The 124423-nt window shown below is 37.6% G+C and overlaps 4 protein-coding genes across 7 annotated transcripts; all 4 read left to right on the top strand.

The window, feature by feature from the left end:
* Positions 1–11714: 11714 nt before the first annotated feature.
* On the top strand, positions 11715–19732 carry ostm1 (osteoclastogenesis associated transmembrane protein 1). The gene is made up of 6 exons (XM_052096017.1): positions 11715–12179; positions 13149–13263; positions 15137–15231; positions 15344–15454; positions 16060–16225; positions 17826–19732. Exons 1-6 carry the CDS (start codon positions 11793–11795, stop codon positions 17879–17881), a joined length of 930 nt encoding a protein of 309 aa, XP_051951977.1. The 5' UTR covers positions 11715–11792; the 3' UTR covers positions 17882–19732.
* A 4840-nt stretch (positions 19733–24572) lies between these two features.
* On the top strand, positions 24573–26585 carry si:ch73-257c13.2 (uncharacterized). Its single transcript, XM_052096409.1, has 4 exons — positions 24573–24691; positions 24906–24944; positions 25022–25118; positions 25212–26585. Exons 1-4 carry the CDS (start codon positions 24588–24590, stop codon positions 26151–26153), a joined length of 1182 nt encoding a protein of 393 aa, XP_051952369.1. The 5' UTR covers positions 24573–24587; the 3' UTR covers positions 26154–26585.
* A 1056-nt stretch (positions 26586–27641) lies between these two features.
* sec63 (SEC63 homolog, protein translocation regulator) lies at positions 27642–42165 on the top strand. The gene is made up of 20 exons (XM_052096456.1): positions 27642–27867; positions 29927–30026; positions 30237–30351; positions 30455–30567; positions 30842–30903; positions 33034–33092; positions 33211–33261; positions 33441–33549; positions 33657–33751; positions 33891–34023; positions 34520–34612; positions 34718–34863; positions 36713–36860; positions 36950–37032; positions 37336–37392; positions 37550–37717; positions 37805–37966; positions 38311–38511; positions 39236–39340; positions 39864–42165. The coding sequence occupies exons 1-20, from the start codon at positions 27744–27746 to the stop codon at positions 39999–40001; spliced, it is 2262 nt and encodes a 753-aa protein (XP_051952416.1). The 5' UTR covers positions 27642–27743; the 3' UTR covers positions 40002–42165.
* A 1486-nt stretch (positions 42166–43651) lies between these two features.
* On the top strand, positions 43652–79447 carry LOC127622179 (sex comb on midleg-like protein 4). Of its 4 annotated transcripts, XM_052096161.1 has the most exons (9): positions 43652–44100; positions 51572–51812; positions 62050–62276; positions 64581–64707; positions 70315–70515; positions 71420–71614; positions 73874–74080; positions 74397–74542; positions 75453–79447. In XM_052096161.1, exons 2-9 carry the CDS (start codon positions 51608–51610, stop codon positions 75576–75578), a joined length of 1434 nt encoding a protein of 477 aa, XP_051952121.1. In that variant the 5' UTR covers positions 43652–44100; positions 51572–51607; the 3' UTR covers positions 75579–79447. The 4 variants fall into 4 exon arrangements, with proteins under 4 accessions (XP_051952121.1, XP_051952122.1, XP_051952125.1 ...); XM_052096162.1 differs by lacking the exon at positions 51572–51812 and having other exon boundaries at positions 43659–44100; positions 75453–79446; XM_052096165.1 differs by lacking the exon at positions 43652–44100 and having other exon boundaries at positions 51717–51847; positions 75453–79446.
* The last annotated feature ends 44976 nt before the right edge of the window (positions 79448–124423 follow it).

Here is a 124423-nt window from a genome sequence, read left to right as displayed (position 1 = left end):
ACAACTCTTACAATGAAGCTCTTCTCTCCCAGGTTGCTGAGACCCGGGGCTGACCTGGGAAAGTTAATTAGGAGGCCAACAATGAGCGAGCCCGAGCAAAATACCTCGCCTCTCCTCTAGCCAAAGATGTCATCCATTAATTAGGCAAATCTTTAAGGTGGGCTTATTGAATTTACAGAAAGGACGCAGTTTGGGCGGGCTGCGTTTTTTGATCAGGCCCTCACCCCAAACAATGCCTTCTCCTGGTTAAGGAAAAAGGGAGGGGAGTGGTGGAAGGAGAGGAGGAAGAGAAAGAGAAGGAGAGAAAAAAGGAGAGGGACAGAAAGAAACGTATGAGTTGCAGAGGCTCAATGGGAATAAGGATGGGGAGATTCACAGGGGCTTGGGGGGCATGCTTCAACGATGATGTCATGCAAAGGCAACCTGGGGGCTTGGGAAGAGTGGGGGGGGGTGGTCTTCAGCCATGGGGGCCACTCAAAGTTAACATGGCTGCATCTGGGCCAAAGCTTTCTCTCTAAAGGACCAAAATGCATACCCACCCCTGCTGATCAGAGCCTTCTTTTTCCTAGCATCTGTTTTCCATTATTTTCTAAAGTCAGTGGATTTGCTTCAGTCCATTACTTCTTGGTTAATTACCATTGACTAATGTCATTTGGCTAAAATTAATTCATTTGAAAAACATTTAGAATCTATAAGGTATCATACTCATCTGTATGTAAATTCTGTATAGTAAACCTCCCAGAATTACTTTTGGCTTGATTATTCATGCCTACAAAGGCATAAACTTGTGTGGTAGCTCTGTTCAAACTAAACTTGTGTGGTAGCTCTGAGAGTGTTTTTATTTCAGTGATTTATCTGTTTGTGATTAGTAATCCAAACTCATCATGATACTGAAGATCAGAGTTTAGTATCCACTAATATGAACAAAGAAATTGAGTTCCTATCCATTTATCGAAAAATGTGTTCAGACATTTTCGATTGGAGGAATGATACATTTTGTTTTATTAGTTTTGATCCAGCCCTCAAGTATCAGTTCTATTGACATGCAAAAATTTAAGTTGTGCAGAATTAGATGGCAACTGTCTGACAGTCAGTTTTTTTGAGGGAGGGCTCTAAGTGCTTTAGTGGTTTAATGAAACAGTTCACTTTACAATGAGTAGCCATCTCACTGGCTAACATTACAGGTCACACAGGGGAATTTCCTCCAAAAAAGTATTTGAGTTGGTTTGTCACACAAATCCAAGCTGCTCTCTTATTTGATGCTTACATACCTCCTACATATTACATATTGCTTTCAGAATCTGCATAACCCTTTTGCATTCAATTTTGACACAGTGGAATTCAAGCTTATTAATCGTTCATACCCTGATGGCTTTCATCTAAAACTATATTTCAGTCATAAGTTATTAATTGTTCATACATGTACAAAAGATTGATATTTTGGCATGTTAACTGATAAATATAAAAGTTGTTAATCAATATGCCATTTTTTTAAATAATAAAATATAGAAATTTCAAAAGATGTAAAACATGTTTTGAATTGTTATACCTTTTAAACAAACAAACAAACAAACAAACAAACAAAAGGTATTATGTGTAATTTGATAGCCTTGACAAAGGTTCCAGTACAAAAAACTATGTTTCAAAATGATTATCTACCTGTCCTGGGTCAAATGACCCGAACGCAATAGGTGGGTTAATAGTCTCATATTCATATTTTAAATGCCGTCTTTGGATAGGATTTGGTCTGCTTCTATGTCGAGATCCAGCTCTCTTGGAATTTGATTGTTTCTGGAATTCCAGGTCGTGATATACACTCACTGAGCACATTATAAGAAACTCTATGGTCCTAATAAATTGCCTGATGTGGTCTTCTGCTGTTGTAGCCTATCCGCCTCAAGGTTTGACATGTTGTGCATTCTTAGATGCTATTCTCTCTGTCCTCCTTTCTGACATGGCCAGACTTTGTGAGCAAAAAAAAAAACCCTTCTCTTGAAGGCCAGATCCCTCCTCTCAGTTCATGCACTGACCGGGCTGAGCACTACCTCCCCTAAAATGCACCCTCCCCCCGTCTTCCTAATCGGAGGGGAGGGTCTAGTATGTGTTTTGTTGCTTGTCAAAAACAATCACTCTTCGGGCCATTACAGTTGCTGCACGTCCTCCTTTAATTGGTGTAACGCACAGAGGAATGAAAGTGAGGGCGGCCCACAAAAGCCGGGCAGTGAATGAGAACCGACTCGCACTAAACTGCTCTTCAGGGCAAAAAAAGTTCATAGTTGGCAACTAACAAGGAATTGTATGGGGAACTTTCATTTGGCGATATCACAGGAGAAGCTGTTACCCCAAAATATTTGGGCCTATGTTGCTAACATGTAGTTTGAGTCATGTGCAAACATAAATTTGATACAAGGTTACAAAAAATATTGTAGGCCTATCCCCTGTCTGGTGTTCTTCCCAGTTAATAAAAGTCCCTGGCTCTCTTTAAGTGCACTTAGTAGGCTACACTCTAAACTGATGTGAAATTCAGGGATGAAACAACAGCTCTGTTTCCCAGAGAAAGTTCACCGTGCGCCCCTTTTTCCTCACTGATTGGCCTGTGCTGGTGGTTGTCAGCCAGGTTTTATATCCAGTTCGTTGGAGCTGAAAGAAGTCAGCATCATGTCTTGTTATGTAACAAGACGTCCTTGCCTCCCGTTCCGGGTGAACGATGCCTGGGTTGACTTGTGTGGAGCGATGGCCACGACTTGGTACTCCACAGAGGCAACCAACAGTGAGGAAGTCAATGCTGCATTGTGTATCGGGCTCGCCGGCTACATGTTTGGTAATTATCCCGTCTGTTTGTTGGATCTGTGAGCCAAGCGGGCCGACAGTGGAGCACAACATATTCAACAGAGATTAACTTCTTCACAAATCGTTGACATGTCTAGTTGAGGGAGACAAACTGAAAATGTCATTGTTTAGTGCTAACAATAAGTTTTGCAACAACAACTTACTGAGGTTTTAATAGTAAATCAATAAAAAACAAATAAAAAGTGTTTTGTGCTTTTTGAGAAGACATATTCCTTTTTAACAGGGCAGTTTTTTTTGGGGGGGGGGTTCTCCCCTTTTTCTCCCAATTTGGAATGTCCAATTCCCAATGTTTTTATAAGTCCTCGTGGTCACGTAGTGATTCACCTCAATCCGGGTGGCAGAGAACGAATCTGAGACCTTTGGGTTTTGTTGAGTACGGTGCCACGGTGGCATTTACGCTCAACTCACCATGTGCCCCACAGAGAACGAACCACAATATAGTGATCACTACAGTCATCATGTGACTCTACCCTCCCTAACAACTGGGCCAATTTGGTTGCTTAGGAGACCCGGTTGGAGTCACTCAGCATGCCATGGGATTCGAACTTGCGAACTCCAGGGGGGTAGCCAGCGTCTTTACCACTGAGCTACCCAGGCCAACAAGGCAGTTTTTTACCTCCATAGACCTTGTGGGTGGACTTATTTAATGCGGCCTAGCAAGCACTTTTGGAGCATTACATGGGTTTGGGGGTGAGATGTACCCTTGGGGGGAAAAAAGTCCCAAATATGCCCCATAGACATACTATGGCATACTAAGGGTCTCGCCCATGAAAACTATAGTTTTTTCCTAGCATCTCCACACCAGAATATCGTAGAGACTTCCAGGTTGACTTATTTCAAGGATATCTTCAGAACAGAATATCGTAGAGACTTGAGGATTTGATCTTTTGAGTCAGGTTAGTAAGCAGCCAATAAGAATCAATCTGTTCACTGGCTAGCCATGCCCTGGCATCCATTTAGAGCACCCTAGCAACCAGCTATATTGCTTTCAATTAGAGTGTGATATCCCAGAGACATGAGAGTTGGCTTGTTTTAATTGTGTGAGCAATCAGTCTTCAAGTATCATCATGGGAACTACTTAGCCATGCCCTAGCAACCATTTAGAGAACCCTAAAAACCAAACAACATTGAATTCCATTCAAAATAACTAAGATGGGTATCTCAGGATCAGAATGTCATACAGACTTCCGGTTTGACTTAATTCACTCAGGATAGCAAGGAGCCTTGATAAGTATCACCCTGGTAACTGCCTAGGAACCAGATGGGGTTACCCTAGCAACCAATTAACAAATCACACATCTCTGCACTAGAATATTGTAGAGACTTCCAGATTGACTTATTTCACTCACGATAGCAAGGAGCCATGTTAAGTATCACCTTGGTAACTGCTTAGCAACCATATGGGTTTTACCCTAGCAACAAAGTACCAAAACAAATATCTTTGCACCAGAACATCATAGAGACTTCTGGGTTGACTTATTTCACTCAGGATAGCAAGGAGCCTTGATAAGTATCACCTTGTTAACTGCCTAGCAAGCACATGGGCTTACCCTAGCAACAAAGTACCAAAACAAATATCTTTGCACCAGAACATCGTAGAGACTTATGGATTGACTTATTTCACTCAGGATAGCAAGGAGCCTTTTGAGTATCACCTTGGGAACTACATAACAACCAGGTGGGGTTACCCTAGCAACCAAGAAACAAAACATATCTACGTACCAGAACATCGTAGAGACTTCCGAGTGTACATATTTCACTCAGAATGGCAAGGAGCCTTTTGAGTATCACCTTGGGAACTGCCTAGCAACCAGGTGGGGTTACCCTAGCAACCAAGTAACAAAACACATATATCTACACCACAACATCATAGATACTTCTGGGTTGACTTATTTCACTCAGAATAGCAAGGAGCCTTGATAAGTATCACCTTGGGAACTGCCTAGCAACCAGATAGGGTTACACTAGTAACCAAGTAACAAATCACATATTTCTGCACCAGAACATCATAGAGATTTCCAGTTTCTTTCATTTGACTTAGGGTAGCAAGGAGCCTTTTGAGTATGACCCTGTTAACTGACTAGCAACCAGAGGGTGTTACCCTAGCAACCAAGTAAAAATATCACATATCTCTGTATCAGAACATCGTAGAGACTTCTGGGCTGACTTATTTCACTCAGGACAGCAAGTAGCCTTGATAAGTATCACCTTGGTAACTGCCTAGCAACCACATGGGCTTACCCTAGCAACCAAGTAACAAAACACATACCTCTGCACCACAACATCGTAGAGACTTCCGGGTTGACTTATTTCATTGAGGATAGCAAAGATCCTTGATAAGTATCACCCTGGTAACTGCCTGCAACCAGATGGTGTTACCCTAGCAAAAATGGAACAACACCAATATCTCTCTACCAGAACATCCTACTGTTATGGGGGTGGCCTCTTTCAACTTGGGGTAGTTGGTGGGACATAGTGGTGAGAATTTTTGCCACGGCAAGCACCACTCACATTTTCTTCAGGAAATGTACCTATCCAGTTATTATTATTATTGATATTATATAAAAGTTATATATATATTTTTTTACTTGCATGTGATATAGCTATGCAGGCCTTTAGCGGAAGCTTTTATTTTGGCAGTACACTGAAGGAAGATATGTCTGCAGCTCTCATTCACTCCTTTGTCCACAAAAACCCAGTGTTATGAAGATACTTTAAAATTGCATAGTAACTTTTAGCAGCCAAGTGTAATTGGAATTACACAAATGTGCAATTAGTGAATCTAAAGTTCTGTAAATTTAACTTGCTCAGGTCATTAAAGGCCAACGTATTCTTCCGTAGTCTGCATGCTGATCAGAATGTGCACAGTATGCATGTTTCGTCTCAGACTGTCCACCTGCGGCCCAGATTTTCTCGATACACGGCCAGTCCTCATCTGTGCACATTGTCGCCGCTTAAGCCTGCCCTTCACTGTACTAAAAGAGCATCACAAAGCCTTCATACTGTGCGTGGAACGTGTTTGTATCCACTTGCAGTCAAAATACTATATTTTGAAAGGCAACGCAGCTGTCCGGGTGCAATCTGAATCCGAAATGCAGAAAAACTAAGTACATTCCTGGACTTTTATATTCAAAGACGCTGCACACATACACCAAGCGCAGTGAGAAGCACATGCAGACTATTTATTTATTTATTTAAATAAATCTTAGTCTTAACGGTTTGATAATTGTACTACGTCATATCACGATTCAGCTATACTAATAACATTATTAGGACGTTCCTTATTTTATTAATACTATCATAATTATGTTCCATTCATGTTACTCTAACAACATTTGTCCCTAACCTTTATATAATGTTAGCCAATGTTGTAATTTTTGACGGGAATGAAAACGAGGCTGTGAGGAATATACATCAATAGCATAGGCTTCTATTTAAAGCTCATTCACATCTCATTTTAACAACTTGTGCTTTCAGTTTTTTGTCTACTGAATTTATTTTTTGGGAAAGATACTTAATTCAATGTTATGTCCGCAGAACAATCAAAAACAATTAAACAACAGTAAAGAGAGTTTAAAGTTGATCCATTACAGCCTCGTTTTCATTACCGTCAAAAATTTAATATGACGCTATACTGTAAATAAGGATTATTAGGGATGCACAAGAATGGAAATCCAAGTCTGTAAATATTTTTTATTATTATTATTTTTTTTATTATTAGTATTATTATTGCTTTTTCTGAAAATTTTGGATAGTCATGTCCACCATTTATATCATGCAAGTTAGTGAGGTTCTTACATTCAAGTTTTAAACGAGAAAGTTAGGAGTAATTAATTAGGCCGCAGGGCTCTTTATGCTATTTAGGGGCATTCTTTCATTGAACATTGAGAGCGCGTTTCTCCTGTCTAAGGGCTTTTCTCCTGTCCAGCTCTTTTCAGTTCACACTGGCTCTCAGAGGGCAGAATAGCCCAAGCCTTGATCCTCATCAGTTGTCATCCCCAGTTCTGGCCACTTTGGCCGCTGCTTGTGGGGAAGTCAGGCCTAATCCCTGGAAGGAATCATGGCAAAAGAAAAGCAACAATAACCAAGTCAACCGTAAAAAATGAAAGCGAAATCTCTATTATCAGCCTCAACATTTCCCAGAGATGCAGTGAAATCGGCCTGGTTCGTCATTCGACTCAGACACCGGGGGGAGAATCTGGGGTCGCTTTGGGTAGACTCACACAACGTTTAGAGAGCAATATTTCGGCAAAAGGGGGCCTCGCATTTGCAAAATCCCCCTCACATCCCGCCATAAGCATTAAATGCAGTCTGACTTTATGTTGTATAGGCAGCGCAAAACAAGAAAAGAAGCACAGTCCTCGCATAAAGGAACGCGGTTTTGTGGAATTAGGGACGGCCTAAAGAACGGAGAATAATTTCTGCATAACTTCAGCTCCTCTCTCTCTTATTTCGGGAGGGAGCCAAGTTTACTCTAAGGCTAAAAGCGCACAATTATTTAGAAAACCCTTAACCGGTCGCTTGTAGTCGATGTCACGAATTACAAAGCTATAGCAAAGTTATAGAAACTTGATGCATAATAGAGGCCAACATGAAAAAGAGACGAAACCAACCTTTTTCCTTATTTTATTTTATTTGTAAGACATATTAAAAAGTAATTGTGTTATAGCCTAATATATGCACCAAACTTTTAGCCGAGCGCCTTTTCCCAGATTGAATCATTCTCTCCTGTCTTAAAGGAATATTCCGGATTCAACTGAAGTTAAGCCCAATCGACAGCATGTGTGGCATAATTACCACAAAAATGTATTTAGACTCGTCCCTCTTTTCTTAAAAAAAAAAGCAAAAAAGAGAGCAAAAATCGAGGTCACAGTGAGGAATTTGCACAATGGAAGGGAATGGGGCCAATTTTGAAGGTTTAAAGGCAGAAATATGAAGTTCATTTAAAACAAGCACTTATATTGATTGTGTTAAAACGTGTGTATTATTTGAGTTGTAATTGTTTTTTAAATCGCCGTTTTTGCGACGAACTACTTTTGTAGTCACACTGTAAAAAATGTCTGTAATTTTAATGGTAAAAGACTGTAAAAATGCTACAGAATTTTTTTAAAATTGATTAACTGTAAAATATACAGTAAAAACTTTACAGTACAAATATTTTAAGACAATACAGTAGTGTTTACAATAAAATGTTGTAAAAATAAAAAAATTTGAAATAAAAAGTCGGATTTTCCTGTAGTCCTATTAATAGTAAAAAATGTAAATTATGTTTAACAAGGAAGTACATACTTTTTACAGTAAATTATTGTTAAGATTACAGTAAAAAACAATAATCGGGTGTTCACACAATTCCCTGCATGACCCATCATATTTCATGATATTTTATGGGAAAAGTTATGTTTCTTATTATTTTTAATATCCGTTATGTACATTGGGGTGTTCTGTGTTATATTTGATGTAGTTTAGTTCATGTTTTACTGCATTTTTTAAATTTCACATGTGTTACCCTGAAGGTGTTTATTGTTTGTGTGAGTGACTCTGAGTTTACATATTTTCTGTATTTTCTACATAACTATTCAGGCAACCACAACTGTCTGTTTGTTTTTTGTTTTTGTAAAAACAACAGGATTCTTTTTTACAGTGCAGATTAACTTCTTATTTGTAAACATGTTACATGGCAGCAAAGTTGTGAACTTGGTGGACATCAGATATAACTTTACAAAGAAAAGTTTAGTAAGTGATTTTACCACTAAATCATTTTAACATGCTGTTTATATGGCCATACATTTGAAATGTTATCGTTTACGTATTGGTCCCATTAACTTCCATGGTAAGTGCCTAACTGTAACCCAGATTTTCGCTTTTTTAAAGAAAAGGAGGGAGAAGTCGATTTTTTTAGTAATCAACATTATGCCACTGATGCTGTCAAATGAACTTTTATTAAACCGGAATATTCATTTAAGCATAATATCCCTGAAGTGATTTGAGGAGACAATCAAATTTGCAAATTTAGTTCTGCACTAACGTCATCTTAATTTTCATTTTATTTCGATGGAATATAAAATAGATGGTAGCAACTTGTTTTTGGCTACTTTATTTGAATCGCCTAATTGGAAGAACAAATAACTGATCCCGAGAAAATGTCATCACATCCTCTGTGCCTCAAAAATGATTGTGATGATCCATGAAATCAATCTCTCTTGTAGTTCCTTGAAAGCCTGCTTTTTCGATTTAAAATTTCATTAGGATAATCGTGAGCCACCCACTTTTATAATTTTCTTGGTTAAGAGCTCCCCAGTCGATGAAGATTCTTCACTTTCACCGACTAATTAGTGATTTTTGTCCTCGCTCAATTTCCTCTGTCTGCGTTGTGTATTCAAATGAAGCCCTTAATGCACTTGGTAATTGTAGGCCTTAAGAAAACCAGCATAAAGCGTGATTCGTTTCACACTGATCAATAAACTCATTTCTATTTCCCCCCCAGGGCCCCTTGATTAAAAATATAGGCTTATTTTCACCATTAACGTCATTCACTGCCTGGTATGGGTGATATCCAAATATTCTGAATAATGCTACTTTCATAAACTCTCTGCTTGCAAACCCCTGGAATCAGCTGCTGGGGGAGGGGTATGACTTGGATCATCCAATTTAAAGCTATCACAATAACAGAGCTGCTACACTAGAAGTGGAGAGCTAATGCCACAATCCACGACATAAAACCGGCGAATTTACCCTCAGACATCAGCTCGCGGAGTAGAATAGCCCTTAATGCAAGGCATTTGAGTCCTCCATTTCCATCAGGCTCTCATGACTGCAGAATTGCCGCGGACTGCAAGTTATCAAGAGGCACTAATTTCACATTAAAGACCATTGACTGCAGTTGCTTGATTCGAGGGTATGCGACAATTAACACAATCAGAATCGGAGCCCATATCGTTTACCTTGACTTCGTAATTATTATTATTTATTTTATTTTTTTGGCCGCGCGCTTCTCACACATTCGAAAATTGCACGCTGTGTCAAAAACCGAGGCTGCGTGATGAGAAAAGGGAACATGCTATGCTTCTCCACACACAAAGTAAACAAGAACGTAAAAAAGTATAATGCATGAAATATATAGTTAAATATGCTGTTTAATTGCGACTGTTAATGATTATTTAATTGACAGAAATCAAGTTTTTGCGTTTAGACGGATATAAAATGTAGCATATGTGTGTGCTTAGTCATCCAACTACAATTAAAACCTTCCTGTAACGTTCTGGGAAAGTTAGTTTATGGTTATAAAAATAACAACCACTAGAGAAGATTCTGTATACGTTCTTTTTAAGAAGTCACATAAAAACCTCCCTGCAACGTTATCGGAACGTTATATTAACGGTTAGAAGAAATAAAACGCGAACGTTCTTCAACGTTAGAAATTGGTTTCCAATAAAACTTGAACCATATGCTAACGTTGGGGGAATGTTCTATGTTTCATGGTCAGTCAGTAGCAGCATGTTTAAAGCAGTGACCTCAAATCTTAAAGGAATATTCCGGGATTAATACAAATTAAGCTCAGTCAAACGTATTTGTTGCATAATGTTGATTGGCCTATCACAAAAAATAATGTAGACTTGTTCTTTTTTTCTTAAAAAAATGGGGAAAAAAAGGAAAAAGAAAAAAAGTAAGCAAAAATCAAGGTTACAATGAGGCACTTACAATGGAAGTGAATGAGGCCAATTTTTGGAAGGGTTTTTATACAGAAAGGTGAAGCTTATTATTTTAGAAAAGCTGTTAAATTAGTTCTTCTGTTTAACTTGTGTATTATTTGAGCGATAAAGTTGTTTTAATCGTCTTTTTATGGTCGTTTTAGTATTTTTTTTTGGTGGTAGTCAACATTATGCCACAAATGCTGTAGATTGAGCTTAATTTGTTTTGAACCCGGAATATTCCTTTAATAGTGATAAATAAAATGACTATAGTAAATGGACTATGATCAAAATCTGACAAATTTAATACTATACTTATTTTACAGCCATTTACAGTCTGTTAAATTTTATTAACAGTACACATTTTATAAACAGTAAAAGGTATGTTTCTTGAGAGCGAGAGAGAGAGAGAGAGAGAGAGAGAGAGAGAGAGAGAGAGAGAGAGAGAGAGAGAGCAACTGTTTACAGAACAGATGCATTACTTTTTTCCAAGTTTTTATGTTATATAACTTTTTATATTATATAAACAACTTTTTAAGTTTTAAAACATTACTAACATTATCCACATAAATACAATCAAAACAGTAAAATAATTATGTTTAATTTTTTTAATACACAGTTTAATTTTAATTTTAATTTATATTATCCAACATATCCACTTCTGCCATTACTTACATTGCTCTGTACATAATATACTGTTTTTTGTTCTTTATATAACAGATTGTATTAGATTTGCACTACGTGTGTGTATGTGGGTGTGTATGAAGGTGAGTGTATGTACGTATATGTATAATTATTTATTTTCTGTTCTTTTTTGTTTTTAATTACCTATGTCTTGCTGCTGTTTTTGTTATTTTTGGTAGACTGGAAACTCCTGTCACCAAGACAAATTCCTTGTATGTGTAAGCATACTTGGCAATAAAGATGATTCTGATTCTGATAAATAAATAAATAAAAGTTTATCACTCATATAGCCTATATGATATACATCTTATAGCAACGCCATTTTTTAAAATACAAATAATTAAAATAGACCGTCTAGAAATGGCTTATATGGGGTTTTAAAGCACACAGCTTTGTTTGATAAGACGCATCACGTTGGACATTACAGGTGCGACAGTCAGTTGAAATCCCGTTCCCATCCATCGCGAGATTACTGTAGCCATGTGACCGAGATGTAGAAAAGAAAGAAAGAAACAGGAAGCTGAGCCTGGAAAGGCAACAGCGTGTTGTACTATTTGGGATCCAAAAGATATGGGGTTTTGTATGAAATTTGCATTTGTAGTATCGTGTGTATTTGCAGGATGGGTGAATATTCAACTTACTGTTGTTAAATGCTCTGTTTACCCACTGGAGATGAGTGACGGTGTACTAAAGCTTCATACACCAGTCATTCCCATGTCACCTGTTTTCCAAGCGAACAGTTTGGGATTTTTCTACTCTCTCAGTCTTTCATCTAACTTTCCAGAGGACTTGGAGGTTAACGAACATTGCATTGAACTGCTCCGTATCTTTGGTGAACGCTACGTGACGTATGCGAACTGTCTGGTGACTTATGCACGACCCGTCAAAATCTGTCAGAACTGTTATGCTGGCTTCAACAGTCTGGAGGAAATATATACAAATATATCATCTGACCAGGTAAGTGCTAGTTGAAAGTGGAATTTGTTCGCATTGTCGTCATATAACGCCAAACCAGTGTTCAGTTTCAGGCCTATTGATGCTCTTACATCGTCTGAATGTTGTTTGACATCATTTCCACCGGCTGGTCACATGCACTAATGTCTCGTGATTGTGTGTGGTCTGTGTATTTCAACCGGCCTGGCACAGACGACTCTGGAGTGTGTTATTGAACTTAAACCACGTTTAAAGTTATTTTTTAAAATAAGGGCAATTAAAATAATTATATATCCTTGTCCTATTCTCATTGCACCATTTTTGTTAATAAAACAACAGCTATGGAAAGCAGGTGTCATGACACATCACATAGTATGCCGTTTTTGTCATTGTAGACACATTTGTTTCTTTCCTAATTACTTTAAATAAGTCAGTCATGAATTACACTGGTGGGCAGATGTTTGGAATAATGTACAGATTTTGCTCTTATGGAAAGAAATTGGTACTTTTATTCACCAAAGTGGCATTTAACTGATCACAATGTAGTCAGAACATTAATAACGTGACAAATTACTTAAACTACTTCAAAGAGTTCTCATTAAAAAAATCCTCCATGTGCAGCAATGACAGCTTTGCAGATTCTTGGCATTTAAGCTGTCAGTTTGTCCAGATACTCCGGTGACAGTTTAAGCAGACTTATTGGCAAGTTATTTTCTAGTACCAAATTATCAATTTAGCATGATTACTCAAGGATAAGGTTTTGGAGTGATGGCTGCTGGAAATAGGGCCTGTCTAGATTAAAAAAAAATCTGCTGGTTTTTTTATGTCAGTAATGTCCTGACTATATTTTGTGATCAGTTGAATGCCACTTTGGTGAATTAACGTACCAATTTCATTCCGAAACAGCAAAATCTGTACATTATTCAAAAATGTTGGATGCCAGTGTAATTAATACAAAAATAATTTCAGCCTGATTATGTGTTTTCTCCATAGCCGGGTCCTGAAAATATCAGTTGCCATGACAGCCTGATGCGTTCTGATAGGCTGATGCTGCTCTATAACCTTTACAGCAAACTAGATGAGATTTGGACATCAGCAGGATGCAAACGTAAGTAATGTGTCACAGCCTAAAATATTGTAGGTTCAGTTAGAGCTTGCATTATGATGTGTCATTGAGATCTAGAAAGAGAGTATAACAGCACAACTAAAAATATAGGATTATTAATTAACCAATGTTTCAGCTATCAGACATTTTCAATGTATAATTTTATCAAAATAGAAAAACAAACATACTATATAGACTCAGCAATTACCAACAGGTGAAAATGATTACATCATAATATAATGTGTGAAGGGGTTACTTTCTTCATGATCTGGCAGTTTGTGTGTGTGTGTGTGTTTTAAATGCAGTTTAAAAAACTGACATGCTTGTTAGCCAATCAGAAACTTCTATTATGATGTATTCGTCTTCACCTGTTGGTAATTGCTGACTTCCAATGTGATAAAATTGAAAAAGGCTGATAGCTGAAACGTTGGTTAATAGCCTTTATTTTGAGTTGTGCAGTTATACTCTCTCTTTATATATATATATATTTAACTCTGACCTTTCTAAAGTATTTTTTCCTAGACCATATTCACAGTAGTACTATATTTGATTTTTGATGTGAATGAAAATGAGGCATTGAGGAATAGACATACAATGGCATACACTGTATGTCCTAGTTCACATCTACATTTTAACAGCTTATATTTTCTTGAGTTTATTTATACTGAAATTTATTTGAGTTTTTTTACTTGTTTCCTTAGTGGAACCATCCAAATCACTTAAAACATTACAGCCCATTGAAGAGACTGCAGGTCTATGCCTCACAGCCTCGTTGTCATTCTAGTCAAAAATACAAGCTACTGTGAATAGTTCACAAAAAAAAATATTCTGTTATTCTACTAACTTTGTCATTCTAAACCTGTATCAATTTAATTATTTTGCAGATCATATAAGGAGAATTAAAATTAACATCCTAATCTGTTTTTTCAATATAATGGCAGTAGATAGAGATTCACTTAAAAGCTTCAAAAAGGATGCAAAATTACTCTAAAAGTTGCCCATGCATCTTGAGCTATTTGTTATAGTCTAAGTCTTAAGACATTTGATATGGTTTTGTGAACAAGCTTCTCTCATGCACTCATGAACGCAAAATGAACATCAAGATTTTCCCTTTTTTATTTAATATGCTATAAGGAAACTTGGAATATGATACATGATTTACATGGACTTTGGTTATATCATTATTATTTATTTGAATATACCAGGATTCATTCATTAACATTTCTCCTTTGTGTTCTGCATTAGAAAGAAAGTCATTTAAGTTTAGAATTTCATGCGGAAAGGCACTTGTAACATCATTACTTTTTATTTTAAAGGAATATTCCAGGTTCAGTCAAATTTAAGCTCAATCGACAGCATTTGAGGCAAAATGTTGATTAACAGACTTACAATGGAAGTGAATGGGGGGCCAATTGTTGGAGGGTTTAAAAACCGAAATGTGAAGCTTATGATTTTATAAAAGAACTTACGTTAATTCTTCTGTTAAAACTTGCGTGTTGTTTAAATAGTAATTTTTGCAGTTGTTGTAGGTTTTGTTTACATAACACCATCATGGCAACAATGATGTAAAATTGGAAATAACTTTACACAAAAGGTTAGTATGCGATTTTATAACACTACTGTTTATGTCTTGTGGCTATACTTGTTGAGTATTTTAATATTTACGGAATGGCCTCCATTGTAAATGCCTCACTGGAACCCAGATTTTTTATTTTATGGATGGGCAAGTCAAAATAATTTTAAATATGTCACAAATGCTGTCGATTGAGCTTAACTTGAATGTTCCAGAATATTCCTTTCATTTGATTCATTTAACATGAATTTGAGAGTGGTTGTTGTTATATATATTTATTTATTTATTTATTATGCTTATTAGAATGTCTAAGTGGAGATCAACAGACTCTGTCCAATGATACAATTTACTTCATGGCTACTCTGAATATATCACTGACCTGCTTTGAGACATATCAGGTAACATTAAGTGACTCATCTAGACACATACAGTACAAGCTCAGTTAATTATATTGAAATCATATGACCGCTGGGTATGAGAGTATCTTTCATTTTCAATGTTTTTAAACAGGGGAACCACTCTAAATTGTGTACAGACTGCAAAGGCTCATACAAAAGGTTGAACGAGCTCTATGGCAGCATGGAGAAAAACAAAAAGCTCTGCATTGATATAGAGGATGCAGTAAGTCTTCTTGTGTGCACTAATATACACAATCCCTTCTATCTTTCTTTGACACAGTCAGATTACACATTTATGAAGCAAGAATATAGTATTGTTAATTTCATGTTTGTATTGGTATTTTGCATGAATACCAAAAATGCTTTGCCATAGGCAAAATATTTGCAAGATCATGAATAAACTAAAATGTTTATACTGAATGCTGTCTGTACTTTTCAATATTCAAATACTTTCAATGCAGAGACAATGTTTTGTAACCATTTTGTAGGTTTGTTTTATTGAAAACTGTAAACACTGTGTCTCTGTGGTGCTATACAAATTCCTCTGATCAATTTTGTTCAGTCGCTCAAAACAAACAATGGCGTGAGTTGCTGGCAGGACTCTGTTTGTTTGAAAACGACGTTTATTTTTGCTATTCAATTTGGTGGCACTAGTGGTACAGGAGGTTTGTGGGAACTGTAAAATGGCAACCTCTTACACCTGTACAAACAGCTTGAAGATATAAACTAGAAGGCGTTAAGCAATGAAATACAGGACAGAGGAAAGTAAGGGTTTATAACAACAAAACTATCAGAATCATCCTACTAATCACCTTGTGTGTTTCTCAGGTAAACATGACACGGCGGTTATGGAGTAAAAACTTTGGTTGCTCATTCCCTCGTGAGGAGACTGTACCTGTCATTGCAGTGTCCTGCTTCATGCTCTTCCTTCCCATCATCTTCTACTTAAGCAGCTTCCTGCACTCAGAACAAAAGAAACGCAAGCTCATACACCGTGAGTAACTCACCAAGCCATTCCAATTGTCCCTGCAGAGGGCTGAAGGAAAAGGGCAGAGGTGTTATACTCTGTTAATTGGTGGCAGAGTAATGAGAGACCTCTGAATGGTTGGGCAATGTCTGCATCCTTTGTTTGCTGTCTGTACATTTGAAAAAAAAATATTTATGAAAATTAAATTATGGGACCAAATTGCCCTATATTTAATTCCTCAATTTCTTATTTGTAAAATTTGATATATTTGTTTGATTGTTCACCTTGAAATGTATATTCTGTCATTATTTACTCACCCTCATGTTGTTCCAAACACATATGACCTACTTTCATTCGTGGAACACAAAAGGATATGTTAGGCAGAATGGGACTGACGGCCTCAGTCACTATTCATGTTCATTGCATCGTTTTTGTCCATACAATGAAAGTGAATGGTGAATGAGGCTTTAGTTCTGCCTAAAATCTCCTTTTGTGTTCCACCAAAGAGAGAAAGTCATAGGGTTTTGGAACAACAGGAGGGTGAGTAAATGATCGAATTTTCACTTATGGGTAAACCTTCCCCTTCATTTTCTATTCTAGGTCTAGTTGTACACTTTATTGCCTAAAATAAGTCAAAAGTTGATATAAATCGATTGGTAACAGCCTTCCTAATTATCTGAATGGGGAGTTTATTTGAATGAATTTATTACATTGACCCAGTATATTTTTATATGGTCAGAAAAACTATGCCTTCATAAAGGTACAAGATGTCCTTTGAAAAAGAACTCAGGGGGAAGATAATGCTCCTTAAAGAAATGTTCCTGATTCATTACAAGTTAAGTTCTATTGACCGCTTTTGCGGCATAATGTTGATTACTACACGCATCATTTTGACTCGTCTGTCCTTTTCTTTAAAAAAATAAAAATCTAAGTTACAGTGAGGCACTTGCAATGGAAGTGATTGGTGCAAATTTTTGGAGGATTTAAAAACAGTAATATGAAGCTTATTATTTTATAAAAGCACTTACATTAATTCTTCTGTTAAAATGTATGTATTATTTGAGCTGTAAAGCTGTTTAATATAACTTTACAAAGAAAAGGTTAGTAAGCGATTGTATCACACTAAAATCACATTAACGCAGATATTTGTATGTCTTGTGGCTATACTTTTGGCTGTACTTTATTGGCCCCATTCACTTCCATTGCAAGTGCCTCACTGTAACCCAGATTTTTGCTTTTTTTTTTTAAAGAAAAGGATGTCCAATTCGAAATAAATTATGTAAATATTATGCCAAAAATGCTGTCGATTGAGCTTAACTTTTTTTTTAACCCAGAATATTCCTTTATTGGAAAGGTACATTTCTGACACGGCTTCCCACTCGCAAATGTACATTTGATTAGTTTAGGCTTCAGGGTCAACCATTTTCAGACCGTACTTAACCAAGCAGCCTCAGCTCAACTACACTACCTTTTTTTTGTTTTGTTTTGTTTGCGCATCCTTCATAAACTGTGCTCTTAAAGACCTGAACAAGTCTCTGACTTCAAGGTTAAGCTATGCATTAAATATTCTGTTGCATCCCCTGCCAATCTGGTCTAATCTATTCCATTCCATTATCCTGATCCACAGCCAAGAGAGCCAAGTCCAGCAGCAACCTAATGAATATCCAGGACAAATTCAGCTGAGTGGAGATGGCAAGAGGGGCCACAGACTGAATCTTTGGCTCACGTCTTCCACTAAAGGAAAAGGCGCTTTCTGCATGGATAGGTGGGGCTTACTTTTCTTGGACTCCAAGATCATCCTGGATCAAAGACTTTATGATGATGATGTGCTAATCACATTCTAACATTCTATTTATGTAGATATGTATTAATTTGAATATGCCAAGTACAAGATTTGCGGCCATTTTTCGCTGATGTGTTAAAAAAAAGAGCTGTTTGTCAGTGCGAATCAATGATAATTTCAATATTATGAAAGCTGTTAGTATTATATATTTGTATTGAATGAACGAATGAATGAATGAGAGAGGGAGATATATATTTTACATGATACTGGTTTTGCTGCCTTTTTACTGCACTAAGAGAGCATGGTACATTTTTAATTCATTATTGGTAATGATGAATTGACACACAATGGTACGCAATGGTACCGCTTCTGGAAGCACTCCATGTACATTAGAGAAAGATCTGGTAACAAATACCGGATTCAAGGTCAAAGGTGTATGCCGTTAGTAGAAGAGAAAAGTAAATTATAAAATAAAGGGAAAGGGAAAACAACGAGGCATTTTTAAACACTTCATGTGCCTGTTTACTGTAGACCTTTCATTATATAAATGGAGTATTATAGTCTTTCTTCACTTATCATATGGATAGATGCTTTCAAGCAGTTATCATTTAAATAACAGAAGACCAATTATTCAAATAGAATAAAAGGAAAATGAAAGCATAACAAATATTGTGTTGAATCAGAATAATAATTTATTTGTTCAGCCCAGATGTTGCCTGCATCTAAAAGTATTAAAGTGTAAAATTTTGGTAACCTTACAGTAACTCGAATCCATTATGTTTATTCATAGGATCTGTTCTGTTTAATACAAGAAATAGAACTACACCTGTGAAATAGGTTTTACCCCAAAGCTTCCTCATACCTCTCTTTAAAATATTTAATTGTGGTTTCCTTTTAAGACCTTTCCTTGGTGCGATTGACATGCTTGTATTTTTCATGGTTTATGTGGACTTCCCTTGGATAGCTAAGCACCCATTTCCCCTGTCATTAGCAGCTAATCTAAATGTAGGATAAAGTTACTTGGCCAAATAATCTTAACAACACATCCGTTTAAGATGCCTTGGCTTTTTGGTCTTATGGAGGCTGTTAAGCGCATTTCGCTTGATTTGTTCAATCATATGATCTGGCAGGAAGATTTGGGAAAAATAGCCTTTCCATGCACGGCTCATGTGCAATGCATACTGAGAATGTCATCTTTCATCCCTGCAATGCCAGATCTGTTAAGCGGTGATGAAAGTCATTACTCCTGACCTGACTTGAAATTGTAGTGAGTAGGCAAATTTTATGGCCACGTGTTAGAGGAACTGACGCAAAACCAAAATACTTTTAAGGCGTATGACCTAAGCCTTACTTTCCTTGACAAGAACCTTAGAGATGATGAGGGGAAACTGCTGGGGGATGTGAGATTATCCCTCACCATGTTTTACTCCAGCAAGAATCGAAACAGTGACTTTGGACCTTAAGCAATGAGCCCATTATGAAATATCCCTCTAAGCCTTAAACTCAACATTAACTCAGAAATCCACCAAACCAAGGTCTTCAGCAGAGTTAAGGCACTCGTTTTAAAAGTTGCCATTAGGATTTTGGATGACCTGTCATTATAAATGAGATCATCGCCTTCAATTAAACCATTTTGTGTGCTGGTGATTGCTATCTGTTTGTGCTTCTTCTGAAGAACTTGCATAATCAAAAGTCTGATTGTACCTTTTGTAAGGCTGTGATTTTATTATGAATAAAATGACATACTAATTATAAAGCTACATGTGTTTTATTGGCTTTTATTAGCTTATTTAAAAAAATAAAACCATGTGAGACCGAGATGATGCAATTCCATACCATTCTTTTTCCTCACAATACCTCCTCTGGCCTGTTTCCATTCCCTTGAATCTAACTACAAGGAGCTTTAATAGGAATTGACTGTGAACAAGTCTTTTAAGTGGCTTGTTTTTTTTGTTTCTTCTTTAATTGTTTCATTCATTCATGTTATGTTGGACACAGTTTTATTAGTCAGAGTATTTAAGTGCAAGAAAAAGCTCAACTAGCGGATTCCTTTATTTGCGTGTATATTTTTTCATTATTTCTTTATTGTTCATTTACCTATTTGTTTATTTATTTGCATCCCCATTAGCTATGCCCAAGAGCACCGCTAGTCTTCCTGGGGTCCACACAACACTTCAAAACACACATGATTTATTAACACATACACAACAACTTTAAAAATGCTCTCATAAAACATCATACTCCAAAAAACTACACACTTAATATATATTCAACATTACAACCATCTGTAAATGCAAAATGCAAATCCAACTATTTTCTGTACATAACCTCCTATAAATCATAATCCAAGGCGTGCATTTACCTGCCTTTTAAAATGTAATTTCTGTTATTTTAATTAACCTATATAAATCTACTTATTCATTCATCATTTATCACACATTAAGGATCCTTATTTTGAGCTGATTCAGTAGCTATGGAGACTTTTTAAACCCTTTAAAACCGTCAATTAGTACAGTTTAAGCTACATAAAATATATTTGAAATTGAACATGGTGCTTTGTTGAAGAAATATAACACAAAGAACTGTAATTACAGAAATTTAAGAGCCAACATGTGTTACTCAATGTAAGGGGAGCATTATGACCTCATGAGGGTCAAAGTCTGAAGATCATGGGATTATGTTATTATGATAGATTATAGAATCACTTCATCACAGTGGTCACTTATGTTTGATGGCTACAGAACTCTCAACACCAATTTCCATTTGGTGCTGATCACCCTCAAATGCTCCACCCCGTTACAAAGGTTGTATGAGAGGTCAGCTGGAGGAGACATCGCAGATGCTGATTGGTGTGTCAGAAACCTAAGGTGGATGACTTCTGTCCCCTATAGCTGTGGTCTTTTAATAGGAAGACAGGATCATAGCCTGCAATCCTTACACATACCCAGGGGGTTTGACAGAGTAAGAGCATTTGAAAAAAAAAAAAGACTATGGCATAAGGGCAGAAACATCTGACCCTGTTGGGCACCCCTGCCCATTCAGCTCTAGGTACATCGCATCACCCATCAGCTGGATAAGACGGCTATAAAGCCTCTTGAAGAGAATAATGAACAAGGGTTCAGAGAGGCAATAGATGCTCACTGTGGTGCTTGGAGTATCACAGATTCAATTATCATCTAATGATGTAGCTGTGTGTATTTTGTTTTTGACACCTGAATAGGTCAATAAAACAAAAAGTATTGCATAAAATAAAACTGAAAACACTTTACATTCATGTTCCCTTTATTATGCGTTTATAAGGGTTTATAAAATAATTTACAAATTAAATTACCATTTTTGAAATGCAGTCATATCAACATAAATAGAAAGGTGATGTTCATGCAATACATGCCAAATAGTGAGCATTTTAACTTACTTGTTATAAATGCTTAATAAATACACTTATTCATACTTTACTTTATTATAGTGACATTTAAAGGTGGAATTGTGTCATTTTGCTACAGTCCGCTTTGTTTATATTATTATTTTATGCATGTTGTTATAACACCATATCAATTATTTATAATGCACTTGTAAATGATTTATTAGTCACTAACGAACCCCTTTATAAACACTCAACAACTCAACTACCCGAACTCAACTTGTTCGGGTAGTTGACATGCCCTGCAGTGCGACATTCTACTCCATCTAAACTATTTTTCTAGTTCCTTTACTATTATTATGAATGAGCTCAAGTTAATTGAAGGACTACATGCAATATTTGTACTTCAAAAAAATAGTCACATCACAGGACTATTTAAAAAAAGATAACTTAAAAACTGGTGATCAGTTACAGAGCCTAAGATATACACTTTCCCTAATAAATTTAAATATATACGTAAAATTTGTCTATATGTTAAATACATATTCATATATACATTTAAACCTAAAATCTTGATGTTGATGAGAAAAGGGTCCATAGGCATTATGTGTTAACTACCCATTCACTGATCTCTGATATGTGACTAAACAATTGAATTTGCTCTCCATTTCTTGTTTGGACTGAATGCAGATGATCGCATAACATACTTCTGAAGAAATGGCCTACCCTACAATATATTATGTTTAAAGGTATGTACAAGTTTCAGTCACAAATGATTATGATGCATTGGGATTTTTATGGTGCATTTCATTTTAATGGAAATAACCTTTATTACACAAGTGGATTGTAATTTAGTATCAACCGATGTGACTCAATTGTAAAAGTAATTATTTATTGAATGTCCATTGAGAAGATCCTATCTGTTCAAGTAAATTGCAAATATCAATGGACAATCATGATCCTCTCTGTAAAACAGAATATATTTTTTATAGTATCTTGGGCCATGAAGCAAACATAATGTCACATTCTTAATTTCCCTTAAACTTGTTATAGTTAATTTTTATACAGATTTATGGCCTTACCGAGCATAACCTTTTTTTTTTTTAATTCATGTTATGATGTGTAAATTAAGATGTGGGGTTGTGACCTACACAATTACTCCCTATATATTTAACTCCGTCTGATTAACGCACAATGGCAAAAGCATCTCTCAAGTTTGAAGTAAGCAGTCTCATCACTGTAGCTCTTATTTGCTATTTTGTACAGCCATCATTATTCAGGTCAATGGGACTGAAGAGGAAGTGGCAAAGGTTATTGAAGAGGGTTTTTCAAGGCTTAAGCATGATCACTTCCTCTCATTTCTTTCTTTTTCTCTCTCTCTATCATATCAGCATAATCACTTGATTTTTTTAATGGTGAGGAATTGATTAACAATTGTTTTGAAATGGCTGTTTTGAAGGCCATATTGTTACCACCTCCATGGACATACAGTAACTCCGGAAGGTTCAAAGTATTACTCTGGTGCCATCTATTGATGAAATATGAGACTTTATGATTCAACTGACTGACTGTAATAGACTGAGACAGATATACTTTTGTGAAGCAAATTAAGGTAAAATGTTTTTCTGGAATATTCCTGTTAGTTCAAACCAGGCCCACATCCTATTTCAAAAGTGTTAGCATCTTTACAAATGCACTTACTTTACTGATATTAATGTATCATTTCGAGAAGGACTGCAATCACCATAAAAAAAATGATTGGTAAATATAAACCAACCATTTTGGGAATGGTTGTTATAAGGACCTGACAGAGATCTATCTTCTTCTAAAAATCTTAATTTATGTTCTGCTGAAGAAAGACAGATATACACATCTGGGATGGCATCAGTGTAAGTGAATAATAAGAGAATTTTCATTTTTGGGTGAACTATACCTTTAAGTCTTTATTTTACTATAAATCTCCACTTTCACTTTCTTCTTTCTTTTTGGCGATTCACATTCTTTGTGTGTATCGCCACCTACTGGGCAGGGAGGAGAATTTATAGTATAAAAAGGACTTCAATATTGATCTGTTTCTCTCCCACACCATCATATCGCTTCTGAAGATCTGGAGTGCATTCAATTCTGAAGGGCTCATCCCTATGCCCTAATCCCTTCAGAGGGCTTACCCTCCAGAGTGAGAGCTTCGGAGGGATGAAGGGAGTAGGGCTAAAAAATATTGGTAATTCGGAACACACTTCAGCATCCTCTATCCAAGCCGCTGCCATTGCACAAAGACTGATGCTAATTAACATGATAGGAAGCTGTTGTGTGTGACAGAAGCTATTAGATGGAAACGATGTCCATTCATTGGCTGTAGTGAAAGTCGTAAAATATCATATCCTTACGATTTCACCATGAGGGTGTGTTGTGATGTTACATGCTTTTTTTTTTTAATACAAAGAGATTGCAGTTACAGCTGGTTTAATTTACACTAAATTACACCTGACAAAACTGCCATATTTGTGATGTACACTCCAGTTCCAGTCCACTTGGCAGTTAAGTGTACATCTGTTGAACCCTACAGAAAAGCCAGTTTCGAAGGGTCCTATGAAGCAGCTATTTATGAGCCCTTCGGTTTGGAACAACCCTTAAACATGGCAGCCAAAATTGTTCCCTTTCGAAGTGCCCTTCAGAGGCGAATTTATCCCATTTGGAACGCAGGAATAAATTTAATAAATGTGGATTACTTTAATGCTGCCTTTATGTGCTTTTGGAGCTTCAAAAAATTTGGTCACCATTCGCTTGCATTGTGAGGGAGTAGAGATCTGATATTTTCTTCTAAAAATATTAATTCATGTTCAGCAGAAGAAAGAAAGACATTCACACCTGGGATGGATGAGGGATAGTAAATGACGAGAGAATTTTTGGGTGAACTATCACTTTAAGAGTCTAAAAGGGTCTGTATTTAAAATGTGTATTTACTTATTGACTTTAATATAAGGCTATAAACGTTATCATACATGGCCTACCTATACAATGAAAACATTATAACATTTTAAAATGGACAGCACATTTATGCTAAATGGTATAGATAAAAAATGCGGGAGAAAAACTGGCATGCTGTTATATTGATAATCTCTGTTTTACTGTGACAAACCTGGTCACAACTGGAAAAAGAATCACATTAGAGGGAAAAGTCGACCTACCAAATATGAGCGTTTAGCCACAAGAAGGCGACATTACGAAACTCTGAGAACGGAAACATGGCGCTGGAAACATGTATTGCTTTTTTATTGGCAGACAGTTACGATACTGACGATTGTTTAATTCTCAAGAAAAATAAATTTCGTAAACGCCGGAAAACAAGGTGAATAAAAACTCTATTTATTTATGTTGGCCTACTAGTTAACAAATAGCATAATGGTGCCGCCGCCTCGTTCGAGTTCATGCTGCGTTGTTTACACACCTTACGATAATTATGCTTGGTGACCTGCTGCAGCTCGTGGTTGTTGTTTTTACCTTTGGATATATTCCTGAGTCCTGTTACCAGTAACTTATGCTTATTATATTAATTTCTATAGAATGAAGCAGGAACTTCAACTGAATGACAATATGCAAAGGTAAGATGATCCTCAGTCTTTAGAAATGATGATATGGAGACAATGTTTGTAATGAAACTGTCTGTTTCACATTTCAGAGGTCATGGCGAAAGACACATTTTCAATACAGTGCTTCACAGCCTGTCAATCTGTGAGTTTAAGAGTCACTTCCTGCTAACACCAACCCAAACTGAGGTACTCATTATTCTTACTTCTCATTTTTTAGAAGTATCAGAAATCGAGAGATTATTGATTATTAATCAAGTTGTTTTTTCCCTTTTATTGAAGGAGTTGGTACGTCTGCTGGCACCCTTTAAATGGTCTGCTATTAGGCAGGAGGGATGGACAGTGTGGCATGGAGTTCTTGCAAGTCTTTGGGCTCTGTCAACCAAGGAGTCTTATCAAAGCGTAGCATGCCGCTTCCACGTCACAGAGTCACTCATTTGTGATCAGCTGGATGAATTCTGCACCCTTGTTACCAGCAACTTGGCTAACGCAATTCACTGGCCCCAGGGGGAGGAAGCAGAAACTTCTGTGGATGGGTTCTTTTCCACTGTGGGTTTACCAGACACTCTCTGTGTAGTAGGTACCGGTTTCATTCCTATTGAAAAACCCACCGATGTGCCAGACCCAGAGGTTTATAAAGACGCAGGGCAGTCCTACTTTGTCAAAATCATGGCTTTTTGCAACCATAGGGGTCGTTTTACCTATGTGGCTGCACAACACCCTAGAAACTGGCATAACTCAAGGATCCTGTTAGCCACAGAGGTTGGCAAAGCACTGCAGGAAGACCCAGTGGCACTGCTACATGGCAAACACATCGTAGGTGATTCCACCTTCCCACTTTCAGAGCACTTTCTTACCCCGTTCCCTGATCATGGAACACTAGGACAGAAAAAGGTGTGTTATAACCAGAAAGTGCACGCAGCTCTTACAGTGGTACAAGGCTCCATCCATAATCTGAGGTCTTGCTTTCAAAGGATTGAATGTCTGCAGAAGCATTCCATATGCCAAACCAAGACAGCCATTGAGGCCTGCTGTATTCTCCACAGCATGTTCCTAGAAACCTATAATGTGCCAGTGGACTGCATGGAGGACGACGTAACCCAAGAACCTTTCCATGAACTACCCTATGGGCACTCAGGAAGTCTTGGTGGAATATCTAAAAGACAAGACATTGCAGCCTCACTTGGGCGAAGCACTAAAAAAAGGAAATATATGTACAAGTAAATATTTATATGAAATTGAAGCTGTAACATTATCATACACAAGGTTTCATGTGATAATGTTTGGGAAAATATATCTTAGATCATACTTTAATGGTTTAACATTTACATGTCTTATATGTTGGCTAAATAAGGCAAAAAGCACAAACATATATTTATTTTAATGTATACATTAACACTGCAAAACCATGCATGTAATATGCTGGAGTGAAGTGTTTTTTGCAAATTCTGCCTAATTACAAGATTAAAAAGGACATCTAACTATTTGCTTAATCTTTTAGTATTTAAGGGGGTTGACTACAAAACATTTATAGTGTTTGTTCTTGTGAACTACACAACGTCTGTGTACTGTGTACAGGCTGAAAAGAATCTGCTTCACACCAATATTTGTTGTTGCTTTTTTTATTGTAAACAGACCAATACAATAAAATAAAAAAATCAGCATAAAACAGCAAAATTGTCACAACACGACTATTAAGAAATAACAGATACCAGATAATCAAGGACAACACAAATATAGTAATCTATTCATCAACTGATGTAGAGATTGAAAGAAGGGCAAAGTACAAATAGTGGCAAAGTGATACTTCTATAAAGCGCATGCGTAGAACACGTACACAGCTCTGAAACGGCGCACAGATTTTTCGTGTTTCAGGCCAACGCAATACTAGAGATCTTATACATAAATATTTTACCAAAGGATAGAGCGTACCGGTCATCTAGCGTGTTAGGCCAGTTAATCACCATTTGCGGATACCATACAATCGAATGGGTAATGCCGTAAACTAACTGACACCTACCTGTCGCGAAATTGTCCACGTTTTCGCTCACGTGAAAACCTTAGTAAACACCACACGTTGTTTATTCCAAAGGGATTTTTTTTTTAGTTCAGAACATGTTGAAGATTACCAGAAAGACTGTCATTTCATTAAATGATGAGCTGTTTCCTCACAAAAGCAGTGTAGTCAGCACAATTAAATATCTCCCCATAGACATCAGTACAAAAAAACGGTCTCGGGTCTCCGTACCGATGTACCGTGTGTTGCTAACCTAATAGCATAAACGTTAGTAGAAGGGCTCTGGTACTACATAAACCAGCAAACTAAGAGGCGTTATTAAATCACCAAACTAAAAGTAACTGACAATATTCGTGAAATACAAGCATATTCTGCGGTGTAAATGGGTTGTAAATAAATTATTTCGAAAAAAATTCCCATCGAATTGAATTCGTTTTATGTACAATATACACAGGGTGTTGTATTGCCTGTGTATCGTGAGTGACAGCACTATTTTCGAGCATATAAATATATATTCCCACTGTACATTTGATGACGAAGTGTAAGCTCAAAATTGAACAAATCGGTCATAATGCTATAAAACAGTAAACAATTATGATCTATGATGCTTTTCATGCAGTAGATGTATTAGTCCCAATAAACTAATGGAGACTTTTATTTTGAAAGTGATTGCTATCCGTGGTAGAAAGTAAGTGGCTGCTGGCTTCATTCTCCCGCATATGTGACTAGTCCAAAAGAGAAGCGACTGTTAAGGTGGTTAAGCGGCAGAACATATCGGGGTTTAGTGCCGCGGTGAAATGGCTGGACAGCAGTTTCAGTACGACGACAGTGGCAACACTTTTTTCTATTTCCTCACGTCATTTGTGGGACTAATAGTCATCCCAGCCACCTATTACCTCTGGCCCCGGGATCAGAATGCGGGTAAGGCCCCATATGCTAATGCACGGTCAGCTAACCAGTTACCTGCAGCTTATTGATCTGTTCTAATAGCCAGATCGTCACCCCTGTGAGAAGCAATTGTCGATGAATTTTTAACAAAATGAGGGCCTGCTGTAAATTCAGTGTTGGCTTGTTAAATTGTTGATATTAGCATTAGCAGCTGACCCCCCCACACAGTTAAACTATACTAAAGATGATCAGTATTTTGTAATATTATTAATGGATCATGCTGATACGATGTTTGCATGTGTTAATCACGAGTATTTCTTATGCTGACGCGTATTTGTGGTCCTATACAGTTATAGAGCATCGTTATCTGGAGAGCTGAACTTCAATCTGTCATGCAGCTCCAAGCAAACAGCATCATATAAGAGATTTCAAAGTGTCTCATGTGTTAAGGAGTAGGTCCGTAAAAAGAAATGTATATTAGAGACACATCTTCTTAATTTATATAACCCCAGAACCGCCCCCAAAAGCATAATTATACCAGGTTGTTGGAGCTGGTGGTATTTGATTCAACTTAAAAAATACAGTAGGTCTAAAATTAAAGTAGCTGTTTCAGACATCTGTGGGACTGGTTACTGGAAACCCCTTTAGTTAAGAAAACCCTTAGTTATAATTCTACCTCACAAGTTTTTGAGAACTGCTGCTAGAACACTTCAGTTACCTCTCTGAAGAAGTTTTGTTAAATGTTGTGAATGTCAGTTTCTTGCTAGGGCTTTTCTTTTACATGTCCAAATAACACAGTTTGCTCAAGTGTAGTGGATTTGTTCTTGGGTCTATGGGTGCCACTCCCTCACATTTTCTGGGTGTTTTTGTTTTGTTTATTTAGCTGTTCATGATGGTGGTTACACCTACCTGAGAACTGCACTTTTTCTCTAACCAATTTTCATGCTGTGAGTCTGCCACAAGCATGCCATTTAATGCTGTTTTTTTTCTTTTCTTTTTCTGGTGAACAGGTTATGGGTCTTGATTTGTGACCCAATATGTTCCTACCAGTCTCAAAAGAACACATTTGTAATTGTTTTGTATACACTCACTTAGCACTTTATTAGGAACACCTGTATACCTACTTATTCCTGCGATTATATAATCAGCCAATCAAGTGGCAGGAGAGCATTGCATAAAGTCAAGTTCATTTTCACATAAACCATTAGAATGGGGTACAAAAGTGATCTCATTGAATTCAACCGTGGCATGATTGTTGGTGCCAGACAGGCTGGTTTGAGTATTTCTGTAACTGCTGATATCATGGGATTTTCACACATAATAGTCTCTAGAATTTACTCATTTCAAAACATCCAGTGAGCTGAAATTCTTCTGATGGATATGCCTTGTTGATGAGAGAGGTCAACGGAAAATGCCCAGACTGGTTCGAGCTGACAGAAAGGCTACAGTAACTCGGATAACCAGATAACACAAACACACACTAATGTACAATTGTAGTGAGCAGAATATCATCCCAGAATGCACAACACGTCGAACCTTGAGGCAGATGGTTTACAAAAGCAGAAGGCCATGTCGGGCACTTTATTAAGACCATAGTATTCCTAATAAAGTTCTTAGTGAGTGTATGAATCTATTTAGATTGTGCAATAAAACCATCTCTTGAACTAAGATTCCCCCTGTCTTTAGTATGTCTGTTATATAACAATAGTGTTTTGGCACACTTGCAGGCCGCTTGTGTAATATCGTGCTCAATGTAAGAGGGGTGTACAGGAATCTGAATGTTATTTCAGATTTTTTTAAAAATCGAATGCCATGAGGATGCTTACCCCACTCACAAAATGTACCATGGTTCTTCAATGATTATTTAGACATGGTAATACTGACACCATTGTTGCACATGTTCTGAGATTACCATGACATGAATATGGTAATCACTGGGTACCATAGTATAAAAGTAGCATGGTATTGCCATCTGATAACATCACAGTGCTTTTTGTGTGGGAGTGGCCTTATGTATGTAAGGTGGATGTGAACCAGGTGGCAAACATTGCCAATTTTCTTAATGTTGTCTGTTATGTAAATTATTTCGCAGAGCAATTACGGTTGAAGAGTTTACGAAGAGTTCATGGAAGATGTCTGTGGTATCGCCTTCGGCTTATGAAATCACAGCAGAGCATTGTTCCAACACTTAAGTGAGTGATTGTGTTTGTGATTAACATATCAGGGGATATTAATCCCACCTTGCTTGTGTTGCCTGCCAGTACTTTATAATATACTGCAGAAAGGTTTTGTGCCATTTTTACGCATTTAGTGTTATCATGAAGAAATCTACTGCTTGTTCTGTAGCTTTGTGTATATAGTGTTAAATCTACCTCTTTTTTTATTCTCCTGTGTCATCATAGAAAAGCAGCCCTGTTGTTTGGGTGGGCAGTATTTCTTTTACTGGCCTATAAGGTGTCTAAATTAGATCGTGAGTACCAGGAATATAACCCGTATGAGGTCCTCAGCCTGGACTCAGTAAGGACAAAATTATTTCTTCCCCATTTGATACTCTCATTCTCAATTACATTTTTAAAATACTTCCTTTTAAGATTTATAAATCTATTATATCACTGTTTAGGGAGCATCTGTTGCTGAGATTAAGAAGCAATACAGAGTGCTGTCTCTAAAACACCATCCTGATAAAGGTGGAGATGAGGCCATGTTCATGAAGCTTGCTAAAGCTTACTCAGCGTAAGAATGTTTTCATCACCCATTTTATTCATTGTTGCTGCCTAAATGTAATGCTATGTTATTTATAGTAATTGAAGTTTATTTTTCATCATGCAGTGTGGAATGGGGGGTGGGGGCACAAAATATGGTTCTTCAAAGCTTTTCATAAAAACATCATCCTTTTTGGCAGAATTAAAGACTAAACCTTTCTATAGCTTGTCAATATTGTGCAGTAATTAACGATCAATGGTTTTGACATTTTTGTATTTATGTCCACATTGATAATTTTTCACAGTTTGACTAATGAGGAATCCCGGAAAAATTGGGAGACTTATGGCAACCCTGATGGCCCAAGAGGTGAGGTGCCTTAACCTTACAGTATACATTCTAAACACTCTGATATTCTTCCGGAAATTTTTTTTCTCTGTTCAGGGGTAAAAAGAAGTTTAAATCAGCCGAGGAACGATATACTGTTTGTAAACATTCAGACACCTGCCACACTGCTGTGGGAGGCATTTAGAGGAGCATTTAAATAGGACGCTTAGAAAAACCTTAACTAATGTGACATTAAAATGTGTTATCAATGACTTTATGCCTCATTCTATGAGCAGAATTCACATGAGGTTTGTGGTGCATTGATCAGGAAATGTTTGGCTTCTACCAATCACTGATTTTGTAACACTTAGATGGATATCAAAGGTCATTGTGACATTCTGGCCACCAGTAAAAACCATGACAGCATCTCACACACAGCAGAGATATGTTTAAAAATAAGAACGTTGTCTATTACTAGCTCCAAAACTGCTCCTGTGAGGAATCATTAGTATTTATGATTTGTTTACCACCTTTGGCATTTTGTTGCAATACAAATCACTAATTAATAAGCAAATGCGTTAATATGCAGTGCCGTTATTTAAGGTTAAACCGTTATATCTCTTGTTATTTAGTGGCTTTGTGACCAACATTAGTCTGATTTAAATTGTGATCCTCAATTAAATTGGGAATAGCGCTGAGATGAGTGATTGATGAGATACTTTGAGCACCTGTAGAGCGTGCTTGTTTAATTGACACAGAGAGCGCTCATGTTGAAGGGGGAGAGGCTAATAGCGCCCATGATTGCTCAAACAGTCTCTATCACTCCACACACACACACACACACACCAGATTGTCACGACTCACGTTACGTCACGTATACTCAGATTTGCATTTGCATGTTAATTTGTTGTTTAATTAGTTTTTATTCCCGTTTGCAGTCTCTTTATCCTCTCCGTGCTCACTGTGCAGTGAGTCAGAAAGTATTGACTCTAGAAATCGGTCAGCTTAATAGTCATACACATGTTATTCTTACAAATCTTTTAAAACAAACCTGCATATTCGTCTAAATTACAGCATGATTGAAAGTTTAAATTCATAAATGCTTAGAATTGCCATCAACTCTCCAGTGGCCACTCTGTATGCTTCAAGGCTGAGCAGGCACTCATTCATTAGAGTAGAAATGTATGTGTGCTACAAAAAAGATCTACCGTGAATCTAGGCATGATCAGCCGATCGAGATCATGAATTTAGATGAAAATCAGTCCATTTAGATCTGTGGCCGATTGATCGTTCAACCCTAAGTGAGGTCAGTAAAAGATGCTTTTTCTAACCACTCGATGAGGATTTAAAGTAATATATAAGCAGTAGAACATTTTTTTTTTTTCTTGTTTACATTCTGAATTCATGATGCTAATATGCTATACGTGGCCATAATATGTGCCAATTGCACTGTTAATAATTTATAATGACAATGATACAACTGCAAAGATTTGTGTATTAATGGGAAGAATAGAAAATAATGATTATAAGGGGGGTCTGATCTGATCTAACTGACTTAATTGCGTGAACGGGAATTACCTGCCAGCATCAAGGTCTGTGCAGCTCCAGGTCACACCTACCTATCACGTGGACCAATAGCAATAAGAAGGTGTTTAGCAAACAGCAAGAAGTTTTGGTCACACTTTATATTAGGTGGCCATAACTACTATGTACTAACATTTAATACATACCAAGGCTATGTCTTTACTGTGTAACTACATGCTGTTCTGCAAAATTCCCACATTTATTGCTACTGAGGTTGAGGTACGTGTAGGTTTAGGAGTAAGGGCAGGGTTAGGGGTTAGAGTAAGGTTTTGGGTAGGGTTAGGTTAGGGGTAAAGTTAATAGTGTAACTACAAATGCAAGTACTTTAAATGTAATTACAATGCAACAACATATATGTATATAATAAGTATATTGTATCAAATGGTTAAGTGCGTAGTAGTTAAGGCCACCTAATATAAAGTGGGTCCGAATTTTCCTAAAAAAAAATGAGATCACATGCGTTCGTTCTTTAATTTGTATGAAAGATAGCAGGTCCTTAAGGATTGATCTTTCAACATTTGTTACATTGAATATAAAATAATTGTTCTGTTTTTTTTCCCCCTATATATTCTTTCCACTCTTAATCAGTGACAAGTTTTGGAATTGCTCTTCCTGCATGGATCGTTGACCAGAAAAACTCAATGCTGGTAAATTCCAATAATCGTTGTTTTCCAGCTGCCATTTACAATTATTCAATAATTATACTTGTTGCATAAGAATGACATATTTGAATTGGCAAAATCTTCGTGGCCTTGCCCTTCTCAGGTGCTGTTGGTCTATGGATTGGCTTTTATGGTCATTCTTCCTGTGGTTGTGGTAAGGCAGTTTTCTAGTAGCAATCAGTAACTGTGACATTAGTTTTAATTGCAAACATATACCTTTTTTATTTTATATATTTTTTTTGTACCCTCATTTTGTAAACTGTATTATTGAAACTATTTAATTGATTAATACAATGTTAACCAATTTAGTAATGTACATGCATTTGTGTTTAGGGCACATGGTGGTATCGCTCCATCCGTTACAGTGGTGATCAGATCCTGATCAACACAACACAGCTTTTCATGCACTTTATGTACAAAACACCTACAATGAACATGAAACGTAAGTGCACCACCACCTAGTGTGCATGCTAATTCTACATCTTTTGGGATGTAAGGTTGCCTCTGAGGAAAAATAGGAGGTTCCTTAGTCTCTCATTTGTTTGACAGGTTTGGTGATGGTGTTAACAGCAGCATTTGAGTTTGATCCTCGTAGTAACAAAGAGGCCATTATAAGACCAACAGACAACATTGAAGTTCCCCAGGTAAAATGTTCAGTTTCCTAAACATGTATAAACAGATTGTGAAATGTGTTGAGGACATGATTTGGAGTGCTTGAAGAAATGGCAGGTGATGAGCTCTAATTACTAATACTTGCATCCTAATAAAAAATGTTTTATGTAGTTGATTCGGGAACTGGGGAACATTAATGTTAAGAAGAAGGAGCCTCCGTTCTGCTACCCCTACAGCCTGAAGGCTCGAGTCTTATTACTTGCACACCTTGCCAGGATGGAGGTTTCTGAGAACGTAGATGAAGGTAATCCTTCACACAACTGTCACAAGTGTCAGGCTTTGTTCTCATAATATTGCAGATCTTCAGACCAACAACATCTCTGACATAATTCATACTGACTTTACATGTTTATTTAGTTTTGTTTATTTAGAGATAAATAATTATGATGGCTTAACTAAACTATCAATTTTATTAAACCCAGATGGGGTAGTAATTCTTTACGGTCATGACTGTGCATTTATCCTACTTACTACACAGCTTTATAAAAATAACAAAATTAATCAACATTTAAATATTGATTTGAGTTGAAATTAGTTTATGATGTGAAACAAGACCTGAGAGTGATACAAGAGATATGAAACTAGCATAGATATCTAGGAAATCGTGTGCCTGGAACAATGACCAATTGTAATGTATACAGTCGTTGTACACAAATATTTGCTGCAATAAGAATCAACAATTCCAGAGGGTTGTGTAATTATTTATTGTTTATTAATTTGAAGATTTATATCCCCTTCAGATCAAAGGTTTGTGGAGAAGAAGTGTCCTGCTTTACTTCAGGAAATGATCAATGTTGGCTGTCAACTCACCATGATGGCAACCAGTAGAGGAGGTGAGTCAAAAAGACACCAATAAAACTCTTGAACTAAGGCTCACATTGTCATTAATAAATGATTTATGGTTAAAATATGATTTTTGCTGGTGTTTGGTTTTATAGGTCTTCGAGCTCCCAGGCTGACTTCCATAGAGAACTGCATGAAGCTTTCTCAGATGGTGGTTCAGGGACTGCAGGAGGCCAAGTCACCTCTACTGCAGCTGCCCCATTTTGAAGAGGAACACCTCAGATACTGCATCTCTAAGAAGGTACAACAACAAACAGGGAAAGTGGGATGAGATATTTCACTTTTCAGTTGTGGCATATCTTATATATATTTTAAGTTGTCGTCTAGGCAAGGATAATTAAGATTAAACAATTACACCTTATTATATTTCAAGATGCCTGGTTAACTGAAATCAGAAGAGCCTTTAACTTAAAGCCAAATGTATATTTCGGTTGGCTAGCCTTTCAAATCTACTTCATCTGACTGTGGCATACACAGGCAGTGCACGCGTGCTTCGACTGCTATGAGAGACTGGCTATTTCTCTTCTTTCAGTTTGAGACACATAAATATGTTTTTATAGTCCTTCAGAGTCGAGTTCTACAAATGAAGGTATCTTCTGACCTTCTCACATATGTTCTTGACCTCGACATACACTTTTGTTGTTTTCACATTCTTCTCCTGTTGTTTAGCGGTAATTACATATTTTTTGACTGACCGAAGTATACTTTGGTCTGAAGCCCCTAAAATTAGTACTCCAGTGACACAATTTGCCCCATGTTAGGGGTGGGATGTCTCATTGAGAAGTAAGTGTACAAATGGCTTTTACAAATTAAAATATTAACATATATTAGTTGTTTGTACTAAAAGCAATTTAACAATAGAATGTCCCATTGCAGTGTTGCTTTGCTACACATTATTCACATTTTCATAAACCAGCCAAGAGAAGGTTTACTATTCAGACAATTTTCAAAGTTTTTTTTTAATAGTTTTTTTTGAGGGATGCACCGATGTATCGACCAATTATTGATCAAATTAAAACCATCGGTAATCAGGATGACAACGCCGATGGTTGATTAATAATTAATTAGTAACACACTTTGTAAAATCTCTGTGAATTCAAATTCACAATCCAGAAATAATAATAGCCACAATATGTAGAAGGGTTGTGTAATGGTAAGGATGGGCAAGGAGGAGGCGGGAACTGCCTGAGCTGTCAACAAAACGTTTTTTAATGACATAAATCAACTTAAACACACAGACACACACACACACAGTGGTCGGTCTCTCTCTCTCTCTCTCGAACTGGTGCCTCCGTCTCATCTTTATCCCCCTCCCAACTGTTTAGAACAATTCCATGCCCTCCACCTCGTCACAGGTTGGTACTCCTAAGAATATGCAATATTTATCTCTTTCTCGCATAAATGTGGAAAAAAATGGCATACATTGACGTGAGAGTTATGGAAGCAGCACTTACCTATAGGCTACATGATGAGGGAAACCATCCAATACGCTGTAAAACCAGTAGACTTTAACTGCTGAGACATCGGTATGATATCCATCAATGCTGCATGATTTATTGAATTAAGATTGAAATTGCAATATGGCTTTGTGAGATTACTAAACCATAAAAGGCTGCATTTTGTGCAAAATGTTTTAGAACTTCAAAATGACCTTTTTTTTTCTTCATATCAATCATCATGTAATCAGTCACTTTTTTATATTTTATCTTTTTAGCTTGTATTTATCTTTCACAGTGGCTCTCTTTAAAATGTTGGCCTGTCATGTGTTCAACAGATCCAATGTTCAATGGAATGAATTATCATTAGAACAGTAAAAAACGATTTTGTACCTCTTTGTACATTTTAGCATTCCTAAGTATAACAGTGATCTGATGACAATATAAGGTAAGTTGCAAAATATCGTTATCGGCCTGTAAATTGTTAAAATTGTAATCGGCCAAAAAGTTCCATCTGTGCATCCCTAGTTTTTCCTGCATTTGGATGCATAGCAGTCATACTACTTATATCACAGTAAAATTGTTGTTACTATGCAATGTCTATGTTTTTCAAAATCTGAATTTGGTTCCTCTCTGTTCTTCTCTCTCTCTCAGTATAAGGTGCGGACGCTGCAGGATCTGGTCAGTCTGAAGGATTCTGACAGGAGAAACATGCTGAGATTCCTTGGGGAGGATAAGTATGATGAGGTCTTGGCAGTCTTGGGGAGCTTCCCATACATCAACATGGAAACCAAACTTCAAGGTGGGTTTGCTTCACTCAAGAATTCAGTAATTACTATTGCTTGTGATTTAAAGATTTGAACTTTTTGTGTGTGTTTCCTCACTCCATAGTGCTGGATGATGAAGATAGCAATAACATCACAGCTGGATCCATTGTCACAGTTACAGTTACCTTGACAAGGAAGAGAATGTCTGTAAGTAGCACATTTACTAGAATGTCTCATAGGCTCAAAACACCTAACCAGTATGTTACTCATACTATAGCAGTTGATGTTTTGCATGCATGATATGAGATGATTGTCATGAATTGGTACATGTTGCAGTTGCTGCAGGCATCCACAAGAGGTCAATGTTAAACTTGTTTGGATTATCAGTTAAGAAACAATTATATCTAAATAGTTTTATTTTGATTTCTGTGACCAAGTTGTATTGTTTCAGAACAATCTGTATTTGAATTATTTACACAATAACAGTATACTAAATTTCTATTTGTTTAGGAGATGTTTGAGAAAGAGGAACCACCGCAGCCAACAGAGGAAACTAATACAGAGGAGGTGGTGATTTGTCTGCTTTTAATTAGCTACACATTTTAAATCACGATTTTGAAATGCATTAGTACTTGCTACATGGTCATTGTGATGTCCATAGGTTATTTTGAATAGGTAAATGGATAATATTGAATACTTGAATTATAATTTTTTTCATATGCAGCAAGGTGATACCAAAAACAAAACAAAACAAGTCTGGCAAAACAAGAATAAAGGAGCTAAAAAAGCCGGCAAGTCCAAAAAGAAGAAACTGACTAAAAAGAAACCAGTCACCCAACAGCAAACAAAGGGAGACAAGGCTAAACAGGCCAATGGAAATGTGGCAGGAAATGTAAGGAGCCAATTTGTACTCTGGATATGTTTGACTGGGTGTCTTTTTGAATTTGATTTCACTTAAATGCTGCTATTTCCTCCACAGGAAGTTGTTGCTCTTTCAAAAGAGGAAGAGGACGAGCTCTCTGATAAAGGCAGCGAATCGGATGAAGGAGAGGGAAATAAGGACTCACCCAGTGAGAGAGATGACGAGAGTGACAAGCAGAGTGACACGGAGGTGGACGAGATTGCTGGAGATGATGAGGAGGTGTGTTTGTGTTGCGGTCTCGGCTTACTTTATAAAGCTTACTTTACTTTTCTTGTTTTATTAGTGTTATCAGTTCAAATAATTGCTGTCACGCTTATTGTTAGTGTATAAATAATAGTTACATATTTAAATAGCTACAATGTAGTTTGCTTCTTTTTGGAAGCAGTCTAGCTCACTTTCTTTTTTTTTTTTAAGTGTGTAGCTTGACAATATTTTAGCTACTTTAAAACTTTAACTTCCCAAGCTACGGATAACTCATTATTTAAAGTAAACTAAATAGGACTGGACTGCAAATTGCATTGAGTGCAGTACAGTTTTCTATAACCGGCATGTCTTTCCTGTAGGAATGGGAGGCCCTGCAACAAAGTATTCAGCGCCGTGAGAGGGCACTTTTGGAGACCAAGTCAAAGGTCACACACCCTGTGTACAGCCTGTACTTCCCTGAAGAGAAGCATGAATGGTGGTGGCTCTACATCGCAGATAGGAAGGAACAGACACTGGTGTCTATGCCTAACCATGTGTGCACACTCAGAGACACAGACGAGGTGAGGTTACAACCACCTGTTTACTGTCTATCACACCTTATGTATTATGGAGAGGAAGACATTGCCCTGCTCCTTAAAAAAATATGTTAATTGGTTTCCAGTTGTGGCAATGGGCTGTGTCATGCTGGGATTGGATAATGTTTTTGTCTAAGTGCACAGTCCCATTTGGAACGATGCAAGATTTTCATTCTATTCATTAGGTGTTTTTATTATTTTTTAAATTCTTGCATTAGGAAAACCAAGGCATTCTGAACAGAAATGCATTATGCCAAAAGCAAATTACTTGAATTAATTGCAATTTGGTGTGCTTTCATATTAATGTAGTAAAATGAAAAGATAATAAATGAATGAGTGCATGTTTCTCTCTCTCTCTCTCTCTCGCTCGCTCGCTCGCTCTCTGTGTGGGAGAGAGATGTGTTTGTGTGACTGGCTGAATGGTGCTAGTCTCCTGCACAGCAGTTTTCCCCATAGCCTGTTGCCAGGCAACCTCCATACTGCAGTCTCTGTCTATTTAAGGCACGAGTTACAAGGCAGCCAGACACCCATCATAATTCTGTCTGACATAGCAGGAGCCTCTTCTCTGTGAGGAATGAGGATGTAAACAAAAGGGTCATAGATCTCCTTCACATCTCAGCATTACACCTTATTCGCTGTCGTATTAGATTTTGATGAGTTTGCAGACGTGTAAAGTGAACAATGATTGTTAACTTCTCATTTGTCCCAGGTTGAACTGAAATTCCCCGCTCCATCCAAAACCGGAAACTATCAGTATTCTGTGATTCTCAGATCAGATTCATACATGGGATTAGATCAGGTCAAGCCGTTGAAGGTCAGTTTTTATTTATTTATTTATTTTTATTATATCACTTTGGAAAATGCTCTTTCATATTTTTTTTTAATTGTCTTATTTGGCAAAAAAGTAAATGTAGTAATTTTTTTTCCTAATTTTCAAAAGCTGTCTATCACTCGCTTGCTTTATTGCTCGCTAATTCTAATGCTCTGTTTGTCTGTCTGTCTATCTATTGCTGGCTCTATCTTGTCTATTGCATGCTCGCTCTCTCTCTGTCTATCCCACCCACGCTCACTCTCTCTCTGTCTCTGTGATACAAAACACTAATTCTGACCCTCTTGGCTTTCCATACTAGTGCTCTCTCGCTCGCTCTGTCTATTGCTCTCTCTCTCTATCTGCCTTATTGCGTGCTCTGTATGTCTATTGCTATCACTGTCTGTCTATTGCTCTATATCTATCTATTATGTTTCAGTTTCTTACATGTATGAAGATTATGGCAGAAATATGTTTTTGTTTAGGTATTTATTAAAATCTTTGTGACCTTGATTTTGTTTCTATTTAGTTGGAGGTTCATGAGGCGAAGGCCATGTTGGATAACCATCCACAGTGGGACATCCCAGAAACTGAGGAAGAGGAGGATGACCAGGAGGACAGTGATGGTATTGAGGAGTCTGAGGAAGATGATGAAGACAACGACTAAACGCAACCAATCAATTCATACAAACTTAAACACAACTCACATGCCCGTGTGCCCACTCATGTTCTCACACACACACACACACACACACACACACACACACACATAGCCCCTGACATCTGCTATCTTCAGAGCCATTACAAGAACATGTTCCTGTTTCAAACAGTCATCAATCACAAATCTGGCCAAACCTCTTATTTTGCCAATCATAAGACTTGAGAAACTGTTGGTTATCTTTCCCTGCATTCATCCAGCCATTATCGTGGGCTGCTTGAATGGTTATTGGTTGGGTCCAGCTGTGTGTCAGATTTCTCTCTGCTTAATGAAAGATGTCTGACCAACCAATGTGTCAAAAAAATAAAAACTAGACTACTGCTAAAAAAAATCTCACACCTCATGACTGTCATTTCCCAAAGTTGCAGTGTATTATAATTTTGTAGTTTTATGTATTTTATTAGAATGCAGATTTACCAGCTGTTCCCACTTTGACGTGGCCATGTGAAGCGTAATCTAGAGCAAGCATGAACCACAAGGACACGTGTATGCATATTGAGGTTGTAATTCGGGGGAACCACTGTGGGTTGCATTTCAATTTGACTCCATGGTCATGAAGTCTGGAAGTAAAGTGCTGTACGTTTATAAATCTATTTTGCCTTCTTCAAACTTTTCATCAACAATGCAGGTTGTTTCAGCCTCACAAAGAAATAATAACTGCAGACGTTCCACAGCCAGGTCTACAGTTTAGTCCTGATTTAATGCCTAATGTTGCTAGAACTGCTATCTGCTCTTCCACACATAAGCAGGTTGATATCAGGAGGCTTTCTTGGCATTTTTCTTCAAAATTATGAACCGCCTTTAAGACAATTTATATTTTTCCAACAACCCCCCCCCCCCTTTCTGTATTTATTTGAGTGACATTTTCCACTGGAACAGGAAAATCCCCCTGTTACAAAGACACAGTGCCTATTCCTATTGATTAGACTAATTCATTCATTGGCCAGAGAATTACATTTTTTTTGTACTTATTTTTTTTTATAACTTTAGAACAAATGTTTCTATGATGTTTCCATGGATCCCTGGATCTAAATGCCTCAGTCATAGCTCATAGTTTATTTATTTTTATTTATTTTTTGGTCTTACATTCCACTCAACAAATATGAATGCCTTGTTCACTGTTCAGATGTTTTTACTGGCCACAAATAAGGTCCCATCATCTATTGCAGATCGTTTGTGATACAGAAGCACCAATATGAGTGCAGGGAATAACTAAGGGTCAGTGTTTATTTCTGTAAGTTTTTCTTAATTTTCTTTTTGTTGGGGGTGGGAAGTGTGGCAACAAGGATCGAAAAGAAGTATAGAATTTGGCTTTTATGTGGATGTATTTTAATCCCCATTCAAATATATTTTCACTTGTGTAAGGTGTGACAGAGTATTGAATGCACTGATGTAGTGGTTGTGAAAAGACTGTCTGCTCTGTTCTTTTGTCAAACATTGGGAGAGGTTAAGCCAACTGAGATGCAATTATTTGAAATGTGTTTCAAATGTAATCTCTCTATTCACTGTTGATTTGCGTTTTTATTTCTATCATGAATTTATCAGAAGAATTGAGATTTTCTCATTTGTTCCCAATAGCTAATGTATATGTTTTAGAATTATTTTTGGACACCTGCAGATATTTAGTAGGAAATTCTTTTAATCATTTCCCCCATATTTCTTTCATTTACATAGTGCAATCTTTATTACAGAGGAAATTTGTATTCTGACTGCATGTAACACATTCAAAACCAATTTTATAAAATGATAAAGGTTTTACAGATAAATAGACATTTTAGTATTATAGCTCCAACAAAGAATGTAGCCTCAGAATTCATGTTGTGTACTGAATGCAGTGATTCAAGTGTACAGATTATGAGAAATCAAGTCTTCACAAACACACAGGCAGAGACTCACTGGCCAAAAGGATTTTGCCTAAGAAACAGTGTCTGCCACTTTTGTTTACAAGAAAACTGTCATTGTAAATTGAAAATATATATTATTTGTATTTAAATAATTTCAAATAAAATAACTTTTAAATGACTTTCTTTTTGGTAACCTTAAAACACATAGATTTGGGGTTATTTTTTTACCCTGACACTTTTGATAAACAAATAAAACAGGGTTTATAAGAACTTCTAGACCAGGCTTTAATCTTGTAAGTCAATGTCCTATCCATTATAAAAAAATAAAAAACTGTTTCTGTAGCTTCAACTGGAGGTTCTAATAGATCCTGTATGACTTATTATGGGATTCTCGAATATCAGTTTGGCCACATTGAAAGTTTTCATTGAATTGTGGATTTGCCATATCGAATTAGGCTATATGACAGCCCGTCTTCCTAAATGTTTTATGTCTGTATTTTGAGAAGCTCTCCAAGCCTCTGCATCTCATGAGTTTGAATGTCGATTTAGATTTATTAAATATAGTCTTCTTGAGTGTAAATACGTTCCATAATTCTACATATTAACGGTACTCACCGATTGCTATAGTTACAGTTTGGAGAAATATAATATATCAAACCAAGCCCAACATCTAAAAATACTATAGGCTATATGTTTAAAGGAAAAAAGGAATGTCTAATTCGCACCATATTGTGACGAGACACATATCCGTGAAATTGCCGTGCTTGTGTGCGTTAAGTGGCGTGTAAACTCGAATTGTGCCGTATTTCACATTTTTGTACGTCACACGCATGACTGTCATGTTTTTAAATGGGTCTGTAGCCTATATATTGTAGCTTACTACACCAAAATCTTGTTTGTAGGCCTACTAATTTTTTCATTAAACTTGCGTGTCGTCCGGAACATGTTGCGATACGCAAATCTAACATGAGATCTTTTTTCCATCTGATCTGAATAGATTTCAGGAAGTCAACAAGATCAAAGAGCAAAGTGACATACTTTAAATATAGGCTAAATATAGGCTATTTAAATAACTGTTCATATATATTATTATAAAACAATTTTTACTGAATCTCTTTAATAAGGAACAAATGGCAACTGAATGCATGAAATTATGAAAGACAAATAGTAGGCCTATATATATATTTTTTTTTCCATTTAAAACATTTAAGATTCATCTATCCACAAAGTTGTAAAAACATTCAAATCAAACATCCACATAAATAAGCACACAACTTTACCAAAATATAGCCTACCACCAATATGAACTGGCCCATATATATATAGCTAGCTATATATAGGCCAGGCTATTTCTTTTAATTCATTTTCTCTTTAAATTCTGGAGGGTCCACTTAGAGGAATGGCAGAGGAGGTTGTAACACCCCATTGGTAATATGGTGATTTCGTCTTCCAAGTAAAAACTTAATAACAAAGATTAGCCTAAGTGATGTTTAAAAAAACGTAACTGATAAATCTATTTTTGGTGGGTTGTTTTTTGTGAAAAAAGAAAACGACGTTGTTGATGCAATAGCCTACATATCTTTAAAAAAAAAAAAAAACAACTCTTAAGAAAATCGAAAATTCTGAAACGTTGCATTATTATGCACGTAAGCACACTACATTATAGTGACAATAAACTGATAGGAAACATTGTGTTTAGCCCCGACACCTCCTAGGGATTTCATTAACAAGCTTTATGTGGGGTTTTCAAGTTGTCTTGTTCCGAAACCCAATAACCGAATAGAGCTTCCAAGCTCCACATACAGTATACACAGGGGCTAATGCAGTATTAATGCAATAGATTTTTTAGGATACAGTCGGATATCCTGTATGGGTGTTTATGTATTCTCCATCGTTTCGCATACCTTGGCGAAATATGTAAACGTTTCATCATACGCCCCCGTGTCTTGCCATTTAATTAGATCCCCGGTGTGCGGATCAGCTTGGCACCGTCTCTACGTAGGAAAACGGCTGTTTTTTTTTTTTGTTTTGTTTTTTGCTCCGGGAACCCTGGCCACGGTCCTCGCGCGACTTCACTTCAGCACCGGCGGCACGGGAAGAAAATCGAGCCCGGAGTCCAGCTGCTGCTCTTGGGGCAAATTGTTCCGCACGTCTCGAACGGATGGATGACAATCTAAATGTTTGGCCACAGACAAACGCACGAGGTAAATCATTTTGGCATGAGCTCATTTTCCCAAATGGATCTTTGCTGCTCTCAGTGTCAGTTGAGACGCAAGTTGAACGAGGCAAAAATGAAATGGCCACAGTAGTAATGCTGTTTGGCTGGTGATTAATAAACATTATCGGCTATAATAACTTACTGTTTGGTGCTCGTAGATCTGTTTAGCAGATTGAATGCATGTTAATCAGTCACTTGTACAGTCTGCACATTTTCAAACTAATGGTGCGCATAGGTAGACTCATTTTTAGGTGAAAAATCTCTGAGATGTAGACGTTGATATAGCCATCAAATAACAAATCTATTTTAGGACATGTTTGAATTATTGCCCACCATCTACCGAATAGAAATGTGAGCGGTTAATTTTGCGGTGTCAGTAGCCTACATTTTCCTATAAATGTTTTTTTAATTAATTTTTTTAGAAACATAGAACAAAATTATTATTTTTTAATCGTGGGGTTGTTTTTGTGTTGTTAAATTCCACTGGGACAAAATACCTGCCCCACCGCTTGTTTTGTCGGTAATTTATCTAAAGTCGTAGGCTATAGGCCTACAGTTTAGCCTTGGAGTTATAGTGAGATTTGTGATTAATAAATGTGAATGTAATGTGCAATTTATTGCTTTCAGGTAAGCTTTTCAGACCAATAAAAACGGTTTAATGTTGGCCAATTGTCTATTAGGCTGTTGATTTCCCTTTGTTGATCAGATTATAGATTTGACATGAAACGTTGAAATCATGAATCTAATAGTCATCATTGTGGGATAATTATGAATTCTCTTGCAATGATTTTTGGAAAAGAGTGACTTCAGTGTTTAAGCACACTTGAAATTACAGTTGAAGTCAGTAGTTAACAAATATTTTTAAATGTATTTAATGTGTTTTTCACAATTCCTGACATTTATTCTTCTTTATTTTAAGAATGTGAAATGTCAGAATATTAGTAGAGAGAATGATTTATTTCAGCTTTTATTTCTTTCATCACATTCACAGTGGGTCAGAAGTTTACATACACTTTGTTAGTATTTGATTGCATTACCTTAAAATGGGTCAAACGTTTTGGATAGCCTCCCACAAGCTTCTCACAGTCCTGGTGTAACTGAGTCAGTTAGTTCTGCCCACAAATGTTCTATCGGATTGAGGTCAGGGCTTTGTGATGGCCACACCAATACCTTGAATTTGTTGTCCTTAAGCCACTTTGGAGGTATGCTTGGGGTCATTGTCCATTTGGAAGACCCATTTGCAACAAAGGTTTAACTTCCTGACTGATGTCTTGAGATGTTGCTTCAATATATCTACATAATTTTCCTTCGTCATGATTCCCTCCATTTTGTGAGGTGCACCAGTCCCTGCTGCATCCCCACAACATGATGCTGCCACCCCCCATGCTTCACGGTTGGGATGGTGATCTTTGGATGCAAGACTCTCCCTTTTTCCTCCAAACATAACAATGGTAATTATAGCCAAACAGTTCAATTCTTGTTTCAACAGACCAGAGGACATTTCTCCAAAAGTAAGATCTTTGTCCCCATGTGCACTTGCAAACTGGAGTCTAGCTTTTTTGTGGCAGTTTGGAGCAGTGGCTTACTCCTTATGGAGAAGACTTTCAGGCTATATCGATACAGGACTTGTTTTATTGTGGATATAGATACCTGTTTCCTCCAGCATCTTCACAAGGTCCTTTGCTGTTGTTCTGGGATTGAATTGCGCTTTTCGCACCAAACTACATTAATCTCTAGGAGACAGAATGCGTCTCCTTCCTGAGGAGTATGATGGCTGCGTAGTCCCATGGTGTTTAATCTTGCAGACCATTGTTTGTACAGATGAACGTGGTACCTTCAGCCTTTTGGAAATTGCTCCCAAGGATGAACCAGACTTGTGGAGATCTGCAATTTTTATTTTTTTTTCTGAGATCTTTGCTAATTTCTTTTGATTTTCCCATGATGTCAAGCAAAGACACACAGAGTTTGAAGGTAGGCCTCAAAATACATCCACATACACCTCCAATTGACTCAAATTAGCCAATTAGCCTATCAGAAGCTAATTGCATAAAGGCTTGACATAATTTCCTGGAATTTTCCAAGCTGCTTAAAGGCACAGTTAACTTAGTGTAGGTAAACTTCTGACCCATTTTAATTGTGATATAGTGAATTATAAGTGAAACAGTCTGTCTGAAACAATTGTTGGAAAAATTGCTTATGTATAAAGTAGATGTTGTAAATGACTTGCCAAACTATAGTTTGCTAATATGAAATCTGTGGAGTGGTTAAAAAATTAGTTTTAATGGCTTCAACCTAAGTGTATGTAAACTTCTGGCTTCAGTTGTAGGTCCTTTTCCTCCGGCACACACACAGTGCACTGGTGTGTGTATTAACAGACCCTCAGGCAGTGTGTCAGAGTGAATAAGTGGATACACACAGACTTTATTATTGGTCCAAATAAGCCACTGACTGGGCTGTGTGAAAGTGTGTGTGGTTACAAGGTTAGAAAAACACACTCCAGTCACAGAGCAATTCAGGGTTGTGCAAAAACCAGCCTTGCCCATTCAAAGTTTGTGGTATGGTCTGTGTGAGGAAATACCTAGATAGATAAATAATTTTCTGTTCACCTTGTGCCGAGACATCAGCGACATGAGCAGGATATTGTGGAGCATCACATGTGCCCATTTAAAATTCACACTCCGCTCTGATCTGAATATACACTAGACATTATTGTTGAGTAATGGCTTCTGAAGTGGCTAATCTTTAGTGGTAGACAGAGTGCTTTTTCATGGGCAAGAGAGCTTGGTGATTTTCTGAAGTGATTCTTGAGAGTATGATTATGATTGAGATTTAAATTGGTGAAATTTCGATTTAAAAGTCTTCAGCTTGTACTACCATATTTATCTGTTTATGAAAACCTTCAGCACCTAACCATTATGTACATTGCCATTGTAAGATCCTGCACTTTTCTGATTGCATTGCTCTTGCTATATTTTCATGAATTTGCCTTTTTAATGGTCACTACAATAAATACTGAAGTAGCCTAATACTTGCTTGATTTCTTTAATTAACATAATTTCATAAAAATTTTCTTGAACTTTTTTCTAGTTCTGACCTTTTATTGAAAAAAATATTGATCCATTGCGCCAGTGGTGGCTAAAGCACAGGGCTGTTAATCAGAAGGTCACAGGTTCGAACCCCACGGCCACCACCATTGTGTCCTAGAGTAAGACACTTAACTCCAGATTGCTCCAGGGGGGATTGTCCCTGTAATAAGTGCACTGTAAGTCGCTTTGGATAAAAGAGTCTGCCAAATGCATAAATGTAAATGTAAATATGTGTTATTATGGGAATTATTTTTAACTTCTGCTCTCCCTTCAATGTAATAAAGTTAAAAAGACCCAAACAAAGATGGTTTCCTGATCAATTAAATTGAGGGTGGGTTTGATTATTAAGGGCTAGAAAATGAGCACATCAGAGCTGGGACTAATTCACAGTGTTTTATCACTTTAAGCTTCAGTTATTTACCAAACTATGATTTACCATTTGGAGGAGAAAACAGTTTGCAACGGAACTTCCTCCTTGTACTTCTTGCTTATTGCCCATAACCCATAATCAAAACTGAGATATTCAAATTTTGAGAATACAGGTACAGTAAAGCTAGAGGGAAGTGTATTTGAATATTGCTCACCGATTGGAGTCCAGAATGAAATGAAATCTCCTTGGTTTGCTGACTGGACCTAACAGTGACAATGATAGTCAGGGCTCCTCACTTTTATTACACAAGACATCAGAATGAAGGGTTATTTCGTTTATTTGATTAGGCAAAATAGGCTCTGTACTGTATACTGTCTGCAGTGTGTGCACCCCCTCTTAAGTCCCGTTTCGATTACTTTTTAGCATTTCAAATGTTTTTGTTTTTGAGCATTTTAAAGTTTCTGAATAATAATTTTGAGGATGAGCATATGTGTACTCTGTGTGAATCAAGGGAGTGGGTGTGGATGTGTCCTGGGCACAAGTGGACTTTAATGTTTAAATTCTGAGCATGCCGGTGTCTCTGATTTCTTCTTTTGCTGCTGAAGTAATTTCTCAAGGGGAGCCTAAGCCTCTCTCAGCCTACAGAGCACAAGGGCAAATACAAATAAATATGATAAAATATGGATGAATGCTAATAAACCACTGGCCTAGTGTGGCCCTCACTAAAACAATTACCTGGAGAGGAAGCATAATTACAGAGGCAGCTGCTGGTCTGCTGTGATAACAATGTATGGAAACTTTACACATTCTATGTGGCATCTATGTTTAATTTTTTAGAGGGCCTATAATAACCAAAGGGAAAGAGAGACAGCGAGATTTGATTTTTGATTATCAGCCAGGTCCAGCGAGATTCATTATTAGTGAGTGCTTCGACCCCTGGATAAAATTATCTTCATGATTCCACCTGTTTGCAACCCTTTGTTGTTGGACTATTATACAATGTTTCCCTGAAGTTAGCTCACTTGCAAATTATACAAAGACCAGCAGCAACATTGATTCAGTTTTTAAATCATAATGAATAATAGAGGGGCCACTCTGATTTAAAAAAAAAAAAAAAACAGAAAGCCTGTTTTGCTGTGTACACATACACTATCACACACAAATTAAACAGCACAACAACTTTGGTCATGCAATACTCTGCAATACTCTCTCAAATGCTGCAATACTTGCCTGAAAATAACATTTCAGCAGTGATTATACTCTGCTACTATTAAGATGAAAACAGTGTATCTGAAGCCAAAAAATACCTTTGCAGGAAACATGAAAGCATATTTAAAACCTTATAAGTAAATTTTGGAAAGAGCCTGAATGAATTAATTAATTAATTAAATTAACCCCCCATATCTTTGTTTAGGATAGATTTCATGAATACATGTATAGATAATTTTTTTGAAAAGCCAAAAAAGATACCAGCCAGTAAAATATGTATTCATGATAAAAGTATGTTTGCATTAGAATATACAGTATTCACAGTGCTTCACTTTTGTGTCATGTCTGGAGGAAACCAGACACTGCTCATCACCTTGCCAATACCATCCCTACAGTGAAGCATGGTGGTGGCAGCATCATGCTGTGGGGATATTTTTCAGCGGCAGGAACTGGGAGACTGGTCATGATCGAGGGAAAGATGAACGCAGCAATGTACAGAGACATCCTTGATGAAAACCTGCTCCAGAGCCCTCTTGACCTCAGACTGGGGCGAAGGTTCATCTTCCAACAGGACAACGACCCTAAACACACAGCCAAGATAACAAAGGAGTGGCTAAAGGACAACTCTGTGAATGTCCTTGAGTGGCCCAGCCAGAGCCCAGACTTGAACCAGATTGAATATCTCTGGAGAGATCTGAAAATTGCTGTGCACCGATGCTCCCCATCCAACCTGATGGAGCTTGAGAGGTCCTGCAAAGAAGAATGGGAGAAACTGGCCAAAAATAGGTGTGCCAAGCTGCATCATACACAAAAAGACTTGAGGCTGTAATTGGTGCCAAAGGTGCTTCAACAAAGTATTGAGCAAAGGCTGTGAATACTGTGTACATGTGATTTATCCCCCCCCCCCCCATTTTTTATTTGTAATAAATTTGCAAAGACTTCAAAAAAACTTCTTTCACTTTGTCATTATGGGGTATTGTTTGTAGAATTTTGAGGACTATGAATTTAATAAATTTTGGAATAAGGCTATAACATAACAAAATGTGGAAAAAGTTAAGTGCTGTGAATACTTTCCGGATGCACTGTATGTTAAAAGAAAGGATGAGGGAGAGGAAGAAGCTTTGTCCAGTATACTTTTTTTTTTTCTTCTGTGGTGAAAAATCATCTTTTCTCATGTCCAGTTCTTCCTAACAATATCTCTACTGTTTGACACAGTTAGCTAATTTTTTATTTTTTTTCATTAAACGTCATTGCTTTAGCAAATTCAACCTCACATTTCATTTTGTTTGGATGGAAATTGTTAAAAAAGGACTGGTGAATCAGTGATGCCTTTATATTAAAAGTAGAGGTAGAGAGAGCTTACCATTTATTGGAGTTTTTTAAAACTTTTTTTTTACAATTTTGTATTATGTGCATACACTGTCACTATGCCTTAAAGGTTGACATGTAAATAAACTAATAAAAGATTTGAATTAGAGATGACGTTTCGACCCTGCCCACATGAACAATAGAAAATGCAATCAAGACTGCTTTATTCGAGACTTGTGGCCTAGACCAGATGAAAACTAAGCTCAAGATGAATAATAATATGCTTTACTTTAATAAATAAATGTATCCAATTTCTAAAAAGTACAGAAATCATAAATTAGTTGCATTTTTAAAGATGGACAGCGAGAGATGCGTGGCATTGATATTTGATGGTATTTATTAAGAAATTTGTACCTAAAGACTATACTAAAACACCTGCTCCAGCACATACACTTATACATAAACAATAATAATGCACCCACGCTCCAGCTTAAGCCCCATCTCATGTACACACAACATCACTGACAAAATGGTGCAATGGTGTCATGGTGCAAAACAAACAAACTCTCAAAGAATAAGCCAGAAAGAAACACCACCCAAAACACAGACAGACAACAACAACAACAATTATTTACCCTCTTATAATTAGCAACATGCTGTCAGTGTTTGACTGTTTTGTACAACTTGTTGCAGTCTTGCAGCCATCCAGAATACCAATTCAGGAAGATCTGAATACTCAACATCTTTGCAAGAGTATTAAAACATGTAGATATAAATTCAGACAGTTCAAGTATTCAAGTTCAATTCAAGATAATAAAGAATTGGACACCTTGCCCAGAAACTTATGGCATCTTTGCCACTATGCTCTTTAAAGATTTCAAAGTAATTGTATACTGGTGTGTGTGTAACTTAAGTATTTGTCCAAAAAAGCTCTGGGTACCTGAGTGGAAGGCACTCCTCTTCAGGTGGTTGCATGGTTTAACTGTCTGGCCCAAGCAAAAATCTGTCTTCCTTTCCTACCAAAATGTTGATGTCAATTTCAGCCTTTATTTGAATAGGCCCTAAGGAATGCTTTGTTTCCATTCAAAATCTAGTTTGCGGCAAATATTCGCTCTTGGTGTAAATAGGCCTTTTGGTTCCCATTGGTTAAAATGTTTAATTATATAATTGCTGATGACTATATCATGCTGTAGCTTACATTTCCACTTTCTTATTCTGAGGATGGAGAAAGGACAGCTATTGAAGATTCATTGGTAATTTTGTTTCAATATGTGGACTACTTTCCCCCTGACGTTGTTGTTTTCTATTTCAACGATATTTTGTACCCTCAATTTGCATTTCCTTAGGACTCAAGATTCTTTCTAATCTTTGGCATTTTAACCAGATAAGGCTCTGAGAATTCTTTAAATTATTTTTAATTGTTATGTTTTATGCACTTGAGTCTGGACTAATAGTCTTTCTCTCCATATCTTTGTGTCTCCCAGTGTAATGTTTTGGTCGATGTGTGAGTTGCTGTGGGAATGAGACTGCGTGGCAGGGATTTGGAGGATTCAACTGTCTCCTGGATACCAAGCGTTCTGGGTGTGCAGAGTGTCAGGCTCCGCCTTCGCCTTGATCGCCGTGACGACAGGGGGAGGGGCTTTTGGCAACTCGTTGACCTGGAGGGAGAGGAATCGCAGAGTGGGCGGCTGTTACGAGATAGGACACCTCCTACTTGTTCACAGAGTGAGACATTAGTTCATGATATCTGCAGTTAAACAGCTGAGTATACAAAACTTGACATCCTTATATTTCAGACGTTCCTAAATTGCTACGGTGTTGTTTGGAATAACTGTCAGAACTTTATGCATGTGATGCGTGAGAGTTATTCTAGCATTCTGAAGACTTTGGTTTTAAGTCTTTATGCCTCTCGATGTTGTTTCCTCTCAAAAGGTCGGTTCTTCAGTGTATTAAATAGTGCTTTACTGTATATGCAGTACAGTTATGGGGACTCAGTAGAAGCAACCTTTATAGTGTACAACGAATTAAACCATCTGAACTTAATAAGGATTTAGATGGTTGGACAGGATGTACGGCATGTTAAATGGAACCGCAGACATATGAGAGAAGAATAATTGGGAACAGGCAAGAAAAAATTTGTATAAGAGAGGATGACATGGACAAAACAACTGGAAAATAGAGCAGATGAGATCCTCAGTTCATTACTAAAAGAGCTCTGCTCCAAAGAGATTAATGGAGATTAATGTGTGCCATTCATAATTATTGCAGTCCCTTATCTCACCGTGTGTGTGTGTGTGAGAGAGAGAGAGAGAGAGAGAGGGGGAGGATAATTATCTCTTTTCATCGATTTTTGGGATATGCTGCATGACACCCTAAGTATTTACACAGTCACAAATTTTTGTGCTATTTCTCACCTGACTCAATCACATGATCTTGTTGCAGTAAAAGGTTTCACCTGACTCCTGTTTGTTGCTATGGTAACTTGCCATGTTTGAAATAAATAACTTATTGTCATTGTTTGTGAGGGGAACACATTAATTTAGATTTTTTTTTAGTCACAACACCCCTTTATGCTAGGCATTGTCTGGAGGATTTGGCAAACAATGCTGGCTTTTTTATTTTATTATTTTGGTATTAGCTGGTTGATGCCATTAGGTGTTGTGTGTTTGTGTTGGTGCAGATTGCATTGCATATTGTGAGCAGGTGCACAATCAGTGGGAATATTTCAGGAATAATTTCCAGTCAATGGCTAAAGTCTATTCCAAGTATGTGACTCTGAAACCAGAGATCAATGAGCCTTCTCTGTTTGGCTAAACAATAGCTTCTAGAGGCTATAGAATATTTGTCCCAGTCAAAGCAGCATGCCATCAACATGTCCAATCAGTAGTTCACCACAATGTGAACATTATAATATGCCCAAAAGTGGTTAACAGTCCAGCAGTTTACTTGGAATCCTGTCACGAGTCATGCTTCAGGCTTTTGTTCAACCTCCTCTCCTCTCTATTTTATATATTTTCACACTCACTCTCTCAATCACACTCTTTCTCTCTCTCACACACAGTGATTGTCCCTCATTTTCAGTGTTAATGGGTTTGAGATGATTGAGTTGCCTCCAAAGATGATTCTGTGACTTTTAATTAAGTTTTGATTTATTGGCTTCGATTTATTGGCTTCTGTATTCAGCCATAATTAGAAATTAAATATAGCAATCAGCTGGATGGGTAAATGGCACCCAGTTCTGCGTCAGGCTATAAAATGGGCTGAATTTACAGAATTCAGTGCCCACTGTACAAAGACAGACCAGTGAATGAATTCTTTCTGAAAGTCTTATGTTTCTCTAATATGTATGGATGCTTTGGTTTGAAAAAAAAAAAAACATTACAGTGTCGCAGTTCCAGGAATTTACTCATTGCCAATAGTTGCTTCCTATTAGTGGTCAATAATATGGATCCCAAGAAACCACTGTCTCAGCCTTGGGAGCGTATGTTACTCCTGTGCAACTTGTGCTCTGCCAACAAGATTATTTAATGAATCAAGTCCTCATATATATATATAGGGAGACTTTGTTTGAAATCTTTGCAAATTTAATAAAAATTAAAAACGAAAAAAAAAATCACATGTACTTAAGTATTCACAGCATTTGCCATGACACTCAAAATTGAGCTCAGGTGCATCCCGTTTCCACTGATCATCCTTGAGATGTTTTTACAACTTGATTGGAGACCACCTGTGGTAAATTCAGTTGATTGGACATGATTTGGAAAGGCACACACCTGTCTATATAAGGTCCCACAGTTAACAGTTTATGTCAGAGCACAAACCAAGCCATGATGTCCAAGGAATTGTCTGTAGACCTCCGAGACAGAATTGTATTGAGGCACCAATCTGGGGAAGGGTACAGAAAAATTCTTCCTAGAATTGGCCGCCCGGCCAAACTGGGCGATCGGGGGACAAGGGCCTTAGTCAGGGAGGTGACCAAGAACCTGATGGTCACCCTGACAGAGCTCCAGTGTTTCTCTGTGGAGAGAGAGAACCTTCCAGAAGAACAACCATCTCTGCAGCACTCCACCAATCAGCCCTGTATGGTAGAGTGGCCAGACAGAAGCCACTCCCCCGTAAAAGGCACATGACAGCCTGCCTGGAGTTTACCAAAAGGCACCTGAAGGACACTCAGCCCATGAGAAACAAAATTCTCTGGTCTGATGAAACTCTCAGGCCTGAATGGCAAGCGTCATGTCTGGAGGAAACCAGACACTGCTCATCACCTGGCCAATACCATCCCTAGAGTGAAGCAAGGTGGTGGCAGCATCATGCTGTGGGGATATTTTTCAGCGGCAGGAACTGGGAGACTCGTCAGGATTGAGGGAAAGATGAACGCAGCAATGTACAGAGACATCCTTGATGAAAACCTGCTCCAGAGCGGTCTGGACCTCCGACTGGGGCGAGGGTTCATCTTCCAACAGGACAATGACCCTATGCACACAGCCAAGATAACAAAGGAGTGGCTACGGGACAACACTGTGATTGTCCTTGAGTGGCCCAGCCAGAGCCCAGACTTGAACCCGATTAAACATCTCTGGAGAGATCTGAAAATGGCTGTGCACCGATGCTCCCCATCCAACCTGATGGAGCTTGAGAGGTCCTGCAAAGAAGAATGGGAGAAACTGGCCAAATATAGGTGTGCCAAGCTGCATCATACACAAAGGGATTTGAGGCTGTAATTGGTGCCAAAGGTGCTTCAACAAAGTATTTAGCAAGGCTGTGAATACTATGTTACATGTAATTTTTTTTTTCGTTTTTTATTTTTAATACATTTGCAAAGATTTCAAACAAACTTCTTTCATGTTGTCATTATGGGGTATTGTTTGTAGAATTGAGGAAAATAATTAATTTAATCCATTTTGGAATAAGGCTGTAACATAACAAAATGTGGAAAAAGTGAAGCGCTGTGCATAATTTCCGGATGCACTGTACATAGACACTAACAATAACTTCTTTTTTTTTTCTACACTTTTTTTTTTCAATCACTTTACACAGTTGTCTTTTGCAACATGTAGACTGACACATCAGTCAATATCTCTTCCAAAATTTACTAACACCATCAAAACATTTCATACAGTACATTCTTTTATAACATAGCAAATGTTTTCACCCAGCAATTCAGTTTGTCATTCATAACAGAGTGGCCTTAAAAACACTAAATACTGCTAACATACTGAGCACTTTATTAATAACACTTTGGTCCTAATTAAGTGCCAGACATGGTCTTCTGCTGTTGAAGCCCATTCACCTCAAGATTCGACATGTTGTGCATTCTGAGATTCTATTCGGTTATCTGAGTTACCGTAGCCTTTCTGTCAGCTCGAACCAGTCTGGACATTCTCCGTTGACCTCTCTCATCAACAAGGCATTTCCATCCACAGAACTGCCGCTCAATGGATGTTTCTCTAGAGATTGTTGTGCGTGAAAACCCCATGAGATCAGCAGTTACAGAAATACTCAGACCAGCCCGTCTGGCACCAACAATCATGCCTTGAAATAACAAATCACATTTTTGATTGAGTTGATGTGAACATTAACTTAAGCTTCTGACTTGTATCTGCATGATTTCATGCATTGGACTGCTGCCACACAATTGGCTGATTAGATAATCGCATGAACAAGTAGGTGTACAGGTGTTCCTAATAAAGTGCTAAGTGAGTCTATGATGAATAATTTATTTATTTATTTCCAAGCATCTGGGATTTTTTTAAAATTTATTTCAGAAACCAACATTTACAAATGTGCAGGATGTGCAGTACATGTTACAAGAACAAATCCCAAATTATGTGATGATTCAAAATAGATACATGCATGATTATAGCTTTAAGTGTGGTGCAAGATAATTGAGAGGAAGACTAATTCACTCCTCGTCCTTGTGCTACCAGTTTACCTGCTCTATCAGCGATGTTTGTATAACACAATCATTACCATGTTTGCTCATTTTGTATAGACGGTAACACCATTGATACTGTAAAGCAGTAGCAGGTCATTTTCTTTCTTTCTTTCTTTCTTTTTTTTTTTGCATTGGCAAGTGCTGTTGTCATAGTAACCCACAGCTGATTATTGATCTTGCTGATGACCCATTTGATTTTATATGTCTGATGTAGTTTGCACTTTGCTAGTGCTGGCATTTCCGTGTTCATGCATTCTTCCTTTTGTTGTGTTAAAAGCATGTGGCTCCTTGTGAGAAAGGATTGTCTGTTACAGTATAAAACAGACTTGTTTGTTGCATTTTCTCTTGTTTTGCATTTTGTACATTCTCTGCAAGTTACTCATTCTGACTATATCTTACACCAAAAAGTGAAATTATTTGTCATTGTTATTTATACAGTATTATGGATAAGTGTTCTGTTTACATGTTCTTTGCTCTTCAGCTTTTGGCATGATGATGCTGAACTTGAACCCAAGTTATTTTTGTTCCAGCTCTGTGTATTTTGTGTGTGTGTGGTTGGACAGGGTTTATGGCAGGGATTGAGAGACAATTGACTTGACCTTCAGTTGACCTGGAAGTAGGTTATCACATGCAAGTAACCAAGTGGAAGGTCAGGGATAGGTCTGTTTGAAAATGTGTGTATGTACAGATGGAACCAAGAAAGCATATATTTGAAGTGCTTGTTATTCTTTCTTCAGCTGCAGAGTGCTGATGAAGGCTAAAAGGAGGGAAATGTAATTTGTTGTAATATGGTTTAGCCTGTTCATTCAAAGAATTTGGTTGAATGTAATTTCACTGTCCAGCCTACATGGTATTGTGGTTAATCTGTCACTAGTGTATCTAACAAAATGATTCTGCACAGAGCAATCCACAATCCAGAATACACATGCTGTCTGCACACTCACCAGCATGCAAAAGTGTCAGCCCCCCCCCCCCCTTCATTCCGAGGCACACTGAGGGAGTGTTGTACATTCCCTGCGTTCCTCTGAGGGGGGTGGGAGGGGAAGGAGGAAGCTTCTTTGACTATGTTAGTGCAACGACTCATGTCAGGAGACAGATACAGCAGTGTTAGGATTATCCCCTAGTTTCAGCCATCAGGCCAAGAGTGGGGGGCTCTACCCAACTGCACCTCAAAAATCTTCTGCTTGAATTTGGTCTAATGCATTAATCCCAAGCAACCACTTTAGCACCACCTCTGATTAGCAGAGTGGCAAAGTGAAAACTGACTAAACTAACCTGCCTCATTTTGGCATTCAGGCTGTGCTGATATGTATTTGTTCATTGTTGGATTTTTGGCAGCATGCTTTGATAATAGGTGAGTTTAATGTTTCCACTGGATTGCCTTATTGTATCCTAAATAGTTTGTCCGGCACATGTGATATTATATCTGCTGCTATTCTTGGATTTTATTGTGTTGTACTGTATGTAGTACTAAAATGACTCATTTTGGGTTATTTAAATGTTTACGACAATGGCTTATCAGTTAATAGTGTATCTAAAAGAGAATGGACAGGACTAAATGCTTTATGAATAATTTTACAGTATTGCTACATTGGCCTTCTGTGATTTGCAATAAAGCAGCTGAATAATAATAAAAAGAGATGCAGCGTGCAACATTCATCCAGACAAAACCCCATTCACTGCTTCAGAGGGATCCTTAAATTGCACACACTAGTTTAAGTATTGTCCTCAAAGCTTCCATTAAAAATAAAAAGCCAATGTGATTACATGCATGTAGGGTGTTAAAAGCTGTGGAAATGTTAAGTTCTCCTTTTCACATTGAGAGTCTTATTATGATCTCTAAATACAATAATTAATTAAACTGGGTGATTAATTTGAAGACAGGCTAGTATTACATATGTAGTTTTTAATTTTATATAATTACAAAAAAAAAAAAATTATATGTGTGTATATTTTGTGTAATATATATATATATATATATATATATATATATATATATAGTGTATTTATTATTTTTTTTTTTTGCTCGTATAGGTTATGGTTGTAATTTACAAATTTTACTTCACATAGCCTACATGCAAATATGTATGTCGTACAGTTTCTAGGTCATTATGTGATCAACCAACTCAATTTTGCTAGCTCATCATGAGTCACGGTCCTATTGCCATACATATTTGCAAGTATTTTGGGCTAAACGTCTAGGCTAGATATAGACTTTATTTTCGAGGTTTAGTCACCAGAATAATAACGTTGTCATCAGCATTTTTGTAGGCTACGATTTGGTTTCAGTGTTCATCATGTCAGCAGAAATTTTAGCAAAATAAAAATAAAGCACATGAAAAAATTTATTATAATTATAAAAGACAAATAAATCTAAAATAAAGAAATTAATAAAAAAAAAAAACTGTTTTTTTTTTCCGTCTGTTGTTTAGTGGATATGCCTAAACATTTATTTATTAATTTTTTTTTTTTTTTGAATTGTAGCTACAGTAGGCTATATTAAGGTCTTACTACTACGACTGGCCTTGTACATTTATAGATAAAAAAATGCACGAAGAATCAGGTAGCTATGTTTTGTTTTACGCATCCCAATGTATTTCCCCAAACACAGCTTCTACAAAGGGGTTTTCGTATTTTAAGTCAAGACGTTGGCTCTTTAAATACATTAGTCATTATTTAGCCATCAATTATACGCTATAGGCTATTAATTACACTTGTTTCATTAATTATTTAAAAAAAAAAAAACTGGATGAAATGCGTACTAGAACCGCTGTGTGCACCATCAATAACATTTTAATTAAATCAACTAACAAAATTCAGTCCATTTCTTTTTGGCAGGGCATTTCGTTTTGGGAATCTTGGCTTCACTAAACGCTGCTGTGGTGTAAATGATTCCGCAGGCTCCGCATCAGCATAAGACTGTGGCAAAGGGAGGATGTTAGGCGCCCAGTTGCCATGACGACGGTAAGGGGACGATGTAGTGACTTCGGAGCGCGCAGTGGAATCGAGAGCGCGCGGCGGAGGCTCTCAGGACTGGCGGGGGTTTCAGAAGCGCAGAATTATTGAGGCCGGTCTGGAAAGCGAAAGCGGCACTGAAGCGGACGAATGAGCATTTGACCGGACGGGTTTGGACTATTCTCTTTACATTGTTAAAAACGATTAGCTCCCGCGCCGAGTGGTTGGTGAGTGTTTATATATTGAATATTTGCTTTGAATGCCGCTAATTTCTCTGTAGATAAGAAGGAACACACACGCATGAGGAACGGTGCTCTATTTTTGAAGCTCTTTTTAATGTCTATCTCAGACAGCCTTCTGGACGTTTTGCTGAGCACCGTATTTTTCTTGTTAGAATAAGCATTTATGACTTTCATGCAGCTATAGGAAACATGCGACAGTGCGTGAGAAATTGATTGATATGAAATCGCTTGGCCTGGCTGTTGCATGTGTGTGTGTGTGTGTGTGAGAGAGAGAGAGAGAGGGAGGGAGGTAGCGCGCGCGCGGAGGTTAGTGCAATAATTGAATCTTTTGAAAGTGCATCTGAAAAGAATGAGGAATTAGGGTCGGTAAGGTTTTATAGACAAATAGTAATTAAGTAAATATTTTTCTTAACATTTTGGCTCAATATGTTACATTACATATGTTTCTTGTTTTAAGCAGACAACTTTTGTATTGTTAATGGCCAATCTTTTTATATAATTATTTTATAGATTTACAAGATTGAGTTGTGTGCATACTTCATATTATCATTATTATTTTTATTTGCATGGCAGAGCGTTCTGTCTATTGTCTGCAAAGACTTTCAGAGAGTACTCATTTTTTTAAGAATACACTGTATATTTATAGCACTGCATATTTACTTAAAGAAATTAATATAAAATATTTATGCGATCTGGATATTAAAATGTAAAATAACACAATATATAAATAATTAGAAGATGGCAATAGCAATTAAACTATAAAATTATTTAATTGATTGTTTTTCTGTTTTATTTTATTTTAATTGTGCTTAGTTAATAAAATGATTATTGTGAGTTTCTTTGTTGAAGAAAACATTTCTAAGCCATAACTTATTGCGTACAAGATTCAGGTTCTGAGGTCCAGAGTTCAAGGGGATACCCAAAAAGAGAGGGATGAGAGAAGAGGAGCGATGGGGAAGCCGTCTGTCAGGCCAGGCGCCACAGCTGGAGGGGGAGGGGAGGGGAATGACTGAGGGTTGGGGGAAGGGGACTGAGTGAGTGAGTAAGTGTGTGAGCGAGAGTTGTAGAGTGGAGGATAGAGAAGATGCTTTTATGTGGCTCAGTGTCTATTTCCTCCACACTCACAGTGTGCACAGTGTAGCACATCACAGCATCATCATCATCAAGCTTTTGTTCTTCACATAATTCATACCAGGCCAGTTTGTTCAGAATGCCATATCTGTAGGATTTATGCGGATGTTTATCCAAGTATTTTCCCATTAAATATGGTATTATAGTATGCTGTTTTTTTCCTTTTTTCCCCCTTTTGTTATCCACCATAAGACTCCATCTTGAACTCCATCGTGTCTAGGTCTAGATCTGTCTCCAGGAACAGCAGCTAGTTTTCTGGTTGCAGTGTTTGTGCTGTGGACGTGCATTTGACTTCTATTGCTGGTGTATTGTCTTGTTTTTCTGTCTCAAAATGGATATGTTGATGATGGGTTTATAAGAAAAGCAAATAAATGCCAAAACACAATGGAAATAAGCCACAACACAATTAAATTAAGACACAACACAACATAAATAAGCCACAACATGACAGATTTAATTCAACAAAATATGTATATAAAAAAATAATAATACAAAAACTGTATTTATTTGTCCTTAAGTGCCCTGGCCAATACCTGAATGGGTTTCTACTAGAACTCTTAATGCACATAATTTCATCAGCATTTGCTCGAATCCGTACTGGGCAATGATGCGAAAATGACATCACAGTACCTGCAGCTCTTATAAGGTGTCCTGCTCCAACTAAAATGGGCTGTATGAAGGCTGTAGCCCCTGCTCGGACGCCGAAGCACTCAGGGGAAATGCCCACTCTTGTATTGACTTTTAGTGGGACGAGTAGCTCTCTGCATCTTCAGAGCAGTCTCAAGATCTCTCATGCATTAAGTCGGACTGTCACACAACTTGATATATAATTATATTTTAAAATATTTATTTTCTGTTAATTTTGCTGTGGCTTTTCCATTGTGTTTTGGCTTTATTTGTTGTGTTTTGGCTTATTTCCATTGGGTTTTCAGCTTTTATTTGCTTTGCTAACTTGTTTGTGTTGTGTACTTCTCGGCCACCTTAGTTTTGGGTTGGTTTGCTGTTTGTTAAATATTCATTTACTGAGTAATATGAATTAACTGCACGTCTTTACAAGGTAATTATTTTGTGGAGCTTCTTGTACTTGCATATTGTTATTGCTATTACCAATTAACAATAGTTCCATAATATGTGTGACAACTTTACAGTGTCTATAAATGTCATACTGTCTACACAAATGTGTGTGTGTGTGCGTGGTGGAGAGTTAGATGATAAGTTGATGGTTGGGTATTATAAAAGTTGTGGTTTTGTGTCTCAGTTGCTTTTTATAACATGGTTCTGCAGTTGTCATTAGGAGTAATATAACAAATTAATTTAAATATACACAGCCTTCACACTGTCAAATAAAACCCTAAAAAGTGAGTTTGTGAAGTATATTTTGTTCAAATACTAGACTAATGTGCTCATTAAATAATTTAAAGTTATTCTAATGTCTAAGAACAATCTCCATGACATGAAGCAGATGACATAGTGTAGAGTCATGTCAGTACTTGACAGTTTAATAGGGTGAATACATGTAATGTGAGACACTTAAGCTTCAATCATTATGTATATGTGTGTGTGTGTGTGTGTGTGTGTGTGTATATATATATATATATATATATATATATATATATATATATATATATATATATATATATATATATATAAATACACAGTAAAAAAACTTTTTATGATGTTGTTGTTTCTTTTCTCTCAGGTCTGATGAGTATTCCTGCTGCTGCATCAGTTCAGTCAGGAGGTGGAGAAATGCAATCACCTGGGGCCATTAGCCCCTGCTTCCTCCTGCCCCCCAGTGGAAAAATTCCAGGTCGCAAAAGGGGTCGCCCACCCCTAAAAAGACACCCAGAATATCAGAGTCACTACCCAGACTCCCTCCCACCCATTAAAGTGCCCAAGAAGAGAGGGAGGAAGCCTGGTTTTAAAGTCAGTAAAAATTTAATTGTTTCTGTTTTTGCTTGTTTGTAGGCCACAAATATAAGTCTTTTCCCCTAGTCATTATGAATCCCTTGCATGAGTTGTAAGTCATTGTGGATAAAAGCATCTGTCAAATGTCGTTGAGTGGTAGATTTGAATAGTCTAGAACAGAATGTGTGCATGGTGCACTTAAGACATTTTAGGCAGAAGAAAACACCAGACTGATGCCTTTTATGTCTGCTGGACATGGGTACACAGGTCTGATTGTAACTGTAAGAGAAGGTGTCTTGCACTTTGACTGATGTATCTGCAGTCTGCTGCTATTGAGTTGTTTTTAGCCTTGTGTGACTGAGTACATGCCTCATAATGTTGCTGCTGCTGATTTAAAGAGCAACATGCCACCACAGTGTGTGTGTATGTGTGTGTATGCGTGTGTATATATGTTTGTTGGAATATTATAAGTAGACAAAGCAAACTACATTCATGCTTACCTAAACCTGATAGCTATTGCTTTTCTTAGAAATGTAATGTTAGAGATAGTTTATCTGTCACAACATATTTTAGTCACAACATAATTTATTGTTACTTTTTTCAGTGTTAAAATACATTTTCTATCCCAGCTTTATACGCAGAGACAACTATAACTAAGCCATTCATAGGCTAATTTTCTCGAAACTGTAAACACGGTCTCTATGGCGCTATAAAAGATGTATTCCTGTGTTTGTTATGAGAGACCCGCTTAGACCTGCCCCAACAATGTTACTCAACCTCTGGCATGAATTGGGAGATTGTTTTTAACAATTCTGTATTCAGAAAGCTGTTTTGATTTTTTGTTATTTTTGCAATTCTGTTCGGTTGTGCAAAAATTTCTTGGTTGATATGACAACCATAACAACGTTTTGGGCTGTTTTTAACCTATATAGTGCTAGCTTTTTTGATCAATATTAGGGAACAGAGACATTATCTTGCCAAACTATTATTGGCTATATTTATCAGGGAATTGATCAGGGCAACTATGATGGAGAGAGAGACGGACTGGCATCAAAATATGCAAATTAGACAATTCCATTTCTGTGATTTCCAGCAGCACAATTCAGATGAATGAACGAATTTATATAGCGCTTTTCTGACACTACACATAAAGTGCTTTACACAGTGAAAATGGGACTCTCCTCAACCACCACCAGTGTGCAGCATCCATTTGGATGATGTGATGGCAGCCATAGTGCTCACCACACACCAGCTATTGGTGGAGATATTAGAGTGATTGTGCCAATTAATGGATGGAGATTATTAGGAAGCCATGATTGATAAGGGCTCTCATTGTCCAAAAGAGAGTGCTATTACTGCCTTAAAATCTAGTTGTTTACTGCAGTTCTGTACACACTTTTTCAGGAGTGAATTCGGTTGTAGAATGAAGTTGTTATTCCTGTAAATTACAGAATCTGTACAGAAGCTCTAAGAAGAGGAGAGACAACTGTGTTTAACTGCAGTGTGTACATGGCCATCATAAACTCACTGACCACTTGGTGGGCCCACCATCTGTGCACCTCAGCAGAAATCGGATTGATAAGACCAGCCTATGCTTTTTCCAGTCTTTAACTGTCCAGTTTTGCTGAACCTGTGTCCACTGCTGCCTCAGCTTTCTGTTCTTGGCTGACAGAAGTGGAACCCAACATGGTCTTTTGCTGTTGTAGCACATCCAGCTCAAGGTTTGATATTTTGTGCATTCTGAGATGCTATTCTGCTCACTACAATTGTACAGAGTGGTTATCTGAGTTACCGTATTCTTTCTGTCAGCTCGAACCAGTCTGTCCATTCTCTGTTGATCTCTCTCATCAACAAGGTTTTTCCGTCTGCAGAACTGCCGCTCACTGGATGTTTTTTGATTTTGGCACCATTCTGAGTAAACTATAGAGACTGTTCTGTGTGAAAATTCCAGGAGATCAGCAGTTACAGAAACCAACCCGTCTGGCACCGACAGATGGTCGAAATCAATGAGATCACATTTTTTACCCATTCTGATAGTTGATGTGAACATTAACTTAAGCTCCTGACCTGTATCTGCATGATTGTATGCATTGCACTGCAGCCACATGATTGGCTATTGATTGATTAGATAATCATACGAATAAGTAGGTGTACAGGTGTTCCTATTAAAGTGGTCTGTAAGTGTACATACATAGAGAATTTAATGAGATTGTTTTTATATAGTGTACAGTATATATGAGTATAAACATATATTTCATATATATATATATATATGTATGTGTGTGTATATTTATGTAATATAACTATGCTTTTTGATTGCAGCTAAAGTCTCGCTTGATGACACCCCTAGCCATCTCCCCTCCAAGCAGCACCCCAGAGCCAGACATGAGCTCCATTCCCCAGGACGCTGCCACTGTCCCGCACTCAGCCACCCCACAGATCCTCACAGGTAACACACACACAAATGCATCCTGTTTCACTACCCACTAACTAGTAAGGGAACAGTAAATGTGAGATATAGATTTATGTAGAGCAATATACTGTCTTCAGAGGAACCACATTATGACTGAACCCTGTATCATTCTATTTTTTACTGGTCAATGGAGACTGTAACTCTACTGTTATGAAGAGCAGGGCGTGGCCAGGCCGTGAGTGTGCACGGCCGGCGCTGTGTCAACTAGTGTGTGTGTGCGTCTATGTGTTTTATGTTGTTTTAAGTTGCATTTATGTCATTAAAGTTAAGATTGACTGTTCTGCCAGTTCCTGTCTCCTCCTTGCCCATCCCTTATCTGCTACATTGGTGCTGAAACCCAGGATTAAGGGGGGAGGCAGAAACCGGCAGAACAGTCAGCCTAAATGTAATGACATAAACACAACTTAAAACAACATAAAAAAAAATAGATGCGCGCACACACACACACACACACACACACACACACACACACACACACACACACACACAATGCGGCCACATGCGTCTCTTTTGAACTGGCGTCTCCAGCTCCCCTTTATCTCTCTCCCTCCTGCTGAGTAGTTGACTCAGTGCTAGCCGTGCACCGTCACGGCCCAGCCACGCCCTCGTTCTTGTCACGTCTATCCATATATCCGAATTATGGTAACTTATTATATCAAGATGATATGATGTGATTTGTGCCAAGGGGTGAGAGAGGACAAAGACAGATATTTTTCTTCTTCTGCTATTTAATGGGTTCATTTAGCCAAAAATAAAAATTCTGTCACCATTTACTCACCCTCATGTTGTTCCAAACCTGACTTTTTTCTTCCATGCAACATGAGAGGAATTTTGAAGAATGTTGACATTACTCTTTTGCCCACAAAAGTGAATGGCGATTGAGGCTAACATGCCTAACCTTTTGTTCAATGGAAGAAAGAAAGTCATATGTGGTTAGAACAACATAGTAATTATGTGGCATAATTTAAAACAATAATCACAACTACTGTGCGAATGTTTTAATTTAATTTGATTTTAGTCTGTTTTGTTTTATTTGATTTCAAGCTTCGACCTTATTCTAACCTTATAGAAATCACTTTACAACAAACTTCTGCCTTTCATGTATGTCATTAATTTGAAATGTATTGATGTAGAATGCACACATTTCATTATGTATAGTCAACATCAGATGTTGGATCATCACACACTCCTCATCACTGAGGTCAGGATGTTCTGCGGTACTGGCGGGCTTTCCTACCTTTTGGCAATAACAGCCATCACTAGAAAGAGAGGGACAGGAAGAGAGAGAAAGAAAAAGTAGTTACATCTCTTATTTTAAAGGTTAATAGGTGTGAATGTCACAGAGGACATTATTGAAGAGACCTGACAGCTCTTGGCTGGGAGATATCATCTTCCAATTTCTCCACATTGCAATGGAGAGATCAAATGTGTTTCCCTACCTTGGCTTTTCACTGGGGGAAGAAATCATACTATTTAAAACAAAAACAAAAAAATCAATGAATTTGTATGACTTAAATACATTCGTAAATTCAACTACAATACGATCAAATGAAGGACAGTGCGTTCAATTTCAATTCTGAAGTTCAAATATAGTGGAAACCTTACTGTATTTCCAATATTCAATCTCAACGCACCTTTCTGGTTCTGCATAACCATTCTGTTCTGAGTCTACTTTAAACATGAGAAGTTGTGAAGGTATGGCTGAACTCGTTCTTGAGCTTAATCCCTTTGCTGTAGGGAGCAGTTACTGAACAAGAAGCTTTTGTCTGCCTACCAGGTTTTTAGAATTTAAATCTGTGTGTAGTGGAAAAGTTTAATTTGGTTACACTCCTACTGTATATATTATAAGAAGCTTTTAAAGGGGAATTCCACCTTATTTTATACTCATATTAATTATATACAGCTTTACACATATTCATATTTATTAAAGAAGCATTTTGTTTCTTTAGTACTTTATAGAACGAAATTTGATAAGGCAGGTCTATGACAGTATTTTAGTCGGGTATTTTACAAATATGAAGTGCCTATAGTAAGTTCAAAGCACTTTTAAATATACTGTACAAAAACCCTCTAGCAGTGACACGCATTCACATGCTTGCGTTCCAACGTGTGTATAATTTGTGGGAAATGTCTGTTGTGGGGATCGCAGAGGGAATTGTTATTGCTGATGGTGGGGGTCATGAGCTTGATGACTGATGTCATTATAAGTGGCTCTGATGATTTCAACTGTGTGTGTGTGTGTGTGTGTGTGTACGTGGCTTGTTTGAGGACACGCGTTTGTGTACCTCGCAGTTGAATCTCATAATGCCCTTCCCGAGTGTGCAAAATGTTCACTGTCTGTAAACCTACATGTCTGGCATGTCAGTGATCTTGCTATCAATGATCTATTTTAAGCTTTGTGTGTATTGTGTTATATCACCCATTTTTAGAAACAATCCTCCCCCACACCCCATTCATTGAAGACTTTATCCTGCTAAACACTCGCAAACACTCACACATGCTACTTCTTTCTATTCTTTTTGCCCATGGGTGGCATTGGGATTGTATGTGTGTGTGTGTGTGTGTGTGTGTGTGTGTGTGTGTGTGTGTGTGTGTGTGTGTGTGTGTGTGTGTGTGTGTGTGTGTGTGTGTGTGTGTGTCTAACTCCTGGTCATGGTGCTTGTGAATGACAGACGACGAAGGAAATCCCTCATCATGGCGATATGTCAGATTAAAGCATCCGCATGCAGCAGACGAGTGAGTCAGGGCAAATAGGACTGATTGTGTAGGGGGTCCTACACAGACTGCTTTATCTGGCTCTCATTTTATCTCTGTTATATTCCTGGAGCAGCACATACAAAAGCTGTTTTGTATGTGTTGTGATTGATCCCTGTTTTGTATTTCCTAATTTTTAAGTAATTTTGGATAAATGGAAATGCTTCCTATATAGGAATGTTTGTTTAGTTTAGTCTGGTTTTGCTTGTAAAACTGCAGATGATATTAACAGTATATTTGATTTGCTACAGGTTATCGTAAAAGTTGTTTCAGACGTTAAGGTGCGGATTTTAAAATTGCTTTGCCAGATTTTTCCAAAATCCAGAATTGAAAACATGATTTTGTGATTTAATTTCTGAGTGAAAATTTGTACTTACAAATATCTATTGTAGTTCTCAGACGTTCAACAATTTTACTTTCTTAGATTTGTATGTAGTTCAAATGCATTAGTTTTATTTGGGACTGCATGGATATATTGGTAATATTCTTTGTATTTCTATGTGATTTAATTATTATGGTGACAAGAGCCTGTACAGAGATGCTGCGTCTGGATATCCATACTTCCCTACTATATAGTATGTCTGAATCCTCAGTATTCATAAATGGTAAGCGAGAAATACCCCGATAACCTACTATGTCCAGCGAGATTCTGAATAGTGGATCAACTAGACATTTTCCTATCCTATATTCCCCATGAGACATCATGGTCAAAATGCTGGATTTAAAAAAAAGGCAAAGAACTGTAAATCAGATGGCTCTTTTTAACCGTAAGTGATATACAGTACTGTGCAAAAGTCTTAGGCACATAAGATGTTTCACAAAAACGTTTGTCTTAAGATAGTTGTATCTTCAGCTTTAGTGTGCCAATAGGAAATATAAATGTTAGACTCCCAAACATTACTTTGCAAATAGAATATAATAGAAGAACAGGGAGCCCTGCAACAGATGTCATGGCCCTCACAGAGCCCCGCACTGAACAGCGAGTCGTTCTGGGATTACATTAAGAATCAGAAGCAATTGAGACTACCTAAATAGACAGAAGAACTGTGGTTAATTCTCCAAGAATTCGCCAACAACCAAAAAAAACTGTATCCAGGTGTACTTAGGAGAACTGGTGCTGTTTTGAAAGAAAAGGTGGTCACATTGAATATAAGGTTTAAATAAGTAGCTTTTTTATGTTTACTGAATTTACAGAAGGATGACATTAATGGATAAAAGAAAACCATATATGGCATTATTTTTTTATGTAAACTTTTTCACAAGTGTCTAAAACCTTTGTACAGTACTGTATATATATCAAGAAATTTGTTCCATGTGCTTAAATGGTGCTTGTTTAACAAATCCAAAATAGATTATTATATCACTGATGAAGTATGTCTTGAATCTATTCATAGTACTTGCATGCATGCCTAAAGAATGTACTGTTTTACTGGCTGAGAAATGCATCAAATGCAGTACATACTCTTGAGTACGCAATTTCGGAACCTCGGAAGCAGGTTTTTGGGGGAAAGTTTCTTTTTAATTAAAATGTAAGATTTAATCATGTTAAATGAATCCATTGCAGTTTAACAACAATTGAAATGCAAAGGATGTGGCACTATTGATTCTTCAAAGTATCTTAAGCTGTGATAGAAGATGTTTTTTTTTTTTCAGCTTTTCAACCCTCTCCTCCCTTTCATTTATTGCTTGTCTCTTGGGCTGCAAGACATGTGAGATCTGTCTGAGCATTTTTTAAGATATGAAATGTAGTTCTGTCATCCTGATCTCCAGAAACGATCTATAAATGTGGCCTCAAATATTTGTAGATTCCTTCCCAAATATTTGAGTGGAGGATTTAAATATGAAACCGCAAGGCATTTTGTGTCAATAAGGAAGGCGTGCAATGTGTGTCAATAGTATTTGCATGTGTGCGTGTTGTACAATTATATGCAGACGTTGTCTTTAAACTGTACATCATGGTTTAAAGAAATATTCTTGGTTCAATATAAGTTAAGCTTAATCAACAGCATTTGTGGCATTATACTGATTATCACAAAAATTTATTTTTACACGCCCCTCCTTTTCTTAAACACAGCAAAATCTATAGGTTCCAGTGAGGCACTTACAATGGAAGTAAATGAGGCCAATCTGTTAACGTTAAAATACTCACAATTTCAAAAGTATAGCCACAAGACTTAAACAATATGAATTAACATGATTTTAGTGTAATAAAATCGCTTAATGTTTTCTGAATAATGTTATAGCCAATTTTACAGCTTTGCTGCCATAATGATGTAATGTCAAAAAAGTTTTAACAGAAGAGTTAATGTATGTGCTTTTATAAAATTATAAGCTTCACATTTATGCCTTAAACCCTACCAAAATTGGCACCATTCACTTTGTAAGTGCCTCACTGTAACTTCAATTATTCCTATGTGTTGCTGTATGTAAATACATGTATAGATCTATGTATTTTCATATTAGTGCTATTGCTATTCAAGTTACTTAATACTGAGATTATTAACAGTTACGTCAACTGTATAAACTTAAGCATATAAAGAGACACTGCCAGATAAACAAAAAAACTAAATTTCCAATTAATGACAAAATCAAAAGCAGAACAAACACTGAGAATTACCCTAGATGCAGGGGTAGGCAGCAGTGCAATTAACTGTGCGGTTGAACCACATTTTTTGTTGATTCTCTAACTTTATCAGACAGTGCCCATAAGATTTACTGTTAAAAATATGTGCAAATACTGCAGTTTCATATCATGCATATTCAATTAAAAAAGTGTGCTCAAAGTAAATGTAGGATTTTGCTAATGGTACATTCTCTCTATCGACCCAGTTTGTATCTACGTGAATAAGCTGGTGAACACTGGTCCCAACCTAGACAGGCAGAAGGTGCTGCAGCTGCCGGATCATCTAGGTCCGGCGAGGCCGTCTGTGGTGCTGCAGCAGGCAGTACAGGGCTGCATTGACAGCGCATTCCAGCAGAAAGCCGTCTTCACCCTGCTAACTGACGGCTATGGGGGAGAAAAGATATCAGGTTTATTTGCATGGAAACACACAAATGCAAGGCTCATTGTTATTCTCTTTCTGCATTCTGATGCCCACTTGAAAGTGTTATATCCATGCCCTGTATATATAAATTATTGATTCAGAGTCAGTGTTAGTTTCTGGGGCTTAGACATTTTTAAATGCAATGTAAAGGTTGTTATACTCTATATAACAATATTTATGTTATGTAACAGTGTTACACTATGCATTTGTATGTGCATACTATTAAATATTTATATTTTGCTTATTCAATTTTATTTTGTTATTAACATAAACAATTACAGTAATAAAATGTATTGCTATAATAAGTTGTCATTTTTATTTGTATAGCGCTTTTCACAATACAGTCTTTCAATGCAGCTTTACAAAAAATAATTCCTTAATATTGCTCCCTGTGAAACCCTAATGCGTATGTAGCAAGGAAAAACCTCCATAAGATGTTTAGTTAGTGGTGAGTTTCTCTAGGGGAGGCTATCCTCCTCTGGCTTTACAATAAGTGTGTATATGACACTATAAATGAGCTGAGGAGTGACACAAGTGTTAATGTACAGTTAGCCAGTCATTGCCCAACTGGGTGATCAGGACACAACACAAAGTATATTGCATATTGAGTTGAGTTGAAATTATTTGATCATGTAAGAATAGACTGTGGAGTGAACGAAAGGGAAGAAACTAGCATAATTAAAGAAATGATTTGCCAGACTACAGAATGTCATGACTGCAAAATGCCATGATGGACCAATCACAATCAAGAATTCCAGACTAATGTGTAATAATTAATCATAGTAACATGATATATGTGTAACACAGACATTTTAAAGTTATCATCACAATGTTCTTAGAGTGTTCAATTGACTTGTCCTGAACTTAAACACTCTTTCTCTGTTTTTCAGCCACCTTTGATGGTAAGCAACATCTTTTGAGCTTACCTGTGGTAAACAGTGTTGGCTACGTCCTGCGCTTCCTCAAGAAGTTGTGTCGAAGCCTGCTGTGTGAGAACCTCTTCAGTGACCAGCCCATCACCCCTTCATCGTCCCCCTCTTCCTCATTCCACACTGAAAAGCACTCAGAAGGGCATCCCAAGTCAAGTGCGTACTCATCAAGCTCTTACACGACCTCTATTCTTCTACCCTTTGATTTGAAATAGTAGAGATGCATTGTGCAACTGTGCTGTTGCAAATGTCAATATAAAGTGAATATTTTTTTGCTATTCTTGTTTTGGTTCTTTTGGTTTGGATGTTCTGTAATTTGGCCATTTGATTATTGAGCTTACGCTTTTCCAATCTGCCCTTCTGAAAATTGCAGAGAAGGCCTTTAGTGCTTGCTGAGCTGTTTAAGTGCCAGTAAAAAGGTTGAGCGCCTCTGAGTGGCATGAGGTTTGAGTTTTATTGGCTCTCTCGCTCCCCCCGAATATGGTTTAGTAGCTCTAGAGATTACAGCATTAACCTCAGTATGATGCAATATTGTGCCTCTTGGCTACTTAAGCAAGGCTCTGTCATGATTTAATCCCATGTCAATGATTAACGGAGTTAAGGGAGGAAACCCTACTTTAGAGGATACCTACATTTCTCATAAACACTTTTTGGTTAATTTCCTATAAATAAATAAATAGTGCCCCCTGACAGCACTGTTTAGTTGCACACGCTCTCTCTCTCTGTGTGTGTGTGTGTGTGTGTGTGTGTGTGTGTGTGTGTGTGTGTGTGTGTGTGTGTGTGTGTGTGTGTGTGTGTGTGTGAGCGTGTATTTATCACGTGTATTTGTTTACTATCCCCATAAGGATAGTAAAACCCGAAATTTTTGACCTTGTGGGGACATTTTGTCGGTCCCCATGAGGAAAACAGCTTATAAATCATACTAAATTATGTTTTTTGAAAATGTAAAAATGCAGAAAGTTTTCTGTGAGGGTTAGGTTTAGGGGTAGGGTTAGGTTTAGGGGATAGAATATAAAGTTTGTACAGTATAAAAACCATTATGTCTATGGAAAGTCCCCATAAAACATGGAAACACAACATGTGTGTGTGTGTGTGTGTGTGTGTGTGTGTGTGTGTGTGTGTGTGTGTGTGTGTGTTTTTTTTTTTTAATTTTTTATTATTCCCTTAAGGTATGATTCAAATCAGGTAAGGGGGCATATGCCTCAATTCCCAATATTGAAAGTCAGTTCTGACTGCTAGGTTGTGGAGGATGCACCAGACTACTGCAATCTGGTATACTTAGCTGGATCTGTACAGCATCACTCCACCACTGTGGTCCAGATACCTGAATCTGGATCTCTAGCATTTGATCAGTTATTGCTGCCATAATTCATAGAAAATGTACACACAAATCTCGTTTGAATAAATTTACAACCAATTTTCAGCATGCTTTTTGTGGATGGTATCAGCATGTTAATTGTGCCAGCAAAATAGCGCTCACTTTTGTGAAGAAGGTGGAATCTCTAATAACCCTAATTTACATAGAAAAGTGGTGTGTTGCAACTGAAATTTAATGACATTGACTTAAAGGGATAGTTAATCCAAAAATGTATCTCATAATTTACTCCATCCCAGATATGCGTGACTTTCTTCTGCTGAAAACAAATGATGATTTTTAGCTAAATATTTCAGCTCTCTAAGTCCATAAAATGCAAGTGAATGGTGACCAGTCCTTTCAAGCTCCAATTATCCACATAAAGGCAATATAAAAATAATCCATATAACTCCAGTGGTTAAATCCATGTCTGTAGAAGCAATGTGATAGGTGTGGGTGAGAAACAGATCAGTATTTAAGTCCTTTTTGTACTATCAATCTCCTCTTTCACTTTCAGATTCTTTCACATTCTGAAAGTGAAAGTGGAGATTTATAGACTTAAATATTGATCAGTGTCTCACCAAAAGTGATTGCATCACTTCAGAAGACACTAAACCACTGAAGTTGTATGAATTACTTAATGTAATATTTGGTGCTTGAAATGCCTGGTCACTATTCACTTGCATTTAAGGAACCTACAGAACTGAGATATTCTTCTAAAAATCTTTATTTGTGTTCAGCAGAAAAAGAAATTCATACACATCTGGGATGGCATGAAAGTGAGTAAATGAGAGATTGTTTATTTTTTTATTTACTGTAAATACATATGTTGCAGCACTATTTCAGTTCATTTAGTGCCTTGTTAAACTGGATTGAGGGTGGTTAGGGAATAAGATGCATGTTTTTATTCTGAATGAAATGCTACTGTTAAGTGAAATTGCCCTTGTTATGTAATTCTGACCATGCAGGCCTATCTACACTCAAAAAACCCAATTAGAAACCACATCCAATTTAAGCCTTTAAATGCATTATTGTTCCTAAATTCCTGGTGTTTTTTGTAGCAAATTCGATGGTGGATGACTACCATGGTGATTCAATGGACGCTAAGCGCTATTCTGTTGACCCCAGTGACTCTGCCTTTGGTGCGATGTCCTCGCCATACACAGCTACCAAACCTTCATATGGTTTTCGTTCTATCCCCACCTACTCTGGAGGCGTGTGCAGGCAGGCAGCCAGTCCCAGCACATACCAGGAAGGAAATAGAAGTGGTAAGAAATAGGAAATTGCTTCTTTCAGAAGTTTTTACAGATGTTTTCCTCAGTACTTGAATGTCTGGGAATACTCCTTTTATTACTATAGGAGTGAATTAGAACACTGTAAACTAAATGATATTATTGATTGAACACCAACCTTTTCACTCTCTAAGTCTATTGACCAAGCATCAGATTATTGTCTGGAAATGATGGCCATTTGTGTGTACTGAATTGTACTATCTGTATTGCATATACAACATAATTAGCAAGGTATTTCTAGATTGAATCAAATCTTTGCTTCAGTCTCTGAACCTGGCTTCACTCTGTCTAGCCTACAGTTCATCCCTAGAGGGAGGGGATTCAAAGCCCCCACCCAGTAAGGACCCCTCCAGGTGGAGTGTTGATGAGGTGGTGTGGTTTATCAAGGATGCAGACCCTCAAGCACTGGGCCCACATGTGGATCTTTTTAGAAAGCATGTGAGTTTGGCAAACAAACACCATGTATTTTGTACATGCTGTAACTGTCTGATAACAAAACCATGTGTAGACAGTGTGCACCAGGTCAGTTGGGATCAGTTTAGTTTAGAATCAATTAATGAAATAATCACCAAGCTGAATGGGCTAGACTCCAAACTTATGTACAATTATATTTAGATCAGGACACAAAGTATTAATTTAACAGCACTGACAAGACTTAATTGAATTTACTCTTGCAACAAATGCTCCACAATTAATTGAATAAAAATAAAAATTGTGGAATGGACTTGTGTATTATTTAACTGCAAAAGGCTGCAATTGAGTTATTTAGTTTGCATGTTCTGCATGCTTCAAAGTGAATGGGTGGCACTCTATTTTGTCTGTTGTCTATTACCCATTCACACTGATTAAAAAGGTACCAAAAAGAGATCTGAGTCCACTTTCATGTCCACTTCTTCAATCAGTTCACTTTTGGGTCAACTGAAATAGGTCTGAGTTTCTTTCTTTTTAACAGGATTTAAGTGTGGACACCCTTAAAATATTTTATTAGTAGATTGTGGGCAAATCAGGACCACACACACACACACACACACACACACACACACACACACACACACACACACACACACACACACGAGAGCTGCTGTTTCAATAGGATTGTATGCCTTTGCTCTTTTAGTCTTGATATCTAAGCAACAGAAAAGTTCAAATCATAATTACAATATTTGTCCAAATATTCACAATATGATTTTTGGGCCAAATCGTATAGCCTCTTCCAACACACACACGCATGTACACACACGCAAGCGCACGTACACTAATACAATATCCAAAATTCTTGCACTGTAAAAGAAATGTTCAAGCGTATAGTAAACATTCTCTTGTGGACACTGTGTGATTACTTCTTCAGGAGATTGATGGTGATGCTCTTCTCCTTCTGAAGAGTGATATGATCATGAAGTACCTGGGACTCAAACTGGGCCCTGCTCTCAAGCTGTGCTACCATATCGACAAGCTAAAACAGAACAAGTTCTGACCTGTCTCTGCAACATCATAACCCCTCTCCAGAAACACACAAACACTGATGGATTTACTCAAAGTATTTAATCTCATGACACCAGTCCCCATTTCATATACAGGACGTGTTCATCCTCCATTCTCTGGTCATTCAAAGACAAGATCCAGATCTTCTAAGATGTCTCTTGTGTTGATTGTCTGCCTGTATTATGGGGCATTTTACTGACCAGAGCATTTCCTTAAAGTGTTCAAGCATTTAATTGGTCAATTAACATTGGATTACTGCTCTAATCAGAAGGCTGCATTCTGTGATTTCATTTATTTCTCCACAAGCAGGTGAGTTTTAAGTGTAAATCACAAATCATTGTTCTTCAAATGGATGAAATTGGAATCAAGCATTTAGGATCATAGATGAACTCATTCATTTTTACAGAGCCACAGACTCTGTCTAAAACCCTGTGAACATCAGCCACCTGCTGGTGAAAAGGAGTCATTGCAACTCCATTAAACTTACCCCATTGAGAGCAGCTACTGCAAAAGCTGACAGTGTGGGAGATGAGTAAAAATCTCATGACTAAACAGATACGCACACACTCCCAACCAGCAAATTACAGGCACAAATGCAACTTGGCTCAGCAATGTATCAGTCACATCATGTGTTCGAAGTGAACCCAAGAACTTAACAGGATATATACTACAAGGCATTTATTGCTATGGTCATGAAAAACAGTGCATTAAAACTCAGTAATGCATACCAGGTGCTCAACCAGCAAGTGAAACGGAACAAAAAAATCTTTACATTGCATACAGTGTATTGGAACACTGGTAATGTATGTTTCGCACAGTGGACCAAATGCATGGATGGAGAACAAAAGCAGAGAGGTTTCATTACTCCAAGAAATATTTCATTTGTCCTCCTTACTCAGATAAAAAAAATTAAAATGTTGTTCAATAACAAAATTTGCTTGCAAAATATACAGATAATCTTTTTTAAGTTGTAAATTGTCCTGATTTCAGATAAACATTTTCACTGTGCATATTACACGTGGTTTAGATTGATTGTCACAATGCATAGTTGAACACAAGCTGACATACTTTAGAGGTGCTTTGAAATAGTTATTTTACAGTAATGGCCATATTTCAATGTTTCAAAAAGTGACTAAAGCCTAGTCTCAAACTAAATGAAAATGTGCAAAAGAATAATTTTTCTCCTGAAGCATTTCAAGAAATTGTTATTATTAAGATATTTAAGTAGCATTCAGTATTACTGTATTATTTTTAAGACAGGTGAACTCATTAAGTCTGATCTAATGATGTCATCTCCTAAAGTGGATTACACCCAAGTGTACAACTTTTCTGTCCCACAATCATGTGTAAATATTATAATTAATGTAGTAGTCACAAATGAAATATACAATTTCAGATGTATCAAAAAGATTAAATAAATCAATTTAAATTGTATAATGCACACATTCAACATTTACATATAACCAGCTACCAAGCTTTCTTTGCTAGACGTCATTGCTGTACATTCTGCCTCTTAAAGCAACTGCTAACTTGTGCATTTGTACAGAATCTTTGTCTATAATTCTGCATCAGGGAAGCTGTTTGAGTGGTTTATGTCTTTTTCTTTTAAACCTCCCCCCATAGCATCAGTTGGTAATAGCTTTCTCAATGAAAAATGTGTAAGTGAAGAATCAGCTAAATTTTTCCCACCAGAACATTCTAAAGGGATTTAATCAGTGAGCTCTTAAATCAGTGCAGTTGAAGACGTCAGGGTATGGAATTCAATCCCTTGATTTGAAAAGCTGAGTATTACAATGTCTTCATGTAACCTTTCATCAGATTTGTTAAGTCTAGTGAGTTTAATTGGCAAGTTCAAAGAGTTATAATCAAGGGTTTGTGCCGATGGGACTTTTCTAAAGCTAAAGTGTGTAATTTTTGCAATGTTACTTTCTCTTATCCCAGCTTAATTTGCAGAGTCAACTATATTTTCAGGTAAATTGTAAATACTGTGGCTATAAACATTACTCTGTTTGTTTGAGCATCCCACCAGCCAGAATTTGAGAATGGCTTGGGTGTGGGATGGTACTATCTTTTTGGTCTACCAATGGCAGATGGATGGCGTATTTGGGAAAGCCTGGTTAAAAAGACCAGCTTAACAAGCATGCAGTTCCCATGCTGGTCTTAGATGGTTCATACTGGTTTAAATCTGAACTCAGTAACTTTTGTCTTTGTGTCATCTTGGACTTACACTGACACCTAGCGGCTTGGATGCAGCATCATTTAAAAACATTTAAATATAATTTTCAGTTTCAGATGCCATTGTAGAAATTTTGTATTAACAGTCAGCTATGATTACTTTAATCAATGAGTTAAAATGTCAAATAACAGGACGGTTACTGAGATTAAGCGAGTAGTATTCGGCTGGTCATGTGATTCTAATATGGCAGCCCCCATATGTGGACCCTCTCCATGTAGAATAAAACCGCTTTTATAAGATTAATGATATGACTGGAGTCTTCATTTTAATGTGAATGGTCATGATTTCCTAAATGTATAGAAAAATTTTGTTCAAAATTACAATTACAATGTTTTTAGGAGTTAAACTCTTTTTAATGAGGAAAAATTACTGAATGCACCTTTAATGCTGATCTTTTCAGCAGGGAGCTGTTTTAAAACTTTATTTTTGCAATTTATTCGGGTAACGTAGAAATGCAAGTTTATACAGACAAATTACCCCAAGTCTAATGTTAAAACTTTTCTTTATTTTTTTTTTATATCTCCACTCATGTATTCAAATAGTAGGCATGTCTTGTTAGTTTTAAAAGCCCTTTAATTAAGTAATAGCAATACAAGCACTTCTTTCTGTGGCTAAACTTAATCCAATTTTGTGTAGGAAGGCTTGACATTTCATAATAATCATTCATTATTTTGTGGCAGTTTATGCCGTCATGCAGATATTCTGCTGACATAGGCTGGCCTACAAGCTCCTGGCTAGATATTACTGACAATTGTCATGGAATATGAGTGAGGTTTTAAGAATAATATGCTTTTCAGTTGTGCTATGTATTTTTCAGCTTTTTTGTATGTGTGCGATTGAGTATGCCAGGTCGTATGTTTGCCTTTGCACAATTCCTTGCCATTTTTGATATAATGTAAAATGTAAGTGTACATTTATGAATGCTGCTCTTGATGATAGTCCCATGCAAGGTTGTTTAAAAGAGACATTTGTAAACTCAAGTAAGAGTTTTAATGAAAAATAAAAGTGTGTATAAATACACAACTAGAGGGGGACTACAACACGGACCATTCATGTTGGTGCTATGACTGTATTTAACAAATGATGATTATATGCATACAATTTCTTGTGGTTGTTGTTGTTTTGTTTTTTGCTTTATTCAGTTTGCCTTAAGTGTTGTGAATCTTGTAACTGAGGACAGGCTCTGTTTGTGAGCAAGGGTGTAGATTACTGTGGGGATGGGGTAACCCCCCTTCCCCCCCAATAATCAAAACTAGCAAGTGTAACCCCCCCCCCCCCCCCATATTTATACCATGATCAATGGAAACCTGTAAATGCTTGACGCTGTAACCACCCCCACCCCCCCCCCCCCATGCTCAAGCCAAATCTATGCCATTGATATAGAGGATTATGAGAGAGTCAGAATAAAGCATAATGAACACCCTATCCTGAACTCTAACTGTACTTGTAGTTCTATATATTGCTATATCACTTAATAGATTGCTGTTTGTATTTCCTGTATCTCTACCGCAGCTCTTGAGCAAACAGACACAACTCAGTGCTAGCCAGAACCCACATACAAATGTTAAATCATGTACAAGGCCATTAAACAATTCAAATAAAGTATTTTCTGCACTCGAGAAAATGCAGAGAGTATACTAACACCTCTCAAATTTCTTGTTTAATAGGGCAGTTGTTTTATTTATTTATTTATTTATTTGAAGATTCAAGATAAAGACATGGCTTCTCTTGTCCTTTCTTGTCCCTCTAGTCTCATAAAACCTTTGCAGTTTACTGTTTGCTTTTAAAACAAACCTTATCATATCAGGTCCTGCAGCTTAGATGAGAAATTAGCTATTTGTTAGTTATTAGAGATAAATTTGAAAGAAGGCACATTAGTTAGACCTTGAAAATCAGGATGCAGACTTTGAGTAGTCTTTCTTTTACTGGATAGCACATGCTTCAAGGACCTATCATGTTTTCCTGTGTTGACTGTCTTCTACATATAGGTGGCACTGTTGTATCTTAAATGTGCCATATGGCTCTCCTAAGGGCTTAATCAACAAAACTAGTTGTATTTGTCATAATATGGTAATACGACTCCAGAATTTCAAACAAGACTGAAATTTAACATTGATTAAAAACAGTGATATGATGTTTATGATGGAAAGGTTTAAAAAATGTAAAGATATATTAATGCTTTGATTACAGTACACACCCAAAAGTCGGAAGAATCCACTGATATTAGAATATTGCAGAAAGATACCATCATTTGAAAAGGTTCAATCAATATCTTTATTATCTTTTCCATATTAACTTGTATTAAATTCTAAACCAAAATAAATCTTTTCCACCACACTCTTCCCTCCCTCTCAACAGACAAAAGAGCATAAACATCAAAGCAAGTTCATGCAATATTTTTTTTTTTTTACAATAATAATAATGAAAAGAGTTCTACCCAGTTAGAACAGTAGTCACAACAACTAAAAGATGCTCATTTTGGAGCTTTTGGGAAATGATCTCATCAGACCCACACCAAGCATATTCCAAGGTTCTATGACAAGAGTTGACTGCAATTAGCATGATAATTTTGAGAATGATGGTTTGTACTTTTGGCAGGTTTGACATTCCTTATAGTATTTCCATACGTCAGACATCAAACTTGGCCAGTATGCAACTTCCATCAGTCGCAGCAGTGTTTTAAGTGGACCTACAGTAGGTGTCCACAAAGGATCGCCATGGGCATATTTGAGAAACTCACCTTGGCAGACAGGTAGGTATGACTAGTTCTAGCTTCAGACCTTTCTGACAATCTGGTACACTACGTAACAAGAAACCACTTGTTACGGCACTCCTGCCCGTAAAAAGCAAAGGTCTGTCTGGGTTTGGATGTTTGGCGGCAGGCGGGGGTGATTGTTACCCGGTGCGTGCCGTGACGCCATGCTCGTCTTGGGACTCGAGAGTCAACCCCAATCAACCAATCAACTCCAGCGGCGCGACCACCGCGGAGGATGCCATATGCCCCAGGAGCCTCTGGGAAAGTTTTAAAGGGAACGTTGCACCTGGCCTGAAGATGGCGAGGCAGTCCATCATTGACTCTGCACGCTCGTTGGTGAGACGTGCTATCATCGAGAGACTGAGTCTAACTCCATGTCGAGAAAAGAGATACTCTGAACTGGGGTGAGTTTGCTCTTTTCTCGGTTGACCTGAAGCCCCAAGGGGCTGAGGTGCCTGAGCACCTGGGCTCTGTGAGTGTATAGTAACTCTCGGGAGTGGGCCAGTATGAGCCAGTCATCGAGATAATTGAGTATGCGGATGCCGGCTTCTCGGAGCGGGGCGAAAGCTGCCTCTGCAACTTTCATGAAGGGAACAGAGACATGCCGAAGGGGAGGACTTTGTACTGATACGCCTGGCCATTGAATCGCGAACCGTAGGAAGGGTCGTGTCGAGGCAGAATTGAGACGTGAAAGTATGCATCCTTCAGGTCTACCGCTGCAAACCAATCTAGATGCCGGACGCAAGTTAGGATGTGTTTTTAAGTGAGCATTTTGAACGGGAGAAAAACAAACCCATCCCAATTAACCCTGCGCACTACTGCACCAACCGGCGTCCATCCCTCTAAACACAAACAGTCCTTGTACGCCTTCGAGAGTCCCCGCAACAACTTTGTCGTCAGATTGCTCAAGTCCGGTGCTTCTGTACAAATTTTGTAAGGCATAATTACATAACAGAAAATACTCTTTAATATAAACCTCAGCCAATATGCAGTATAAACACAAAGAACGTGTTGATTCATTCACAGAACTGTCTCAAAGGTGTTTTATTCCACAAAACAAGCCTCTAGCGGAACCAGCACACAAACAAATTTAAAGAAAGAGCTGTTCAGTTTCATTGGACAGACAAACGAATGTTCAGTGAGCTGGATGTTCATGAGTGCAACAGATAACCTTATCCTTTCAAAGTCCTGCAAGAAATACTCCACAAAACAAACTTCAGCCAATAGGAGGCATAAGCACAAAGAATGAGCAGATTCATCCACAATTGTCCTGAAGGAGTGTTTTTCCACAAAAGAAACTAGCCGCTAGGCAGAACCAGCACAAAAAGAAACAAAACAGGTGCTCAGCTTCCTCAGATGGTCAAGTGTGTGATCAGCGAGACAAGCTACATAACTCCATGACTTCCTCAGTCATCAAGTTGAAATATGAAAGACATCGCTTGCTGTGGGCATGCAAATACCCTGCAGCCATCCTTAGTATCCATTCTCAATTTGGCCTGGAACATCAGTGCAAAAGTGGTCCTCCGTCAATGCAAATGTTTCTTGAAAAGTGCTATTCCACAAAACATACTCCAGCCGCTAGGTGGAACCAACACAAAAATAAACAAAAATGCGGCCAGCTTCCTCAGACAGTCAAGTGTATAAATCAGCGAGTCAAGTTCACTTGGGGGCCATATGAGAAACACCAAATGGCTCACTCACCCCAATGTCTCTATGAAAGACATCATTGCTGTGGGCATGTAAATACTTTGCGGCCATCTTAGTGTCTATTCTCAGTTTGTCCAAAAACATCAGTGCAAAAGCGATCTTCCGTTGATGTAAGAGTTTCTTGCATTCAATGAATTGATCAGATTTATCTCTTGTTGAATTCGCAAAGTTTGGGAACAAGAAAATTTGGTGATTCTTCCAAGAATGGCTTCCTTTGCTCTTTGCCTCACGTTACACAAGATCTTTATTGGATGATCTCAGAAATTTGGCTAGAATTGATCGGGGCTTGTCTCCCTCATCGGATCTCCGAGCCTGGTCCCTGTGAGCTCGCTCAATTTCCAGTTTATGGCCTGTTATATTGGGCAGAATCTGGAAGAGCTTGTCTAGGAATTTCACCATATCTCTGCCTTCTTCATTCTCAGGAATTCCAACAATTCGGACAATGTTTTGCCGATTACAATTCTCCAAATCCTCCAGTTTTTTCCAGACACGTTCCAAATTTGCTTTGGACGCTAACAGATTAGCAGCTAATTCCCTCTCTGATGACTCCAGATAATCAATCCATCTCTCGATGTCCGACAATCTCGTAACCAACTCAGAGAATTTTGCCTCCATCACCATAATCGATCGATGTATTACCACAAGATCCTCCAGGTCAGCAACAACCTTCATCAGCATTACAGACATGCTCGACAGTTGCTGCTGAGTTTCTCCCGACTCACCGTCCAGACTGAGTCCCTGGTCTGTGGCCCTGTCAGAGGTATCAGCCTGAGCACATAAATGTCTTCTAATATCTCTAGAGCCCCAGGAATTCTTTGCCATGTTGACTTCATAGAACAGTTATGTAGCAGGGTGTATCGAATCTCTCCGGTTTATGTCATAAAATAATAAAAAACTAGCAAAGTGCGCAGGGCTCGCCATTTACACATTCAACCCCCGCGTGGCACCATGCGACTCTAACGTAAGACTTATTTAGACTTATTTTCTCCATGTTTGGACATATCTTTTCTCAGCTACCCACCAGTCTTTTGCAGTAATATTCAAAACTGAGAAAAGACAAGCTAGTATTTTGTAGTCAGAAAGAGGTCGAATGGCTAGATAACCTTCACATCATTTCAGTGAATACAAATGGATCATCTTCACTGCTACTAAAATTTGGGAACTCTACTTTTACAGGTGGTCGGGATGAAATCGCTGTGGTATTTTCAGAGGTAGGCAGATGAGCGTAGCTTTGCTGAACATTGTAATTGAGTTTTTTGACTTTGTAAACTGATGGAGGAATTAGTTAGCTTTGAGGTGAATATTTATTGGGGTTCACATGAGAGGAATGATGGATTTAAACTTTTTGTCAATCTGTATATCTTGTCACTTTAAAAAATCTACCATTGACAATGGTGAGTGCAAGTCTTATTTCGATTCTTTCAAATTCTCTCTCTATTTGGCAAGTCAATCTTTCTTCCAATTTCCTACACTTATTCTCCACTTCTGTCTGAGAAAAACTGTCACTCACCTTTTTAGCACAGTCTTCTACTTGTGTTTAGTCTTTAAATAATGAAAGAAGTCCCCTGCATGATGTACATCATACCTGCTTTCCTAGACTTGGGAAGAGACAGGAGGGGAAAAACAACAACAACAAAAAACATCAGGCGAGGGAAAGGCCGACACGGAGCGACAGCAAGAATGAGAAAAGTGAGAGAGAAAAAAAAAAACTCACTCACCGGTTCTCTGATGCCCTGTCGTGTGGTCCGGGGCCACTCCTCCACACTCTAGTGGATGACAGCCATGCCTCACTGGGTGGATCAGAGGGAGTCCTCTGGCACCTGGTGGACGGAATGTCCTGTTGCGGTTTTGATGGACGAAAGGGGTCTCACCTGCACCTGGCAGCAGTTCTCCCACCCCAGGCGTTCGGCCAAGAGCCCCTTTCCGCTCACGGTAGGCAGTCCTCTCGACCTGCTGCATTTTAGCAGCTGGTAGGGGTCTGCTCCCCTGGCAGTGGCCCTGACTGCTCCAGGGAGTTGGCTAAGAGCCCCTCCTCCCCTCGCGGTTGGCAGCCGTTCCGCCGCTCTCCTCCTCCATAAAAGCAGGTTTCAAGATACATTTTAAAACGCTGAACTGCTTTCAACTGATAAACCATCTTAAAACCCTCAACGACGCGAGAAAGAAACCCCAACAAGACGCAACGTTGTGGGTTTTGGGCCGATATACATCTGCAGTAATTTGCTGTATTTAGTTAAAGTTTGCTACTGTATAAATTAGATAAATAGTAATTTACTGTTATTAATGAGTGATGTCAGAAATTACCCATAAAGCAATGCATATTAAAGTTAAATACTCTATGATTATATTATAGTAATTACTGTAGTCATTTTACAGTTATTTACCCTATAAACTACATTAAGGGTTAACAGTGTATAACACCGCCATACTCTGAAGTCGCTATACTTCTATGTTTATGTGGCTATTAATATAAAATACAAGTATAGTAAAACTTTGACATTGTAGGGACCAGGTAACAATCCTGAAGAGGAAAACGGCTTATAAAACATAATAAAAAATGTCTTAATGAATTGCAGAAATGTTTGTGTAAGGGTTAGGTTTGGGGGTAGGGTTAAGAAAAAAATTATTTATTTCAGTATAAAAACAATAGAAGTAAATGGAAAGTTCCCTCAAGGATAGAAAAACAAACATATTATGTCATATGCATGGCCTTCGTTTAAAGTAAGCAGTCTAAAACTTAACACTTACTCTACAGCTCAGGTGATTTGGATAAAAAAAAAACCTGCCTGCAGAACTGAACATGTACAAAGATGGCAAATTTCAAATCACATGCTTCAAGTTGAGATGAATGAGAATGCTAACAGTTAGTTTTGTCCAGTTATTACAGACCAACAAATATATTTTTGCAGCATACAGTGTTGCTATCTTCTCTATAATATTCTCTCAATCATATGGCTGATCACAGCCAAATAACCCGAAGCACTGCAGACTTCACTCAAAGGAGTTAAAAGTGCCTTATCTATCGACTCTGATGAGAAAATCTCATTGATGGCAAAGTGACAGCACACTGACTGAAGACATTACTCTAATCTTCAGCTTATCTCTCTAGGACGAGAAGACCTCCAGAAATCTTACTTTGGCATGAATGTGTCACTTAAAGACATTAAAACATTTCTATCTGTCTCTGTGTGACTACCATAACGAGCTCTCATTTGCCTCAGCTCTATGCTTCCATCTCTCCCTTCACCATTAGTCTTGAGTTCATGTAGAATGTTTTGAAATGAGGGGACAGCAGCAGATAAGACAAGAAGTTGCCTATTGGATTTGACAGATGGAGTGTGGGATATGTCATGCCCTCCCTATGGGTTCTGTCTAACACCTAGTTGAGTTATCAGTTTATAAAGAAACAGTTTGCAATTAGTGATGTTTCATAATGCAAGCATTACAATTAATATTGTATATACTTAGGGCTAGGGATTTGTAATTGTCCCACACCATTTGTGCTACGGACATGAAGGATACCTCAAATTGTGCTTGTTGAAGCAATCAGACTTGATTTACACCTAGTGGATGATAAAAATATGAAAAACTCCCATAGACTTGCATAAAAGTAGGGACTACAGCTATCTAGGGAACAAAACACGATAGAGACTTAGGGTTTTGACCTAGGTTAATAAGCAACCACAGTGAACACCTTAGGAACCCTATAGCAACACCCTGGCATTATTGGCAGCTACTTTTGCACAGGCAAACACAACTCAGCATTTTCTTCAATGTCAAAATATTGTTTTGTATTTTTTTCTTCTTCTTTATTTCTTTTGGTTAGACATTGCAACTTGACTTAGCATCTTAAAAATGTGGCGCTCATGGAGCAAGATGCCGAAAAAACAACTACATTCAGACTAAATTCTGTCATCATTTACTTACCATCATGTTTCCTCCATTGAACACAAAAATAAATATTAGGCAGAATTTAAGCCTCAGTCACCATTCACTTTCAATATATGGAAAAAGATTAAATGAAAGTGGATAGTGACTGAGACTAACATTCTGCCTAACATCTACTTTTCAAAAAAAGGTATGAACATAATTTTGGATGAACTATTACTTTAAAAAGACCAACAATTACAAACTAGGACAGACAGATGCAATAACACTTAGGATGGAACAAAAGAGCTGGGATGTGAATGAGTTAGAGGGGAGATAAAAAATGGAGGGGGAAAAAGATGATGGTCTGTGTCCTTTCACCATCATAGGGACTGATTTATATCATTTGCATAATTAGATTGAGGTCAATGCCTGTATGTAGGTATAGATGTCTAAGGCAGGGCGCCAAGGTGTTTGCATTTAAAGGACAAAACTCACCATGGGACAAAGAGCAAATGTATGATCTCTGAGAAAATCAGGATAGAAACTCACAAAGATACCATCTCACACCCAACTGAGCAAGAATTTCCTCATTGTTGTCTTTCTACCTCTGTTCTCTCTCCTACTCACTCTCAGCTCAAACACACTTAATCTTGTAGAATAATAAATAATGAATAATAATAAATTGCTAATTATATGTCTGGCTATTCATGTTTCAGTGTGTCTGGTACAAAAGTATAATTACCTTAACTGTAAAATACAAGATAACTTTGAGGATTTAGAGGAATTCTGACTAGGTGTGACCCCAGAACTTCCAAACCTATTCATCCCCAAATTCTTATTGAAATTCCATTTAGTTTTGGTCTGGTATTTAAGGAAAAAATTCATTGGAATTTTCTGTAGCCAGAAATCCCTGTGGTGCTTACACTACGTACTTTGCTGAAGTCAGGTATGCATGTGTTACTCTTAAGGTTCATCTTTGAGCATTAGATGTTTTGTATTGATTATTTCTGAATGTGATAATATTACATTAATTAAGTGCATACAGATCTATAGAAACTAAGCAAAACTACTAATAAGAAATAGATAAGCTGTGGTAGTAATCATTCTTTTTAGTATAAATAATTTACTTCTGGCTAAAGATCAAAATGACAAGTTTGTGACCATGGGACCCATGCAAATTTACAAAGAATGTTATGTCTCAGTCACCATTTACTTCAATTGGATGGAAAAAGACATGTGATTGTGAATGGTGACAGAGACTAATATTCAGCCTAATATCTCCTTTTGTGTTTCCCGGCAGAATGCGTGTCACATGATGTTGGAACAACATGAGGGTGAATAAATAATTTGAACAGAAATATATAAACTGTAGATATAGAATGATAAATTGAATTGTCATTTTTGGGTGAACTATTCCTTTAAGGCAGACTGACAAAGAACAGCAGATTCCAATCACAATGGTGTTTAACTGTTACATAAATCATATCAACAATAAGTGAACCTTAAAGCTAACTGATAAAGTAATTGTAAGTTATTGTGCCATTTTGTTTTTAGTTTACATTAAGGTGTTCAACCATGGTTGTAAACAAAAGGTTATCAAGTTTTATCTAACTTTTTTCTATCATCAAGAAAACATACTGTACATCTCTTTGCTACTGATAATATAACTATTGAAGAATTTTAAATGTTTGTACGCTGGATAAAATTGTCTTCTGAAATGTGATCTGTTTCTCACCCAAAGTGATTGCATCGCTTCAGAAGACATTAAACCACTGGAGTCGAATGGATTAATTTTTTGTTGCCTTTATGTGATTTTTGGAGCTCCAAAGGTCTGGCCACCATTCACTTGCATTGTATGGACCTACAGAGCTGAGATATTCTTCTTAAGATCTTCGTTTGAGTTCAGCAGAAGAAAGAAAGACACACATCTGGGATGGCATGAGGGTGAGTAAATGATGAGAGGATTAACATTTTTGGGTGAACTTTCCCTTTAAAACATTGACTACATATATATTGCTAGTTTACATGAAATGCTGCAGTATATACAGTATGTCTACACCATCTAACACTATTTTAAACAGCATTTTGTCGTTTAATTATTTTTATAATTATTATTGCATAATCTCATTTGAATTCAGACTACATATAGGGTGTTTTGTCAGATTGCTTTAAAATAGACGAGCAAATGCAAAACAATTATACATTTTATAAAATTGTGATTAGTCACAGCACCTTAAGTATACCCCGTGTCTCAATCAGCTCCCTAAGTTTCTTATGTCATGAATCAGTATATCGTGAACACGAATTCAGGGCACTGGTACTGATCCCTTGAACAATGGGATACCTATGACTCAATCACCTGCGACACGTTAACGAGCTCGCGCATTCAAGCACAGCTGTTATTCATTAGCACCATCGCTGTATAAATGAAACTATCATTTATTTTCGTTGAAGATATTCAAACATACTGTGTTATTACAACAGATAAATGGCATAAATAAAGAAATAAAAAATATATTGGAGTGTATTTTAAACCTCCTTTTAACAACTCAAATCTTAAAAAGATTGTTTCAATTTGATGGTAATTATGACTGAAAGACCTTAGAAACATAATTTCTTTTAAAGAGAAATTAAGGCTTGGACGCTCATCATCTAATGACTTGAGATACTTCAGAAGACATGACGATGTGTCCAGTAAGGGAACATTGTAGGTGTATCTCAATATGCGTTCTTTCTCTACTTGTGGACTTGCAGCCCAAGCACTGTTTCAATTCAAAGTCTGCATCTAGCCAAGTACAGTCCAAATGACCAGATGCGTTTTTAATCTGCCCATTTATTGAGGACGCGGGTGGTGACTTGTGTGGTCTTGGGATAGCCAAGTATCCAGAATGCATTTTGCCCCAACCAGCGGCAATGGCAGAAAAGGAAGTGCATTGTAAGTTATAATTTCCAAACTACTACTGTTTTTGTGTCACGGAATGTAGTTTAAAGATTTTTTAGGTGATAATTTTGTTGTTTAAACTTCAAATCTGTGATCAGTTTATCAAGATAGAGCCTTCTTGAAAATTTACTCTGAGGTTTTCAGCGATGTGAGGTCCCCCTAGCTATCAAGATGACCAGGCGGTCAGCGCTCATGGTACTCTGCCTAGAACTGCCTTATCTTGGCAAGTCCTTATGAAATTTGCCTCTGGCTCTTATGTCTCTGTATTGGTTAAAGAAGATATAATTTGTTTTGGGTATATCTAACAGGCAATCTTTGATCTCAGAGTCCAAATCTATTATTTGTTCCTGGGCAAATTGGCTTGGCTGAGGGCAAAGTTAATTTATATTTTTATTTAACGTTGCACTAGAGCATTGCCTCTTTACTTTTGACTGAATTGCTTGCTTGTTTTTATTCCCTATTGTACAAACTTTTTATACTTGTTATAATGGCTATTATTGTGCATTAAAACTAACATTTAAGCTATATATTAATCAAGGGATAACTGAGGAATTGACTGGCGGGAAGCCAATGAGAGCCTTTTCACCGGCGGGCAAAATTCTTCAAAAAGTGGATGGGAGTGAGTCTTGATTCTGAGTGATTGTATCATTGCCTGTATGTCTGGGGAAGGGTTGGAGCCAGATTTGGGCAGTCTCCATCCATAATGATTAATATCTTACTGAAGTGGCAGTGTGTCACTCTTTGTATATGTTTTTGTAGGAAATGCACATCATGTACAGATCCTGCATTGCCTATGTACACATCCATAAATGTGCCCTTGGCATCACAGGTGCCCTGCAGTAGCACTGAGGGGAAAAGTTTTCTGTTTATGTAACATTTCTTATGTGGCTCTGCAGGAGGAAGAATACTGATGTGGCACCCATCGATGGCATCGGCAGCACAGCGAAATGCCTCATGGTCAGCAAGGCGAACAAAGCCTGCCCCCACCTCCTCTGGTTTGGGGAAATGAATAGTTCTGTGGAGGATGGTCATCATTTCCTCCATGACGCTGAGGACGGTCCTGCAAACTGTGAATAGTGGCATGGCAAAGATGTCTGCAGTTACCCTGTAGGAGACTCCACAGGCAAGCCAGTATACCTGGCCAGCATCTCAATTCCACGGCTCCATCCATGGGCTTTTTGCCAGTGCAGCATTTGCACCAGCATGTTGATGTTGTTCTTGGATAGCCTGAAGGCTGGTTTCAAGTCAGCTCCAGAAAAGAACATGGCGAGGATAAGCACATGGTTATTCATTTGGGACTTTGGTCAAGTTATGAAAACTTAATTTACTTTTCAAGTAAATTAAATCTCTTAGATTTTTTTTTTTTACATTGTTTATTAATTGTTGTTATATTTACTATGTATTTATTACTTATGTGTTTTAACTATTTAATATTTATTCAGCTGTATTCGAAATATATTGTCTGATATAGCCCTGCAATAAATGTTAACATTATAATCTTGCTGAGGTTAAGTCCATGTGTTTGTCCATCCCATTTATATGAATGAGGATAGACTAAATATTAGAAACACCTCTCAGTATAACCCAGTACAGTTCAACAGCACCACAAACTATGGAGGCCACAAAAAAATAAATCAATACATCTCTATTCAATAATGTCTTTATACAATATTAAACTGCATTAATTTTGTTTCTCCTCATTCATTCATTCAACAACATCCAGAATAACAACCTTCCACAAAAATGCTTCCACCACTGGCTTTTTATATGTAGGCAACAGATCTAGGAACACTCAAAATATATACATATTAATATTTTTACAATGAAAACGAAAAGAGGCAGGGTTGTGTTTTATATCATATTTTGTTTTATTGTAAATATACATTACAGTAAATATAACCGGAGTAGGCACGTATTGCCAAGACGAGCTAAATTGGTGACGACGTCATGTACGCTGCTGTTCTAACTGCAGAATGACCGTACGCTTCCTCTCGTCCTCTAGAGTTTGTACTCCCGAATCAAACTTGCCAAATCCGAACAACCAAGTACGTAAGTCCGAACTTGGCATACTTGGTATTGAGAAATGCCCAGTGACGATGCTCCCTGGTTTTAATGGTTCATTGTAGGATTTTTTTATGGAGTGAACGTTTCAGTGCACTGGAACAATTTTGCCAATGAGACAGGCCAAAAAATGTCTGACTCCCTGATCAGTGCCCTGAGTACTGAAACAGGGAACCGATTGAGAACTACCCATAGACTTTCTCTTATTCATTTATGTAAATTTTAACCTAGAAACTTGATGTTGATAAAAAAAAAGCCAATTTACATGTTTTGTGTCAACTACCCACATACATTATGAAAATAATAGTACACTGCTGTATCACGCTGTTTTTCACTTCAATCTCACTAGCTACAAATTGAACAAAGCCAAATTTATCAGTACAACATGCATTAAAATATGACACTAACTGTGAACGTTTCATCAAACTGTTATGACATTTTAATACCAGCTCTACAGAGGGAAAAGCTTCAGCTGTTGCTTGTCATTATGTATCTGACTGTAACCCACATTGTAGCAGTTCAATAATGAAGTCTGCTGAGAAATGTCCTACCAGAGAGTGATAGTGCAGAAATCCTCCTGGAGACCAAGCGAAGATGACAACGACAGCTTAGGTGAGATTCTCCATTTCCAGCTTAATTGAAATGCCAAAAAAGAACTGTTCTACATATGTTAGAATGACAGGTACAATTTCTCAGCCCCCAATTTTGCCTCTGTGCCTGGGGGAGAAATGCTCAGTAGTGGTGGCTGAGGTAGGCCTCACTTTATTTCCAACACCCGGTCCCTGGGCTGGGAGTTTGGGATCGTGGATGAAATAACCCGTCTGAATTCCATGCCAAAGCAAAGCATTAGCATTCTTGTTCTGTGGTCTGGGAGTTACTTAAAGGAAATTTACATTTGAGCTTAAAACATTGTCATAGGCTGTCAAATTCAGAGTTTAACAGCTTCAAATTTACATATGAAAAAGACATAGTCAAAGAGGATGTGTGAACTGCTGGGAAATTATTTAAGTTATGTGGTGCAGTGTAGTTGTCAGAAATACTGGTCAACTGATATATCGCAGATGCCGGTAAACCGGACGATATTCAAAAAACTTTAATTATCGCATCCCCCAAAACATTTTCCTGTTTGGCCGATTTATTTCTTGAGTGCCCTGAGAATCGCCTGTTTGCATGTGAATTGACTGAGGCATATAAACTACCAGTCATGGTTCGTTTTGTTTGTTATGTGCCATCGTGTTACTACAATAATAGTGCAACACAGTCTTATTTAAACAGTACGCATATCAGAGCCACGGCAGACGTGTTTGAGCTCATAATGTTAAAGTGCTCGTCTATTTCATTCTCCCTGTCTCTTCTTAACAGTTCCCTGTAACTTTTAACTGTCTTGTCTAATGAAAAAAAAGGCGAATATCAATCAAACTAATATCATAAACCATCTGCAAATATGCGCATATCTCTTAAACAGATGTAATAAACCAACCTCACACAACTTCAGCAGATCCATTTCTCTGAAGCACGTATTCAAACAGTCTCTCCTCAACAGTTCCCTGTTGCTTTCAACTTTGGTTTCTAATGATAATAGACAATAAAACTTATATTATACACCATCTGCATATCTCGTTTAAACAGATGTCATTCACGAACCTCACAAAAATCCAGCGTTTTCTTCCTGTGGAACGCTCCTCTAATATCTTCCTCTGAAGCGCATACTCTTCTATCAGCCAGAATCAAAACTTCAGGATCAGGATCAAAAGTTCATCTGATTCACAAATCCTGATGGTCACGCTGTGACAATCCAACCCGGCGGACCAAACTGTCAGGAAAAAATTGCTGCTCATGCTGTATCCGCACGGTGACACACATTCAAAGTAAAAGTGCTTCATGTGTGCTATAAGTACATATTCATATTAACTGTGCACTGTATGTACAATTGGGTTTATTCTGTATATTTTTAAGAAATTGCGATTGTTAATGTGCACATGCCATCCATGGTTGCTGGACTACTGTGTGTACTATTACTGTTCCTAATATATACAAAAATTTTTTATAAGCAAATAAATTACATAAATGTTATGACTAAACAGAAATCTAAATAAACTGCTATCTACCATTTAAAATACAACATTATTTTATATTTTTATAATTTATATTATTTTAAGTTCAAATTTAGAGTGAAATTGAGTAAATATAGTACTAAATAACAGTTTATAAATTTTTTAGCAATTTTATGTTTATGTAATTTACTTTCTGAGATGCAACTGGCATTCAATAATATATTTTGCTACACATAACACATAAGACACGCATAAGCTGCACATAAGTAAAACTTAAGATATTCTTAAGCATTATTGAGTATAAATAGACGCATAACTTACATAATATCAGTAGTACATCCAAATGACAATAGTCATATCATACTGTACATTTGTTGTAAACTAGATTACTTCTATGTTGTTTCTTCAACAAACAGCAATGTCAAATGTAAATCAAGTCAATCACTGAAACATCAGCATCACCTAGAGTAAGAAATTAAATGTATAACATGTACACGCATATGGAATACTGATAAATCACCATTGTTGTTAATTCATTTTTGCACAGAAAATCAATGTGATATAGTGTTTAATTGCATGAATATAGTAGTCAAATAGATATCCTGTGATAGTACACTAATAAAATAATAAAATAATCATAAAAATATAATTTATGGAAATGCAAAAAAAAAAATAAAAAAATAAAAAATGTTTTGTGTGCGTGTTACACTATTTAAGAGAGATTGAGGAAAACTAAAGAGGTGTGGGCACAACTCCAAAAAATAGATGATAGAATAGGTACAGGGGGTGGAATGATGTCCCGGGTCACTAAATACCAGACATATACGTTTAAGGGTTAAAGGAAATATGGTCACATTTTCCAAATGAAACCTATTCCATTGTATGCATCATACAGTTTCAGAGTGTGCCTTTTTGATAGTGAGTAACAGCCTTATTTTTCAGTTCTACAAATGTATTACAGTACCAAGAGAATTGATCCTCAACTTTATTCCATTTGGCTAAATGAAATGGAGATTTTAGACATGCAGCAATGTATAATGATCATATGGAGGTAACAACAGTAAAATATATAGTTTATGAGGTGTGAAAGAGATTGGAATGGGTTTCCTGCTTAAAGATAAAACTAAATAATTGAATATTTAATTTCCATCTGTATAATTTATGTTAGCACTAACAGATGCACATTCCTGAGCTGATAACTATGGTTTGAGATGTAAACTGTTGTAATATCCAATTTTAAATGCACCTGCATTTTTCAGATATTGTGATACAGTTTGTATGTATGCATGTGTATGTGAGGCCAAGTCTGTGAATCGTCATGATGCCTTGTCATGGTTATTCACTCCAGTGACTCATGATTGCCTGTCAAGTGTCTCTCTGGAGCACCATTCCCCTTTATACATGGCCCTACTAAACATTTTCCCCTCCTTCTCACACATTTCCACAAAAAGTTAAGACCTGATACTTCAAAAGGACACACACACATAATTGCTTGTGAGTGCGTGCACACAAACCTGAGAGGATTTGAGTAATCCCACGCTACCAAATAGGCATTTGATGGGAAATGTCTGCAGGAAAGAAGAATGCAGGTATATTTTGGTACTCAGAAAGTGTGTCTTTGTGTGTTTGAGAGAGAGGCCATTGGGGCAATGGGGCTGGTTTAAATCTCTTTTAGCACACTGGATGGTGTCAAACTGAGGTTAGAATTCAACCTTTCTGCAGTTTGTGCTACTGGACAGAAAAAAGTGCCTTGACAGCTTAAAAGGCCCTTGATACGCAAGCTGTGAAAAATGTGCAAGGCTGGCATACAGAGGCTAGTAATGTGTGCTGTCTGGTTTGTGCACTCGCCATAAAACCTTTTCCATTGCTGCAAGTCTTAACTCTAAAGCTATAATCAGCTATGAAGAAAAGTGGTTCTCAGTCTGTACCAGTTGTTAAGGACTTTTACAAATCCAAAAGACAGCAGAATTTAGAACAAACTAGTTAAAGTGTTTACAAGATTTATAGGCAGGCCTGGATACATTTTTCTGCACATATATTTGGAGAAAATATATAAAATGCTTCAGAATGCATTTAAACATGGTGAAATATGTACTCTGAGAATCTGAAGTCCTGTTTATACCTGGTATTAAGATGCATTTTGGGCCATTCGATCACAAGTGGACAGGCTAGACACATCACTGGTTGTAATACTGTATGTGTCGCTTTTGACCACTTGTGTTCGGATTTCGAGTGTAGGGTCCACGCACCTGTGTGTGCGGTGTCGCACAAGGCTAATAAATAACTTTAAAAAACTTGTAAAGAGCGGGAATGTGTTGAACTTTAGAATGAGTGTTCAAATGCTAAACAAATTTGCAGAGTTCTGCATGCACACAGATTCTGTGTGGTGCTGGCTATAGGTGGTTTCGTCTGAAATCGAACCCTTGTAATAAGCCATTCTAGTATAAAGAGGCTACAAATGTGGGCTTAAACTCCCTAGTCTATTGGATATTTGTCTTGTTTCAGTGAGTATATTGCCTTTTGCTCCCAGCAGTGGAAAAACCACAAATAACTCTGCCAGGCGTCTCTCTCTCTTCAAACTCTGTCTCTCTGTGTCATATGAGCCCACCCAACCCATTACTGATCCACATTCAGTTTGAAACAACTGCACCTTCATCTTCACAGCCATCAAACATTCCCTTATCAACTGCCTAAAACTCATCCTGCTCAGCCACCTCATGTAGACATTCATTCATCAACATTCTGTCTGACAGCCACATCTTATGAGCACCAGTTAGCTCTCATCACCCTCCACAAAAGGTGTCTCAGCTGTTAGACCTTCCAAACAGGGCAAGAGTATTCTCATATCAAATCTTTCCAGCACCCGCTATGAAAACACACACACACACACTGGGTAATGGGTTTGAGGAAACATACTGGGAACACTATCAGTATGTTTGGAGACAAAGTCAGATGACAGCTCTGATAGAGAGAGCAAGCGACATGATGATGTGGAGTGAGGGAGCAGTCTGGCAAGAAGGAAGGATGGAAAAAATGAGGGAGCAAGAAATACAAATGGAAAATTCAAATTAAGATAGGGAGCATGGTGGAGTAGCAGAAACTTGTGCCCTCTCAGATTTAGCCAAGTTTATTTTTAATGCAAGTTCCAAATATAACTGATGGCTATTTCTGTCCTATACATCTTATATATACTGTCTATGCAGTGTCAGCAACTGCCAAATTCCTCAAAGAGCAATCTTACCTGGAAAAAAAAAGTATAAAGCTAACATTTGTACTTATTTCAAGTAAGCTATTTTTTAGGTTACTTGAAATACTGTGAATTTGTGCCACTATTATGGTGCGAGTTTGGGGCGGGACTATCTGCTTGTACAACCAATAGAGTTGGAGGGTTGAAGATGGGAGGGGTTTTCTGTAATGATTTTGAAAACAGTGATTGTTTTTACAAGTCTTTTTGGGGACGTTAGTGTTGCAGAAATTACACATTTCTAAAGTTGCATGATTACTGCATGCAAAAAGTATTAGTCTAAAACAGGGATTTTAAAATTATGGTCCGGGGGGACAAGGGGGTCTGCAGAAAATTAAAGAGAGAGAGAAAAAATATTTTATAATATGTAGTTTTTAGGGTTGTTAAATTTAACATTAAGATATTAATTATCTAGGTTTAATGCAATAAAAAACACATTTACTGAAATTGAATTATTATAACTGTTCCATTCTGCTTTCAAAAGACTTTTTAGAAATCAATAGATTTATACTGTATTCTATTAAATACCATAATTTTTTTAATAAATAAAAAATGAAATGCCATATCAGCATTTAATTTTGTTGAATAAGAATACAATGGTTTTTATACAATGAGATTTATTTTATTTGGAAAAATTTAGGAAACAACATGTCTTGGTAATGTAATGCTTACCATTTTTCTCTAACAGTATATATGTATTTCTATACATAAAAATATATAGCTATCTTTATTTCTAAAGAAGGGGGTCGGAAGCAGATCATCATATTTAGTGGTAATTGGAATTAAAAAGTTTGAAAAACCACTTGAAAAGTCCACTGGCCATTTGCAATAAAATCATCTATCTCCCTCATGTTGCTCAAAACTGTTTTCCCACAGAACACAGAATAAATGACCAGACAACAAATCTGTTCCTGTCAAATTCAGTTGAAATTTTGCTTTGTTTATATATTACCTTTATATATCTGGAAAAAATTAAGAGACTAGTGCAAAAAAAGTTTCTCTGGATTTATTATTTATAGGTATGTGTTTGAGTAAAATTACCATTTTTGTTTTATTCTATAAGGTACTGACAACATTTCTCCCAAATTCCAAATAAAAATATTGTCATTTAGAGCATTTATTCGCAGAAAATGAAAACTGGTCAAAATAACAAAAAGATGCAGTGTTTTCAGACCTCGAATGATGCAAGGAAAACAAGTTCAACAAGTTCATATTCATTTTTTAAACAACACAATCACAATGATTTAACTTAGGAAGAGATCAGAAATCAATATTTGGTGGAATAACCCTGATTTCCAATCCCAGCTTTCATGCGTCTTGGCATGCTCTTTACCAGTCTTTCACAGTGCTGTTGGGTGATTTTATGCCACTCCTGACGCAAAAATTCAAGCAGCTTGGCTTTATTTTATGGCTTGTGGCCATCGATGTTCCTCTTGATCACATTCTGGAAGATTTCAATAGGGTCCAGGTCTGGAGACTGTGCTGGCCATGACAGGGTCTTGATCCGGTGGTCCTCCATCCACACCTTGATTGACCTGTATGGCATGGAGCACTGTCCTGCTGGAAAAACCAATCCTCAGAGTTGGAGAACATTGACAGAGCAGAAGGAAACAAGTTTTCTTCTAGGATAACCTTGTACATGGCTTGATGCATGCATCCATCACAAAGACGAATCATCCTGATTCCAGCCTTGCTGAAGGATCCTCAGATCATCACAGATCCTCCCCAAAATTTCACAGTTGGTGTCTCCAGGTCTCTGTCTAACCACTGGACGACAAGGTAGAGTATCGTTGATGATCTGGGGGTGCTTCAGCAATATACTGATATACTGTATATATACAATACCTGTATATATACAACAAAATTCCCAAAAAGTTGGGACAGTATGTTAAATGCTAATAAAAACAAAGAGTAGAGATTTGAGAATTATCAACACCACTCGCCGCTGCATCCATAGATGCAAGTTAAGACATTACTATGCAAAGCAGAAGCCCTACATCAACACTGTCCAGAAGTGCGGCCAGCTTCTCTGGGCTTGGTCTCATCTTAGATGTAAAGTAGAATAGTGGAACCGGGTTTTTTCGTCAGATGAGTCCACATTTCAATTTCACACATATGTGAGGGCACCATTAATGCAGACAGATATGTACAAATAATGGAGCAGCATATACTGCCATCCAGCACTGTCTTTTCCAGGGATGTCCTGGCATTTTCAGGAGGACAATTACAAACCACATTACTGTCACTTTATAACTGTCTGCTACCTCAATAACTGCTATGTGCATAGAACATTATCTCATAGTATGTTATGTTTACATTTTTAGAAACTGTCATCTTTTTGCACTACTGAGTACTGGTCGGCGCTGCACTGTCTATTGTCCTGTTCATTGTCAGTAATTTGTTGTACTGTCGTAATTTTTGCACATGTTTGCACGTGCACTTTATATAGGTAGTTTATATAGGTATTTTATTTCGTTGTGTAGTCTCATGTGGTCCTATGTTGGTCCTTTGTTGTTTTTATGTAGCACCATGGTCCTGGAGGAACGTTGTCTCGTTTTGCTGTGTACTGTACTAACTGTATATGGTTGAAACGACAATAAAAACCACTTGACTTGACTTGACTTGACTAGCACGGATAAGCATAGAGTGCGGGTGCTAGATTGGTGTGCCTGCAGTCCTGACCATCTCCAATTGAGAATGTGTGGTGCATTATGAAGTGCACAGTACGGCAATGAAGACCCCTACAATTGTGCAGCTAAAGACCTGCATAGTGGATGAATGGGTGAAAATTCCACTTTTTAAAATGAACAAACTTCTGTCTTCAGTGCCAAATGCTTAATTGTTATTAGAAGAAATTGTGATGTTTCACAGTGCTAAACACTCGACTGTCCCAACTTTTTTTGAGCGTGTTGCAATCATCAGATTTTAAATGACAATACTTTTAAAAAAATAATATATATATATATGAAACTCACAATGTAAAACTTATGTGTAGTTGTAGTGCTTTCAATATAGCAAAGGGTGAATATAATTACAAATAACTCCTTTTGCTTTTATTAGCATTTTTCACACTGTCCCGACTTTATCATCACATTCCCAGTGGGTCCCAGTTGAAATTCACTTTGTTAGTATTTGGCAGCATTGGCTTAAAATTGCTTAACTTGGGTCAAACGTTTTGTGCAGCCTTCCACAAACATCTCACAATGAGTTGCTGGAATTTTGTCCTATTCCTTCATACAGAACTGGTGTAACTGAGTCAATCTTGTAATCCTCCTTGCTCACACACACTTTTTCAGTTCAGCCCACAATTTATTTTATCAGATTTAGGTCAGGGCTTTGTGATGGCCACTCCAATACCTTAACTTTGTTGTACTTAAGCCATTTTGCCACAAAATTGGAGGTATGCTTGGGGTTACTGACCAGCTAGAAGAACCATTTGCAACAAGCTTTAACATTTTGGCTGATGTCTTGATATGTTGCTTCAATATTTCAATATTTAATATCAATATATAACTTTTCTTCCTCTTGATGCAAACTATTTTATGAAGAGCACCAGTCCCTCCTGCAGCAAAGCACCCCCACAACATGATGCTGCCACCCCCTGCTTCCTGTTGAATATCTTTTTTTGAGTCCACAATTTTTTTTTCTGAGGTCTTTACTGATTTCTTTTGATTTTCCCATGATGTCAAGCAAGAGTCACACTTTGAAGGTAGGCCTTAAAAAATCTTGCTCTGAAGAAGTTGAAAGTATAAGCTCAATCAATAAAACAATTTCAGGAGTTGTCTGTAACTTGCATAGCTTAAGAATGTCTCTTTAGAAGAACTAGAGTGATACATTTCACTCTGGAAATGGCTAAGCATGCTGTTTTATTTGTGAATTAACATTCACCTGGAATGCATTGAAATTGCAGGTGCCATGTTGAGTAACAACGAGCTGAATGTGGTGGATGTTATTTATGCATTGTGGAACGTACTGATATTCATGTGATTCGCTCATGCTAAAGAAACATCAATGTATTGGTTGCTATGACGACAAGTTTACGGGAAGTCCTAGGAGACTCTTCTGGGGCAACTCACCACGTATGCGCAACCTTCCAACGCCATTTTGTCATAGCTAAGCTAATAAATTAGCGGTCTTGCATTAAAAGCCTATTCTAAACCATAGCACAGGGGTACTCAATTAGTGGAGTCCTGTCCGGGTCTGGATCTGAACCGAAGGACAGTTAAATCCAGACAGAGCTCTGAAGCTTTGTGCTAGTTATCTGACACATGGAAAGTGATTATGTAAGCATACGTGTATTCGCCCGCAGAGCAGGAATAAATAGCGTACAGTGCTAGAGAGAAATATTATAAGTTCAGCTCTACTCACTTTATTCCCGCTCTGCGCGCGTTGCCTCTCTCCCTGCTATAGACACGAGGTGCCGCATAAAGCCTTATTTGCTGAATGTATGAATTGCAGGTGTGATTATTTTAACAACAATGGCAGAGACACTGCTACATATACTTGCATCTTTCGCTTAAACACACTGCAGAAAACAAAAATAAAGTAAAGTGAAACGATCTTCATCTGTCTGATATGTGATTCAGCTGGTTCAGCTAAGCCATGTTTGTGTCAGGACAAGTTAATGTGCCGCCTTAAGACTATAACATTTTTCCATCTAAATTTAGCTTCATTAATCAGCATGTTATGAGCATTTCATAATTAACTGATTTTTGTTCTAATTTTGTGAAAATTAAGCAGAGATGTCACCATGGCAAGGAAAGCCTATTTATCCTTAAAGGGAACCTATTATTTAAAATTCACTTTTACATAAATTTGTACATAACTGTGTCGGCAGTGTGTGTACACAACCACCCTACAATTTTAAAAGTCAACCCACTCCTCTTTCTTATATTTCTATTAATCAAAAACGGTGTGTCAAAATTAATGGTTTTGTTTTTGCATTAAAGTGATGGACTCCACCCTATTATCATAGATCCTCCCGAGTGATCTACACACAGTCCACCATTTTTTTCAGCGCTGGAGCAGATACAGTGAGAAGAATTATGTCTCAGCTTCGTAAGTGTCATAAGTGTTCTGTTGATGGCTGTAAAAGTGAACATAGGGGTCTTCATGCAATCCCGGCATCAGAGCCACTGATTTTGTTTTTGAAAGGAATGTGCCCCAAAACATACAAAAAGGTGAGTTTGTTTGTGCAAATCATTATAGACCAGACTGCTTTGTGAATGAGTGTCTAAAGCATGGATCAGTACCAACAGTTTGTGTTCCAGCTAAAGCTCTGATTGTATTCTCGGAGACCAGAGCTATGTCATTATTTTTTAGCTTACTGTATGTATAATTCATAACCGCACCTTTATTATGCACAATACAGTAAGGTGATGTTCTTTTTGAAAACTATGTATGTTTTCTGTGAACATAAGTGAGTTGTACTAAAAGTGGAACGTTTACTTGCAAAGGCCAGCACATCTGCACAACATATCAGTACAACGAGGGATGTTTGTTGCCAGACTGACTTACCACAGCTGTGTAGTGTCAATTAACCATTCAGAAACGTCCTGGTGCATTCTCACACTTGTAACTACTGCCGGAGTCTCTCCTTCATCATTGTCCAACTCTGGTTCCTACATATATGGCTGAACTTGCTGTCAGTCATATGGTTCTGATTTGTTGTTGCTATAGTATATGTAGTATCTGTAAAACTTGCTAAATAAACATTAGCTAGCAATACTATGTACATTTCTAAATATCTATAACTAAATATCAATAACTTTTTTTTGCCAATTTTGTCGCTTGTAAAAAATCTTCCTGAAGTAATATGAGACAGAAAGCAGACTTTTTTTATTTGATGCTGTTCACAAGCTGTAGAGACACAGCCCTCTTCCTGAAAGGGAGCAGCAGCTCATTTGCATTTAAACAGACACACACGAAAACCATGTGTTTTTGATTCCACCCAAAAAGAGACATTTACAACATGGTATAATAAATTAACTGTGGGGTATTTTGAGCTGAAACTTCACAGACACATTCTGGGGAAAAACTGAGACGTATATTACATCTTATAAAAATGTGCATAATAGGTCTCCTTTAAATTAATCAAACAGATATTTAATGCTTTACTGTTATGTAAATTGTTGGTTTGTTGTTAGTAGATTCTCACTTTAAGGAAAATATAAAAATGGTCCATTCAGGCTTTTAAATTTTTTATATTTTCTCTCAGGGGACACCCCTGAACCCACAGTATTTTATCTGTCAAAAGGCCTCCTATGTCCCAAACATAGGTATAGATTCTGAATGTAAAAATATTTCAACAAATCTGGACTGCTGTCATTCAGCTTCAAAACAAACTGTTGATCTTATATTTTAATATTCACATCCAAGTGCCCTCGACTGATGAATTCTTGATGAAATATTTAAAGTTAAACGTTATTATTTATATTTATAGTTAAACGGAGAAGTTTTGACATGCCTTGACATTTGTGCTTGTATGTACATGTTTGTATTTTTGAGAAAATAACGTTTATGCATGTGTAAAAGAGTCAATGGAAAGGAGGAGGCGAGAATATAAATCATTTTTTAATGAATAAATTAAAAGACACAAACACACATGTCATCGGCCTTTATCCCTCTCGGAGGCTTAATTAGCCTGTTAAGGGACCGGGTGTGTATAATCACAACCCGGCCCCGCCCTCCGCCCTGCCACAGCATGGTTTTTGAAAAAACTAAATGTTTATGTCATTGAAATAAGGCCATATAACACATACTAAACATTTGTCCACAAGCCTTTTGAGAACTGAATCTTGTAGCCTAGAGTTTTTGCTACAAAATGATGTGAAAACCACCTGATCACTCATTCATACAAAACAATATAGTAATTGAACTTTTGTAAGACACTTTTAGTGTTAGAAAAGTCATATGTGAGGAGGCATGAACTATAATGAATAGTGATTGTAATTCACACCTGAGGAGACAAAAAAAAAAACCTCCCCTGGGCATATCAATGAGAGGAATGTGACAGAAAGAGAATGAATGTGAGGAGACTTAATGATCAAAATCAAGTTTTAAGTTAAAATAATTAATCTGACTATACATTTTCTTTATATAAAGACTTTACTTAATTTTAGACCTACACTACCGTTTAAAAGAAGTATCTTCTGCTAACCAAGGCTGCATTTATATGATACAAAATACAGTAAAAACAGTGATATTTTGAACTCTTTTTACAATTTAAAAGAACAGTTTTCTATTTAAATATATTGTAAAATGCATTTGTGATAAAAGCTGAATTTTCAGCATCATTACTGCAGTCTTCAGTGTCACATGATCCTTCAGAAATCATTATAAGATTTTCTAATATGGGCATATTTAAAGAGCATTTTACTCATTTAACCTGAACACATATTTGCAAGCACAAGCTTTGTTGATGATAATGAGGCAGCATAAACACATGTATAATGTAATGTAAACATTCATATTATTTTTATATCACATTACATATCATATTTATATCTTACAGCATACAATTTAAATACCTGCTTTAGCAGAAACAGCCTTTAAATGTAACTAAATCTTGCTTATTAATACATATTTCATATTTCAATACTCTGAATCCTGGCTGGCAAGTCTGGAAACATTATCACTCGTAAAATATGTACATGTTTATATAAAATAGCATGTCAACTAATTAAAACTAAATGACTTACTCGTCTGAAATTGTATCCTCGGCTGGATCAAGTCTCTCTTCAAAATAAAAACGTTCATCGGAGTCCCACTCTTCTTCTGAGGAAAATTGTAACTCTTCGTCACTATCTAGGAGTTTTCTCACTTGTGTATCGTGCTGACTTTCAAATGCGCAGAAAAGTGAATGACTTTGTTTTTAAGGCACAGTCGAGGGCATTTACCATTTGATTTGATCGTCTCAGCACATTAGCATATGAATGGCGTGCTCTGCTGGTGGGTGCGATCACATTAGAGATAATTAGCTGAGCCAGTAAAAACTGTACATCCCTTTGATTCATACAGATTATATTGAAGGAGAATATTTTTTTAAAATTTGAATTCTTTTATTTAAAAGTAGACATTTTAATCTTTCTTTAGACATATGTTTCATGTTTGTGTGATAAGTATTCATGGAGTTTCAGTAAATTTTTGTGATGTGTTTCAGATAGATGCTTGCGAACCCAGAGACTGCTTACAGCTCACCCTTTTTATTTTCTTTATTTTACAAAAGCACAAGATTTTGTTGTTATTGTGAGTGTACACAAATAAAAGTAGACCCTTTATATTCTCTAATGATGTCTTACACTTATCTGTATGCCCCAAAATGACGGAGAATTTAATGTTTTTTCGGTTGAAATTACAAAAATTCAGCAGGATGCACCGGCGTGTCCGTCGACCCCAGAGGGTTAAGGTGAAAGCTTGGACAGGCAATCCATAGCAGCACCCCTGTTCAACAAAGCAGTGTCCTCCCACCAAAAGCTGCCATGTGATGAAAGAAATGAGGGCCCGCAGCACAAAACCTCACCGGCCTTCTTCCAAGAACCCTTCTCCAACAACAGTGAAAGGGTGAACATCCCAATGAACTCTGAAGCAACACCTAGATTGGATTTTAAAGACCTTGACAAGCTGGCAAGGAACATTGACAAATTCGCACCAAATCCTGTATGATATCCATGCTTACCTGCGTGAAATTGATTTACAGTGAGGAAAATAAGTATTTGAACACCCTGCTATTTTGCAAATTCTCCCACTTAGAAAACATGGAGGGGTCTAAAATTGTCATCGTAGGTGCATGTCCACTGTGAGAGACATAATCTAAAAAAAAAAATCCAGAAATCACAATGTATGATTTTTTAACTATTTATTTGTATGATACAGCTGCAAATAAGTATTTGAACACCTGTCTATCAGCTAGAATTCTGACCCTCAAAGACCTGTTAGTCTGCCTTTAAAATGTCCACCTCCACTCCATTTATTATCCTAAATTAGATGCACCTATTTGAGGTCATTAGGTGCATAAAGACACCTGTCCACCCCATACAATCAGTAAGAATCCAACTACTAACATGACCAAGACCAAAGAGCTGTCCAAAGACACTAGAGACAAAATTGTACACCTCCACAAGGCTGGAAAGGGCTACGGGGAAATTGCCAAGCAGCTTGGTGAAAAAAGGTCCACTGTTGGAGCAATCATTAGAAAATGGAAGAAGCTAAACATGACTGTCAATCTCCCTCGGACTGGGGCTCCATGCAAGATCTCACCTCGTGGGGTCTCAATGATCCTAAGAAAGGTGAGAAATCAGCCCAGAACTACACGGGAGGAGCTGGTCAATGACCTGAAAAGAGCTGGGACCACCGTTTCCAAGGTTACTGTTGGTAATACACTAAGACGTCATGGTTTGAAATCATGCATGGCACGGAAGGTTCCCCTGCTTAAACCAGCACATGTCAAGGCCCGTCTTAAGTTTGCCAATGACCATTTGGATGATCCAGAGGAGTCATGGGAGAAAGTCATGTGGTCAGATGAGACCAAAATAGAACTTTTGGTCATAATTCCACTAACCGTGTTTGGAGGAAGAAGAATGATGAGTACCATCCCAAGAACACCATCCCTACTGTGAAGCATGGGGGTGGTAGCATCATGCTTTGGGGGTGTTTTTCTGCACATGGGACAGGGCGACTGCACTGTATTAAGGAGAGGATGACCGGGGCCATGTATTGCGAGATTTTGGGGAACAACCTCCTTCCCTCAGTTAGAGCATTGAAGATGGGTCGAGGCTGGGTCTTCCAACATGACAATGACCCGAAGCACACAGCCAGGATAACCAAGGAGTGGCTCTGTAAGAAGCATATCAAGGTTCTGCCGTGGCCTAGCCAGTCTCCAGACCTATACCCAATAGAGAATCTTTGGAGGGAGCTCAAACTCCGTGTTTCTCAGCGACAGCCCAGAAACCTGACTGATCTAGAGAAGATCTGTGTGGAGGAGTGGGACAAAATCCCTCCTGCAGTGTGTGCAAACCTGGTGAAAAACTACAGGAAACGTTTGACCTCTATAATTGCAAACAAAGGCTACTGTACCAAATATTAACATTGATTTTCTCAGGTGTTCAAATACTTATTTGCAGCTGTATCATACAAATAAATAGTTAAAAAATCATACATTGTGATTTCTGGATTTTTTTTTTAGATTATGTCTCTCACAGTGGACATGCACCTACGATGACAATTTCAGACCCCTCCATGATTTCTAAGTGGGAGAACTTGCAAAATAGCAGGGTGTTCAAATACTTATTTTCCTCACTGTACACCTGAATATGAGGCCTTAGATGACTATGGTAGCATCCAGTCTTGAGGTGCAAATTTTTCTTGACAGACAGCCAGACCACACAAAGTCTGACTACCAACTTCTAAGTGAGGCTCTGATTAAAGAATTTTCAGACCCAGAGTCTGAGCAAGAACTATTTACCGCCCTGAACACCAAACAGGGTCGGAAAGAGACCATATAAGCCTACTACCCTCGACTACAGCAAGCCTACTTCAAGTCCCAGGACGAACCTTAGTAGAAGTAATCGACTTAATTTATGATTATAATCTGTAATCTTTTCTTTTTCATGTCAAATTATTAGAATGGTAACCATTCATGATATAGCACATCATGTTTACTATCCTTGAGATTCTTTCTGCATTTCAGGAATGTTTATTTTAATTAATTAATTATAATTTAATTCATTTTTGATATATTCAGTTGTATCCGAGTTATAAAAGGTCAAACATTAAACATTTAAAAACATAGAACATTAAAAAGTTCAAACATTAAACATTGCCCTATTTTGAGCAGGAAATGGGACTCTTCACAGACAAAGATGCAACAGGCAAAGAATTATCTGATGCCCCTCTGGTAAGGTAAGTTCAATATTCTCTATTGAAGATTATTTCCATTCACCAATCTGTTTCATGTTTGTCTATGTATATTAGTTAGTTTGTTCATTTTTTATTCTAAATAAAGTCTTGTTTGAATAGAAAGTTAATTTGATTTGTTGTATATTTTGATAAATCATACTTGATTTTAAAAAGATCTTATGTACATGGGCACTTTAATCCATACTGTGAACATTTATACTACCAAATTTCCCTACATATGGTGGATAAATGCAGGCAAGTTTAAATCTGCCCATTATATTTAGCGTTCTATTATTACAAATTCTTACATATTAATGGTGATGAATGCTGGCAGTTGTAAATGAACTCTGCTGCAAAGTCGTTAATTTCCTACAACATATAATGCATACACTCACTTAAAGGATTATTAGGAACACCATACTTTCGCCTTCAGAACTGCCTTAATTATACATGGCATTGATTCAACAAGGTGCTGAAAGCATTCTTTAGAAATGTTGGCCCATATTGATAGGATAGCATCTTGCAGTTGATGGAGATTTGTGGGATGCACATCCAGGGCACGAAGCTCCCGTTCCACCACATCCCAAAGATGCTCTATTGGGTTGAGATCTGGTGACTGTGGGGGCCATTTTAGTACAGTGAACTCATTGTCATGTTCAAGAAACCAATTTGAAATGATTCGAGCTTTGTGACATGGTGCATTATCCTGCTGGAAGTAGCCATCAGAGGATGGGTACATGGTGGCCATAAAGGGATGGACATGGTCAGAAACAATGCTCAGGTAGGCCGTGGCATTTAAACGATGCCCAATTGGCACTAAGGGGCCTAAAGTGTGCCAAGAAAACATCCCCCACACCATTACACCACCACCACCAGCCTGCACAGTGGTAACAAGGCATGATGGATCCATGTTCTCATTCTGTTAACGCCAATTTCTGACTCTACCATCTGAATGTCTCAACAGAAATCGAGACTCATCAGACCAGGCAACATTTTTCCAGTCTTCAACTGTCCAATTTTGGTGAGCTCTTGCAAATTGTAGCCTCTTTTTCCTATTTGTAGTGGAGATGAGTGGTACCCGGTGGGGTCTCCTGCTGTTGTAGCCCATCCGCCTCAAGGTTGTGCGTGTTGTGGCTTCACAAATGCTTTGCTGCATACCTCGGTTGTAACGAGTGGTTATTTCAGGCAAAGTTGCTCTTCTATCAGCTTGAATCAGTCGGCCCATTCTCCTCTGACCTCTAGCATCAACAAGGCATTTTCAGCCCACAGGACTGCCGCATACTGGATGTTTTTCCTTTTCACACCATTCTTTGTAAACCCTAGAAATGGTTGTGTGTGAAAATCCCAGTAACTGAGCAGATTGTGAAATACTCAGACCGGCCCGTCTGGCACCAACAACCATGCCACGCTCAAAATTGCTTAAATCACCTTTCTTTCCCATTCTGACATTCAGTTTGGAGTTCAGGAGATTGTCTTGACCAGGACCACACCCCTAAATGCATTGAAGCAACTGCCATGTGATTGGTTGATTAGATAATTGCATTAATGAGAAATTGAACAGGTGTTCCTAATAATTCTTTAGGTGAGTGTATATACATATATATATTCTTTAACTTTGTTTAAATAACTTGTGAAATCATGTATTCAAATTATGAATAACAAAAGTTTATCATATATTATCAAATTTTATCAACTTTGTTCACAAAACAGTTTGACTAGGGATGACTACTTGAAAACTCTGCCCCTCGAGTACTCGAAGTGTAATTAGTCAATTACATGTTTATAACTGTATATATAATAACATGTCTGACAAATGTCTTTGTCTGCTGCATTGCATCTTGTTGTTTCAGTGTATCATCTATTCATTATTATAGGCTGTTATAAAATAATCTGTTACAAAATGTACAAAAGATTGCATAATCAAAATATAATGCATCATAATCAATAATAACGCCTAGCGTGTGTGTATCTCCCCAAGTGTTTGCTCTTGTGTGGAAAGCCATGATGTTCCATATTGTTGTTGCTGTAATGATTCATGAAACATTCCATTCAACTCGGAGAGTAGGAATTTCCACCTTTCAGCTGAGGAAAGTGCAACAGAATGACACATTATGTCGGACTTCTTACTTGAATAATGAAATATAAAATGTGTTTAGCAAACGTTTTGCAGAGACACGGTTAATTACACTCTTTTTTGACTATCGTAACGATAGCATTGCAGCGTCGTATATCTATTTGGTTGCTATGAGACGTCTCTGACAATCAATGTACCCCTCAAAATCACAACGTAATCAATCTCAAAATTAAAAAATAACTTACCAGTTTGACATGTTTGTATTTAGTTGTCAGGTAATTGTCACTGAATTTCGAATTAAGTGAAAAGTGACATCATGCATAATCACCATCGATCATCATTTTCATGATCGATCATTGCTGCCATGTCCGAGTACACAAGTACTCGAGCCCATCCCTAATTTCGACATGACCGAGAGCAACTTGCAGAAAATCAAGTATTCATTCTTCCCCTCCGAGTAATTAGGTAAGTTAATTCACTGAAGGATTTGTCAAACTGTTTCAAAACGAGAACTCGTGAGCTGGTGAATTACTGTTTTAAAAGTAGCAGCTCATAAGAGTAATTTAGTCATGAATCGGATTAAACTAGTCACTTTGTTTATTGTTGTGTATAGCCAGCAAACACAATGCAATAGAAAGGTGTGCTGTTTCAGTGTTATTTCACGGTGATAATTTTTTTTGTGTCACCACATGCAATTCAGACTGCAGTCTCATAACTTGGGTAAAATGTAATTTCTTTAGTGACACTGGTAGTTCAGTGGTGGAGCAAAGGAAATTGGAGCAGGAAAATAGAAAGATGCTGTTTTCATAGCTAACACTGGGGTAAAAAATTTTTGTGGCCCATCAGCCACAGTGGCTGTGAATGCCAAATTTCATCAGCCACTTCGATTTTTTTACCAGCTCTTTTAGTTATTCATAAAGGTACCACTTCTGAAGCTGTAGTAAATTATGATGACACACATGACAATTCATTAATGTCACTGCATGTCATTTGATTTGTATGGTTATGTATTCAGCCACAAATGTTTGGAATTAAGCAATGCGTGTAAACGTGAACTGCTCCCTGGAAATCAAGCGAACTAAACGTAGAGCTTGAAATAATTTGCAGTGTTCTCATGGATGACACTGTTCTTGCAGTTGCAAACTATTTTCAGATGACTGAAACAGCAGAAACAGTGAGCACATTGCATGCGCGTGTTCTATGAAAAGCCTTGCACATATGGGCGGCAAGTGCCTCTGAATACATAGCGAATCAGATCCACACATCAACGGCTTTATTCTTTCATCTGTTCTTCAAAATATATTCAAGTGTGTTTCTTCAAACATGCATCTTTGTGTCTGACAGCATTTCTTGTCAAATGTCACTCCAAGATTTTTTTACAAGTCACCCACCACAGGAATAACCCATCACTGTGCATAAAATATCCATATTTGCTGGGTTGGTGGGTGCTAATTTTACTCTAAACAAAAGGAAAAACACGAAATGTAATAATTCCATCAACCAGAGTTTACATAACAAAAACACACAATTAATTGAAGGGAATCAAGCAATAATATTTACAAGAAAAAGAGAAAACCACTTGCTCTTTGGCCGGAGCTTTAGCCTCAATAAACCATCTGAAAATGAACATAAACGCCAAGGCACTGAAACCTGCTTAAAATGAGTAATAATTAAATGGGACAGAAACAATGCAACTGTTATTACATCTAAGATTTATCCTTGGATCTGTCCCTGTTGTCATTATTTCTGTGAAAGAAATGTCACTGTGGGAACGTGTGACCATGGAACTTGTGTCACCCTCAGACACGTGGCATTCGCTGATATGCGTGACTCTGCGAGCGTGTTACGTGTGGGTATATTGAACCATTAGTGTGTGTGTTATTTCTTTTGAGTTTGTAGGTGGAGATTTGAGAAGGGATTTTCCTTGCACAGCGGAAGTGAAGTGACGTCATGGGCGTTCCTGCTATTTAAGCTGTGACGGCGTTGATGTCGCGGTCGCTCTCCGCCCCTCTCGTCTGATTGCCAGCTGAATCTCTTCGTGTTGCCTCACCATGCTGAAGCGATCCTAACGATTGTTTCTTTGACTTTAGTTTATTTGTTTAAACCAGGTAGTGGTGTTATTTTCTTAGTACACTTTTTGTCATTTATTTAGTACAATGAAGGTAAGCAGCTGCCCGGAAGACTCACCTGTTTTAGTTCTCTTCGGGAGTTAGGTAAGATCTCTCCTGGAACTATAGGGTTAGTTAAGGCTTCCTGTTTTTCCTGTAGCTGCCCTACCTGTGTTGTTTATTTGGTTAACTTATGATTTATTGTTTGTTCATCTCATGAGGTGTTTTGTCTCTGTCATTAAAGCTTATGGTGTGATTAACATCAGAAACGCTACCCAATCGCCTGTGATTTTTGTTATGTTCGGTCCTTGTCTTTTGTGTGATTTAAACGAGCCGAATTAGATTAAGGGCCGTAACATATTTGGGGGCTCGTCCGGGATTGATGATAGAATTTTGTGTGGCTTTGTTTGATCTGCTCACACTTTGTATTTGTTACTTCGGTAACTTTGTATAATCACAGTCGATTGGTGTAAATTTTGACTCGTGTAGTGCTCGTTTTTTTTTTTTTTTTTCTCTTTTAAACCGGACGTTTAAATCTGATCATGTTTAAATTAACGAACTTTATTGCGGATCCGACGCAAGATGAGCTGTTCAAAATCAACAGAGTAGATCTTATGAAAATTGCTGCTCACTTTAAGGTTGGTTTTCGTAAGACTATAACCAAACGTGAGTTTCAGATATTGCTTCTTGATTCATTGCATGAACTGGGCATTTTTGGTGATGAGGAAAAGATGACGGATTATCCTGAATCAGTTGAGGGTAGTTCTGAGGATCTTGCGATGCAGATTAAGAAAATGGAGCTGCAAGCTGAAGAGCACGACAGAGTTTTGTTGAGGGAGAGAGAAGAATGGGAGCGTGAGAAAGAGAGACGAAGTGATCGTGAGAGACATGAAATTGAACTGAAAAGGTTAGAAATGGAGCAAGAGTGCCGCCTAAAAGAAATGGAGTTGAAATCTCGTGAAAGAGGTGTAGCAGATACTTCTGATTTCGACGTGGGTCGTAATATTCGTATCGTTCCTCCTTTTCGAGAGCAAGAGGTAGATAAGTTTTTTGCTCTTTTTGAACGTGTTGCCAACAATATGAAATGGACGAAAATATTTTGGCCCATGTTGTTGCAGTGTGTATTTGTGGGCAAAGCCCAGGAAGCTTTTTCCTCTTTATCAGTCGAAGAGTCTCTTGATTATGATCAGGTGAAGGTATCTGTTCTCAGAGTGTATGAACTGGTTCCCGAGGCTTATCGTCAGACATTTCGGAATTTACGGAAAATTGATGAGGCTTATGTTGAGTTAGCTCGAGAAAAAGAGTCATTGTTTGATCGTTGGTGTGCTTCCATGAAAGTGGAAACGTTTGAAGAGCTCCGTGAACTGATTATTTTAGAGGAATTTAAAAACTGTTTACCGGAACGCGTTGTAACCTATCTGAATGAGCAAAAAGTTCTGAAATGTTCCGCTGCTGCTGCATTAGCTGATGAATACGTGCTTACGCATAAGAACGTGTTTAGTGTTGCACCGAAGCTTTCATCAGTTAATAACAGTTATCGGTCTTCTCAGCGTAATTTTGAACATCCTCTGCCTGTTGATAAAGTGACGGTGAGTTCTGATAAGTATGTGTTCTTTCCTGTTTGTTTCTATTGTAAGAAACGTGGACACATCATTTCTGAGTGCAATGTGCTCAAAAAGAAAAAGGGTGTTCCTAAACCAGTAGGTTTATTGATGACGTCCCCGCCACATGTGGAAGGACCGGAGTTGTTGGCTTCTGAAGCTGGCATGTGTGAAGATGAGGGGTATGTGCCGTTCATGATGGACGGATTTGTATCTTTGGCAGGTAACGCTAGTTTACGCAAACCAGTCAAGATACTTCGTGATACAGGCGCTGCTCAGAGTTTTATTCTGGAAGGAATATTGCCGCTGTCTGATGAGAGCTTTATTGGTTCAAGCGTTTTGGTACAGGGTTTTGAAATGGGCTTTGTGAAGGTACCTTTGCATGAGATTGAAATTGAATCTTCTCTTGTTGTTGGCCGCGTTGTGGTTGGAGTGCGACCGTGTCTTCCCGTTCGAGATGTCACATTTATTTTAGGGAATGACTTTTTTTTGCTAGCCCTGAGGTAACTGATGTTCCTCTTCTCGGTCCTATTGTTGATGTATTAGCTCAGGAATATCCTGAGGTTTTTCCCTCATGTGCGGTTACTCGCGCTATGACCCAGCGACTGAAAGATAAAAATCTTTTTGAACCAGAAAGTGAGTGGAATTTTGATTTGAGTGATACGTTCCTCTCTAATGCAGATTTTTGTGAGGTTAAGTGTTCAGACTCTGTTGACGGTTTAGACATCGCCGTTAATAAACGAGATGAACAGCCTGTGGGGCTTAATAAATTGTCTCTGTCCCGCGAGCAGCTTATTGTTGAACAGAGGAAAGATGAGAAAACCTCATCCCTCTTTGAAGCTGTTGTTCCTGTGGAGCAACACAAACATGTATCGCAAGGTTATTTTGTCGAAGATGGGGTTTTGATGAGGAAGTGGAGACCATCTACTGCATCTGCTGATGATGAGTGGCAAATCATTAAGCAGATAATAGTTCCCTCCTCGTATCGCTCTGAAATTTTGAGTCTTGCGCATGATGGCCCGTTTGCCGGTCATTTAGGAGTGAATAAAACATACGATCGCATCCTCCGTCATTTTTTCTGGCCTGGTTTGAAAACCGATGTAGCGAGTTATTGCCGGAGTTGTCATGTGTGTCAAATGACGGGAAAACCGAACCAGAATATTCCACCTGCTCCATTACATCCAATTCCAGCTATTGGTGAACCATTCGAGCGGGTGATGATTGATTGTGTCGGTCCTTTGCCTCGTACGAAGTCAGGAAATCAATACTTGCTGACCATAATGTGCACGTCAACGCGTTTTCCAGAGGTAATTCCTCTGCGTAAAATTACTGCACCAGTGATTGTAAAATCGCTTGTAAATGTTTTCTCACTGTTTGGCCTTCCGCATACTATTCAATCGGACCAAGGTACGAATTTTATGTCACGTGTGTTTAAGCAAGCTTTGGATCAGTTGCGTATACAACATTGCACATCAAGTTGTTACCATCCAGAAAGCCAGGGCGCACTCGAAAGGTTCCACCAAACTTTAAAGTCGATGCGGCGTGCGTTTTGTCGAGAGTTTCAAAAGGATTGGGATGACGGGGTGCCCATGGTTATGTTCGCAGTACGGGAGGTAGTGCAGGAGTCGTTGGGCTTTAGTCCGGCCGAGTTAGTGTTCGGGCATACCGTCTGTGGTCCACTAAAGTTGATTAAAGATCATTGGACTAGTGATACGACTCCTAACAACATTCTTGACTATGTTTCAGGATTTCGTTTCAAGTTGCGCCGCGCATGTGAGTTGGCCAAAGAGAATTGGGGGATTTCACAGCAACGAATGAAAAAGCGTTTTGATCGTCGTGCTAGACTTCGTAGCTTCGTTCCTGGTGATAAGGTGTTAGTGCTGATGCTGGTGCCTGGGTCTGCATTGCAGGCTCGTTATTATGGTCCCTACCAAGTGAAAGAAAAGGTGAGTGAGCTTGACTACGTTATTTTGACGAAAGACAGAAGGAAAAAAATTCGTCTTTGTCATATTAACATGCTTAAGCCGTACTTTGAGAGACCGCCAGATTTGTCTGGTAGGAAGTCGGCTGTGTTAATTGTTTCATCGACAGACTTTCTGGTGACTGGAGGACAGGTGTTGTCCAGTGCTGATGTACCTGAGGATGGGGTGCTGTCCAGTGCTGAATCTTTCATCTGCCCATTGTGTATATCGGACAACGTTGTTGATATTACTTTTGAGGAGGATGTTGAGTTTCCTGCTGTAGAATTGGTTGCGGGAAGATTGAAAAATTCTGTGATGATTCGAACTTTGGACTCACATCTTTTACATTTAACCGTTACCGAACGAGCTGATGTGACTAGTATTATTTGGACGTATGGGAATTTGTTCTCTTATGTTCCGTCTTGTACTTCGTTAATAGAGCATGATATCGATGTTGGCGATTCATTGCCTATTAAACAGCATGCATATCGGGTGAGTCCTGAAATGAGAACTCAGTTGCAAAACGAGGTGACCTTCATGCTCGACAATGACATTGCAGATGTTAATGCTGTAACGAAACCTGATAGTTATCCATTGCCTCGTATGGAAGATTGCGTGGATCATGTTGGAAATGCTGCGTTCGTCACTAAAATCGATCTGCTTAAGGGTTATTGGCAGGTGCCTTTGTCAGATCGCGCGAAAGAGATTAGTGCGTTCGTAACCCCAGATCATTTCCTACATTATAAAGTAATGGCTTTCGGTTTACGAAATGCCCCGGCAACCTTTCAGAGATTGGTTAATCGTGTCATCGAAGGCATGCATAATGTTGAAGCGTATTTGGATGACTTGGTCATTTACAGCGCATCTTGGTCAGAACATGTTGAACAACTCGATGTGCTGTTCAGTCGTTTGTCTCGAGCTAACCTTACGGTTAATTTAGCGAAGTGCGAATTTGGTCGAGCTACGATCACCTATTTGGGGAAGATCGTTGGTAGCGGTCAGGTTCGACCGGTTGAGTCTAAGGTGGAGGCTATCACTAATTTTTCCGTGCCCAACACGCGCCGTGAGCTCCGTCGATTTTTGGGTATGGTAGGGTACTACAGAAGTTTTTGCAAAAATTTTTCTGTTGTCGCTTCTCCCTTAACCGACCTACTTAGTCCAAAAGTTCCATTTAAATGGACTGAGACCTGTCAGTCGAGCTTTGAGAAAATTAAAGCACTTTTAGTTACTTCTCCTGTTTTGTCAGCTCCTGACTTTTCTACTCCGTTTTTTCTTGCTGTTGATGCAAGTGACACCGGGGCAGGAGCTGTTCTCCTTCAACTAGATCAGGCTGGTGTGGAGCATCCTGTTTGCTACTTTTCTCGCAAATTTAACAAACATCAGCGAGGTTACTCCGTTATTGAAAAGGAGGCGCTCGCCCTCGTCTTGGCCATTCAACATTTCAATGTTTATATCGGTTCTGTTTCGCACCCACTGATTGTTTACAGGACCACAATCCCTTGATTTTTATTAATCGAATGAAAAACAATAATCAACGACTGATGCGTTGGAGTTTGTTTTTACAGACTTTTGAGCTGGACATTCGTCACATTCGGGGTAAGGATAACGTGATTGCTGACGCTTTATCTCGTATTTGAATTAATTGTAGGTTTACTCTGAGGTAAGATCATTTCATCCCTACAATTAATCATTTAAGGGTGAGGGTGTTACGTGTGGGTATATTGAACCATTAGTGTGTGTGTTATTTCTTTTGAGTTTGTAGGTGGAGATTTGAGAAGGAATTTTCCTTGCACAGCGGAAGTGAAGTGACGTCATGGGCGTTCCTGCTATTTAAGCTGTGACGGCGTTGATGTCGCGGTCGCTCTCTGCCCCTCTCGTCTGATTGCCAGCTGAATCAATTCGCGTTGCCTCGCCATGCTGAAGCGATCCTAACGATTGTTTCTTTGACTTTAGTTTATTTGTTTAAACCAGGTAGTGGTGTTATTTTCTTAGTACACTTTTTGTCATTTATTTAGTACAGTGAAGGTAAGCAGCTGCCCGGAAGACTCACCTGTTTTAGTTCTCTTCGGGAGTTAGGTAAGATCTCTCCTGGAACTATAGGGTTAGTTAAGGCTTCCTGTTTTTCCTGTAGCTGCCCTACCTGTGTTGTTTATTTGGTTAACTTATGATTTATTGTTTGTTCATCTCATGAGGTGTTTTGTCTCTGTCATTAAAGCTTATGGTGTGATTAACATCAGAAACGCTACCCAATCGCCTGTGATTTTTGTTATGTTCGGTCCTTGTCTTTTGTGTGATTTAAACGAGCCGAATTAGATTAAGGGCCGTAACAGAGCGCTAAATGTCCCGCGTAATTAAAAGGAATTGCACAGATCATGCAAACTATAACATAACTAAATGCAACACCACAAATTAAAATTTATATCTGTTCTGCTGTTGATAATAAAATAAGAGTATGAATACATCTTACCCATGTTACAGACTAAATCAACGTGAATGTTTTCAAACATAACTTATTTATTTTTTCCGCAAATCATCCCAGGGGCTGGAGATGACTCCTTGGCAGGCCAGATCCGGCCCTCGTGCCATATGTTTAACACACTTGCACTAGATCCTTTGAAGCAATTAAGTTAAATGTGTGAGCTGCACACCATTGGTGAGGTTGTAAGAAATAATAATAATAATAATAAAAAAGAATTAAAAAAATATCTAGTTCCAGTGTTGAAGACGTTGGCTGCCACCCTTGGAGTTTGCATCCCGGGGTGTGTTGAGTGACTCCAGCCAGGTCTCCTAAGCAACCAAATTGTCCTGGTTGCTAGGGAGGGTAGAGTCACATTGGGTAACCTCCTCTTAATCGCTATAATGTGGTTAGTTTTCAGTGGGGCGTGTAGTGAGTTGAGCGTGGATGCTGCGGTGGATGACATGAGGCCTCCACACGTGTTATGTCTCCGTGGCAACACGCTCAACAAGCCACAAGATGTGTGGGTTGACGGTCTCAGATGCGGATGCAGCTGGGATTCATCCTCCGCCAGCCGGATTTGAGGCAAATCACTATGCTAATACCTCAAAACTATGACACGCTTAAGTCCATCACCTATTAATTAGCTGAGGTTTATATATAACTTTTGTAATGTAAAATGAGCACATGCAGTGAGACTATTGCGCTTCGGGGTAAGAATACGATGATATTGATATGAAAATGATTTATAAATTATTAACAAATTACTGCAGTTGCCTTGTTAACCCTCTGGGGTCTGAGAGTATTTTGGGCCCTGCAGAAGTTTTGACATGCCTTGACATTTGTGTTTTTTTCAGTTGCTTTAAAACATATTAATGGCTAAAGTCTGATAACACTGTATTCAGCACAAACTGGGCTACAATAATATGTGAGCAACATGCATGTACAGGTTTGTATTTTTGAGAAAATAATGTTTATGCATGGTTTTTGAAAAAACTAAAATTTTAAGTCAATGAAAAAGGTAATATAACACATACTAATAATTTGTCCACAATACTTTTGAGAACTGAATCTTGTAGCCTAGAGTTTTTGCTACAAAATGATGTGAAAACCATCCTAATCACTCATTCATACAAAACAATATAGTAATTTAACTTTTGTAAGACACTTTTAGTGTTGATAGGTAATATGCGAGGAGGTGTGAACGATCATGAATATTGATTGTAATTCACACCTGAAGAGACAAAAGCGCCTCCCCTGGGCCTATCAATGAGGGATAGAGCGTGTACATTTGCGTTATTAGCGTATGAATGGCGTTTTTGTTGTTATTGTGAGTGTACACAAATAAAAGTAGACCCTTTATAGTCTCTAATGATGTCTTACACTTATCTGTATACCCAAAATTGACAAAGTATTTTAAATTGTTTCTGCTGTAATGATGAAAATATCCGCCGGCACGTCCGTCGACCCCAGAGGGTTAATATGTAATCATGTAATCTATAAAAAAGTAACTGTAGTCTGATGATGAGTATTTTAAAATGTAATTTATTCCAGTTACAAGTACTTGATTTTGTATTCTGTTTATGTAATCAAGATTACTTGTAGTCCATTACTACCCAGCTCTGCTGGTAGGTAACTGTGCAATAAGTGGCATAATGTACGGTCAACTAATCATAATAGCAAATTACGTCATTTTTGAGTGATTCAAAACCCATCAGCTCCACATATGATCACCCTGTCTGGGTTTATTTTTCTATAGCGATTCGCTCACTGTATTTTATAATGCACACCAAAAAAAAACTGTACTAGAGTAACACGCCTTACTTTTAGAGTATGTTAAGACCTACTTAGCTGTTAACACTACAAAAAAATACATAAATGTGCTTAATGCCCATGTGTAGAAATTTATTGGGAGGAACTATATAAAAAATTCTTAAATACAATTTTAAAACATTAGAGAGGGAGCAAAGGGAGAAGGAGGAAAAGGAAACTGCATGACTCCAGAGCTAAGCAGCATGCCAGCAGTGAGGTGCTTTGAGATTGATTAGCATGGGAAACACACTCACACTTTCATACTGAGAAACAGCTAATTGGCGATAATTAGAAGGGGGGACCCCCCCCCCCATGAAAAAACCACTATGCCCAAATTATGCAAAACTCCTTGCTGTATGCCCCCGGAACATTTTACCTAGAAAAAGAGTGGTTTCACAATGTGCGGCAAGCTAATCAGAGTGTGTAAAGGGCCACATAAGTCTTATTCTCAGTGAAAAGCAGGGAACAGTGGGGGATTACACTTCAACCTGAGTGCTCTTAGATAATCAGCACCCAGTCAGAAACGTATGCTCCATTCACGTCATACAGTCTAAAACAGCCACCACCCTCTGTTTTTAGATAAATCTTTGCTCCTGGGTGAAGAATGGGCACATCAGTTTAAACATTCATTAACATAATTATCATTTCTATTTGTTTTTTCTAAGTAATTAAATGCTCAAACAAATTCAAAGTATCAGGAGCAATAAATTACAAAGAAAGGTTGCATCTGCAACTAAATGAAGATCCAAGGAGAGGAGAGTATGTCCTCTGTGAGGAGCGAATGATTTCAGGTCATTTTTGGAGCAGGAGCGGATACTTAATCACTTCTAATTAATATGCTAAAACTTTCCCTCTAGCACTTATCTCTTACCACAGCAGCCAGAGATTTATTATTTAATTTCTGAGTGAAAAAAACAACTCTGATGGGGAGATTCAAAAGCTGAAATAAACTCTGAAAACAGCATGCTTAATTTTCAACACATGGTACATGTATACACACGTGGTCAAAAAAGTATTTGGACACTTAAACCACGCTTAAAAATATATGAATTTGATGGATGTGAAAAGATTGTGTTCAGACATACTGGAGATGTGATTATAATCCGAATATGTGAATTCCTAATCCGAATTTTATTTATTAAAAACGAATATGCTGGAATGAAACTGGTTTTGACCTAGCATTTAATATTTTGGTGTTTCTACAGTTCTTGCTCTTCACATTCATGTTTCTGCATTCTCTTCACACATGGGCTAAGTATGTCATGTGAACAGCCATGTTCAACAGGATAAAAGGACTCTATCTCTCAGGAGGACCTGCCTTCAGGGCACCTTTTAAAAGTGCTTTTCAGATTGCTCTACTGCCTTGCAAATTGCCTTATCTAATGCAGCAGAGGTAAAAGAAACCATCTTATCAACCCTGACCATCAGCCCCCTCTCTTCAGCCCATATCTGAATAAGTCCATATGTATAACTGAAGCAAACCCTGAACACATCTGTTTGTCTCTCAATGTCATTTACACTTCAAAGTATCAGGAATGAAACAGGAGAGTGGGCGTCTTGTTGTCAAACATGTTAGGGCGAATCGTTTACTTGACCCGCGGCTGTCGTTCTTTCCTTCGCATCTGGCTGTGGTTAAATCTGTAGCATTGATGCTGGCTTATCTCTGCCACTCAGAGACTCAACACACTCTCTCTCCAGATTACCCTGGAGGAGGATGTGGAAGGCACACATGAAACTGACAGGAGAGAGGAGGAAAGAAGGAGAGAGGGAGGAAAAAGAATAAAAGTAACATCTCAGAAATTGTGGAAAACAAACTTGTTGAGGCAGATAAATGGCAAGGAGTCCATAGGCTTCAGTATTAGCTTTGCAAAGGCTACTATATACTTTATTTGTGTGGTTTTGTTACTGTATTAGTAAAAGCTTTGTTTGGAAATATTTCTGCATTCAGTTTATCTTTCTTTTTTATTCTCGACATTTCCTTTTATTACTCTTCTTTTATACGTATATGTTGTGGTTTAACCTCAAATTTGCATCCTTGCACTCCACCTAGTTCACCCCAAAATACAAATTCGCTCATATTTTACATCCCAAATGTGTATGTCTTTCTTTCTTCTGCAGAACACAAAAAATATTTTTAGAAGAATAGCTCAGCTCTGTAGGAGGCCAGAACTTTAAGTGCCAAAATGCATATAAAGGCAGCATAAAGTAATCCATATACGACTCCACTGGTTAAATCCATATCTTTAGAAGCGATATGATAGGTGTGGGTGAGAAACAGATCAATTATTTAAGTTCTTTTTACTATAAATCTCCACTTTCAGATGTAAAAGTGAAACTAAACTGGCCCCACATGAGACTTTCAGGCCCCATTTACACCTTGGTGATTGGATTGCTATAAGATTGCGCTTGACCGCATTAAAGGACAGGTGTAAATGCAACCAAAATGCATTGTGAAAAGATCATAATCAGATCACTGAAAACACATTTGGAATGGACTGTGACCATTCAAAGGTGTAAATGCAAATGTGTTTTTGTTTAATTATGTGATGAGGTTACATGCTGTTTTCTGTTGTTAAGAGCTGCATTGTAGTTTCTTGCATTTTGTTTTAATTTAGCCATTGTCATGTGAAAAACGCAACAGATACTTCCATCTTGGAATCTTGCTACCTGAACAATGAACAATATCCCATGAATCATTCCATTGGAATACACTTGGAATTTCTCATCTCTCTCCTCAAATCCCACTCGCTTGCATCTCTCTCCTGTTTTCTAATAACTGACACTCACGTGAAACCAGGCTTCACTTGAGCATTTCAGATAAGAAGCATATACAGAGTGCCGAACATGAGATGAATATAATTACATTTGCTTCAGTGACTCAAATTTAGCTTTGTTGGCCGCCAAAAAGTGAAAGGAAAAATCCTGATTGTTAATGTAATTGAAACCATTTGAATTATTCATTGCAATTTTTAAATTCAGTTCATTTTCAATTAACACAGCCTCTTTTGCAAAATATGTTAATGTTTTCCATTTTGCACAGGTAATATTGATCGGATCTCTGTCCAATCACAGTGGAGTTTAGACTGCAATGTGTAAATGCTGTTCATATACTATCCAGTTCTGAAACGCATGCTAATGCAAGGTGTAAATGGGCCTTTAGAGGTGAAAGTTAAAGTGGAGATTTATAGTAAAAAGGACTCAAATATTCATCTGTTTCTCACCCACATCTATCATATTGATTTTAAAGATATGGATTTAACCACTGGAGTCATATGAATTACTTTTATGCTGCTTTTTGGACCTTTAGATTTGTGGCCACCATTCACTGGCATTGAAAGGACCTACAGAGCTGAGATATTCTTCTAAAAATCTTAATTTGTGTTCAGCAGAAGAAAGTCAGTCACACACATCTGGAATGGCATGAGGGTGAGTAAATGATGAGATAATTAACATTTTTAGGTGAACTATCCATTTTTAACATCCTCTCCTGTCTGTGCCATGCTGTATCAAACGCAGTTGGTACTTGCAATCCCTATTGACACATCCAACTCAATTGGCAAACTCATTCACTCTGTCACCAGCTACAGTCTTTTATTTTTTTTAGTCTGTCTTTTTTATGTCTCACACAATATCACAATAGTGTGAAATGTTTAACAAAATAAACAGTAGATAGTTTGCAATACTTTTTATCAGTAATAATATAAAAAAAGGACAATAAACAATTGAGATAGTTTTCTTGAGCAGAATTGAATTGAATTAATTACAGTATGTTTAAAATACTAAGAAAAACTGATTTTAAATAATTTCCTTTATCGTACAATAGGGGAGACTGGGGTTGGTTGGATCACTTTTCATTCTTTTTTAAACATCTCTAGTAGAAAAAACGTTAAGATAAACAACAGGTACACATGAAAAACTTCTTGTGACTTCTTAAGTTCTTGGTTAAAAAACAAGCAAATTCAGTGTCACATTTTGTATTATTTATTATTTATTTTATCTTTTGTTAATTACCAAAATTATGTTGCACATTTGATCAAACCGACCCTCCAATGGGTTAGGTAGGATTTATGTCAATAAGACTACAGTTTATAGAGGAGGGCAACATACAGAAAATTATACTAATACAACACAACACAAATTTTCCTTATAGGATTTTTATATAAATATAAGCAGGTCATGCTATATGATTAATCATTACAAGTGTCTTAAGGCTTTTTTTTTTTTAAAAAATAACTTATTATATTTATTTATTTCTTCCTGCAATTGACTGTTTTTATACCATCAACATATCCCGGACTGGGAGGATTGTTCATTATCCCCCTCACACTCTTTTCAGCAAGACATCATACTTTATCACAGGCTTTCAAATCTTATATATCTGGTTCCCATCTCTGTTAATATACATTTATATATTTTAAACGTCTTTCTCCAAATTATGTTTAAAACTATGTTTTATGTTTAGATAGAGGGTTGTTTTTTTTTTGGTTTTGACATAGAACAACAGAAAATGTGTCCTCACTTTCACAGGTGAAGGAAGGCAAATATTCAGATGTCACAATTTTGAGACAGAACCCACCAATCTTCTAAAAAAGAACCTTGTTTCAACCAACCCTAATATCAATCCAACTCCAATCTCCCTTACTGTGTTGAGGTCCAAGGCTAGTACCAACCCAATCTGGGTAGATTTTAAATGCACTGCTGAATAAATACAAGACTGAACACATGCTGTGTTAATCTAACCCTGCAGGGTTATACAAAAACAACACAATATTGTAAAAATAACCCAACAAAACCCAGTATTTTTTAAGTGTTTAGACTGCATCTAAAATATGGAGTAGCAAAATACTACAAAAAATACTTTGTTTACAATGGTCTTTTGTAACTCTTAAGAGTATGCTGAGGTGATTATAGCGTATCAATGGACAGCTGCATTTCCTCGTTATATTAGGTGTGCAGTAATTCCAAGTAAGTTCCTTATTATGCATAGATTAGCTAGTCAATGTGCCTCACTGGCCTGAGAATGCTGATTTTGTTTTTAATTTAGGGTACAATGTGAGAAAGAGAG

Source organism: Xyrauchen texanus, chromosome 28 (assembly GCF_025860055.1).
Source record: "Xyrauchen texanus isolate HMW12.3.18 chromosome 28, RBS_HiC_50CHRs, whole genome shotgun sequence".
Taxonomy (NCBI): Eukaryota; Metazoa; Chordata; class Actinopteri; order Cypriniformes; family Catostomidae; genus Xyrauchen; species Xyrauchen texanus.
Note: the sequence above shows the minus strand (reverse complement) of the source record. Positions and strands in the feature narration are given on the sequence as shown.

Coding starts and splice junctions, on each gene's coding strand:
- sec63 (XM_052096456.1), top strand. CDS start 27,744: ATGGCTGGACAGCAGTTTCAGTACGACGACAGTGGCAACACTTTTTTC. Junction 37,967..38,310: donor TTGCTGGAGATGATGAGGAG/GTGTGTTTGTGT, acceptor TCTTTCCTGTAG/GAATGGGAGGCCCTGCAACA. Junction 38,512..39,235: donor CACTCAGAGACACAGACGAG/GTGAGGTTACAA, acceptor CATTTGTCCCAG/GTTGAACTGAAATTCCCCGC.
- LOC127622179 (XM_052096161.1), top strand. CDS start 51,608: ATGAGACTGCGTGGCAGGGATTTGGAGGATTCAACTGTCTCCTGGATA. Junction 70,516..71,419: donor TGGGGGAGAAAAGATATCAG/GTTTATTTGCAT, acceptor TCTGTTTTTCAG/CCACCTTTGATGGTAAGCAA. Junction 71,615..73,873: donor AGAAGGGCATCCCAAGTCAA/GTGCGTACTCAT, acceptor TGTTTTTTGTAG/CAAATTCGATGGTGGATGAC.
- si:ch73-257c13.2 (XM_052096409.1), top strand. CDS start 24,588: ATGGCGCTGGAAACATGTATTGCTTTTTTATTGGCAGACAGTTACGAT. Junction 24,692..24,905: donor CGTAAACGCCGGAAAACAAG/GTGAATAAAAAC, acceptor TAATTTCTATAG/AATGAAGCAGGAACTTCAAC. Junction 25,119..25,211: donor TAACACCAACCCAAACTGAG/GTACTCATTATT, acceptor CTTTTATTGAAG/GAGTTGGTACGTCTGCTGGC.
- ostm1 (XM_052096017.1), top strand. CDS start 11,793: ATGGGGTTTTGTATGAAATTTGCATTTGTAGTATCGTGTGTATTTGCA. Junction 12,180..13,148: donor CAAATATATCATCTGACCAG/GTAAGTGCTAGT, acceptor TTTTCTCCATAG/CCGGGTCCTGAAAATATCAG. Junction 16,226..17,825: donor GAAACGCAAGCTCATACACC/GTGAGTAACTCA, acceptor CCTGATCCACAG/CCAAGAGAGCCAAGTCCAGC.